The sequence below is a fragment of the Pelophylax lessonae genome, assembly GCF_965119305.1.
Source record: "Pelophylax lessonae genome assembly, chromosome: 9".
NCBI classification, from domain to species: domain Eukaryota; kingdom Metazoa; phylum Chordata; class Amphibia; order Anura; family Ranidae; genus Pelophylax; species Pelophylax lessonae.
Genome location: NC_138776.1, coordinates 26,257,674 through 26,401,852, shown reverse-complemented (window position 1 = coordinate 26,401,852; position 144,179 = coordinate 26,257,674). Strand labels below are relative to the sequence as shown.

The following is a 144,179-nucleotide window of genomic DNA, read 5'->3' as shown; positions in this document are numbered from 1 at the left end:
AAGGGGATTATTATCCGTCTTGACAATGAATTCAGCTCCGTACAGGTAATCTTTCAGTTTGTCGACCACTGCCCACTTTAAGGCCAGGAATTCAAGTTTGTGGGTAGGATAATTCCTTTCAGCAGGTAGTAGACTCCTGCTCACGTAGGCTACGGGTCGCAGGTGGCCCTCATGTTCCTGGTAGAGTACCCCACCCAGCCCATCTCGGCTGGCATCGACATGTAGTTCATATGGTTTCGTGGGGTCTGCGTAGGCCAACACAGGGGCAGTGGTTAGATTCTTTTTCAACTGAATGAAAGCCCCTTCACATTCTGGGGTCCACTGATCCTGGATGGACTCCTTGGCCTTCCGGGGTCCCATGGTGGACTTCATTGGCTTGACCAGTTCAGGAACGTCATCTTCTTCGTTCTTTAGTAACTCATTGAGGGGTCGGGCAATCTTGGCGAACCCCTCTACAAACCTCCTGTAATAGGAACAAAAACCCAGGAACGACCGAAGTTCGGTCACATTTGTAGGTCTCGGCCAGGAGGCGACAGCATCCAGCTTGTCCGGGTCGGTGGCCACCCCTTCTTCAGACACGATGTGGCCCAGGTAATGGACCGAGGACTGATAGAATTGGCACTTCTCAGGAGAAAGTTTCAGGCCTTCTTCATGTAGCCTCTTCAGGACCTTTTCCAACCTCTCCTCGTGTTCTTCCAAAGTTCTGCCAAACACGATAACATCATCCAAGTATACCAGTACCTCTATCAAATTCATATCTCCAACGGTCCTTTCCATCAGCCTTTGGAAGGTAGCAGGGGCCCCTGACAACCCCTGAGGCATGCGATTGAACTCAAAGAACCCCACAGGGGTGATGAAGGCTGTCTTCTCCCGATCTTCAGGGTGCATGGGGATCTGATAATACCCACTCTTTAAGTCCATCACACTGAACCACTTCGCCCCTGACAGGCTCTGTAGGGCGTCTTCGATTCGAGGAGTGGTATACTGGTCTGGGATGGTTCTTCTGTTCAGGGTTCGGTAGTCGATACAAAGCCTCAGAGATCCGTTTTTCTTCCGGACTACCACTATCGGAGAAGCATATGGGCTCCTGGATTCTCGAATAACCCCAGTCTTCTTGAGTTCCGCCAGCTGCTGACGTAGATCTTCTAAGTCACCTAAGGGAACTCGCCGGACTCTTTCTCGGAAAGGTTTGTCCTCACTCAGGCGGATCTTATGAGTGGCACTCCTGGCGCATCCCACGTCGAACTCATCCCTAGAAAATATTCCTCGCCAACGAGCAAGTTGTGCCTTGGCCCTCTTCACCCATTCTGGTGGGAGGGCAGCGTTTCCAGAGCAGAGCTCTTCTATAACATCTTCACCCCTTTCCTCCTCTTTAAGATCAGATGGGACAACTGGGGTAGCCGGGTTAACTTGGCCCAACAGCACTCTGGCCGGTACCTTCACCGGTGTAGTAGAGGTGTTTCTGACACTCACTAAAACCCTTCCATGGTTTTTCTGTAACACCTTCAAAGGGATCACTTCAGGGATTACTTCTATCCCTCTCTCCTCTTCCTGTGGACCTGATTCAAAGATGATAAAAGGGCCCGGCTGTTTCCATGTGAGTTTAACGGAAGCTTTCAGACAAGCCACCTCTCCTGGCTGCAAGACCTTTTCTGTTCTGTCCAACTTCCAGAGTCTTCCAACTCCTTCTGCAGGAGTCTCTTGCTCCAATACTAATCGTTGATAGGCCTGCCGTAGCATGGGGTGAATCCTTGGCGCTGGAGCATCCTGTCCCTGGACCAGTTGTGTCAGGAGGCGCCTTACTAGGTCAGTGTTGGTCCCTACGATGAGAGAGCTTTTGTTGGCCCCTGGCGGACGAGGACAGACCACCGCTAGGGTGTCGAAGGTTTCAGCTTCACCAGCCACTGATGGGTCAAAGGTCAACTTGATTGGCAGATACCCGTCATAGGGAAAACTTTGAGTCCCGATACCCCATATCTCCAGATCTTCCAACTTCTGCAGAGGTAGATGGGTAAGGTGTTTATCATAGAAGTCTCTATACAGAAGAGTCACTTGGGCCCCAGTGTCAAGGAGGGCTCTTGTGTAAATTCCTTCTACCTGGACAGAGACTACAGGGGAAGGCCCGACCAAGTTAGTTGGGAATTCTCTTGAAGTGGCCTTGTTGTCTGATTCAGTTCTCTGCACCCAGGCTCTTTTCTTTTTTTTTCTTCTGGACTTCAGTCCCCTCTGGGCCCAGTGTGCATTGATTTTCCTTCTCTCAGTAGCCTGGAGTATAGAACTAGGGGCGTTGTACCTGGATCTGACTCCCTGACTCAGATTCCCTGAATCATTGAGTCTCTTGGATTCCCTTGAAACTGGCGGGCACCCGGTCGACTCCTTCACGGGTGCCCTCTGAAGTTTTTCCGCTGGCTTGCGAGGTTCTGAGGCGACATTTCCTGGGCTGGGACATACTCCTCTAACATGTCCTACTCCCCCACAGTTGAAACAAGTTAGCGATCTCCTAGGTCTCGGTTCCGGGTCTACTCTAAGGTTAGAAGGTTTATCCGGCTTCTCTGACACGTTCCCATCAGGTAGAGTAGATGCCTGACTAGTCAGGATGGACACCATTTCTATCAACTGGGACACCTGGGTCTTTAGGAGTTCAACTTGCGAGTCACTTTCTTTTGCACTTATCACTCTGACACGAGCAGTTGAGTCAAACTGCCGACTCTTCCTTTTGTTGTCCAACATGACCTCTTCTTCTCTGACCATTCGGATCAGGTCAGGGTATTCCAGAATGCCACCATCTTGGCGAGTTCGCAACAGTATGGCAATGGGATCTAAGGGTTGAGCCCCTCTCAGCACCTGCCGTGCACGAGTCTCATCTACCTTCCGGGGGTCTATCCCTTTCTTTAACAAGATCTGGTGGATGATCTTATCTAGGCGTCTAATAAATTCGGACAACTTCTCTTCCTCTTCTTGGTAACAGTGGTCTAACTGGTAAAGAAGTTCAGCCACGTTCTCCGTCCGACCAAATACATCTTGTAGAATGTCTAGATAATCCTGTGCAGTACAGTTCTTTTTGCTTATCTTGAGATTACGTACGGCCTCTAGTGCAGGTCCCTTTAAACTTTCTGTGATTCTCTGTTTCTTGTGCTGTTCTGGTACCTCCCACTCTTCCAAAGCCTGAGTGGCGGTATCTAACCACTCTTCAAACCCATCTTCTGTCGAAGGCACAGGCTGTTTCCCAGAGAATGTCCTGAGCTTCCTATATTCAGTCATCAGATAGTTTGGGGAGTCCTTACTACATTTTGCTACGATTTCCCCGAGAACAGCACACAATTCTGAGCTAAAGGTAGACAAAGGTGGTGACTCTGGACTCCCTTCTTGGACACCTTTTTCTTTGCTGGAGACCCCAGGAGTGGTGGATGAGGGACCTTCAGTAAGGACTTCTGGATGTATTAAGAAAAGTTCTGTTTGGTCAGTAGTCTTTACACTGGTTCCCTTAAAGTAATCAGGGACCCCCTTCCTCCACTCACACAATGCATACGTGTGTGGAACGGTGGTGTCTGTCTTTATGTCAGTCACCCAGAATTTCCTGTCTGTGGACAGTGCCCTTAAAACTGGGAGGAGTTTTTCCTCAGTCCAGACCTCTCCCTTGAGTTCAACCACCAGGCCATTTTCCACTACGACATTCTCTTCCCTGCACCACTCGGCTGCAGCGGTAGGATCCATTTCTGCGTTGAGGGGGATTCTGTGGCTGAGAGGGTTGTGTTGCAGGACTGTAGATGATCCCGGACGAGCCCCCACGTGTAGCCCCACCCCCGCAGGAGCTGCTGATTAGATTATTGGGTCTACGTCCTGCCTAACAACCCACAGAATTGGCTCGAACCCTCCCTAGGCACAACTGACCCAGAATAGGACTGGAATACAAAATGGCTACACAGATTGGAATATAACACTTCAATAAATAATAATGACCTGTTACCTCTTTCCAGCTGCAGTCCTTCTGGGTAATACAAGGTGACCACACACAAGCTTGCTTTTAAACAGGAAAGTTATTTACTGTAAATCAAATAAACAGTTTCGATACAGTAAAATATGACTTTGTAAAAGGATATACTAATTAATTAATCAAAGATAAGATAAATACTGTGATATCACTCCTCAAGGGCACATTAATTGTTTCAGGAAATGTCTCAGAGCCTATAGGACCACCATCTTAATCACTATTATACTTTTGGAGATAAGGCTCAGCATTCAGTTAGACACAGTATCAGAATGTCAGACCTATCTGAGTCCGCTGTTTCTTCTCTATATCTTCGCTAGCAACGTTGGTGCACTCGCAATTTGTAATCCACATTGAGGATGGGTGATCAATAGAGAGAATGGCAGCAAACAGTTAGTAATCACCGCGGGGTGTCTGTGCAGGATTGCCGGTAAAACTTCTGTGAGAGATGTACTGGGCCACCTGGTATATTGCCTTCTACTACTCTAAGGCTAATCCTGACTAAAGTTACTTCTTTGATAGATAGAGTCAGTTTTTGGGCAGGTGCCCTCTCACCAACAGGACTGTCTCCCAGGAAGCCTCCGCTGCTGTCTCAGTCTCCGGCCTCTGTCACCAGCCGCGCTAGGTATTTGGGGTGGATGAGTCTGGTCTCTGTAGAACATCGATGGGACCTCCAGGAGGGATCCTCTACTGGAGATGAAACACTGCAACTTAGTCACTTAAGGCCCAGGAGTTTCGGCCTAGCATACAGCATCAGCCCACAGCACTGGCATCCTGCTTGTCTCACTGTGTCTTTCCCAAGAGACTGAGCCTGGCTCCTCCCTTCCTTTATAAAGCTTCCCCCAGAAGGCTGTGCGGTGAAGCAGTGCATCCTGGTAGTCCAAGAGCACTATGGATGATGAAGTCTCTCAACTTCCTGAAAGGAAAATCACATCACAAGAAATTCCATAGTAGCTGCAGTGTGTCGTTTTGGCCACTAGATGGAGCCGAGTTCCTCTCAAATGTCAAACAATCATCTTTCAGGCATATTAAACACCGCTACATGTAGTTTTTAAAATCCCGTGATTAGGCATCTGTAATGTATTAAACATTGTTGGTCCTGAAGAAGCGGGCGACCTGTGAAATGCGTCGACCTTCTCAAAAGATTTAATACGCCTACTGTTGTAATGTAATTTGCAGATAGAAACATACTGTATGTTTTTATATTGTAAGAAATAAAATAAAACATTTTTAAGATAATTCTCATTTCTATTTCTCTGTAAAGTTTAGTGACTATAGAAGTATATTTAAAGTCCCAAGCTCTGTCCTCCTTTGCTTTCAAACTAGTTGTATATAAAATGCTGTTTTTATCTATCAAAAAGTGTTTCCCAGTGCTAAACCTTTCATCCAATTTCTTTTTTCCATTTCCATTTGGAAATTTCAAAAGCCAGTATAAAGGTAAAAAGTAGTAGTGAAAAAGTAAAAAAAAAAGTATTAAAAAGTAGTGGTAAAAAAAAGCACTTGTGGGTTTAACTAATAATGATTTTTTTTTGTGTATAATTCACCTGTAAGGGGGCGTGGCATGGGGTGTGTCCTATGCCCACATAATTTTGCTGATAGACTTAAAAAGTTGAGAGGTACGCTATACAGTGTATGTGCTTTTTTTAAATTCTTCTTATAAATACCTTTTATCACCTCGCCGATTAGCAGTCGCCGCTCTCCTTATCTGATCTATGCACTACATAGGGCGGGGCTGAGATCTCCCTATGACGTCTGCTGGGTGGTCACGTGACTGCAGATCAGTGAAGTGAAATAAGGCATTTAGAAGATTAATTTTAAAAAAGCACACACACTGTGTAATACAATTTGTCCTAGCAGAGGGGCTGGCAGTGATTGTGAGCAGTAACGCTACTGCCGCTCGAAAAGGAGGTAGAATGGGAGGAAAGGGGCGGCTTACACACTGGAGCCGACAGGCAGGGAGGGAGGGGGAGATAGGAGAGCAGCTTCGAGACAGAATCACATGAACTGACCACAGTAATCAGTATCAGCATCCATGATTACCGTGGTCAGGACACACAGGCTGACACAGGAACAGGCAGGATCAACCAGGTTTTTTACAGCTTAGAAAAGGAAAAATGCACAAGCACTATACAGATTAACATGCTTTAAAGGAAAAGGATAATTTTCCCCCCTTTTTTTTTTTAGGGGTACAACCGTTTCAAATCAACTGACAATTGCGCGGTCATGCAACGCTGTACCCAATTTAAATGTGTTTCCTTTTTTCTTTGCACAAATAGAGCTTTCTTTTAGTGGTATTTGATCACCTCTGGGGGGTTTTTTTCGGGTTTTTTTTTGCAAAAAAAAATTATTTTTTGCTTCCTACGATAACATATTTTTTGCTTCCTACGATAAAACATATTCAATAATTTTTTTTTTTTAAAAAATCAAATTTCTTCATTACATAGGGCCAATATGTATTCTGCTACATAGTTTTGGTAAAAAAAAAAAAAAATCCCAATAAGCGTATATTGATTGGTTTGTGCAAAACTTGGGTAGTGTCTACAAACTAAGGGATACATACTGGAATTTTTATTTATTCATTTATTTTTTTTCATTCTAGGAATTGACGGTGATCAGCGATTTATAGTGAGACTGTGATATTGCAGCGGAAAGTCTGACACGGTTACTGACACTTTGTGGGAACCAGTGACACTAATGCAGTGATCAGTGCCAAAAACATGCACTGTCACTGTACTAATGACAATGGCTGGGAAGGGGTTAAACATCTAGGGCAATCAAAGGGTAAAATGTGTGCAGTTTTTACTAAGGGATGTGCTAGATTTTATTCCCTGCATAGCAGGGAAAGAAAATCCATCACATCCCTGCTGAAAGAACAGAGCTCTGCTTTGTTTACATAGGCAGAGCTCTGTTCTGTGTCTCTCCTCCCCGATCAATAGGTGCTGGCGGACATCAATTGGCAGACAACAAGTCACAGTACGCCGGTCCCGCCCACCCCAAGAAAACACACCAGACAACCAGTAGCAGCCTCGAGGATAGACAAATAGGGGCAGTACACTGTGCAATTATAGATTGAAGCCAAAGCAATAGATGAATTAACCACTTCAGCTCCGTAAGCCGTGTGTTTTTGGTCATAGCCATGCTGGGATACCCATCCATTTTCAATGAGAGAGGGAGGTTCTTACCCAATATTAAATGGTACATGGCCTTGTCCATCGTCTCTTTGAGGCAGTGAAGTTGTCCTGTCCCCTTAGCAGAAAAACACCCCCAAAGCATAATATTTCCACCTCCATCTTTGATGGTGGAGATGGTGTTCTTGGGGTCATAGGCAGAATTCCTCCTCCTCCAAGCACGGCGAGTTGAGTTGATGCCAATGAGCTCGATGATTTTGGTCTCATCTGACCACAACACTTTCACCCAGTTCTCCTCTGAATCATTCAGATGTTCATTAGCTGACTTCAGATGGACCTGTACATGAGCTTTCTTGAGCAGGGGGACCTTGCGGGTGCTGCAGGATTTCAGTCCTTCACGGCATAGTATGTTACAAATTGTTTTCTTGGTGACTATGGTCCCAGCTGCCTTAAAGTGGAGTTCCACCCTAATTTTATACTTACCTCCATCTTCTCGCTCCGGGTCACCTGAAAAACAAATGGCTAATCGCATTTTTCTTTTTTTTTACTTACCTTGTAGCGAAGAAAATATACTTACCTTACTTCCTTCTTCCTCCTTCCTCGGCCGCAGCCCGTCGTCACTTCCTGGCTCTGCAATGATTCCTGGGAGCTGAACGTCATAGCTCCCAGGAATCATTGCGCCTGCACCGGCCCCGACGTCAGTTCCGGGGCGCGCGCGTCATCCCCTTCTAAACAGCTTCTGGGCATGCCCAGAAGCTGTGGAGGGATGACGCGCGCGCCCGGAAGTGACGGCGGGGCCGGCGCAGGGCATCGTGGGACCGAAGAAGGCGGAAGAGGACTCCGAAGAGGATCGCGCTGGCTTCAAGCTGCCCACATCTGAGATGGCAGCGCTGGACAAGACTTTTTCAAAGTAAGTATTTGTCCTAACAGGTAAGTGCAACCCGGGACAGATCAGAGGCTAGCCATTGTGGAATGTACTAGCCCTGACTGTCCCGGGGGTATTTAAAAAAAAAATAAAAATTCCAGGGTGGAACTCCCCTTTAAGATTATTGACAAGATTCCCCAGTATAGTTCTGGGCTGATCCCTCACTGTAATTGAAACTCCAGGAGGTTAGGGTTAGGGTTGCCTATTGCCGGTAAAGACACAGGGGATGGTTTTGACACAGGAAATGGATCATGGACCCACCCCAGGTCATGGACCCACCCCAAAGGTCAAAGGTCAGGAGTTTCTTTGCTCAGAGGTCAAAGGTCATAGCTCCACCTAGTGTTGGACACAGGGGGTGGCATGGAGCCCCAGACAGAGGAAGATTGACAGTTATTTTGTGTTTCTTCCATTTGCAAATAATCGCACCGACTGTTGTCACCCTCTCACCAAGCTGCTTGGCAATGGTATTGTAGCCCATTCCAGCCTTGTGCAGGTCTACAATCTTGTGCCTAACATCATTTGACAGCTCTTTGGTCTTGGCCATGGTGGAGAGATTGGAAACTGATTGATTGATTGATTGCTTCTGTGGACAGGTGTCTTTTATACAGGTAATAAGCTGAGATTAAAAGCACTCCTTTTAAGAGAGTGCTCCTAATCTCAGTTTATTACCTGTATAGAAGACACCTAGGAGCCAGAAATATTGCTGATTGATAGGGGATCAAATACGTATTTCAACCATTAAAATGTAAATCAATTTATAACTTTTTTGATATCTGTTTTCCTGGATATTTTTGTTGTTTTTCTGTCTCTCGCTGTTAAAATAAACCTACCATTAAAATTATAGACTGATCATTTATTTGTCAGTGGGCAAACGTACAAAATCAGCAGGAGATCAAATACTTTTTTCCCTCAATGTAGGTACTGTAAATATCTCAGTGCACCGTTTAGGATATATTTACTATACATGCAGCCGCTGACGTTACTGGCACATGCGCTCGGAAGCAACGGCCACCCGGCAGCTCCACTGCACATGCCGGAGTCCGCAAACTCAGGAGGAAGACCAGGTAAGGATGGAAGCGCCAGCAGCGGTGGCAGTTCGGCACTGGAAGGTTTTGTTTTCAGGTAAGATTAACATATTGTGCTAGTATGTGATGCATACTAGCACATTATGACATAACCTTTCAGGTTAGAAAGGTAGTTAGACATGTGATGTCTCATATGGGGTACTTGCAATACTTTGCTAAATAACAGACTGACCTGGCATTGTTTAGTAGTACTTTCCCTTGCATAATTTGATTTATATAGCGCTTTTATCCACGGGGATCCCATGGAGAAAAGCACTCTGCTGTCAGGACATCTTGGGTGCACTTGTTAGAATATCATACTAGGGCCAATTTTAGACAGGAGTCAATTAACCTTCCAGCATGTCTTTGGAGTGTGGAAAGAAACCCATGAAAGCATAGGGAGAACATGCTAACTTCATGCAGATATTACACTGACAAGCCAAGGACCTCAGGGTCGTAAGGCAAACATGCTAAAAACTAAGCTACTGTGCTAAACCCCTTTAGCATTTTTTGGTACCTCTGTCCTAAATTGCAACTTCTTTTGATTGTGTGATCCCCTTCAACAGAAGGAATACACACATACTGGCTGGCAAGAGCAAGAAATGGTCCCAAGAACAATTTTTGGGCCTTGCTTTCATCTTAGGGAAATACTAGGCCTGGGGTCAGGAGAGCATTTGCCCCATGGTCAGTACAAATAATACATGTTGATCATGTGGCCCTGCTTGAAGATACTCTCTTTCCCTTCAGACCTCAATAATACAGTCAAACAAAAATATGCTGCCAAGGTGAGTACTGTGAAGGTACTCACCGTCACTGGGAGAGAAAGACAGATAATTAATGGACACCGAGAATATGGTTTGGATTGCCTCAAATGGGTTCTGTGTTTACACTTATGATAATGTGTATTGTACTTCAATGTCAGAGACGTACAGTCTGTCACTGGCGGTCTTTTCCTATTGGCTGTGTATTGAGGTGTGATGTGTATTCTGTTAAGCCTGTCTGTCCCATTGTTAATTGTTAATGAACTCACATATTGTTTCTGTCCAGATGGCTAGAGGTAAATTCTATTTCTGTATACAATTTTATCTGCATATGATAATTTAATCAGGCAACCCCTGACCTGTGTGTGGTAATCTGATCAGGAGGGGGATGTCCATGCTGTATATAAACTGTGTGACTGTTCAATAAAGGTGAATGTTACAGAACAAGCTAAGTTGCGGGCTAGCTTTGTATGGGGGGGCTAGAAAATTTGATATCTATGTTCAAGACTAAAGGAAGCCGTATACTGATGGAAGCCCACAAACACAGAATGGGTCGAGGTTTCTGTTGCAAGTACCACATCCTATATGTAGCTGGATTACAGAAAATTCCCCAATAGGGGAAATATACAGTAAAGGAGATTTTACTGGTACCACAGAAAGACACATAAAGTTAAAATACAATGAGCTTTATTAACAAAATATTACAAAAGCATAATATTAAAATTGGGGGATAATATGTTGCCCCATAATACATTTGCGTGTTCCAAACAACAAAGAATTTTTAAAGCTGTAAACCTATATCTTCTTAACAAGTGCATAGATCGGTTAACACGTTTTGCAAAATTGCTTTTTCAGGATCCTTCATATGCTTCATAGAGGAGCAACCTGGCTAAAAAGACATACACTATTTTACAAAAAGTATTGAGACACCTGCCTTTACATGCACATGAACTTTAAAGGCATCCCAGTCTTAGTCCGTAGGGTTCAATATTGAGTTGGCCCACCCTTTGCAGCTATAACAGCTTCAACTCTTCCGGGAAGGCTGTCCACAAAGTTTAGGAGCGTGTCTATGGGAATGTTTGCCCATTCTTCCAGAAGCACATTTGTGAGGTCAGACACTGATGTTGGATGAGAAGACCTGGCTCGCAATCTCCATTCCAATTTATACCAAAGGTGTTCTATCGGGTTGAGGTCAGGACTCTGTGCAGGCCTGTCAAGTTCCTCCACCCCAAACTCGCTGATCCATGTCTTTATGGACCTTGCTTTGTGCACAGGTCATCAAAATCATTTGGTGGAGGGGGGGTTATGGTGTTGTGCTGTTTTTTAGGGGTTGGGCTTGGCCCCTTAGTTCCAGTGAAGGGAACTCCAAAGACTTCAGCATACCAAGACATTTTGGACATTTTTATGCTCCCAAATTTGTGGGAAAAGTTTGGGGATGGCCCCTTCCTGTTCCAACATGGCTGCGCACCAGTGCACAAAGCAAGGTCCATAAAGACATGGATGAGCGAGTTTGGGGTGGAGGAACGTGACTGGCCTGCACAGAGCCCTGACCTCAACTCATAGAACACCTTTGGGATGAATTAGCGCAGAGACTGCGAGCCAGGTCTTCTGCGAGCCAGGTTGTACCTGACCTCACAAATGCGCTTCTGGAAGAATGGTCAAACATTCCCATAGACGCACTCCTAAACCTTGTGGACAGCCTTCCCAGAAGAGTTGAAGCTGTTATAGCTGGAAACTGTGGGCCAACCCAATATTGAACCCTACAGACTAAGCCTGGGATGTCCATACAGTTCATGTGCCTGTTAAGGCAGGTGCCCCAATACTTTTGACAATATAGTGTGTATCAGATATGGCATACCAACATACACAATTTGCAAATCATAGACATTGGTACACTCACATGCCCTCAAAAGAATAGGGAAGACTGTAATCGGCGGTGGCCCCCATGCCCATGCAGGGTAGATATGTTGTACTGTCCAGCCATTTGGCAATAAATACCAAAAACACCAGGAGTATACTCCATTGCATAACTAAACACTAAAATATAATACAGATAATACTCAATTAGCATAAGTGGCAACAGCATAATGTAGGGGCCATGCTACCAGTTTATATGAAGACTTACTTATCCAGTTATCCACATGTAGAAATATTACAGTCTTCCCTATTCTTTTGCGCTTCGTAAAAAGATATACTGTATTTTCTGGCGTTAAGGACTACTTTTGAACCTCCAAAAAATCCCCCAAAAATGGGGGGTCGTCTTATACGCCGAGTATAATATCTCCAAGGTAACCTAAATATAAGTATTACCAGTAGATGTAATCTCTCAAGACGCTGGCTGTGTGGGAATCCTGTACCGGTATACCGTGTGTACCGTAGCTTCGGCTACATACAGTGTACCACGCTGAGCCAATCAGGGAGAGCGATGTATTCTATTATTGAATGCAAAGCCTGCTCGGATTGGCGGAGTAACATCAGCCCGCCTCTCTGACTCTGCCAATCCGAGCAGGCTTTGCATTCAATAATAGAATACATCGCTCTCCCTGATTGGCTCAGCGCGGTACACTGTATGTAGCCGAAGCTACGGTACATACGGTATACCGGTACAGGATTCCCACACAGCCAGCGTCTTGAGATTACATCTACTGGTAATACTTATACTTAGGGTACCTTGGAGATATTATGAGAGATTACATGTATTACAGTACTTGGGGTACCTTGGAGATCTATGAGAAATCTGATGTTTTTCAATGGTGTTGCCTTGCTTCGGAAGGGGGGTAGTCTTATATGGCGAGTATAGCCCAAAACCCATGTTTTAACTTGAAAATTGGGGGGGTCGTCTTATACGCCCAGTCGTCTTATACACCGGAAAATACGGTATATATATATAGCTTTATATTGTTTGTTGTTTGGAAAAAAGCAATTGTATTATGGGAAAACATATGATCCCCCAATTTTAATATTAAGCTTTTTTAATATTTTGTAAATAAAGTTCATTGTATATTAACTTTATGTGTCTTTCTGTGGTACCAGTAAAGTCCCCTTCATATTTCCCCTATTAGGGAATTTTCTGTACTTTAGACTGCAATCAAGAGTGAGACCTGCGGTCAGCGACAGCTGCTCAGCGTTATATATCTACTGTGAGAATCTACTGTGAGAATACTGTGACTATACTGCAAGACATCATTGTATGCTTTATACCGAGCGTATTGTGGTAAGTAGAAAAACCACAAGGGGATCATCCCCATCCATGTACACAGTAAGCACAGGAGCACCTTATCTGCACTTTGATGGACTTTATATGGACTATATGATTTAATATGAATTTGATATTTCATGTATGAATTTGAAGTATTTGTTGCGTGATCTTGCGAGATATACACGGTATACTTTGCACATGTTTGCACATTGGCACAAGTTTACATATTTATTTCACCATTTTTACTCATTGTTTTAAGCAGCGCTGCAACGTTGGGTTCACATTATTTTAAAGAGCACTAGCACTTTAATTTGCAGCAAGCAGCTTGTGATTGCACAGACACTTTTCTAATTATTTATTTATTTATTTTGCACAATACCATAAGCGCGAGGTTATACCGACATATATTCCACTGTCACAATGACTGCTAAACAATGCCGGTAAATGTGGCCAGAGAGCTGTGAGGGAGGGGTTTTGGGGGTAAAAAATAAATGGTGTGGTTTCTCTCCTCCACCATATTCACACCAGACCTTGTTGTGAGGAAGAGGTTTTTGTCCTCATACAATGGGGGGACTATAGCAGGCTCGCTCCTGAGCCACTGCTGTGTGTGTCCATTAACACACAGAGCCGCGGCTCAGCCCTGCCCCCTCTCTCCTTTTATTGGCTCACTGGCTGTGATCGACAGCAGTGGGAGCCAATGGGTTCAGCCAATGAGGAGGGAGAGCCTCTGGAGGCTCTCATGCGCATTGCTTTTCCAGGAAAGTGCCTTCATGTTGAGTGCATGTGGCTTTGTAGGGTTCAGAAGGGGGGTACATGCTCACCTACCTCCTTTCTTAGCCTACCAGGCTGGATGCTGGGTAAGGGTCTGGTATGATTTTTTTTAGTGGGGACTTTTCTCTTTTTGTGTGGGGTTCCAGCTTAACATTCATACCAGACTTGAAGGATCTGGTATGAAATTTGGGGAAGACCCCAGACCTTTTTTTGTCCTCCATTTACATCTACTGTATATACCATAAAGTGATTGTAAAGTCTTGTTGCTTTTTTTTTTTTAAATAACAAACATGTTATACTTACCTCCTCTGTGCAGTTTGTTTTGCACAGGGCAGCCCTGATCCTCCTCTTCTTGGGTCCCTCTTCTGTGCTTCTGGCCCCTCCCTCCTATTGAGTGCCCCCCACAGCAAGCAGCTTGCTATTGGGGGGGGGGCACCCGAGCCGAGCTGCAGCTCCGTGTGTCCATTCAGACACAGAGCTGCCGTTCGGCCCCATCCCCCCCTCACTTCTGATTGGCTAACTGACTTTGATTGACAGCCACAGAAACCAATGGCGCCGCTGCTGTGTCTCAGCCAATCAAGAGGGAGAGTCCTGGACAGGTAAGTATTAGGGGGCTGAGGGGGGCTGCTGCACACAGAAGGCCTTTTGTTTTAATGCAAAGAGTTACAATTAAAACTCCTTTAAAGTGATATTAAAAACAATCATTTTCTTTTAATAACAAATACCGGTATGTTATATTTACCTTCTCTGTGAAGAGGTTTTGTACAGAGTAGCAATGATTCTCGTCTTCTTGTGTCCCCCGCCAGTGCTCCTGGCCCCTCCCTCCTGCAGAGTGCCCCAAGAGCAAGCAGCTTGCAATGGGGGGACTATAGCAGGCTCGCTCCTGAGCCACTGCTGTGTGTGTCCATTAACACACAGAGCCGCGGCTCAGCCCTGCCCCCTCTCTCCTTTTATTGGCTCACTGGCTGTGATCGACAGCAGTGGGAGCCAATGGGTTCAGCCAATGAGGAGGGAGAGCGTCTGGAGGCTCTCATGCACATTGCTTGATCGCGATGGGGCTCAGGTAAGTATTGGGGGGGGGGGTTGCTGCAAAGAAAAACCTGGAGCCTTTAGAACCACTTTATTCAGATATATTGTAAGGGTTAGATATAGATGAAGCCAACTCCATGCCGTTTGTGTACAAACAGAAGTAAGGGATCGGGAGCTGTCATTTACTGGCAATTTAGGTGGCGATATTTGTTAGTGTTGCTGTAGGTTGTAAACATCATACAGTTGTGCCACTGTACCGGTTCAGGGCATCCCCAGGAGATAGTCAGACATATTGATGTAGGGAGTTCCAAAGAATGGAAGAAGCTCGGGAGAAGTCCTGTAATCCCAAAGCCTCAGGGATTTTTCTAGCGCACAGTTCTGGAATTGCAGAAGGAGGAACAGATTCAGGGACGCCGATAAAACGGAGGTTGCTCCTCCTTGCCCTGTTTTCCAGATCCTCCAACTTCTGCATGACAAGATGATTAATTTTCTCTTGGGTCTGTTCAGATGTCTGAGATTGATATAATTCATCCCCAACGCTGGACAGGCGGCCTTCCAATTCGTTGAGCCTAAGGGCATGTTCACCCAACTCTTTCTTGACACTTTCCATGCCTTCTGCTACCGCCCTCTCCACAGATGCAGTAATAGACGGGGTTAATAAGGCAACCACTGCCTGTGCGATGCGGTCTGTGGAGGGGTCCCCAGAGGGAGGCATTGTGGTGGCCGGATCCTGACATGTGTCCATCTAAGGGGACTCCGCCGCTCCAGCGGTATAGGTCGAAGCCGGGGCCTCGATTTGAGCGGTGCCCGGTTGAGGGCGGGGGGCTGACATCTCCAAAAGCCGCTCCATGCTCGATGCACTGAGAGAGCCGATCCGGGTCCTAGGGTCAGCGGGGGCTGGTCAAGCAGGCGGGAAATGGATGGGCACCGTTGGGCGGATTTTATAAGCCAGAGAGCTGAGTCCCGCTGCGGGAGCTGCTAAAGAGGCAGCTACCACATACGGCGCCGGAACTGGAAGTGGGAGAAGTCCTGGAGGCGAGCATGAGAGGGGGTAACAAGGGAGCTCAAAAGCAGGAGGAATTGGGAAGACCCAAGAGAGCAGTTTGGTTGATATTTTGAGACCAGGTTAGTGATGTAGCTGTAGGCAGAGCTGTGGATGGCTTTGTAAGTTGTTATTAGTACTTTGACATTTGTTGTGTGGGTAGCAGCCCGTTGAGGGATTGGCAGAGAGGGGTAGCAGACACTGAAAGGTTGGTAACGTGCGTCTGGCAGCAGCATTCATGATAGACTGAAGGGGGGATAGCCTATGTAAAGGAAAGACAATGAGAAGGGAGTTGCAGTAGTTGAGGCGGGAGATAACCAGGGAGTGAATTAGAAGCTCACAAACATATGACATATGCATGCATGTAGGAAATTGGGACCAATCGGCTCCAAGATACTCCTATGGTGCTGGTTGACGTGATGATGTCCGCATATGCCTGGCTGATGCGTTTCAAGGGAGAACCCTCTTATTCAGAGCCAAAAGTACTACCTGCTGCTCCCCTGCCAAATATATATTTTTACAATTCGATTTACAATATATTTTTGCTTTGGTACATGTCCTCCAGTCAATGCCCAACTCCCCTTGCCATTTGTTTGACAATCCCTTGCCTATAAACCTAGAAAATAGTCCAAAATAGTTTTTTAACATTTGGCCATTGATGTCAATCGGAATCAGATTCGTCATCTGAAATTTACTCACATTCGCCGAATCAGCCTTGAACCCAAGCATGTTTGGCTCATCACTAGCCCCAAATTGAGGGGGAGTTCCAGAAGATCTTTGTTCTCTGTAAGCTCTATAAAAATAACACGTTGCAACTGAGTCAAATGTTCTGAACCTAATGACATTATGCCGAGGTGCTAATCATACTGCAATGGCACACATAGTGCTAATTCAAATAATATTGCCTTAAACGTCATATAACACAACAGAAAGAGGAAATGTGAAGGGAAATCAGTTCTGTTTTAGCAGGTAGGACATATAAGAAAGGGAGAAGTTATGACCGGACCATCATGAGAATTGTCACACTCTTTGCACATGTTTAGCATTATGTAGTCTGTGAAAACAAAAGGGGAATTGGGACTTTAAATGAAACATGTGGCTGCAATCAGGGGAAATTATAATAAATATATTAATGGGCTGACATAGATATTGCATATATGTAATGAAATTTATGATACATGATACATGATTCATCCTTCCCCCTGCCAAAGACTCACAGTCTATATATTTTCTCAAATTTTATTTTATATGTCACTTACAATCACTCTATTGGGATTATCTTTTTTGGGTATCATCTCTAATTGAATCATATAGAACATTGTGTCTACACTTTATACATAGATTTTTACAATTATTCTATAATAGCACATTTGAGATATTTACTTGCTCCTTTGCTAATTTTCTAGGATATACCCCGCCATTTCTAGATGTTTGCCCAATGGTGGTTTTGCTGACCTTCCACCACGATCCCTTTGCCACAGCTCCTGGAAATGGGTGATATTCCCTATGCACCTTTAATTTACCGTATGCGATTTTTGCAACTTTAGCTACTTTGCAAGTGCCAACAGGTATATCCCCATTCCCCCTCCCCCCTCTCTTTTTTCCCCTCCCTCTTCCTCCCTTTTCCTCTTTTGCCCTCCCCCTCTCCCCCCCCCCCCGTCCTTGGTCTTTTGTCATACTTTATTAGTAATTATGTATTTTATTTTAGACATGCACATATTTATACACTTTGCATCTGCTCCTGATGATTGGTTACAACCATGAAACGCGTAGAGCTGTTAAGGATGCCATGTTATGACTACCATGTGCCTACCATCTTTTCATTATTATAAACATTTTAATCCCAAATGTATATTTTTATATATCATATATGTTGGTGCTAGTCCACAATATCCAATAGGACATCATTGTCATCATTATGTGCAATCGCAATACGTTATGCTGTAATGGGCTGACTTGTATGCATTTATCAATGCTATCAACCAGTAATGATTCATCATTGTCATTATTAGGGATGATCGAACTTTTGAAAAGTTCGGGTCGACCAGAACACCCTAATTTCCCAAAAGTTTGGTTCGGATTCCAGAACCCCATTGAAATCAATGGGATCCGAACTTCGGGAATCAAAAAACAACATTTTGAAGCCCTAAAACCTAATAAATGACCCCTAAAAAGTGCCTAGGGTTCTGGGTCATGCCCCAGGGACTATGAATCTTGCAAAAAAAAGTTCTTAAAAATTGTCATTTTTGATAGAGAGCCAATTATTGAAAAAAAAAAATGAGATTTCTTTGGATTTAGTGTCTGAGGGGTCTAAAACGTGTACCTGTGAAGTTTCAGCTCTGTAGCATGTCCAGAATCAGAAAAAAAACTGATTATTTTTCTTAGAATTTCAGTAGCGCAGGGATGGTGTTACCCTCCTTTCATAAAGTGCAAATAAATAAAGTGCATAAATTGCATAAATAATCCAAAACATCCAACTAAGCAAGAACAGAGTCCTTCAAAAGTCTTTGTTTATGTAGTGCCAGAGCAATACACAGTGCCTTTAATGCAGGGTCATTGGTGTCAGTTATAGGAACCACCGTACAATGTCACCACCACCAGCTCTGGCACTACATAAACAAAGACTTTTGAAGGACTCTGTTCTTGCTTAGTTGGATGTTTTGGATTATTTATGCATGCACTTTATTAATTTGCACTTTATGAAAGGAGGGTAACACTATCCCTGCGCTACTGAAATTCTTATAAATTTTAATATATGTATAGTTGTCACTGAGGCTTTATCAGAGTCAGGTCACCCTAAACTACGGTCACCCTGACATGGCAGAGTGGGGTCACCCTGGCATGGCAGAGTCAGACCCCACTCTGTCTGACATGACAGAGTAAAGTCACCCTGGCATGGCAGAGTCAGGTCACCCTAAACTCCGGTCACCCTGACATGACAGAGTGTGGTCACCCTGGCATGGCAGAGTCAGACCCCACTTTGTCCGACATGACAGAGTGAAGTCGCCCTGGCATGGCAGAGTCAGGTCACCCTAAACTCCGGTCACCCTGACATGACAGAGTGGGGTCACCCTGGCATGGCAGAGTCAGGTCACCCTAAACTACGGTCACCCTGACTTGGCAGAGTGGGGTCACCCTGGCATGGCAGAGTCAGACCCCACTCTGTCTGACATGACAGAGTGGGGTCACCCTGGCATGGCAGAGTCAGGTCACCCTAAACTCCAGTCACCCTGACATGACAGAGTGGGGTCGCCCTGGCATGGCAGAGTCAGGTCACCCTAAACTAAGGTCACCCTGACAGGGCAGAGTGGGGTCACCATCTGCTTCCTGTAAGGGGTGTGGTATTTTGCACAATAGCTGACTAGCAAGCACGTATACCTGCTGTAGATATATCAGCAGTGCAACGTGCTCACTAAACGGAACCCTGACACTTAAAAGTATCCCTACAAAAACTAGATAATTGAATCTAACTATAGTGGTATATAGTACCCTAACTACACTGCATATCCCTTTCCTCACACTAAAAGAACAGCTCCATACAGCAGGAGAAACACAAATGCTTCCATTCTCTTCTAAAGCCTCTGTATTACAGTGCTAGAGGTTAGGCGGGGCTATATTATATACTGGAGGGCGTATTCACTCCTGATTGGCCTCTGGTCCCCGTAGTCACTCCAATCACGTTCCTAGCAGACTCCTGCCCCCTTTATTTGCTTTTACTGACGTTTCTGGGCCAATCACGGGCTTTTAAAGCCCACTTCCTGACCCATTGCATTTTGGGTGGTTCTGGTGACCGAATTTCGAACACCCAATGTTTGGGTCGAACCGATGGTCGACCCGAACCGTTCGATCATCCCTAGTCATATTGTGATGTAACATGTATATTTATTAACTCAATATGATATTATGACTATTTGTAATTATCAAATGTTATTTACCAACAATGATGTATCAGTGTCAGTATGTTGTGATGTAACATGTATATTTATTAATTAAATGTGTTATTATCTGTATATGCTGTGTTATGAATTTCATTACATATATGCAATATCTATGTCAGCCCATTAATATATTTATTATAATTTTCCCTGATTGCAGCCACATGTTTCATTTAAAGTCCCAATTCCCCTTTTGTTTTTATCTATGTATAGGGATGGAGGAATATGACCCTACCCTGTCATTTCCTCATTTAAAGTCCCAAATTTCCTCCTCTTTTTTAATTATGTAGTCTGTCATGAAGCAGCAATTCATACAGAATTTAGAAGAAATTTTAAAAACAGGAAATTAGCTTGCCAGCTAGGGATGATTTTCAGGATTTGCCACTACAGTGGGTTCTTAGTGAATCCTTGACATTCGCGAATTGCAAACTTTTGGCTGAAAGCTTTGCAGGTTTGCCACAAGAAATAGGATAAGACATGAGCTACACTATAAGTATTGGGACGCCTGCCTTTACACTCACATGAACTTTAATGGCATCCCAGTCTTAGTCCGTAGGGTTCAATATTGAGTTGGCCCACCCTTTGCAGTTATAACAGCTTCAACTCTTCTGGGAAGGCTGTCCACAAGGTTTAGGAATGTGTCTATGGGAATGGCCTGGCTCTCAGTCTCCACTTTAATTCATACCAAAGGTCAGGTCTTTATGGACCTTGCTTTGTGCACTGATCCGCAGTCATGTTGGAACAGGAAGGGGCCATCCCCACACTGTTCCCACAATGTTGGGACAATTGTCCAAAATGTTTTGGTATGCTGACGCTTTAAGAGTTCCCTTCACTGGAACTAAGGGGCCAAGCCCAACCCCTGAAAAACAACCCCACACCATAATCCCCCCCTCCACCAAATGATTTGGTCCAGTTAACAAAGCAAAATCCATAAAGACATGGATGACTGAGTTTGGGATGGAGGAACTTGACTGGCCTGCACAGAGTCCTGACCTCAACCCGATAGAACACCTTTGGAATGAATTAAAGCGGAGACTGCGAGCCAGACCTTCTTCTCCATCATCAGTGCCTGACCTCACAAATACGCTTCTGGAAGACACATTGACCCAGTCTGTCCAGACATTATGGTCACCCGGTGATTGGTACCATCCACAGACAACTTAACTCTTCTAAGACACAGAAGTCAAATCCAATGCATTTTTACATCAGCTAATTGCAGTGCAGAGGAATTTTGTAGCATTTTGCATGCCTCCTAACTTTTTGAGATGGGAACGTGGGACACCTGTTAGCAAAGGTATGCAGACATAAGACACACCCACTCCTTAAAGGAGAATTATACAAAAAGAAAATTGATTAGTTAAACTCACAAGTGCCTTTTTTTTACCACTATTATTCCTTTATACTGGCTTTTGAAATTTACATAAGCAGCAGTTTAGAAATTGGATGAAAGGTTTAGCACTGGGAAACACCTTTTGAAAGATAAATAGTGCATTTTATATACAACTATATACACTACTCAAAGAAATTAAGGGAACACTTTTTAAGCATATATTAAGCATCAAGTCAATTAAAATCCTGGAATTTTGATCTGGTCAGTTAAGTAGCAGAGGGGGTCATTAATCAGTCACAGCTGCTTTGGTGTAAATGAAATTAACACCAGGTGCACCAGATGGGCAACAATGAGACAACCTCCAAAACAGGAATGGTTTTACAGGTGGAGGCCACTGAATTTTCTTTTTCCCTACTCGTTTTTTTTCTGACTGTTTTTTCACTAGTTTTGCATTTGGCTAGGGTCAGTGTCTACTGGTAGCATGAGGCTATACCTGGACCCTATAGAAGTTGCACAGGCAGTCCAACTCCTCCAGGATGGCGTATCAATACGTGCCATTGCCAGAAGGTTTGCTGCGTCTCCCAGCACAGTCTCAGGAGCATGGAGGAGATTCCAGGAGACAGGGAGTTACTTTAGGAGAACTGGATGGGACAGTAGAAGATCCTTAACCCATCAGCAGGACTGGTATATTTTTCTTTGTGCACGGAGGAACAGGATGAGTACTGCCAGAGCCCTGCAAAATGACCTCCAGCAGGCCACTGGTGTGAATGTCTCTGACCAAACAATCAGAAACAGACTTCATGAGAGTGACCCAAGGGCACCATGAAGCTCCATTGTCATTTGCCAATGAACACCATAATTGGCAGGTCCACCACTGGTGCCCTGTGCTTTTCACATATGATAGCAGGTTTACCCTGAGCACATCTGACAGACCTGAAAGGGTCTGGAGAAGCCGTGGAGAACGTTATGCTGCCTATTACATTGTCAGCACAACCGGTTTGGTGGTGGGTCAGTGATAGTCTGGGGAGGCATAACCATGGAGGGATGCACAGACCTCCACAGGCAAAACAATGGCACCCTGACTGCCATTAGTAACAATGGCACCCTGACTGCCATTAGTGATCAGGATGAAATCCTTGGACCCATTGTCAGACCCTATGCTGGTACAGTGGATCCTGGGTTCCTCCTGGTGCACGACAATGCTCAGAGTATGCAGCCAGCTCCTGGAGGATGAAGGAATTGATACCATTGAATGGCCCCCCACTCGCCTGCTACATCATTTTTTTCACTTTGATGTTCAGGGTGTTTTTGAGTTCAGCCCTCTGTAGGGTGATAATTTTCATTTCCATCCATTGTTGTGGCATTCTTTTATTCCTGAAACATGACTCAGTCCATATCAGTATAGATATCCAGCATGATATTTTTCCCCATTGAGATCTGATGTGTTTTCAAAGTGTTCCTTTCATTTTATTGAGCAGTGTAAATCAGACCAAAATGAGGGACAAACGAGAAGGAAAAAAGGACATTAAGACTTTGTTCCACATCAGGGACAGTCCATGGAAATCGGGGACAGTTAGAAGCTCCCGTCTCATAATCTACTAACACTGACTGAGGGAACATAGAAGAAACAGTGCAGACCTAGCTAGGACGAATAAGCATTAACCACTCTAGCACCAGACGCCGCAGATGTACTGCGGCAGGCTGGCGCTCCCAGGCAAAGTGCCATACATGTACGGCACTCGCCTGGGTGGAGCTAGGGGGCAAATGCACGCCACCGGAGGCGCACTTCCGCCCCCGCTCATCAGCTGGGGAGCCGATGGCCGCCAGCCACTCGCAATCTCCCGCAGCTGAGAGAGGAGGACAGACGGCTGATGTAAACACCGCCGTCTGTCATTCTCCCTGAAGTAATCACAGAGGCTATGTGATCCTGCTATATAGGATCGCATGTCTCTGTGATTACTTCACAAGCCACGCCCCCTGACAGTTAGAATCACGCCCCTAGGGACACATTTAACCCCTTGATCACCAGTACTGTTAACCCCTTCCCTGCCAGTGTCATTATTACAGTAACAGTGCATATTTTTTAGCACTGATTACTGTAGTAATGTCACTGGTACCCCCAAAAGTATCAAAAATGTCAGTCAGGGGTCCGATCTGTCCACCGCAATGTCACAGTCCCGCTAAAAATCGCAGATCACAGCTATTACTAGTAAAAAAAAAAAAAAACCAATAAGAATGACATAAATCTTTCCCGTAGTTAGTAAACACAATAACTTTAGCGCAAACCAATCAAAATACGCTTATTGCGATTTTTTTTACCAAAAATATGTAGCAGAATCAAATTGGCCTAAAATGTTAAAAAAAATTTGATTTTTACATTTTTGTTTTTGAGAATTTCATATAAAAGAATGTGAAAAATTTTGTTATTTTTTTCAAAATTGTCTCTTTTTTTTTGTTTATAGCGCAAAAAATAAAAATCGCACAGGTGATCAAATACCACCAAAAGAAAGCTCTATTTGTGGGTAAAAAAGGACGTCAATTTCGTTTGGGTATAGCATTGCACGACCGCGCAATTGTCCGTTACAATCACACAGTGCTGAATCGAAAAATAGGGCCTGGTCATTGAGCAGCCAAATCCTCCGGTCTGAAAGTGGTTAAACTGGAGGGGAGGACAGAGGAAGATACAAAATCACAATACATATTACAGTAAATAGTTGCAGTGGGCCAACACTGCCACCAGAGGTCAGCATATAGAATAAAGAATATCAACATTACAGAATAACAATGACCTGATACTGTTGAATGCAACACAAAAAAATACATATAAGTAGTGCAAAACATGGGCTGGGGGCTGTAAAAACCAAGATCAATCACCTGTTGTTACCACCTGTCTGCTGCCCATGTGAATTCAGATTTAGGGAGAGATGACAATTTTGTGTAGCTAGAAATACTTTAATACTTTCCTTTGTCCCTATTTTTTTTACATTTTTCACATTGTTACATGTCCCGACCCTTTAGTAGTGCAAAAAAGCTTGCTTATTTGCCCTAAAAATTGCTCAAATTAACAAGATTCCCTTCCCCCTAGCCACATAGAAAGAAGTTTTTGCAAACCTCTAACGCCGAGCAAGATTAGCAAATAGGTTCATAAGCCAAACACAGGCAGATTTGCTCATCTTTGTTGCCATCTAAAGACCTATGTGCAACATTATGCAATTTTACAGTAAATGAAAACTTACCCAAAAACACACAGGATTGAAAAGGAATCTCCCCAAGGTGAGATAAATTCCAAACTTAGTTGTCACAGGGATAGGAGTCACCATTGGAAGATTTCCCTTCACCTCTTGCTCTCATGACATCTCTAAAATGTAGGACTTTCCCTTACTTTCTGTTTCTACTGTATGATAATTGTCACTATGACAAACAGAGAGGATAAATTCCCCCCAGAAGACACACAAACAACACAAACTTGGCAGAGAGTCTCATTTTCTATTTCTGCTCAATCAAAAACTAACAAAATATGGCCCAACCTACACATAAACCTATATGTAAACTCTATAGATTTTTTGAGGGGGCCCATGTTGATAAGGACAAGGGCCTATTCCTGGTCGGGTGGTTTTGGGGGTGCGGGGGATCTTTTTAAAATCTGGAGGCCCCTTTTAGGATAAGGGGGCAGCCAGATATCTGCTGTTTCCCCTAAGTGAATGAGTGAAGGGGTACATATAACCCTTTCTTAGTCACAAAAAAATGTAAGTTGGAAATAAGCACATGCAAGTTTTTGACAAGCCCATTAGGTTTATATACAAGGGGGCGGGGATGTGATGACATCACTAAGGAAATATGGACGTGACCGTATTTGGTCTATGGCCACAGCCATAGTTGGTCAGCGATGTCTCCACCACCCCTACTCCTGTTTACATGACCGGGAATTTTCAGCTACGTAAATGAATGGGGCCGGTGACTTCACTGGTTGTTACTCGGCCATGCAGTAAGGTGTCATGTGTAATGCTGATTGAAAATTTGTGACAGAAGGTGATATTGTGACTTTTGAATATATTTCTCTGTGTTCCATGCTTGAAAACAAGACTTGGATGCGACAGAGAAAACATCTGTAATATCCAACGTGTTTCGGCTTAAAGTGCCTTTATCAAGGATATCACCATATCTGGAATTACAATAAAGGATAAATTCAATATATCTATTCGACCCAGGGGGATATTTCTATTGGGGCGGTGTTTTCAAAAATACACCTACATAAAATATATTTTGCCTTTTTATATTTTGCTTTGTTCCCCGGCGTTTAATAGAGATCCGTGCATGTGCAGTACTGCGCAGCGGGATACTACGTGCTGCGGCCGTATCCCTATTGTGCATGCGCTGCCTGTGTTGCTGCGCACGCATCCAGGGAGGACTGCTTGGCCGTGCACTTCCTACAAAGTGACACAAAAGAGGGAGCTGGATTCCGGGAGGGAATCAAAGGGGGGATGGATGTAAAAACCCTCATATGCTCCTGTAGCCCCAGACTGTTATGTACTGGGGTTTTGTGTGCCCGGTGCGAACATAGGGGGACGTATAAGAGGAAAAGGCAAGGGGTCTCCATACCTGGATTGGCATAATATTGACAACATATTATAATACAATATATTTTAACACTTGGTACATAAAGTATATAGTACATCAAGGAGAACTGTATATTTTTTCACAATTGTTTTCAGCAGATAATGTTGTATAAATTCAGGGGTTCCTGTTCATTCTCTTTAAACATTTGTTTATCATTTGTTCGGGTCCATTCCAGATGACAAAGATATCGTCAATATATCTTTGCCATAGTAGGATGTTGTTTGTATATTGGTTGTTTTCCTCATCCGATAGGAAATCCTGTTCCCACTTCCCGAGATATATGTTTGCGTATGATGGAGCGCAGCTGGTACCCATTGTTACTCCGCAGGTTTGTAGATAGTATGACCCAGAAAAGGAGAAATATTTATGGTTGAGTATGTGGTCCAGCATCAATATGATAAAGTCGTTGAACTCTCTATCATATTTGCTCTGTTGTCCCAAAGTTTCTTTGACGGCTGCAAGGCCTTTTTCATGTGGGATGTTAGTATATAGAGTTATTATATAGAGTGGGTGAGAATGAACAGGGACCAATATAACATGTTCTTCACCATGCACTACGACAAAAGCAAAGTTTCGTTTTTGAACAACTGGGTACAAAAAGATGAAGATGGAAACATAAAAACAACATTATACAGGAAAGAAACCGCAGGCAACACCATCTTGCACACAACAAGCTTTCACCCTACCCCCCTTAAGAAATCAATTCCATACAGTCAATATCTTTGACTAAAATGGAATTGTACCTGCCCGGAAGATTTCCAAAATGAAGCATGAACACCGTAAAATACGGAACATCCTCAAAAAACATTTATCCTAACTCAAGATTCAAACATACAAGATCTCATTCCCAAACAGCCCCTAGTCACTTGCAGAAAAGCTGGATCAATCAAAGAAACCCTTGTGCACAGTGAGTATAAAGAAGGATCAAGAAGAGACCCCTGCAAGGACAAGGGAACCTTCCCCTGCGGAAATTGTACACAGTGCAAAGTGATTGTTAAATGCACTTCAAAAGTACTACCAAATGGAGAACTATTCAAACCAAAACAATTTGCAAACTGCAAAACAAAAGGTATTGTTTACGTTATGCAGTGCGAATGTGGGGCATTCTACGTGGGAAAAACACAGCAAGAATTTGGGAAGAGAATAAACAAGCACGTACGTACAAAGCATGCAAATTGGGAACTTCTATCTCCCCCTTGGAAGACATGTAGCACACACCCACAACTATAGGATGCCCAAAACTACATTCATGGCCCTTGACAGGATCCATATTCCAACAAGAGTAGGAGACTGGAATAAGACGCTCCTCCAACTCGAAATGTGTTGGATGAGACATCTAAAAGCTAAGGTACTCCCAGGCCTAAACAAAGCAGAGAGTTTCCGCCCTTTCCTGGAGGGCTTTGTCTCAGGAAAAACAGACTAGGATTCATGCCCAACATGAAACACTGTTATACTATCCAACTACAATGTTGATCCATTCACCAAAATATTATCCTGGAAATAAGGAATAATATACCAATTTTTAATTTATAGGGCTTGGAACATCTACCCCCTACACATTTCAGAAACATATGGATGAAATTCGTTTCCAACCCATCCGAATCTCCCCTCTTTCTTTCCTCCATCACAAATATGTGAGAGACCTTAGAGTCTAACCCATATCCATAGTGACTATGATATCATTTAGATACACTACAACATTGGAGGATTTTTCTTTCTATATATGGCGGTACATCCCACGCCCTTGGATTCACGGTATCCCAATTTGGGACAACCCTCTCCACCCCTGTCCACAACCTCCCATGACACAAAGTGTCTCTCTTTTACCCCTGAAATTATACAACATTATCTGCTGCAAACAATTGTGAAAAATATACAGTTCTCCTTGATGTACTATATACTTTATGTACCGAGTGTTACAATATATTGTATTATAATATGTTGTCAATATTATGCCAATCCAGGTATGGAGACTACTTGCCTTTTCCTCTTATATGTCCCCCTGTGTTTGCACCCGGCACACAAAGCCCCAGTACATAACAGTCTGGGGCTACAGGAGCATAGGAGGGTTTTCACATCCACCCCCCCCCCTTTGATTCCATCTGGGAATCCAGCTCCCGCTTTTGTGTCGGCGGCGCTTTGTAGGAAGTGCACGGCCGAGTGGTCCTCCCTGGATGCGTGTGCAGCCACAGGCAGCGCATGCGCTCTAGGGATACGGCCACATGGTAGCCGCAGCACGTAGTATCACGCTGCGCAGTACTGCGCATGCGCGGATCTCTATAAAACACCGGGAAACGAAGCAGAGTGCCAGTTCCCTCACTGAGAGGGTGAGACGAGCACCCTGTGAAAGCGCTGCCTGACTGGACCAAACACCTTGAAGCCGGCTCAAAAGTGAGTTTTACTACAGACACATGCCAGCAAACTCCTCCATACTTAAGGGAGAAGTCATCACAAAAGTTGTTTGGCACCTTTTTTTGTTAAAATAAATATATTTTTTACTCTGCTAAACTTGTTACTCATTTTTTGTAAATGACAGTCTCTGATACAAATTCTGACCAGAGCAATAGCAAGCTGCAGAAATTTCCTAGCACTGCTGCAATACTCTGCAGTATTCCCAGTGAGTAATATAGTCATAACAACTGCATAGCACGTGTCAGCTTTTGACCAAACACTAACTATGAATTATATCACTCCTAGAAGCAGCCCTTCTATATAGTTCTTGTTGCGAATCAAGGACCAGAGGAAAAGGTCTTCCTAAATGGATAAGGCAAAATATACTTTATGTAAGTGTATTTTTGAAAACACAGCCCCAATGGAAATATCCCCCTGGGTCAAATAGGTGTATTGAATTTATCCTTTATTGTAATTCCAGATATGGTGATATCCTTGATAAAGGCACTTTAAGCCGAAACGCGTTGGGTAGTACGGATATTTTCTCTGTCCCATCCAAGTCTTGTGTTCAAGCACAGAACACAGAGAAATATATTCAAAAGTCACCATATCACCTTCTGTCACAAATTTTCAATCTAAAATCACCCCTTCACACCAAAGGGCCTTTAGCCCTGCACACACAATATGTGTATTGTTTAAAGAATTTTATCAAATAAAACTGTTTTAGTTATTTAAAACTCAAGATTATCCCTACTTTTTTGCCCAAAAAATCCCACTTCTTCTTGGCCTGAGGCACCAAAATATTCAGTTTATAAGGGATGTTGGCAAAATATGTATGATCTGGGCCGCTTAGAGAATCACAAACCTTTGCAAGAAATGTGTATGTAGGATTGTTTACGTTTTTGGGTTTTTTTTCCCCTTCTTTTGGTTGAACTGTATGGACTTGAGTCTTTTTTCGACCAGACTAACTATGTAACTATTTAAATGTATAATAGCGGCAGTAATGCCACTATTATACATGATGTTTGGCTCCCACCAAACAAGGTAGTGTTCAGACCCTTAAGCTCTTCTCTATCCTCCACTCCTTCGATCACCCTTCTTGAGAGTCAGCTGCTGGGAAATGCCTCCTTCACTTCTATTGGCTGATGGAAGCACTCGTCTCGGGGGGGTTCTCGTGGTTGCAAGGCAACAGGCTGGCTCCATCTGCCTCTCTTCTTCTCCCCTGATTGGCTGGTGACACTTTTGCACTTTACTTAAACATCACAAGCTTAGGGATCTGTGCTTGTAATGGAGTATGGCTTCTTACCTTCGGTGCCTTGTCTTGTCTTTTATTACTATTGTTGATTGACCCTTGCCTGAATATCAACTATTCCACTGATTGCGACCTTTCCCGACCCCTTTGCTTGAATATGGTTTACTGTGTTTGCTGCCACCTGCCCTGAGCCACACCTAAACATGAATTATTCTATTGATTACAGACTTGTTTGACTCTTGTCTGGGTTATTCTATTAAGTGCCTCCAGTAGTGACCCTTGCTTGGACATGGATTATTCTATTGATTACCTCCTGACCTGACCCTTTGCCTGGATATGGATTATGTGATTGATTGCTGCCTCTGCTGACCCTTTGCCTGGATATGAATTGTGTGATTGATTGTTGCCTGTGCTGACCCTTGCCTAGCAAACAGATAGGCTACTGATTGCCCCCTTCCCTGGCTTTTACTTGGATAACGGACTGCCTCTGCCTGCTGACAGCCACCTCTGACCACTGCATTCTTGGCATCCAACGAATCTCAAGTCCTGGTTGCTCCCCCATTCTGTGCCTGCCTTGTTCCTTTCTGCATCTTGAAGGCATATGACACAATATGTGAACTCTTTACCCTTGCGGCTGGTATGTAGTGTCCTGGCTCTTTGAATATGGCACTGTCAGGGAGCATCCCACAAGAGAGCTGGATCTGCCGCCCACACTAATGCAGTGACGCCCAGTGGCCTATTTAAACCAGCCTGCTCCAGCCATTAGTTGCTGGTTGATCTTCAGCTTCCTGTTTCCTGCTTCCTGTGTTCCTGTTTACTTGGATTACCTGTTACCGACCCGGCTTGCCTCACCTGTCTTGTCCCTCCTCCTGGCTCCGATCACCGGCTTGTTACCCTACTCTGCTCCAGTCTGCTGCTCCCGTGTATGACACCTGACTTGCCTCTTCGGACTCCTCTACTGCTTGATGAACTTTGTTTGACCCCTTGGCTTGACCTTGACCCCACTCTTGTCGCACGCCTGGCTACCTCCTCTGGTCACCTTCAAGGCAACCTGCATCGCAGCACGCACTACGTGTCTACTACCACAGCAGTCACCTTTTCACTGGAGCTTGCCACAGCCAGCGACCCCTGTTACTTTGGGCACAGCACCCCCTGTCTCCACCTCCAGGGGTGCCTTGCACTTAGCCACAAGGGAAGCCCTCTCAGCACCTCGGCCTCTGATCAGGTATGTGATAGGCACTTTGTCTAAAGTCCTGGGGGCAGCCAAGTATTGGTCAACCTTACAGGAGGTTAGGAAGGGAACTCAGAGATCTAGAAGATAAAGTACAATACTTTGGTCAAACACTGATGCGTTTAGCTTTATCATAACATTGGCTTTGATTATTGTTTTTTGTACCTTTTTGCATATTACTATATAAAGTATACCATTCACCAAATCAACATACCATTTATAACATCGATCGATATGTAAGTTCTCTAATGGGTCTTCTAATACATCATATGTCCAGGGGGCCCATCTATAAAAAATATTGGGGGAAGAAAACAGGAACACATTTAAATGGCCACCTAGATTGACCAGAGTCCTTGTCTCATTTTCCGCTAGAATAACAGAAAAACCATGAAATAAAAAGTATACTGGTTGCTGAAATAGGTCACACAGGAAGCAAACCGGACAGAAAACGAGGCCACGCTCTCTTGTTTATTAGTAAAACAGAAGTGGTTTTTGGTAAGTAAAAGTTTCAGACGCCTTTCTGCACCGTCTGGATACTGATTATTTTATTGAGTGCCTCCAGTAGGGACCCTTGCTTGGACATGGATTATTCTATTAATTACCTCCTGATCTGACCCTTTGCCTGGATATGAATTATGTGATTGATTGCTGCCTGTGCTGACCCTTGCCTAGCAAACAGATATGCTACTGATTGCCCCCTTCCCTGACTTTTACTAGGATAACGGACTCCATCTGCCTGCTGATAGCCACCTCTGACCACTGCATTCTTGGCATCCAACCAATCTCAAGTCCTGGTTGCTCCCCCATTCTGTGCCTGCCTTGTATCTTTCTGCATCTTGAAGTCATATGACACGATAGGTGAACTCTTTACCACTGTGGCTGTTATGTAGTGTCTTGGTTCTTTGTCTAAAGTCCTGGGGGCACCCAAGTATTGGTCAACCTTACAGTAGGCGAGGAAGGGAACCCAGAGATCTAGAAGATAAAGTACAATACTTTGGTCAAACACTGATCCGTTTGGCTTTACGGAGATTTATCATAACATTGGCTTTGATTATTGGTTTTTGTACCTTTTTGCATATTACTATATACAGTATACCATTCACCAAATCAACATACCATTTATAACATTGATCTATATGTAAGTTCTCTAATGGGTCTTCTAATACATCATATGTCCAGGGTCTTCTAATGCATCATATGTCCAAAAAATTATTGGAGGAAGAAAACAGGAACAAATTGAAATGGCCACCTAGATTGACCAGAGTCCTTGTCTCATTTTCCTCCTAGAATAACAGAAAAACCATGACATAATAAGTATACTGGTTGCTGAAATAGCTCACACAGGAAGCAAACCGGACAGAAAACGAGGCCACGGCTCTCTTTAATAAAACAGAAGTGTTTTTTGGTAAGTAAAGGTTTCAGACACCTTTCTGCACCGAGAAGGACATGAACGCTCAGGGTACGTAAGTGACATGTTGGTATGTATAAGATAAATAGTGCGTATCGAAAAATCAGTATTGAGGGCATCATTTATTTACTAAATCAATATACGATGGGTTGGGTGACCAGTTTGGGTACTTAGGAGGCTACAAAATTTCAGGAGTGGGATGGGGGTTTGATCAACACTTCGGTTGTACCGATGCATGGCACTGCAGAACTACATAGTCTTCTTGGAAGAGGATGTGCATGGGTGCTACTGAGAAGAAAGGAGCTCATAAAGACTTTGGCCGCCCAGTCCCTTAATGTGTATGTTGCATACACTATATTATCAAAAGTATTGGGACGCCTGCCTTTACACGTACATTAACTTTAATGGCATCCTGGTCTTAGCCTACAGGGTTCAATATTGAGTTGGCCCACCCTTTGCCGCTAAAACAGCTTCAACTCTTCTGGAAAGGCTGTCCACAAGGTTTAGGAATTTGTCTATGGGAATGTTTGACCATTCTTCCAGAAGCGCATTTGTGAGGTCAGACACTAATGTGGACGAGAAAGCCTCTGCTCTAATTCATTCCAAAGGTGTTCTATTGGGTTGAAGTCTGTGCAGGCCAGCTAAGTTCCTCCACCCCAAACTTGCTCATCCATGTCTTTATGGACCTTGCTTTGTGCACTGGTGTGCAGTCATGTTGGAACAGGAAGGGACCATCCCCAAACTGTCCCCACAAATTTGGGAGCAGGAAATGGTCCAAAATGTCTTGGTATGCTGATACCTTAAGCCCCGTACACACGCAACGATTATCGGCCGACCGATCGTCCGACTTTTGTCCAGAGTGGTTTTTTGTTGGTTGGAATGTGCCTAGACTGCACACGAATTTTCTCGCCCAACAAAAATCTACTTCAGAAGTGATGTCATGTGTTGGTTTGATTTCTTTGTGTTCTTTCTTCACTGAGCATGCCCAGACTTGCTCATCAGATTTTTCCCTGTCGAAAGCTGTACTGACTGCACGAAAATCGGACGTGTTTTGACGGCCAACGAACATTTTATAGTCTGCACACCAGATTTTTTTCGGCCGAAAAGTCGGAGTCGGTTGTCGGAAGCATCATACTAACAAGCCGAAAATCGGCAGATCGGACGTTGGCCAAAAATTCCCTGCCAATTTTCGACGCGTGTGTACGGGGCTTTAGAGTTCCCTTCGCTGGAACTAAGGGGCCAAGCCCAAACCCCTGAAAAATAACCCCACACCATAATCCCCCCCTCCACCAAATGATTTGGACCTGTGCACAAAGCAAGGTGCACTTTGTTGGGGTTCAGATACTTTAAGCTTCAATATATTGAATTTTTGGGACTTTAAAATTTTTGGCTACTCCAAGTTATAAGGAGGGACTTGCAAAGTGCCTTCAAGTAGGAAAAACTTTTTTTTTTTTTTTTTTTATTTTGGATAGAGTAAGGAAGGGATGTAACCCATGTCAGCCATCTGTGTCCAATTTGGGATATTTCTCTTTGCTTCTTGTCCCATAGCCAAACAGGAAATGAGAGGAAATCCCTCCAAAAGGAATCACAGGGTGTTACGGGAACTAGAGTGCCTATTGCAAGATTTCCCCTCCATTTCTGTTCTGTTGTCAATCCAAAATTTTCTTTCAGTTTCAATTATAATTGTAAACAGAACAAAGAGAGGGTGAATCTCTCTAACGGGGGGCACAGACATCAATAAAAGCCTAACATGGGTTTTAATCCCTCTCCACTATCCAAAACGAAAAAGAAAAACTCCCTTTTATATATTGCCGTTATACTTTAGTTACTTTGACAGAGTGCATGGTTAAGCACAAACTGATGGGTTTGGGCTACAACAACCACAAGCTGATGGTTTTAGGTTAACACAATAGCAGCCAATGGCTTGTGCTAGTGAAAGTGATACGGTGGCTTTCATAGTGTGGGTGGTGTGGTCATCCCTTCCCCAGTGCGTGGTTCCAAGGCTCTGCCGCTCTTACTGGGATCCTGGGACAACATCAGTGGGCTTCATCATGGCGGGCAGCAGGAGACCTAGGAACATCCCTTCTTTAACCATTTGCCAACTGCCCGCCGCAGTTTTACTGTGGCAAGCTGGCTCAGATGCACGAAAAAACATAGCTCTACGTCGGCCGCGCGCGTGATGCAGGGGGGCACGCTCCCGCACCCACTAGGCAGCGGGGATGCCGCCGGGCACCCGCGATTGCTCTCCGAGTTGATGTCAACACAGCAGACCGTTCTTCCCCCTTAAATGATCACAGAGCACCTGTGATCCTTCTATATAGGAACACAGGTCTCTATGATCATTTCACAAGCCCATCCCCCATACAGTTAGAAAACACCCCCCTAGGCTCACACTTAACCATCTGATCACCCCTAGTTTAACCCCTTCCCTGCCAATGTCATTATTACAGTAACAGTGCATATTTCTAGCACTGATTATTGTAGAAATGCCACTGTCCCCCCCCCCCCCAAAAAAAAAAGTGTCAAAAATGTCAGTTAGGGGTCCGATCTGTCCGCCGCAATGTCGCAGTCCCGCTAAAAATCACAGATCGCCGCCATTACTAGTAAAAAAAATAAAAAAAAAATAAAAATTACATAAATCTTTCTCCTAGTTTGTAGACGCGATAACTTTTGTGTAAGCCAATCAAAATACGCTTACTGCAATTTTTTTTTACCAAAAATATGTAGCAGATAACAAATTGGCCTAAAATGATGAAAAATTTAGATTTTTTTTTTTTATGGGAATTTTATATAGAAGAAAATGAAAAATATTGTTTGTTTGTTTTTTTTCAGAATTGTCGCTCTTTTTTTGTTTATAGCCCAAAAAATAAAAATTGCAGAGGTGATCAAATACCACCAAAAGAAAGCTCTATTTGTGGGGAAAAAAGGACATCCATTTTATTTGGGTACAGTGTCGCACGACCGCACAATTTTCCGTTAAAGTAACGTAGTGCCGAATCGCAAAAAATGGCCTGGTCATTAAGGGGGCAAATCCTTCCGGTCCAGAACTGGTTAATGTCCTCTGCCTACAATGAAACCAGGAGCGATGATGATTTAGTCACTTCCAGTTTCAGAGCCATCATTCTCACATGTAGAAAGATCTCTGCTCGGTTACATGAGACTTTGGGGTCTATTAGACCCCCAATGTCTCCTAAAGAGTACCTGTCACCTGCCCTATGTTATTCCATGGGGGTTTAATAATCCATCAATAGACAGCCATAAAGTTAAATAAATAACTAAAAAAAGTAAAACAAATCAAATTCTAATAACAATTATTAAAAACAAACAAAAATGAAATGTAATGTCTGTTGCCCCGCACACACCTACAAGGGTTCAATGGTTTGCACGTGTATGTAAACCGCAATCACACCACACGTGTGAGGTATCTCTGTGAACACTCCAGTGAGGGCAATAATCACATGACCGCTGATCTTCAGTGAGCAGAGAGCGGTGACTGTCAGTCACCGCTCTCTACTTTGCCCCTCCAGCACTTGCTGAAGCACCAGATTGTGCAGAGGGGGTGGGAGCGGCTGGCTCAGGCTCTCAGCGGCATGCTTAGAGGCTGAGCCAGCTCCCTGTCAGGCAACTGGACAGATCCCAACATTAGAATATGACGCAACACGTAAGGCAACAACAGATGACATGACCTAAGCACGCCACATGCCGCAGCCATTTTTAATCCAAGTTGACATGCTTGTATTGTTTGTATCAAATGTGAGTGTATCATTGACCCAAATAAATTAGCTATCGCAGCCTTTTTAGACCTACTACACCACATGTGTCAAACACAAGGCCCATGGGCCGAATCCGGCCCTCCAGGCCATTTCACGTGGCCCTTGCACTGCTCCTGCACAGAGGCGGCTCTAGGCTTTGTGAGGCCTAAGGCAAAACTTGGACATGAGGCCCCACTCACGCCCATAATGGGAAAAATAATTCAAGCAATAAAAATTAACTGTATAAATTGCAGATATTAAGAGCCTTAACCTTTGTACTATGAATTCACAGTTTCTAGAATTTTCTCTAACCAATTCTTCTTTATTTAAAGATCATTAAACATTGGGTATGTATGTATATATGTATATATGTATATATATATATATATATCTGCTCTTACATCACAGTCCCCAGCATTTCCCTATAGGTCATGATTCCCTGAGTCCCCCCTTACATCAGAGTTCAGTGTCCCCCCTTACATAAAAGTTCTCCTTTAAATCAGATTCCCCCCAGGATCTCCTCCTTATATCAGAGTCCACAGAATTCCTCTTAACATTAGAGTCCCCCTCTTAAATCAAATTTCACAGAGCCCCCTTTACATCAGAGTCTCCAGAGTTTCCCCCTTACACTGTAAGAGGGAACTCTGAAGACTCTGATGTAAGAGGAGTTCTGGGCACCCTGATTTAGGGGGAATGTTTGGGACTCTGAAGTAAGGGGAGTTCTGGGAACCCCGATTTAAGGGGGAATGCTTTAGACTCTGATGTAAGGAGAGTTCTGGGAACCCTGATTTGAGGGGAAAGCTGGGGACTCTGGTGTAAAAGGGAACTCTGTGGTCACCAAAGCTCCCCCTTGCATCAGAGTTTCCAGAGACCCCCTTACACTTCCCTTCTCCAGTCCGCCACAGTCTAGGGCACGACAAGTCCCACTGCAGAAGGCTGTCATACCTGAGTCCCCACAGAGGGCACTGCAAATTCCAGTATAGTGTACTGCCATTCCTCCCCGAGGAATGGAAGCCTGCTATGCTTGGACTTGTACTGCTCTCTGTAGGGGACTAAGGAACTACTGCCTGCTATGCTAAGACTTGTAGTGCCCTCTGTGGGGACTAAGGCAGGGCAGCCTGCTATTCTGGAACTTGTAGTGCCCTCTGTGAGGGACTGAGGATTCCTCAGTCCTCCACATTCTAGGGCACTATAAGTCCCAGCATAGTGGGCTGTCATTCCTCAGTCCCTCACAGCTGGGGGGAAAAAACAACAGAGTTAAATATCTAAAGGACAACTCCAACCAAAACTACCAATAATGTACAGAGTCCATATGCTATATAATGTCACAGCCCCGCTAGACATATGCCGGTTTTCGGTAATTCGATATATCGCGGTATTGCATAGCCACGGTATTGTTATTGTGGCATTTTTAAAATACCGAGTTTCTCTGCTCCTGGGTCTGACTTGTGAATTGATACATTTCAGTGAGCTGGATGACTCATTCACTCACACAGCTAATGCCTTTCAGCATTAAGTCTCCCAGTAACTATAAACAAAAATGATTACATTGTATCTTCTCCTTCCCTCTGCCAGGGAGAAAGGAAGTTTAACCTCTTAAAGACTGGACCTTTTTCTGACACTTGTTGCTTGCAAGTTAAAATCAGTTTTTTTTTGCTAGAAAAGTACTTAGAACCCCCAAACATTTTATATATTTTTTTAGCAGAGACCCTACAGAAAAAAATGGCGATTGTTGTAATATTTTATGTCACACTGTATTTGCGCAGCAGTCTTTCAAACGCAATTAATAGACTTTAATGAATAAAATAAAAAAAAAAAACGTAACAGTAAAGTTATCCCAATTTTTTTTTTGTTACACAGAGAATCGTGATCTTTATTCCAAGCTAAAAAATCGTGATTCTCATTTTGGCCAGAATCGTGCAGCTCTAATATATATATATATATATATATATATATATATATATATATATATATATATATATACACACACACGCATAGCAGCCCACATTACATTATTATATAGCCATCAAGCAGTGTCTGGCCTACCTGGTGATGACTGGTCCTGGCGCTCTGATCCGATGGCCTGGTCTTTAAAGGGACAAATCCTTGCGGCCCAGAAGTGGTTAAACCTGCAGGAGGACCGGTGTTTTTATCTATTAATGACTTTACTATTGCTTTAGGCCTGGTTCACATGTATGCGGGTTGGTGGTTTACATGTATGCGGGTTGGCGGTTCACATGTATGCGGGTTGGCGGCCCACATTTGCACAGGTATAGCAGCCCATTGATTTGAACGGGCTGCTATGCCCTCATTTTCCGCAGAAAAAAGGTGCATGCAGCATTTTTTTAAAATTCAGTGGCCTTGAAATCCATCCTGTTTTTGCACCATGCGACTAACCTGCAGTTCCTTCTCTGGCAAGCTTTCTGCATTTTTTGTATACGTGGGCACGGCATTTAAAAACAGTTTGCGTGTGCAGCAACGGCAGGTAAGTCGCATGGTGCAAAAGAAGGATGGATTTCATGGCCACTGCATTTTTTTAAATTCTGCATGCACCTTTTTTCAGCTGAAAACGCAGGCATAGCAGCTCAAGCCCATTCACATCAATAGGCTGCTATGCCTGTGCAAATGTGGGCCCCCAACCCGCATACATGTGAACCAGACCTAAAGCAATAGTACAGTCATTAATAGATAAAAACACCGGTCCTCCTGCAGGTTTAACCAATTAATGACTTTACTATTGCTTTAGGCCTGGTTCACATGTATGCGGGTTGGGGGCCCACATTTGCACAGGCATAGCAGCCCATTGATGTGAATGGGCTTGAGCTGCTATGCCTGCGTTTTCAGCTGAAAAAAGGTGCATGCAGAATTTAAAAAAATGCAGTGGCCATGAAATCCATCCTTCTTTTGCACCATGCGACTTACCTGCCGTTGCTGCACACGCAAACTGTTTTTAAATGCCGTGCCCACGTACACAAGAAATGCAGAAAGCTTGCCAGAGCAGGAACTGCAGGTTAGTCGCATGGTGCAAAAGCAGGATGGATTTCAAGGCCACTGAATTTAAAAAAAATGCTGCATGCACCTTTTTTCTGCGGAAAATGAGGGCATAGCAGCCCGTTCAAATCAATGGGCTTCTATGCCTGTGCAAATGTGGGCCGCCAACCCGCATACATGTGAACCGCCAACCCGCATACATGTGAACCACCAACCCGCATACATGTGAACCAGGCCTAAAGCAATAGTAAAGTAATTTATAAACAACACCTCCTTCAGGTTTAACCACTTCTTGACCACAAGGATTTGCCCTCTTAATGACCAGGCCATCGGATCGGAGCCGAGCGCCAGGACCAGTTATCACCAGTTAGGCCAGACACTGCTTGATGACCTATTTTAGGCCTGGTTCACAGAGTCTGTACTGACTGACTATATAATAATGTGCATAAGTGAACCAAAGCCCCTAAATTCAGCAATGAAATTGAAGTGAGGTGGAAATTTAATAATTTAAATTTAATAATAGAATACCGTGATAATACCGTATACTGTGGCAAAACCTTAATCAATTAATCGCAGCATGAAAATCTGATACCGTCACAAGCCTAAGCCCCGCTATCCCTCACCCTCCACCTCGGGTGCTGTCATTGTGTAGGGCAAAGGGCTCCAGCTCCACTATATTTGGCTTTGATGTCAGATATGCAGGACTGGCTCAGCTCTACTCTCTTCCCTGGCAACTGACTCTGGCATCACGGGGGGGACTCTCCTCCTCCCCCAGCCACCCAGGGGCCATCTCCTTCTCCCCCAGCCACCCAGGGGACCTCTCCTTCTTCCCCAGCCACCCAGGGGCCCTCTCCTTTTCCTCCAGCCACCCAGGGGCCCTCTCCTTCTTCTCCAGCCACACAGGGGCCCTCTCCTTCTTCTCCTCCAGCCACCCAGGGGCCCTCTCCTTCTCCTCCGGCCACCCAGGGGCCATCTCCTTCTTCTCCTCCAGCCACCCAGGGTCCCTCTCCTTCTCCTCCTCCAGCCACCCAGGGTCCCTCTCCTTCTCTTCCTCCAGCGACCCAGGGTCCCTCTCCTTCTCCTTCAGCCACCCAGGGACCCTTTCCTCTTCCCCTAGCCACCCAGAGGCCCTCTCCTTTTCCACTAGCCACCCAGGGGCCCTCTCCTTTTCCCCTAGCCACCCAGAGGCCCTTTCCTTTTCCCCTAGCCACCCAGGGGCCCTCTCCTTTTCCCCTAGCCACCCAGGGGCCCTCTCCTTTTCCCCTAGCCACCTAGGGGCCCTCTCCTTCTCTTCCAGCCATCCTCTCCTTCCCCAGCCACCCAGGGCCTTCTTCTTCTCCTCCTCCTCCACCAACCATTCAAAGACTCTTCCAACTTCCCTGGGGCTACTCACCCCCTTTGCGTAGTAGACACCACAAATCTATGACCAGCCTGCAGAGTGACAAGTCGGGGCCTGGTTACCTTTATGTTCCCGGCCAGGGCAGAGCTCTCCTCCCAGAGCAACAACCGATGATAGCAGAGTGAGCTGACCGGGCAGTCACTTCCTATTGATGCAGGTACACGCCCACCGATTCCTCCACATCTTAGGATTACATGATCAGACAGCCAATCCCAAGGCAGAGAAGGCGGGGTAAGTGTCAGCGGACAACAGACACCTGGCAGCCGCAGTGAAGGGACTGCAGCACACTGCTGCAACTTTTATAACCGAGGATTTAAAACAATCTTTTACTTTGGAGATTTCCCTGACTGCGTCCTTCTAAATGTTGTTGCTCCACCACTGGCCGCGAGGCCCCTGTAGGTGCGAGGCCTTAGGCGACCGCCTAATTTGCCTAATTAGAGAGCCGCCTATGCTCCTGCAGCTGCAGTACCCCCCTAATGCAGCCATGGAGATGCTCACCTCTGTGCCCCCGTCTCAGCAGCAGTCAGTAGCAGAGAGGAGGACAGAACTCCCCCTACATATCCCGTGCCTCTCTGTGCAGCCAATGCACCCCTTTGTCTCTGCCTCCCCTAGTCTCAGCTTCAGCAGACTCCAGCCCTCCTCTGGTCTTCCTCCAGATTCTGTACTTTCTGCTTCCCAGATCTGCCCCCAGCTTCTTCCCAGCAGCAGCACAATGTAAGGGGGTACACTGTGATGTAAGGGAGGGTCGGGACTCTTGACTTCTAATGGTGGGGGGGGGGCTCTTGATATCCAATGTAAGGGGGGGTTGGGTGTTTTCGACACCTAGTCTTTCAGATACAACAGGCCCTTTGAGGGCAACCATAATGCTCATGTGGCCCATAATGAAATTGAGTTTGACACCCCTGTACTACACTATTGTAGCGTTTTATATCCTTGAAGTAAAAGGCTTATGGTCTCATACGTCGCTTCTGGAGAGGAAGCTCATATTGTTAAAAGTGGGGAGTATACCTGGTCCTAGGAACTGCAGTGGAGAAAGTAGTGTGAATCTGGCACAGTCTATCCATCGAGCCCTGGTATTATATATGCGGTTATTGACCTCTCTTTAACTTGAGGGACAACACCATTTGGTAAGCAGGATTGCCCCTCTTTCCACAGTGGAAATGTGTGCACTTTGTTCACAACAGTTGGTGCGGGGATCTCCTTTAACATCTTTGCCATCTTCAATATGTGGACTTTATGTATACTGCCCTATCAGGACTTTGTTCAGTTAGTTGGTGCAGCACCCTTAGTTTTATATTAGTATTGTGGATGCGCAATCAAGCCTTTCGTTACTGGCTGCCAACTCTATCATTCTCCAACCAAGCGCAGATATATTTTGTTTTTTATTTCTTGTCCCTGCTATGGGTACAAATGAACAAATCACGCACACATATGTGATATTGACACATTGTTATAGAGGTACCTCTATATAAATGAAACAGCACTAGGGCTCTGGTCAGCTCTGATGAAGAGGGCATGGCCCTTCGAAATGCATTACTCAATGGATTGACATTGGGTGGCATTTCTTCATAACAAGCCTGTGCCTTTCTTCTTTTGTCATTTGACGTTTAATATCCAATAAACAAGTTATACATTAATGCACTAGGCTGCTTCGCCTTCTTCCTTTGTTTGCATCCTATTTGTGGTTACCCTGAGCCCAGGGGAGGGCTGGCAGCCTTAAGCCTGGGGGGCAAGTCCGGTCAAGTGGCCCGCTGAACTACCGAATCAACTCACCACCCATGCCCAGCTTTTTAGTGGGATTGCGACGGACAAATCTGACACATAGTGACACTTTTTGGGGACCAGTGACACTAATACAGTGATCAGTGCTAAAAAATGCACTGCTACTGTATAAATGACGATGGCAGGAAAGGGGTTAACACTAGGGGTGATCAAGGGGTTAAGTTTGCTCCTAGGGAATGCTTTCTTACTGTGTGGGGGATGGATGTACTAGAGAAAATAAAAAGATCTGTGTTTCAGCTGAGCTGAAACACAGATCTCCATCTTCCCGTGACAGAACAGCCGTCTGCCTTGTTTACAAAGGCAGACCGCCGTTCTGTCATTCTCCTGCATGATCGCAGGTGACCTGCTGATTGGCTCCCGCCGTGTCGCGTCCCCTAGAACCCGTGCACAAAATCACGCATCGGTATGTGATTTTGCACAGCCAGGCCGCCCTGCCACACTATATATGCGGTGGGCGGTCTGGCAGTGGTTAAGCTGGATGAGTGGGTCCTGTAGTCCTGCACTAGTTGGGGGATCGGGGGTGGGTGACACATGCTGAGCTCTGAGGGGCTTACATCCCCAAAAGCAAAGGACTGCAAGTCCCAGCATGAACCCTGGCTGAGATCTACACATGTGACCTCCTCCTTTGCGGCAAGCTTACGCTCCCATGACACAAGGGGGAGCCCTAGGGGACCTCAGGGACCCAATACCTTTAAAGAGGTTGTAAACCCATGAAACTATTTTTTTTTTTTTTGCTGCAACCTGAAAGAGAAACCCATAATGAGCTAGTATGCATCGTATACCAGCTCATTATGAAATACTTACCTTCGAACGAGCCCCCGCCGTGCCACCCGCTTACCTGTATGACGGGCGATATGTCCAGTCACCCGTCTTCCGGGATTGCGGCATCCGGCCATCTGATTGGCCAGAGCCGCGGGAGCCGACAGTCACAGCACCGGACTCTGAAGGAACGGCACCAGCGGCCGTTCCTTCAGAGCGCATGTGCCAGTGACGTCACTGGCTGCATGTCAGGTAAATATCTCTTTAAAGAGGAAGTAAACCCTCCTCTTACACTTTTACCTATAGGTAAGCCTATGACAAGGCTTACCTATAGGTACTGTAAATATCTCCTAAACATGTACCGTTTAGGAGATATTTACCTAACATGCAGCCAGTGACGTTACTGGCGCATGCGCTCTGAAGGAACGGCCGCTGGTGCCATTTCTTCAGAGTCCGGTGCCGTGACCGTCGGCTCCCGCGCTCGTGCGCGGGAGTGACGTCACCGTGGCTCCGGCCAATCAGATGGCCGGATGAAGCGATCCTGGAAGACAAGCGACTGGACATGTCGCCCGTCATCCAGCTAAACGGGCGGCACGGCGGGGGCTCATTCTAAGGTAAGTATTTAATAATGAGCTAGTATGCGATGCATACTAGCTCATTATGTCTCTCTTGCAGGGTCAAAAAGAAAAAAAAAAGGGTTTACAACCTCTTTAACTGCACTGTATACAGCCTGTATATTGATGTATAGCTGCTCCTGGCTCTAAATACTTGTCTCATACCTGTATAATACAGGTATGAGACAGGTATATAGTGCCAGGAACAGCTATACATCAATATACAGGCTGTATACAGTGCCAGGGGGAAAGTACAGGGAATTAAAAATGTCCACATGTCACTTTTTTTTTTTTTTGTCACTCACTGGCTGCCGCTGCTCTTCTCCAGTCCCGACCACCTCACAGACACTGTCCACCGCACCGCAGCAGGTAACTTCACTAGAATCAATCTGGATTGCCGCTGACCCGCCGCTGTTGCCCGTTTCAGACTTGCAGTTTACTAGGCCAGGCCAGCCACCTCTTCTGCATCGGCCCCACGTTGATGGGATGGAGGGAGGAGCCGGAGGTGGGAGGGGCCAGGCGGCTGGGGCCAGTGATCGGCGCGGAGGACGGCCGACGGCGCTTTGCATGATGGGTCTCCTCTCCTCTCTGCTCTGGAGACCGCTACGTCACTGGTTGCTAGACGCTAAGCGGCCGGTGATCTAGCAACCAGGAGGTCTCCAGGGCAGGGCCAGGGCAGGAAGTGACAGCGTGTCTGTTACTGCTGTGACTCACTGACTAGCGACATACCGTACCGACGGACGGCGGGACTGACCCCAAACTGAGCGGCCTTTTCTGAGGGGGATTTGACCGGCCCAGGGGGAAATTGCCACCTTGCCCCCCGGGCCAGCCCGCCTCTGCCTGAGCCAAAGAAGGCAGCAAAGCCCAGGTGTATCATTTGGTGGTTCCAGTCGGGGAATATCTGCACTTTGGTGGTTCAAGATCTGGTTTGGTTCCATGAGGCTGACCACCTGCAAGACCAGCATACCTGTAGTGTGGACTTTGTTTATTTTTTTATATTTAATTTATTTATTATTTATTTATTATTTTATTATGTTATTATTAAAAGTATTATTTTATTTTATTATTTTATTATTTATTATTATTTATTTATTTATGTTTTATTTTTTATATTTATTCTTACGTTTGTTTAAGTAGTTGCGATGATATGTACAGTTTTACTAACACACGTCAAAGTTGCAAAATTGGGTTTGTTAAGGTATGCTTTGACCCTGGTCATGATGGTGTTAAGATATAGCGGGGAATTTGCCAGATGATCCTATTTTTTTTTTTTTTCTTTCCATTCTTATGACACAAGCGATTGTTCTTTTCAATATGAATAAATGTGTTTTTATAAGGTACCTTCATCCCCTAAAAACATATACATTGTTTGTTTAGGCAAAAGTTTGCCTGATGGGAATATGAGGGACTAGGGAAGCTGGTGAAGGGAAAGAAGAGAAAATCGGGGCATATGGGATTTTAATGATACCATAAATAATCTTTTAAAAAAGACTATTCCTTAAAATAAAAATTTTAGTTTATTACAAAAAATTCATAAATCCATAAACATGTACAAGACAATATACATTCACAAATATATTATAGGATCTTGGCATCCAGGCTAAGTTGCAGTGGTACTATGTTACCCATAGTCTTGGTCTTCAGAGTGTACTTGGGCTCTAGATCTGCAACTGGGCCATACTCAACATGTTTTGCGGCCGTAACCGCTTCCTCAGGAGTTCAGTTATAAAAGGACCAAGGATCCCTAAGTCAGAATCTCACCAAGTATGACTTTCAAAGATGGATACCAAATGTGGGATCAGATGTTATAAATCACCCTCCTTAAGGACGTTTTTGTTGGGAGTTCCCAATTTGTAGGCATAGGATAAGGCCATCAGTTCCATCATCTAAAGGTATCCAAGGAGTTATATCTCAAGAGAGTAAAATCTGGGGTAGGATACCCTTATTTAATTGGACTTGGCGGGAGGATCTTTCTGGTTACTGAAAACTACTGTGGCTACATTCAGTTCAGTTATATGGAATGGTGTCCTACTCTGCGGGAGCCCTCTCCAGTCTCCACGAGTTCGTAAATAATGGAATTAATGCTGTCCGAGTCAAATATAGCCTAATATATTACCAGTATATTAACCACGGTACATATTGTACCGTGGTTAATATGCTGGTAATATATTAGGCTATATTTGACTCAGACAGCATTAATTCCATTATTTACGTACCACTGTACTGGTTTATTTTATGGAGTTGTCTTTTAACCACTTAAGCCCCGGAAGATTTTATCCCCTTCCTGACCAGGGCCTATTTTGCGATTCGGCACTGCGTGACTTTAACGGACAATTGTGCGGTCGTGTGACGCTGTATCTAAATGAATTTGACGTCCTTTTTTTCCCCACAAACAGAGATTTCTTTTGGTGGTATTTGATCACCTGTGTGATTTTTTGATCATGCGCTATAAACAAAAAAAGAGCGACAATTTTGCAAAAATAACAATATTTTTCACATTTTTTTATATGAAATTCCCCCCCCCCCCCCAAAAAAAAAATGTAAAAATCTAAATTTTTTAAAATTTTAGGCCAATTTGTTTTCTGCTACATATGTTTGGTAAAAAAAAAAAATCACAAAAAGCGTATTTTGATTGGTTTGCGCAAAAGTTATTGCGTTTACTAACTAAGGGAAAGATTTTTGTAATTTTTGTTGTTTTTTTTTTAACGAGTAATGGCGGCGATCTGCGATTTATTTTGCAGGACTGCAACATTGCAGCGGACAGATCGGACCCTTGACTGACATTTTTGACACTTTTGGGGGTACCAGTGACATTACTACAGTAATCAGTGCTATACATATGCACTGTTACTGTAAAAATGACACTGGTAGTGAAGGGGTTAACTTTTTTGAGAGGGAGGGGTTAAGTGTGTCCCTAGGGGCGTGCTTCTAACTGTGATTGGATGTGGCTTGAGGTGTAAGAACAGAGATCAACGGTCCTACATAGCAGAACCGTATGATCTCCATTCTTACACAGGGGAGAATGACAGGCGGCTGTGTTTACATTAGCCGCCTGCCTTTCTCCCACTGTAACGGACAATCCACCGGGCACACACACGGGGGGGGGGGGGTCCGTGAGCGAGCGGGAGCGCGCCTCCGGCGGCACGCACTTGCTCCCTAGAGCCTCACAGGCTAGCGACATAGACCTACGTCACTTTGCCTGTGAGGGGCTGACTGCCGACGTAAATCGTCGTTAGGCAGTCGGCAAGTGGTTAAAAAAACTCTTTATGGTACCATTAAAATCCTATATGCCCCGATTTTCTCTTCTTTCCCTTCCCTATCTTCCCTAGTCCCTTATATTCCCCTCTGGCAAACTTTTGCCTAAACAAACTATGTATATCTTTCCATTCTTAGATATCTAAACAAAATATAAGTTCCAATTATTCCAAATTATTCAATTCTAATTTAACAATAACATTGAAAAAATGAACCCTCTGTGTTCATGGCCCTTATTCTAACATACTCATTCCTCTTTTGATGATTTGATAAATACACTGCTCAAAAAAATTAAAGAAACACTTTTTTAATCAGAGAATAGCATCAAGTCAATTAAACTCCTGGGATATTGATTTGGTCAGTTAAGTAGTGGAGGGGGTTTGGTAATCAGTTTCAGCTGTTTTGGTGTTAATAAAATTAACAACAGGTGCACTAGATGGGCGACAATGAGACAACCCTTAAAACAGGAACGGTTTTACAGGTGGAGGCCACTGACATTTATTTTCCCTACTCATTCTTTCTGACTGTTTTTCACTACTTTTGCATTTGGCTAGGGTCAGTGTCACTACTGGTAGCATGAGGCCATACCTGAACCCTATGGAGGTTGCACAGGCAGTCCAACTTCTCCAGGATGGTCAATACGCGCCATTGCTAGAAGGTTTCAAGAGCATGGAGGAGATTCCCGGAGACAGGCAGTGACTCTAGGAGAGCTGGACAGGGCCGTAGAAGGTCCTTAACCCATCAGCAGGACCGCTATCTGTTCCTTTGTGCAAGGAGGAACAGGATGAGCACTGTCAGAGCCCTACCAAATGCCCTGGTGTGAATGTCTCTAAACAAACAATCAGAAACAGACTTCATGAGGGTGGTCTGAGGGCCCAAGGTCCTCTAGTGGGCCCTGTGCTCACTCACCGGCACCATGGAGCTCCATTGGCATTTGCCATTGAATGCCAGAATTGGCAGGTCCACCACTGGCACCCTGTGCTTTTCACAGATGAGAGCAGGTTCACCCTGAGCACATGTAACAGATGTGAAAGTGTCTGGAGAAGCCATGGAGAACGTTATGCTGCCTGTAACATCGTTCAGCATGACCGGTTTGGTGGTGGATCAGTGATGGTCTGGGGAGGCAAATCCATGGAGGGATGCACAGACCTCTACAGGCTAGACAATGGCACCCTGACTGCCATTAGGTATTGAGATGGACCCATTGTCAGACCCTATGCTGGTGCAGTGGGCCTGGGTTGCTCCTGGTGCACGACAATGCCCGGCCTTATGTGACGAGAGTATGCAGCCAGCTCCTGGAGGATGAAGGAATTTATACCATTGAACGGCCCCCACACTCGCCTGACCTAAATCCAATAGAACACCTCTGGGACATTATGTTTTGGTCCATCTGATGCCACCAGGATGCACCTCAGTCTGTTCAGGAGCTCAGTGATGCCCTGGTCCAGATCTGGGAGGAAATACCCCAGGACATCATCCGTTGTCTCATTAGAAGCATGGGCGATACAAACTACTGAGGACCATTTTGAGTTGCTGCAATGAAAGTTCAGCAAAATATTCTAGCCTGCTGCATAATTTTTTCACTTTGATTTTTGGGGTGTCTTTGAATTCAGCCCTCTGTAGGGGGATCATTTTAATTTCCATCAAACAATGTGGCATTCTTTCCTTCCCAACACATTACCCAGTCCATACCAGTATAGATCCTAACACATTACCCAGGCCATACCAGTATAGATCCTAACACATTACCCAGTCCGTACCAGTATAGATCCTAACACATTACCCAGTCCATACCAGTATAGATCCTAACACATTACCCAGGCCATACCAGTATAGATCCTAACACATTACCCAGTCCGTACCAGTATAGATCCTAACACATTACCCAGTCCATACCAGTATAGATCCTAACACATTACCCAGTCCATACCAGTATAGATCCTAACACATTACCCAGTCCGTACCAGTATAGATCCTAACACATTACCCAGTCCATACCAGTATAGATCCTAACACATTACCCAGTCCATACCATTATAGATCCTAACACATTACCCAGTCCATACCAGTATAGATCCTAACACATTACCCAGTCCATACCAGTATAGATCCTAACACATTACCCAGTCCGTACCAGTATAGATCCTAACACATTACCCAGGCCATACCAGTATAGATTCTAACACATTACCCAGTCCATACCAGTATAGATCCTAACACATTACCCAGTCCATACCAGTATAGATCCTAACACATTACCCAGTCCATACCAGTATAGATCCTAACACATTACCCAGTCCATACCAGTATAGATCCTAACACATTACCCAGTCCGTACCAGTATAGATCCTAACACATTACCCAGTCCATACCAGTATAGATCCTAACACATTACCCAGTCCATACCAGTATAGATCCTAACACATTACCCAGTCCATACCAGTATAGATCCTAACACATTACCCAGTCCATACCAGTATAGATATCCAGCATGATATTTTTCCCCATTGAGATCTGATGTGTTTTCAAAGTGTTCCTTTAATTATTTTTGAGCAGTGTATATATAAATGAGGTCTTACTGGAAGAACCCACAAATAGCTTTTATGAAACGTTGGCTGTAAATGTCAACTGAACATAGATAAACCTTCTTATATGTCAAAACAGAAAAAAAATGAACAGATAGCGTGGTGATGCCAAACAGCAAATGTCAGCCTTTGTCTACTGATAAGGAAAATTTCCTGGAAATGTTATGTATTTTTTTTGGAAAGAAATGTCTAGTAACGATTGTAGGCAGACATCCAAAAAACATTGTAGTGCTAAACCCAGGGACACTCTTTGGAAAATGCCCATCAATGGTCCATCCCTCCTCTGACCGGGAAATCCTCAGAACAAAACTGCAAAAAACACACAGGAAGGGGCAACCACCTCGTGCGTTACCATAAGTAACTTTTATTTATTCACATCGACAAATGGATACTCACATGTAAGGAAAAACATCAAACACATAACTGCTCCAGCTGGAATGCCATGCAGTACGTCCTGGGAACAACTAGTTGGACAGCTGACGGGTTTCGGGGGTCACGCCCCCTTCCTCTGAGCTGACCCAACTTGACAGATAATAGCCTTAAAAGAGAAGTATGGGTTTGGCATTTTCATGGAATTTAAACTTACCTAGGTGGATGCATCATCTGTTCCTAGGTGCCTCTACACTGAGAACCAAGCAATTGAACACCACTGGCCGCTCGGATTTGACAGCTCCCCCAAGCCGAGAGCTGCTGACTGTCAGTCACAGGCTCTCTGCTCTGCCCCCTCCTCGCTCATTGGAGCACTGGGCTGTGGAGGGGCAGGGAGCGGCTGGCTCAGTCTCTCAACGGCTTGCTGAGAGTCTAAGCCGGGTGTGGGTCCAGGCACCTGGCGGATTCTGGACTGACTTCTGTGACGTCAGTAGAGAACGGACTTCGGCCCGCTTTCTGCTGAAAACAGATCACAAGAGTGCAAAACGAACTACATTCCTGTGATCCATAGGAGATGTAGAGCCAAACGAGCTTTGGCTCTACATCTCCTTTAAAGAGTTACTAACCCCACAACAGTAAAATACGTCTGTATATGCAGTAAATCATGCTTGTTGTGGAACCTAAGGGGTTAATCCTGCACATTGTGTAAAAAGGCTGTTTGATCCTGTCTTCTTCCACTGTCCCCAATATATTTCCTGATATTTACAGAGCCGGGGGACGGTCTACACATGCTCAGTTTGGTGTGTATTGCTAGAGAGTTGTTTTTTTTTTTTCTTGGGAGGGTGCATGTGATCAGCACAGGGCCAATCAGCACAGTCCAGACAGAGGATCAGGGGTCCTGAATCCTGATAGGACAGCTCAGTGCAGTGTGAAAACTCCTCCTACAACCTTTACCAGTGCTCGGCCGAACACTGATAGAAGTCACAAGACTGCTATATACTGCTGATGAGAAAAGGTATTTATCTGTTAATATTTACTAAATTATAATATTTACTAAAATAATTAAATTTCCATGTTCTGTGTACTGTGGGAGAGCAGATTGTGACTGCAGGCTCCTGGGTTTGGTAACTCTTTAATTAACGATGTAGACTCACATGACAATACCCCATGGCATTGACTCTATTTTAAATGAAGGGGACACTAATTAATATTCTCCACAAATAATCCATACACAATAACTATATAAAGACCCTGTAATCTGTTTTCATGAAATTGTTTCTAATAACTGCTTTTTTCTGCCTCATTGTAACATCCTTCTATGAGCTATCCAACCTCTCCTTTCCCCCCTGGATTCCCTTTGTTTGGAACAAGACATGCACATTTATTGCGGTCATGTGCACTGCTCTTTACACTCTGTATATCCCATAGTTCCTAGTTCGACCAGAGCATGAGTTCGGGCCAAACATTGGCTGTTCGCCCTTTTGAGGAACACCCAAATTATCGGGGCGTTTGACAATTTGTTTGGGCTGCGAATGACCACAATGCACTGCGCCTCCGCACAGTGCATTGGAAGCCCTGATTGGCTGAAGCAATGAAAGCTTTGCCCAATCAGGGCACAGAGCACTGTCATAGCCATGATTGGAGAAAGTAATAGTGACTCTATCCAATCATGGCTCATTGCTCTTAGTACCCCACACTATAAAAGTATTCTATCAATAGTTTGTAGTGGGATATCAGTGTGGAGAGAGATAGAACAGGGCTCTGTTCAGTACTACTAGAGAGTTAGTGTGGTATAATGTGCTATTCTTATTCTATTGTCAGTGTAGAATATCAGTTTAGTGTGAATCTAGTGATAGTTCAGTCAGTGTGAGTGTAGTGACCATAAATTTTTACTTTAGTGTCAGGTTGTCAGGGCAGGTTTACTGCATTATAATTCAGTGTGTGTTAGTGCACTTTTAACAAAGTATATTTCTGTGCATTAGTGTGCGCTTAACACAGTATAGCACAGTATAGCTCTACTGCACATTTAACGCAGTATATTTTAGTGGGTTACGTGCCGTTTAACACAGTATATTTCAGTGCGATACATGCCATTTAACGCAGTATATTTCAGTGCGTTACTGTGCAATTAACGCAATATATTTTAGTGCAATACCTGCCGTTTAACGCAGTATATTTCAGTGCGTTACTGTGCAATTAATACAGTATATTTCTGTGCATTACTGTGCAATTAACGCAATATATTTTAGTGCAATACCTGCCGTTTAACACAGTATATTTCAGTGCGATACATGCCATTTAACACTGTATATTTCAGTGCATTACTGTGCAATTAACGCAATATATTTTAGTGCAATACCTGCCGTTTAACACAGTATATTTCAGTGCGATACATGCCATTTAACGCAGTATATTTCAGTGCGTTACTGTGCAATTAACGCAATATATTTTAGTGCAATACCTGCCGTTTAACGCAGTATATTTCAGTGCGTTACTGTGCAATTAATACAGTATATTTCTGTGCATTAGTGCACGTTTACCGCACAATGTTTCAGTGCGTTACGTGCCATTTATCACAGTATGTTTTAGGGCATTAGTGCAAATTTAACACAATATATTTCAGTGCGCTACTGCGTTAAGTGTGCAGTATATTTCAGGGCATTACTGCACGTTTAATGCAGTATATTTTAGTGCATTACTGCACGCTTAACGCAGTATATTTCTGTGCGTTAGTGCAAGTATAATGCAGTATATTTCTGTGCGTTAGTGCAAGTATAATGCAGTATATTTCTGTGCGTTAGTGCAAGTATAATGCAGTATATTTCTGTGCGTTAGTGCAAGTATAATGCAGTATATTTCTGTGCGTTACTGCACGTTTAACGCAGTGTATTTCTGTGCATTAGTGCCCGTTCCACCACATACCAAAGGTGCTCTATTGGATGAGATCTGGTGAGTGTGGAGGCCATTGGAGGACAGTGACCTCATTGTCATGGTGAAGAAACCAGGGGTGAGATGATTGGAGCTTTGTGACATGGTGCATTATCCTGCTGGAAGGAGCCATCAGAAGATGGGGACACTGTAGTCATAAAGGGATTGGCATGGTCAGCAACAATACTCAGGTAGGCCGTGGAGTTTAAACCATGCTCAATTAGTACTAAGGGGTCCAATGTGAGCCAAGAAAATATCTCCCACACCATTACACCACTAGCCTGAACTGTTCCCCCTCCCCCACACCATTACACCACCACCACCGGCCTGAACCATTACCCCCTCCCCCACACCATTACACCACCAGCCTGAACCATTACCCCCCCCCCCACACCATTACACCACCACCACCATCAGCCTAAACCGGTGATATAAGGCAGGATGGATCCATGCTTTCATGTTATTTACACCAAATTCTGACCCTTCCATCTGAATGTTGCAGCTGAAATGGAGACTCCTCAGACCAGGCAACGTTTTTCCAGTCTTCTATTGTCCAGTTTTGGTGATCCTGTGCAAATTGTAGCCTCAGTTTCCTGTTCTTAGCTGACAGCAGTGGCACCCAGTGTGGTCTTATGCTGCTGTAGCCCATCTGCTTCAAGGTACCATGTGTTGTGCGTTCAGAGATGGTATTCTGCATACCTTGGTTGTAACGAGTGGTTATTTGAGTTACTATTGCCTTTCAAACATCTGGAACCAGTCTGTCCATTCTCCTCTGACATCAACAAGGCATTTTCCTCCACACAACTCCGCCCACTCACTGGATATTTTCTCCTTTTCCCGCCATTCTCTGTAAACCCGAGAGATGGCTGTGTGTGAAAATCCCAGAAATACTCAGACCAGTCCGCCTGCCACCAACAACCATGCCACGTTCAAAGTCACCTAAATCCCCTTTCTTCCCCATTCTGATGCTCGATTTGAACTTCAGCAAGTCGTCTTCACCACGTCTAGATGCCTGAATGCAGTGAGTTGCTGCCATGTGATTGGCTGATTAGGAATTGCTATCACCAAGCAGTTGAACAGATGTACCTAATAAAGTGGTCAGAGAGTGTATGTTAAACACTTGCTGACTGTCCACCGCAGATATACTGCGGCAGGCTGGCTCAGCTGCATGAATCGCTGTACCTGTACGGAAGTTTGCAGTAGCGCTCCCTGGGGGTGAGCACCGCCCCTACTCGTCAGCGGGGACTCGGATGCAGCGGGCAGGTGGCTCCGATTGCCGCCTGACACCCGCGATCGCTGCCCGCTGAGAGAGAAGAACGGGCAGCTGTTGTAAACACAGCCGACCGTTCTTCTCCCTGGAATGATCACAGAGCACCTGTGATCCTTCTATATAGGAACACAGGTCTCTATGGTCATTTTACAAGCCCCGCCCCCAACAGTTAGAATCACTCCCCTAGGTACACATTTAACCCCTTGATCACCCAAAGTGTTAACCCCTTCCCTGCCAGTGTCATTATTACAGTAACAGTGCATATTTTTAGCACTGATTACTGTAGTGATGTCACCGGTCCCCCCAAAGTGTCAGTTAGGGGTCCGATCTGTCCACCGAAATCCCGCTAAAAATTGCTGACTGCCGCAATTATTAGTAAAAAAAATAAATAAATAAAAATGACATAAATCTTTCCCCTAGTTTGTAGATATACAACCTATTGGGATTATTTTTTTTACCAAAAATATGTAGCAGAACACAAATTGGCCTAAAATTATGAAAAAATTCGATTTTACATTTTTTTTTATTGGCAATGTTATATAGCAGAATGTAAAAATGTATTTATTTTTTTTTTTTTCAGAATTGTCGCTTTTTTTTGTTTATCGCGCAAAAAAATAAAAACTGCACAGGTGATCAAATACCACCAAAAGAAAGCTCTATTTGTGGGAAAAAAGGACATCGATTTTATTTGGGTACAGCGTCGTACGACCGCGCAGTTGTCAGTTAAAGTAACACAGGGCCGAATTGCAAAAAATGGCCTGGTCATTAAGGGGTTAAATCTTCTGCTCCAGAAGTGGGTAATCTTTATGCCCATAGGAATATACTTTGCGCTGAGGTCACTTCCAGACTAATCGAAGAATTCCCATTTCTGTTCTGTGTTCATCAACGCCAATATTTCCTCTCAGTTTAAGTTTTTTTACAGCTCCAATTGTCAGGGCTATCATAGGGGAACCCCGCTGACAGCTAAATGAGTCATCAGACAGACCTTAAAGTGGAGTTCCACCCTAATTTTATACTTACCTCCATCTTCTCGCTCCGGGTCACCTGAAAAAGAAATGGATAATCGCATTTTTTTTTTTTTTTTACTTACCTCGTAGCGAAGAAAATATACTTACCTTACTTCCTTCTTCCTCCTTCCTCGGCCGCGGCCCGTCGTCACTTCCTGGCTCTGCAATGATTCCTGGGAGCTGGACGTCATAGCTCCCAGGAATCATTGCGCCTGCACCGGCCCCGACGTCAGTTCCGGGTCGCGCGCGTCATCCCCTTCTAAACAGCTTCTGGGCATGCCCAGAAGCTGTGGAGGGATGACGCGCGCGACCCGGAAGTGACGTCGGGGCCGGCGCAGAGCATCGTGGGACCAAAGAAGGCGGAAGAAGACGCCGAAGAGGACGCGCTGGCTTCAAGCTGCCCACATCTGAGATGGCAGCGCTGGACAAGACGTTTGCAAGGTAAGTATTTGTCCTAACAGGTAAGTGCAACCCGGGACAGATCAGAGGCTAGCCATTGTGGAATGCACTAGCCCTGACTGTCCCGGGGGTATTAAAAAAAAAAAAAAAAAATCCAGGGTGGAACTCCGCTTTAACAACCAGCAATGTCTGAGGTTTTATTTTTACATTTCAGCTATCAGTGGGGGATTCCCTGTGACACCTGAAATAAGTGGGCTGAAAATATATCGGTTTCATGTATCGGGGCATTTGCATGAAAACCGATACTCATACAAATGTTTAGTATATTGCATTAGAGCGTTCCCCCCCGAACCTCAAACACATATGCGTGTGGGTGCATCTATATATATATATATTGTATATATATTCTATGGATGGTGTCAGTAGGGCAGTGGATGGTGTCAGTAGGACAATGGATGGTGTCAGTAGGACAGTGGATGGTATCAGTAGGGCAGTGGATGGTGTCAGTAGGACAGTGGATTGAGTCAGTAGGGCAGTGGATGGTGTCAGTAGGACAGTGGATGGTATCAGTAGGGCAGAGGATGGTGTCAATAGGGCAGTGGACGGTGTCAGTAGGACAGTGGATGGTGTCATTAGGGCAGTGGATGGTGTCAGTAGGGCAGTGGATGGTGTCAGTAGGACAGTGGATGGTGTCAGTAGGACAGTGGATGGTATCAGTAGGGCAGAGGTTGGTGTCAGTAGGGCAGTGGATGGTGTCAATAGGGCAGTGGATGGTGTCAGTAGAGCAGTGGATGGTGTCAGTAGGACAGTGGATGGTGTCAGTAGGGCAGTGGATGGTGTCAATAGGGCAGTGGATGATGTAAGTAGGACAGTGGAAGGTGTCAGTAGGGCAGAGGATGGTGTCAGTAGAGCAGAGGATGGTGTCAGTAGGACAGTGGATGGTGTCAATAGGGCAGTGGACGGTGTCAATAGGGCAGTGGATGGTGTCAGTAGGGCAGTGGATGGTGTCAGTAGGGCAGAGGATGGTGTCAGTAGGGCAGAGGATGGTGTCAGTAGGGCAGAGGATGGTGTCAGTAGGACAGTGGATGGTGTCAGTAGGGCAGAGTGGATAGGAAAATACCCCCTAAAAGGGAATGGGACTTCAGAGGCCAAAATAACACCGAGGTATAAAATTAAAACATGTTTTTATTAAGTAGGTAAAAAATCAATAGAATGAAAAGAACATATGAAATACATGAAATGCAAAACACATAATGCAATAAAATACTTGTCGGGCCAGACAAGGATAGAATGGAGCACAGACTTCCGAGGGATACCCATCACCCAATCAGTAGGGCAGAGGATGGTGTCAGTAGGACAGTGGATGGTGTCAGTAGGACAGTAGACGGTGTCAGTAGGACAGTGGATGGTGTCAGTAGGACAGTGGATGGTGTCAGTAGGGCAGGGGATGGTGTTAGTAGGGCAGAGAATGGTGTCAGTAGGACAGTAGACAGTGTCAGTAGGGCAGTAGATGGTGTCAGTAGGACAGTGGATGGTGTCAGTAGGGCAGGGGATGGTGTCAGTAGGGCAGGGGATGGTGTTAGTAGGGCAGAGAATGGTGTCAGTAGAGCAGTGGACGGTGTCAGTAGGACAGTGGATGGTGTCAGTAGGGCAGAGGACAGTGTCAGTAGGGCAGTCGATGGTGTCAGTAGGGCAGGGGACGGTGTCAGTAGGGCAGTGGATGGTGTCAGTAGGACAGTGGACGGTGTCAGTAGGGCAGAGGATGGTGTCAGTAGGACAACGTGGACGGTGTCAGCATAGCAGGGGCGGTGTCAGTAGGGCAGAGAATTGTGTCAGTAGAGCAGTGAATGGTGTCAGTAGGGCAGAGGATGATGTCAGTAGGACAGTGGATGGTGTCAGTAGGGCAGTTGATGATGTCAGTAGGGCAGTGGATGATGTCAGTAGGGCAGTGGACAGTGTCAGTAGGGCAGAGAATGGTGTCAGTAGGACAGTGGATGGTGTCAGTAGGGCAGGGGATGGTGTCAGTAGGACAGTAGACAGTGTCAGTAGGACAGTAGACGGTGTCAGTAGGACAGTGGATGGTGTCAGTAGGGCAGGGGATGGTGTCAGTAGGACAGTAGACAGTGTCAGTAGGGCAGTAGATGGTGTCAGTAGGACAGTAGACGGTGTCAGTAGGACAGTGGATGGTGTCAGTAGGGCAGTGGACAGTGTCAGTAGGGCAGAGAATGGTGTCAGTAGAGCAGTGGATGGTGTCAGAAGGGCAGTGGATGGTGTCAGAAGGGCAGTGGATGGTGTCAGTAGGGCAGTGGAGAGTGTCAGTAGGGCAGAGGATGGTGTCAGTAGGACAGTGGACGGTGTCAGTAGGACAGAGGACGGTGTCAGTAGGACAGAGAATGGTGTCAGTAGGACAGTGGACAGTGTCAGTAGGACAGAGGACGGTGTCAGCAGAGCAGGGGACGGTGTCAGTAGAGCAGGGGACGGTGTCAGTAGGGCAGAGGATGGTGTCAGTAGGGCAGAGGACGGTGTCAGTAGGACAGTGGATGGTGTCAGTAGAGCAGGGGAAGGTGTCAGTAGAACAGTGGATGGTGTCAGTAGGGCAGAGGATGGTGTCAGTAGAGCAGAGGGCGGTGTTAGTAGCGCAGTGGACGGTGACAGTAGAGTAGTGGATGGTGTCAGTAGAGCAGAGGACGGTGTCAGTAGGGCAGAGGATGGTGTCAGTAGAGCAGTGGACGGTGTAAGTAGAGCAGTGGACGGTGTCAGTAGAGTAGTGGACGGTGTCAGTAGAGTAGTGAACGGTGTCAGTAGAGCAGTGGACGGTGTCAGTAGAGCAGTGGACGGTGTCAGTAGAGCAGTGGACGGTGTCAGTAGAGTAGTGGACGGTGTCAGTAGAGTAGTGAACGGTGTCAGTAGAACAGCGGACGGTGTCAGTAGAGCAGTGGACGGTGTCAGTAGAGTAGTGGACGGTGTCAGTAGGGCAGGGGAAGGTGTCAGTAGAACAGTGGATGGTGTCAGTAGAGCAGGCATGTGCGTGGTGCTGGAGGGCAAGCACGCGCCGCCCGCCCCACGCTCCCACCCCCACAGTTGGAATCACTCCCCTAAGCTCACATTTAACCCCTTGATCACCAACAGTCTTAACCCCTTCCCTGCCAGTGTCATTATTACAGTAACAGTGCATATTATTTAGCACTGATTACTGTAGTAATGTCACTGGTCCCCCCAAAAGTGTCAAAAATGTCAGTTAGGGGTCCGATCTGTCCGCCGCAATGTCGCAGTCCTGCTAAAAATCGCAGATTACTCACCATAATCACCATTACTAGTAAAAAAAAAAAAAAAAAAAAAAAAAAAAACAATAAAAATGACATAAATCTTTCCCGTAGTTAGTAGACGCGATAACGTTTGCACAAACCAATCAGAATATGCTTATTGCAATTTTTTTTTAACAAAAATATGTAGCAGAAAACAAATTGGCCTAAAATGTTAAAAAATTTTGATTTTTAATTTTTTTTTTTTTTAGAATGTTAAATAACAGAAAGAATTGTCGCAAATCTTTTGTTTATAGCACAAAAAAAAAATAAAAAAATCGCTCAGGTGATCAAATATCACCAAATAAAAGCTCTATTTGTGGGAAAAAAAGGACATTAATATTTTTTGGGTACAGCGTCGCACGACTGCGCAATTTTCCATTAAAGTAACGCAAGTGCCGAATCGCAAAATATGGCCTGGTCATTAAGGGGGAAAATCTTTACAGTCCAGAAGTGGTTAAACATTTCTACAGGTTACCAGTGTAGCACTGCCCCCTTGAGGGTTGCTGGTAAATGTAGGTTCTTCTGCACTGCTCTGACCCTGTGAACTGTCCAGCCCTCCGGACACTCTAGATTCAGACATATTGTATGCACCTTTAAGTAATACATTGACCAATATGAATGAGCTTTACCTTTCAGTCAGATGATAACCTGTAGAATTCTTGTCAGTCAGCTAAATCCTGAATAAACCACTAGAGTTCAGCAAAACTGACATCAAAAGCAAGAAACAGATTTGTTATAACATCAAATGATATCAATAAACACAATCTCGTTATTCAGGTATTAATATTATGCACTCAGACTAGAGGGGAACCCCAGGCCGGCCTATACCACCTTTATCCTAATGAGAGATAGGGTAGTCCAGATACCATTAACATGTCCCAGTATAATAAGGTCCCACTTGCAATGCCTTGCTAAAGTCTTCACCGGCAGTTGGAGCTCATGTAATAACAGTTTCCAGTATGATTTAGTGTATAGCAAGAGATGAAGGATAGCTGATTATAATCCTAAGAGATTTGGTAACCGATTCAGTTGCAAGGTGTTAGTATTCAGTGTAAAAGAGAACTGTGACAAGTGTGGTCTGAACTGTGGCCTCAGGATGGCTGCGCTCTGCTATTCAGGGTGTTCCGCCAACTCCTATAATTGAAAACCAAACACAGGGGCGCACCGGCCTAGTTGCATTATCCTCCACAAAGGTTTTATTGAATAAAAGGTATAAAAATACCCACAAACAAGTCTTTGGTACATGCATATCAAATTAGTATATTGCCCTCAGCAATGAAGATGTACCCTCCTCTAAAGCTTGAAAAGGATTACGCTTTTGAAGGCTTAGCCTCTTCCTCAGAGCCTACAGACTATGTCTGAGCCCTTGTTTAATATACTTGACAATGACCTCTTAGTTCGGGTGCAATAAGACTTTGAACCTCCCCCACAAGGGTGTGTACAAAGGGTGCCTAAACAAATCAACTTGCCCAAACAAATGAATTACTAGTGCCACCGCCCAAAAATGGGCTACTCCTGTTCTGCCAACTCCACCGTATCAGCGATGCTGCAAGGATGTCTGTAATGCTACGATGGACATCTGTTTGGCCAGGGCTGAGTGTGCAGATGGATCAGGCGGTGTGTAGTAGGCCACAACCTGCGGTTTCGCTCTCTCTGCACAGCAGACCGGTGTGAACACGATGGGTTCCAGGAAGCAAGAGGCCCCAATCCTTTTTAGCCGATACCTTTATAGCCTCTCCCAAGATGCTCCACTGCTCCAGAGCTTGATGGGAAAGATAGTTCCTAAATAATCCAACCACATAGTAATCACTTCACAGAAGACTACAGTTCCCACAATCTCTGAAGACGTCAACGTTATGACAAAACGCGTGTAAGGTAGAGCCGAGTGGGAGCCGAGTGGAACGCATGCCGGTATTCTCCACTCGTGAGCTCCGATGTCCGCCGGTCACTCGGCGATCATCGTGGGGAGAGGGAGAAAGTCAGGCGGCTTATGTAAACAAGCCACCTGTCATTCTCCCCGGTGTAGAAACACTGATCACACGGTTCTACAATGTAGGACCGTTGATCAGTGTTCCTACAGCTGAAGCCACAGTCAATCACAGTAAGAATCACACCCCTAGGGACACACACAGCCCCTCCCTCTCAAATAAAGTTAACCCCTTCACTACCAGTGTATTTTTACAGTAACAGTGCATATGTATAGCACTGATTACTGTAGAAATGTCACTGGTAACCCCAAAAGTGTCAAAAATGTCAGTCAAGGGTCCGATCTGTCTGCCGCAAAGTCGCAGTACCGCAAAAAAAAATCGCAGATCGCCGCCATTACGCGTTAAAAAAAAAAAAACAACAAAAATGACAAAAATCTTTCCCTTTGTTAGTAAACACGATAACTTTTGGCAAACCAATAAAAATACGCTTTTTGCGATTTTTTTTACCAAACATATGTAGCATAAAACAAATTGGCCGAAAATGTTAAAAAATTTTGATTTTTACATTTTTTTGGGGGGGAATTTCATTTTAAAAAATTTGAAAAATATTGTTATTTTTGCAAAATTTACGCTCTTTTTTTGTTTATAGCGCATGATTAAAAAATCGCACAGGTGATCAAATACCACCAAAAGAAAGCTCTGTTTGTGGGAAAAAAAGGACGTCAAATTCGTTTAGGTACAGCGTCGCAGGACCACGCAATTGCCCGTTAAAGTCACGCAGTGCCGAATCACAAAATACCCCCTGGTCTTTTAGCAGCCAAATCCTCCGGGGCTTAAGTGGTTAATACTATAAGGTATATAAGACCCATTTCATCTGGTGAGTGTGTTGTTTTATTACCTCCCACGGGACAACAAGTACCAGCACGTGATGGTTTGGAGACTGAGCACAGAGCACCTGCACTTTATTTTTGCACCTAAGGAAATCTGCATAATTGCACCACAAGTTACCCATGAACAGTTTTTTATGAGGATCTCTATGAACTTCTTTTTGAGCACTGATTGAACAATTTATCACAGCCAGAATTGCACTTATGAATTTCTGTTTTTTCGTTGCTTCTGATTTACATTGTCTATATATGACTTTTATTGATATTTTAGTTTAGTTCTACTTATTTTAGGATCTTTATGTTTATATAGTATTTTTAGACCACATTCACATTGATCCGACTTGTCAGCCTGACAAGTCGCGGTCCGTCACGCTCCCATTGTGTAGTACAGGAGCTGTTCTAATAGAAAAAGGGTCCTGTACTACTTCGGGGCGACCTGGAGTCGACTTGCATATACATTCATTTTATGAAGTCTGTGCAAGTCACGCCGAAGTCGCGCCGCACGCGACTTCACAGGTTGCCCCCTAAGTCGGAGCGACCTAGTGTGAACCGGCACTTAAAGTACAACACACCTTATTTAGAGGTACCCAAGATTTGCTATTTATTATTTGCACTACATCTCAAGCTATTGTTACACCCATCTCATATGATCTTTTAGCACTTTAGAGGGTTTTTATAAAATTTATTTATGCACCATTAGCACTTCATGAGACCACTTGTAGTATAATAATTAAAGTCTATCTACTATAACTGTTACCCAACTTTTCATGCAATATCTGCACTGGATAAGCACCGTTTTAGCCTCCTACCTACAGCAAGCGCTATAGCTAGCCCCTACATTTGTGGCTATACTTTATCACAGTTCCCACAATGCTGTTCTCCCAGTCTCTGCGATAAGACGATTTAATCCTGGAACCAACACTAGAGGGATGCAAAGACAATCCAAAGGAACAGAAGGGGAATCTGCACTTTCAGAATTTGGTAGTCCGGTCCTGGCTACACCGGTTTAGAGTTACAGAGGACTTTTTTTTTTTATTTTTTTATTTTATTGTTTTTACTAGTAATCAGTGATATTTAGCAGGGCTGTGACATTGCGGCGGACAAATCTGACACTGGGTGACACTTTTTGGGGACCAGTGACACCAATACAGTGATCAGTGCTAAAAAAAAACTAATACTAATGACACTGGCAGGGAAGGGGTCAACATCAGGGGCGATCAAGGGGTTAAGTTGTTCCTAGGGAGTGCTTTCTAACTGTGAGGGGGTGGATAGACTAGAAGAAAAGAGAGATGTGTGTTTCACTACATCGTGTGCACAAAATCCCATACATGTACGTTGATTGTGCACAGCCTCAGTATATATGCGGTGGGCGGTCTGGAAGTGGTTAAAGCCAAAATATTATTTTTAAAATATCAGCTTACGATGAATTTAACCCCTTCCCACCGACATAACGCAAATATGGGGCCTAGGCTTCAAGGGGTTGTAGCGGGATGATATGCAGCTACCGGTGTTTAGAGCCAACGGTCGGCTTTTTTGTAATAACAACCGATGCAGCTAATCAACCGCTCAGCTGTTGTTGCAAGCAGTGGGAGGGGACAGCCCCCTTCCCCCACCCACCACCTTCCGCTGTTCCGCCCGGATCTCCTGTCCCACCGGAAGGCCAGAGCGACCAGCCGACACGTCCACTGGCAGGCCGATGACCCGAAAAATGCTGCAATCGGCTTTGATTGGGTCTCGGATCTAGCAACCTGGAAGCAATGTCATGACTTCCCATCCGGGTACTGGGGCCAGATTGTACAAAAAATAACAGTATTCAAAACAGCCAAACTTGGCGTTTTTAATGCATTTAAGTGCAAAGGAGGGATCTGGGGTCCTGTTTGGATCCCAGATCCCTCCATAAAGAGTACCTGTCCCTGCCTATTACTGTCACAAGGGATGTTTACATTCCTTCTCACAGCAATAAAAGTGATCTAAAAAAAAAATTTAAGGGACAGTATAAAAAAAAAAAAAATAAATGAAAAAAAAAAAGAAAAAATTTAAAGTGCCCGTCTCTCCGTGCTACGTAATACACATATGTAAGTCGCACCCACATATGTAAACGGTGATCAAACCACACATGTGAGGTATAACTGTGATCGTTAGAGTGAGAGCAATAATTTTAGCACTAGACCTCCTCTGTAACTTTAAACTGGTAACCCTTAGAATTTTTTAAAGCAAAAGTGTCGCCTATGGAGACTTTTGAATACCGTAGTTTGTCACCATTCCACGAATGTGCGCAATTATAAAGCATGACGTGTTAGGTGGTAATTTATTCGGCGTAACATCATCTTTCACATTTTACAAAATATTTTTTTTTTTATTTGTGAAACTGTATTTCTTCCCAAAAAACTGCATGTGAAAGACCGCTGCGCAAATACCGCGTGACATAAAATATTGCAAGGATCGCCATTTTATTCTACGCAGTGATGGCGAACCTTGGCACCCCAGATGTTTTGGAACTACATTTCCCATGATTCTCACCTACACTGCAGAGTGCATGAGCATCATGGGAATCGTAGTTCCAAAACATCTGGGGTGCAAAGGTTCGCCAAACTACTATACTGTGCTCATCTCCATTCAACAGTCCTCCGTAGTACTTATTTCTCGCCACAAGATGTCCTCAGTCCTTTGAATTGAACAAGGCTCAGTGTCATTCAACCCAGAACATTGAAAACATACACTGCCTGGCCAAAAAAAAAAAAGTTGCCACGGAAAAAAAAAAAGGTCATACACGTTGGACCAGCCTTAGCTTTGATTGCGGCACGCATTCACTGTGGCATTGTTTCGATAAGCTTCTGCAATGTCACAAGATTTATTTCTGTCCAGTGTTTCATTCATTTTTCACCAAGATCTTGTATTGATGATGGGAGAGTCGGAGCACTGCGCAAAGCCTTCTCCAGCACATCCCAAAGATTCTCAATGGGGGTAAGTTCTGGGCTCTGTGCTGGCCAATCCATGTGTGACAATGATGTCTCATCCTCCCTGAACCACTCTTTCACAATTTGAGCCCGATGAATCCTGGCATTGCCATCTTGGAATATGCCCGTGCCATCAGAGAAGAAAAAAGCCATTGTTGGAATAACCTGGTCATTCTATATTCAAGTAGTGGACAACTACTTAATGGACACTGAGAATATGGTTTGGATTAGATTAGGTCAAAAGGGACAGTAACATTTATCCACAATATCTCTCAAGAACTATGAAGATTAATCCCACTTTACACTGTGAGACCTATAGCCTGTTGTAGACCATTGCCATGAAGTCTGTGACTCCTAAATAATCAAAGCATGATGTGGATTCCATGTACTTCAATGTAAGAGACAGACAGTCTGCTACTGGAGTCTCCTGCTGTTGTCTGTTTAATAAGGTGTTCTGTGTTTATACTTAGGATAATGTGTAATTTTTGTATTTTGTTTTAGCCTTGTTGCCGGCAGTCTGGTCATCCAGGCTGGTTTAAGTGCGCTGAGTTATTTAGCATGTTGATGATAACATTGTCTAGATGTGGATTCCCATTCACCTATTGTTTCTGTCCAGATGGCTAGGTAATTAGTTCAGGTTAATTATGTTTCTGTATACAATTTCATCTGCATATGATAATGTAATCAGGCACCTGACCTGTGTGTGGTATATATTGTGCGTGAGTCTGTTCAATAAAGGTTCCAGATCTTATATAAGCTATTCTTGGCTAGTTTTGTATGGGGGTGGCTAGAATATCTGATATCTATGTTCAAGGCTGAAGGAAGCGGTATTCTGATGGAAGCCCACAAGCACATCGTGGGGTCGTGGTTCCGTTACATGGGGGTCTGGGTACCACCCTGAGGGACATATATCAATTAAAAAATAAATAAATAAAACAACGATTGTTTTTTCAGATGCAGTGATTTTAATTATGTTTAAATTGCAACAATAAAAATTAAAAATTCTTTTGAAAATAGTGCCGGGGGGTCCCCTTATTGTGCCTGTAAAGTGGCGTATCTGTAGCATGCATAAAACATGCTGCAGCAGTACTTACATTTCTAAGGAAAAAAAAAAAGAGTCAAATCACATTTAAAATGACTCATGGTTACAACTGCCGTCACCCGGCTATTGAAGAAATAAAAAAAAAAAAGGAAACGGGGGACCCCACTCCAAATTTAAAAAAATGGTGTGGGGTCCCCCCCAAAGTTCATACCAGACCTTTATCTGAGAATGCAGCCTGGCAGGTCAGGAAAGGGGAGGGGACAAGTGAGCCCCCCAAACCATACCAAGCCACATGCCCTCAACATGGGGGGGTGGGTGCTCTGCCACCCCACCCCAAAGCACTTTGTCAAAGTCCTCTTCCCAACAACCCTGGGCTACGGTTGTCGGGGTCTGTGGGTGGGGGATTATCAGGATCTAAAAGCCCTAAAATCCTGCCCCCCCCCCCCCCATGTGAATGGGTATCATATCCCTACCCATTCACCAAAAAAGTGTCAAAAAGTAATAACTACAAGAAACTAGTTTTGACAAGTTCTTTATTAAAAAATAAAAAAAAAAGTGTCCCTCGATGTAAATTCATCGCCAATCATGCCACCCGCTGGACCCGGAAAAAAAAACACTTGTGACATCAGAAGGGGGCAGTGCTACTGGGTGACGTAGCCGGTTGGACCCACCCCCTGCCTATATAAGAAATGTCAATGTGCAGAGCGGGCATACGGTGGGAGGCCTCCCAGGAGGCAAGAGCATTTTTCTTTTTTCTCTATTTTTCGGGCTTTTTCCCCTTTGCCCAATCAGGGCGCAGAATGCACTGAGAACTGATCAATCAATGGTCTTTGATCGCTCAGTTCTCAGTTGCAGAGTTGGCAGGGGAAAGGTGCAGCATCCACCCAGGTAAGTATGATTTAAAAAAAAAAAAAATGTCTCTTTTAAACATTTATTTTAGAAAATCAGAGTACAATTTGTAATTATTACATTTTGTTTCAGAACACAGTTCTGTTTGCTATTTCTTTTTCATTAATTTGTGCATTTCACCTTTTTTTCTTTTATATTGTTTATTGAACATGAAAGAAAAGGAAGACGGTTCACCCTCTTCTGACCCGGGGACCAATTTAAAGCCAGGCAAGGATATTAAACTGAATCTCTGTTTGGAAAACGAATAGAAGAGAATAAAATATTTGTTCTTTTTACTTATAAATATGTTTTTTGGGTTTTTAATTTTCAAAATGTAACAGCTACAATCTCCTTTTTACTTTTTCTCTATTCTGTATGAAATCCAACACTAAGGACTCATTCACACGAGGGTCGAGTTTACCTGGAGGGGGGGGGGGGGGGGTTACAGGTGTTCAGTGCATCCCTATGCAGGCAGTCCTGTTACTGTCATTAGGACACAGTGACCGCACAGGCACAGCCGCTGCTCCCAATGTGACATCCATGTAAGTGTACTGCCCCCAATGCAGACTGTGTGAGTTTGGGGCTGTGCACCTGCACCCACTATACACCAGAGCCCTGATCATGGGTGTGCGCAGCCTAGAGCATTCAGGGTTCAAGTCTTGTGGGGCATGGAAACGCCGTTCCTGTTAGCAGCCGCGTGCTTCAGGACTGGCAGGGGCGGACTGGGCCGGGGGGCAGGGTGGCAAAGGTTTCATCCTGGTCCCCCACATAGTAAGCTGGCTGGGCTGGGAGTCAGCTACCTATTGGTTGAGGAGGTAGCAGGAGGCTGCACCGCCTTCCATCGTCTCGCAGCCAATGGGTGCACAGTGCACAGTCCATTACTTCCCACGAGCTTCCTGTGGGTTTGTGGCATGGAGCTGCTCTGCAAACTGATTGAGGTGAGGAAGGAGAAAGTGTGCTATCACCCAACAGTCATTAAATGCTGCTAAAAATTCCTTCCTTCCTCCCGCCTCTCTCTCTTTCCTTCTCTCTTTCTTTCTTTCTTTCTCTCCCCATCCCTCTTTTTTTTCTCTTTCCCTCCCTCCATCCATCCCACTTTCTTTCTTTCTTTCTTTCTTTCTTTCTTTCTTTCTTTCTTTCTTTCTTTCTTTCTTTCTTTCTTTCTTTCTTTCTTTCTTTCTTTCTTTCTTTCTTTCTTTCTTTCTCTCCCCCATCCATCTTTTTCTCTCCCTCCCTCTTTCTTTCTTTATTTTCTCTCCCCCCATCCCTCTTTCTTTCTTTCTTTCTCTCTTTCTCTCTTTCTCTCCCCATCCCTCTTTTTTTCTTTCTCTTTCCCTCCATCCATCCCACTTTCTTTCTTTCTTTCTCTCTTTCTCTCTTTCTTTCTCTCACTCTCCCCACCCCTCATCTTTCTTTTCTTTCTTTCTTTCTTTCTTTCTTTCTTTCTTTCTTTCTTTCTTTCTTTCTTTCTTTCTTTCTTTCTTTCTTTCTTTCTTTCTTTCTTTCTTTCTTTCCTTTCTTTCTTTCTTTCTCCATCCCTCTTTTTCTCTCCCTCCGTTTTCTTTCTTTCTTTCTCTCCCCCATCCATCTTTTTCTCTCCCTCCCTCTTTCTTTCTTTCTTTCTCCATCCCTCTTTTTCTCTCCCTCCATTTCTTTCTTTATTTTCTCTCCCCCCATCCCTCTTTATTTCTTTCTTTCTTTCTCTCTTTCTCTCTTTCTCTCCCCATCCCTCTTTTTTCTTTCTCTTTCCCTCCATCCATCCCACTTTCTTTCTTTCTTTCTTTCTTTCTTTCTTTCTTTCTTTCTTTCTTTCTTTCTTTCTTTCTTTCTTTCTTTCTTTCTTTCTTTCTCTTTCTTTCTTTCTTTCTTTCTTTCTTTCTTTCTTTCTTTCTTTCTTTCTTTCTTTCTTTCTTTCTTTCTCTTCCTCTCTCCCTCCATCTTTCTCTCTCTCTCTCTTTTTTTATACACTATTTGTTTGAGGATATCCTGTGAGGGAACCATTATGACACATTGTGGTGTTTTCTGTTAGCTGTTACATCTGTGCTATATTTATTTGTTTAATGCATGTGAAAATTGGAGGTGTCCTCATAAACTGTCAGTTTACCACAAATGTTGCACTTTATTTGTTAAAAAAAATAAGTACATACTATATATTACACACACACACACACACACACACACACACACACACACACACACACACACACACACACACACACACACACACACACACACACACACACATATATATATAAATATACACCCCCACACACTTTTTTATTTTTGAGGTGGGGAGGATATTACATATTTACTAGCCCCTTTCCGGAGCACCACCAGGGGGCAGTTGTCACTTCAGAACAGGAAGTGCCTAAACAAGGACCTTCATGGCAGGATCACCAAATATTAAAACTGCACATTTTGATACGACAGAAAACAACTTTTGGAATTTCATAAAAAAGCATTTATAAGAGTTTAGTGATTTTGTTTAGATCTGCTATAAAGTGCACCTGTCCCCACACATATGGGGTTGATGTAGACTGTGCACTCTGTAGCCACAATTGCTCAAGAGCTTGGTAAATGAGCAGAAGCTCTGCTGATTTCCATCATCCAATCACGTGCAAGCAAAAATGCTTTTTTTTTTTTTTTTTTTTTTCCTTGCATGTGATTGGGTGCTCTTTGTAAAGTGAAGCTTTACCTCATTTACTAATCTCTGGAGCAACTGCACCTTACAAAATGCACAGTCTATTTGTCTTTAGTAAATCAACCCCATAACCTAATATGTTTAAACTGCCGATCAATGTTAAAATTATAATCAAGACTCCTGCTTCTTTCTTTCTTTCTTTCTTTCTTTCTTTCTTTCTTTCTTTCTTTCTTTCTTTCTTTCTCTCTCTCTCCCCATCCATCTTTTTCTCTCTCCCCCTCCCTCCCTCTTTCTCTCTTTCTCTCTTTCTTTCTTTCTTTCTTTCTTTCTTTCTTTCTTTCTTTCTTTCTTTCTTTCTTTCTTTCTTTCTTTCTTTCTTTCTTTCTTTCTTTCTTTCTTTCTTTCTTTCTCTCTCTCTCCCCATCCATCTTTTTCTCTCTCCCCCTCCCTCTCTCTTTCTCTCTTTCTCTCTTTCTTTCTTTCTTTCTTTCTTTCTTTCTTTCTTTCTTTCTTTCTTTCTTTCTTTCTTTCTTTCTTTCTTTCTTTCTTTCTTTCTTTCTTTCTTTCTTTCTTTCTCTCTTTCTCTTTCTTTCTTTCTTTCTTTCTTTCTCTCTCTCTCTCTCTCTCTCTCTCTCTCTCCATCCCTCTTTTTCTCTCCCCTCATCTCTCTCTCTCTCCCCATCCCTGTTTCTTTCTTTCTCTCTCCCCGTCCCAATCACGTGCAAGCAAAAATGCTGTTTTCGTTGTTTTTTGTTTTATTTTTTCCTTGCATCTGATTGGATGCTCTTTGCAAAGTGAAGCTTTACCTCATTTACTAAGCTCTGGAACAACTGCACTTTGCAAAGTGTACAGTCTATTTGCCTTTAGTAAAGTTAATGTTTAAACTGCCAACTGCCTTTCAATGTTAAAATTATAATCAAGACTCCTGCTTCAATCAATATATTTTCTCTAGATTACTCAGGAGAGGAAGGAGTTACCAGACGGATGTTCTGCATCCCGGTTTGGAAGATTGTCATCATTGTCCTCTTTCCCGGGACGGTCATCATCCTGATCCGCCTCACAGAAGCTCTGTGTAAGTGGGACGCCACTGGGAATGATGGAAATGTTATCTTCTGTTAGTTGTCCACTTTGAAGGAAATTACCAGATTTTCTGCATGCATTACAGAAATGCCTAGCCAACGCGTTTCAAGGGGATCCATAGCCACCCATTATATCAAAGCTACAGTGCCTTGCAAAAGTATTCGGCCCACTTGAACTTTGCAACCTTTTGCCACATTTCAGGCTTCAAACATAAAGATATAAAACTGTAATTTTTTGTGAAGAATCAACAAGTGGGACACAATCATGAAGTGGAACGAAATTTATTGGATATTTCAAACTTTTTTAACAAATAAAAAACTGAAAAATTGGGCGTGCAAAATTATTCAGCCCCTTAAGTTAATACTTTGTAGCGCCACCTTTTGCTGCGATTACAGCTGTAAGTCGCTTGGGGTAGGTCTCTATCAGTTTTGCACATCGAGAGACTGAAATTTTTGCCCATTCCTCTTTGCAAAACAGCTCGAGCTCAGTGAGGTTGGATGGAGAGCGTTTGTGAACAGCAGTTTTCAGTTCTTTCCACAGATTCTCGATTGGATTCAGGTCTGAACTTTGACTTGGCCATCCTAACACCTGGATATGTTTATTTGTGAACCATTCCATTGTAGATTTTGCTTTATGTTTTGGATCATTGTCTTGTTGGAAGACAAATCTCCGTCCCAGTCTCAGGTCTTTTGCAGACTCCATCAGGTTTTCTTCCAGAATGGTCCTGTATTTGGCTCCATCCATCTTCCCATCAATTTTAACCATCTTCCCTGTCCCTGCTGAAGAAAAGCAGGCCCAAACCATGATGCTGCCACCACCATGTTTGACAGTGGGGATGGTGTGTTCAGGGTGATGAGCTGTGTTGCTTTTACGCCAAACATAACGTTTTGCATTGTTGCCAAAAAGTTTGCTTTTGGTTTCATCTAACCAGAGCACCTTCTTCCACATGTTTGGTGTCTCCCAGGTGGCTTGTGGCAAACTTTAAACAACACTTTTATGGATATCTTTAAGAAATGGCTTTCTTCTTGTCACTCTTCCATAAAGGCCAGATTTGTGCAGTATACGACTGATTGTTGTCCTATGGACAGAGTCTCCCACCTCAGCTGTAGATCTCTGCAGTTCATCCAGAGTGATCATGGGCCTCTTGGCTGCATCTCTGATCAGTCTTCTCCTTGTATGAGCTGAAAGTTTAGAGGGACGGCCAGGTCTTCGTAGATTTGCAGTGGTCTGATACTCCTTCTATTTCAATATTATCGCTTGCACAGTGCTCCTTGGGATGTTTAAAGCTTGGGAAATCTTTTTGTATCCAAATCCGGCTTTAAACTTCTCCACAACAGTATCTCGGACCTGCCTGGTGTGTTCCTTGTTCTTCATGATGCTCTCTGCGCTTTAAACGGACCTCTGAGACTATCACAGTGCAGGTGCATTTATACGGAGACTTGATTACATACAGGTGGATTCTATTTATCATCATTAGTCATTTAGGCCAACATTGGATCATTCAGAGATCCTCACTGAACTTCTGGAGAGAGTTTGCTGCACTGAAAGTAAAGGGGCTGAATAATTTTGCACGCCCAATTTTTCAGTTTTTTATTTGTTAACAAAGTTTGAAATATCCAATAAATTTCGTTCCACTTCATGATTGTGTCCCACTTGTTGTTGATTCTTCACAAAAAATTACAGTTTTATATCTTTATGTTTAAAGCCTGAAATGTGCCAAAAGTTCGCAGAGTTCAAGGGGGCTGAATACTTTCGCAAGGCACTGTATTTATATCACATTATTACATTTACAATTTTGCTAACAAACCATGTACAGTTCATAAATATGTAAACAAAATCATGTACATTTCACGTAAAATCAAGTAAATGTGTGATTTAATGCTGATTTAATGCTTGAAGTGTTACGGATCTTCTTCATGCACCACACAGTGACTTATTGCAGCCAATCAGAATTCACCATTCACTGTTGAGACCCTATTAGCCACCTAACCACTTCTGGACCGGAAGGAATATATATACATACACCCCTCACATTTTTGTAAATATTTTATTCTATATTTTCATGTGACAACACTGAAGAAATGAGACTTTACTACAATGTAAAGTAGTGAGTGTACAGCTTGTATAACAGTGTAAATTTGCTGTCCCCTCAAAATAATTCAACACACAGCCATTATTGTCTAAACCGCTGGCATTAAAAGTGAGTACACCCCTAAGTGACAATGTCTAAATTGGGCCCAAAGTTTCAATATTTTGTGTGGCCACCATTATTTTTTAACCCTCTTGGGCATGGAGTTCACCAGAGCTTCACAGGTTGCCACTGGAGTTCTCTTCTACTCCTCCATGACGACATCACAGAGCTGGTGGATGTTAGAGACCTTGCGCTCCTCCGGGTCTTATATTCATTTTGGCTACAAAGAACACATTAGGGCATTTTTTTTTAGGGGTTGTCTTATATATGTCCCCTGTCTTCTCTCACACTGTGGGTGATCAAGGGGTTAAATGTGTTCCTAGGGGAGTGATTCTAACTGTGGGGGGCGTGGCTTGTGAAATGACCATAGAGACCTGTGTTCCTATATAGAAGGATCACAGGTGCTCTGTGATCATTTCAGGGAGAAGAACGGTCGGATGTGTTTACAACAGCTGACCGTCCTCTCTCAGCGGGGAGCGATCGCGGGTGTCAGGTGGCAATCGGAGCCCCCTGACAAACGCATCGGCTTCCCCGCTGCCAAGTGGGGGCCAGAGCGCGGTGCCACTGGCAGCACACATTAGCCACCTAGCTTCCTGAGCGCGACCTACGTAGGTCTACGCCAGTTTGCGCTGGAAAGCCACCCTGGAACAGTAAAAAGGCGGCGGGTGGTCGGAAGTGGTTTATTAGCCATGGTGAGTTTTGTGGCTATTAAGATATTAGCTACAATAGTTCTTTGTAATTTAGTGGGTATAGGTCTAGATTTAATCTTAATAAGGCCATTGCTGGTGTAAGTGCAGTTCAAATTTCCCATAAGGGATGCAATAAAGGAGGAGATTGACTTCCAGAAGCTATATAAAGCTTTACATTCCCATGATGTATGTAATAGATTGCCAGTGTGAGTGTTACATCTCCAGCATGTGGAAGGAGAGGATGGGAATATCTTGGATAGTCTGTATGGGGTTAAATACCAGCGATCTATGAGTTTTCCCAGCGCTCAATGCAGGACGATGCTAAGCTATTATTCATTATTGCCTTCTGCCATGTTTCCCATGTGAAGGTTTGAGATAAATCTTTTTTCCATTTAATCATATTGTGGTAGTTTTTGTTTTATGGGGAGAGGAGAAAATGAGTTCAAAGAAAAGGGAAATACCTCTCCAATTCTTGGCTCTGTTGGAGGCGAGGAAATCCCCAATAAATGCCGGGAATTTCCAAATTCACTTCAGGCTTAAAAAAGTTTTGAGGTGAGATTTAGTATTAAGCTTCTTAGAAACTTGGATCTTATGGGTATCAAGCAGGTTGATATAAAAGTTGAATCCCTGCTTGGTCCAAGACAATACATGAATCTCCCTGGTGGTCAGATTATGTCAGGATTTCTGTGCTAAAAGCGGTACATTGTTTTGCATTGAAATCTGTTGTTTTATATTTTAAAATTCACCTTCTACTGCGATCCCCCGCCGTCCTCCCCGCCGTCCTCCCCCGCTGTCCTCCTGCCGTCCTCCCCAACCGTCCTCCCCGCCGTCGTCCTTTGCCGTCTTCCTCCATCGTCCTCCACCACCATCCTCCCCTGCCGTCCTCCCCCGCCATCCTCCCGCTGTCCTCCCACTGTGTGCTCGGCAGATGCGATGCAGGGGGGAGGAACCGGTGGCAAATTCAAAAATGTAAACACACCAAATGACATGATACATTTAAATGATTACACTGTATCATCCCATCTCACCACAGGATTTCACCTGGTGACTTTTCCAGTGCCCTGTCTGTGCTTTTCCAGTTCTTTGTGCCTGGAAAATAGAGAACGACCATGGCGTCCAAAAAGCGTTCTTTTTGCGCAAAAGCGCTTTTCGATGAACTGGAAAACAGCGACAGCGAAACTGAGTTACTTGAAGAACTGAGCGATAGCGATTGGTGGGAAAATTCGTCATCAGGTACGGAAAGTGACCACAGCGACAATTCTGATGTCTCTTTCTGGCACATCGCTCCGTTGAAAATTCTGAAGAATCATTTGATATACTTCCAAAATTCCACAAGTGTCCAATCACGGCTGGTCACCTAGTAAACAGGAAGAGCCATTGATCGACTTTTCTCAGTACGTGCCTGACAGGCACGAGTAAAGGAGCGCCGATCAGCGGCTCCCCTGACAGGGGGGGGGGGTCGGCACTGGTAATCAGATCATTGATTACCAGTGCAGACCCTCAGGGGGGGGCTGCCACTAGAACCACCAGGGATGCCCACCTGTGACCCCCAGGGATGCCCACCCATGACCCCAGGGATGCCCACTATGGCCACCAGTGATGGCAATCAGGGCTCAGGGAGCCCCCCATTGCCCTCCCCATCAGTGCTGCCCGCCAGTGCCCTCCCTATCAGTGCTGCCCACCAGTGCCCATCATTGCCATCTATTAGTGCCCCCCACCAGTGCCCATTATTGCCCACCAGTGCCGCCTATCAGTGCCCATTAGTGCCGTCCGTCAGTGCCAATCAGTGCCGCCTATCAGTGCCCATCAGTGCCCACCAGTGCCCATTAGTGCCCATCAGTGACACCTATCAGTGCCACCTAACAGTGCCCATCAATGCTGCCTATCAGTGCCCAGCAGTGCCGTCTATCAGTGCCCAGCAGTGCCGCCTATCAGTGCCCACCAATGCTGCATATCAGTGCTACCTATCATTGGCGCCTATCAGTGCCACCCCATCAATGCCACCCCATCAGTGCCTCCTCATCAGTGCTCATCAATGCAGGAAAAAACATATTTATTTACAAAATTGTATAACATAAACAAAAAAACTTTTTTTTTTTTCCAACTTTCGGTCTTTTTTTTTTATTTGTTTAGCAAAAAAGAAAAAACCTTGCGGTGATCAAATACCACCAAAAGAAAGCTCTATTTGTGGGGGGAAAATGACATAAATTTGGTTTAGGTACAGTGTTGCATGACCATGCAATTGTCATTCAAAATGCAACAGTGCTAAAAGGTGAAAATTGGCCTGGACAGGAAGGGGGTGAAAGTGCCCGGTATTGAAGTGGTTAAAGAGTTTATTTCATGCGCATCTACACATGTCGTTTATGGACTTGAATGCCCATGCGGCTTAATTTATATAGGCCACACTAAAAGGACACTGGGTAAATGCATATCAGAACACATCTAAAAAATCAGGATTGGATTTAAAGAACATAGTATGCCCCTACATTTTAGGGAAAAACACAGGAGGGACCCCTCAGGATTAAAGTTTTGGGGCATTGAGAAAATGCCCTCTCCTTGGAGAGGATCCAATAGAGTCAGGGACCTATTGAAAAAAGAGACCCAGTAGATTTATATGACTGATGCACTTGTGCCTAAAGGACTCAATATACAGTAGATTTGGATCTCAATTGTTTTTTTAAGCAATTATTAGACTGAATCCATCTGTGTATGGGATCTTTGACATTTAAATATCAATGCGATAGGGGTCTTTTGAGGGTGAAACTGTCATTGAAAAATTCCCATTTAGGTCCATATAAATGCATCTCTGCATATTTATATCATCCGTAACAGTGTCATAGGTGTTTAGGGTGACATGGATGGACACTATATAACCATTGATTGGTCTGTGTATAAAAATAATTTTCTCCAGCATTGTCAGTGTACTAAGTGTGTTCAGATTGGCACATTTAAGTACTTGTTGTAATGTATGTACATTTTTTAAGGTATGCGATTATTGTATTAAGAGTTTTATGGTATGTAATGGTCATATTGCACTATTAACTGTGGTTAGGAATATTCATAGTGTAATATTTTGGCTCTCACAGATCAGATATATGTAGTTTGGCCTGTAGATGTCACCCATGAGTCAAATTGAATGATTCCGGAGCCTTTATCCTAGGGCGAACCTTGGCACCCCAGATGTTTTGGAACTACATTTCCCATGATGCTCAACTACACTACAGAGTGCATGAGCATCATGGGAAATGTAGTTCCAAAACATCTGGGGTGCCAAGGTTCGCCATCACTGTCCTAGGGAATCAGCTTAACATATGTGCACGTATAACATACTGAAAATAAATATATAAAATACATTGGGAAGCCCCTAGCACAACACATACAGATGTATTAATGCCTTATAGACCCGGTCTAAGCGCTATATAGGCCAGAGGAGAGGTGAGGGGCTTGGAGGAGATTGGCTCTGCATACACAGACTGGAGCTGACAGGCAAGGAGGGAGGGGGAGAGGAGAGAGGAAGAGACACTCAGAACACTGCAGATGAAAGAGGCACGCAGGCTGACCATGGTGGTCATGGCTCAGCAGCCATGATTACCATGGTCAGCACACAGAGGGGGACACAGGAACTGGCAGGATCAACCAGGTATTTTAGATAACACAAAGGGACAAATGACCATGCAACAGCACTATGCTATTGATCATGCTTTAAAGCTACTGCCCTCCAGCTGTTGCGGAACTACACATCCCATGAGGCATTGTACAAACTCTGACATTCACAGACAGGACTAGGCATGATGGGAATTGTAGTTTCTGAACAACTGGAGGGCCATAGTTTTGAAGACCCTTGCTTTAAAGGAACAGGAGCATTTTTTTTATTTTTTATTTTTTTTTTAGTGTAACACCCAAAACCCAATTTGTGTTCTAATTGTCCAATTTTAATACCAGTAATATTGGGGTTTGATCTAATAGATGCCTCAAGGGGTTTGATTACTAATGAAAATATAATAGGTGATAAGGGGCAGCCTTGTCTGGTTCCATAAGACAGTGTAAAGCTTTTGGAAATATTGCCTAACGTGACTACCTTGGCTGATGGTATCGTGTAGAGGGACTTTATGGCTTCATGAATGAAGCCAGAAAATCCAAAGTTTTTGAGGATCTCCACAATGTATCCCCAGAGAACTTTATCGAATGCCTTCTCTGCGTCCAAACCAAGGAGTAAAGGAGTTCCATTGTGCTCTATATGATTAATCAAGTTAATCATTCTTCTAGTACTATCAGGGCCTTGTCATCCTTTAACAAACCCCACTTGATCTGGTTCACTGAGATAAGGTGTTTAGATCAGAATTTAGTAGTGAAATGGGCCTGTAATTGATAGGCGATGTTGAGTCTTTTCCCTGTTTTGCAGTTGTAATAATGACAGCTTCTAACATCTCTTTAGGAAAAGACTGGTTATTCGAAAAGAAGTTGAAAAGATTAGATAAGTGAGGTGCTAAAATTTTGCTAAATGTCCTATAGTACTTGCTAGATAATCCATCTGCACCTGGGGCTTTATTTTTTGGTAGGAATTAGATGACCTTTTTAATTTCTTCCAAAGATATTGGTTCGTTTAGACTTTCAAGGGTAGAAGCTTCTACAGTTGGGAGATTAATCCTGTTTAAGAAACAAGTTATATCTAACTTGGGCATCCTTATAATCCTTTAAGTTATATAAGACTTCGTAGTATTCTGCAAATGCGTCAGCTATTTCTTGTGGGTTATGTAAGACTTTTCTGAAATTTGGTGAATTTGTTTCTGTATTTTTTATAATTCTGTCTATGGCGTAGTTGGGAAGCTAGGTATTTACCCGCTTTGTTGCCTTGAGAGCAGTAATTTAATTTCGTTTTTTTGAGGTACCTCTCATAGTTGGCTATTAATATTGCTCAGAGTTCATTCCTTGCATTTTTAAGTTGTTGAAGTAGGGGAGATTGTTTAGGGGAAGCTTTGTGTTCTTTTTCAAGTTTGGAGATGTTAGCTAGGAGGTTGTTAACTGCGTGTGTTCGTCTTTTCTTTTCCTTAGAGGCCAATTGGACCAGTAACCCTCTGGCATATGCCTTATGAGCACACCATAAGCTAGAAACTGAAACAGAGTCATCATCATTGATTTAAAAAAAATATTTTAGTCTTTCTTTCATCATCAATGGATGTTTCTCCTGAGATAGGATGTAAGTATTATTTCTCCAAAGTGAGGCATTAGAGGTTTGTTGCCCTAAGTCAATGATCATTGATATTGGGGCATGGTCCGACCACGATATGCTATGGCATCTGTAATTTTCTGCAGGGGATTTCTGTCAGTGATGAAAAAAATAAATCCTAGTATATGACTTATGATTGTTCGAATAAAAGGTATAATCTTTTTTGATGAGTAAAGACATCTCCATGGATCATGGTCTTCCTAAAAAGAAGATGTCTTTCAGTCCTATTCTAGTGGAGTGGCTTCCTTTGGTGGTGTCCATGGTTGGGTTCATCAGGGCATTAAAGTCTCCACATATTACAACATTTCCTTTCTAAATATTCTTATTTATTTTTGGGACCTTTTGGAGGAATTGTTGAGGATTCTTGTTTAGAGCATAGGTATGAGCAATTGTCAAAATCAAGTTCTCTATTTTGGCAACTAGTATGGCACATCGCCCTTGAGAATCTATTTTGGAGTCCAGAAGTTGAAAGGAAACAGAGTCTTTAATGATCGTGATAACTCCTTTTTTCTTCTTATGATTGTTAGAAAAGAATATGTAAGGGAATTTGCAGTGAGAAAACTTGGGGGGATTGTCTCTTGCAAAATGTGATTCCTGGATGCAGAGAATATCGCTGCCAAATTTTAAGGCGTCGTTCCAAAGAGCTTTCCTTTTAAAGAGGCTATTGAGACCTTTTTACATTTAGTGACAGGAGGTTGAGATTAGCCATGATGGAGATATTCATCATGTAGGTGCTGCTTGGATCTTATAAGTAGTAGAACCATTGAATTTGTAAGAGTTCCAAGGGTGTTGTAACTTTTGTAGGAAGGAAAGGACAGTAGAGGATCTTAAAAAGGTAGATATTGAGAAAACTTAACTTGAACTTCATTAATGGTCGTCGAAGGGATAATTTAGCCATGGCTAACATTCCATTGGAGTGGGTTTTTTTCTGGAGGGTTTCTATTGAAAATGAATTCTTCGTCATTAGGTAGTAAACCCCCAAGATTTCAAGAGTTAGAGGCCAGCTTCAATGAAATAGATTGAATATGAGGTGTTATTCTTGTCTATCATCAGTTTGGTGGGGAAGCCCCACTTGTGGTATATTATTTTGTGGTTGCGTAATATTTTAGTGATAGAGTTCAGGTTTGTCCAAGCCAAAATGGTTGCTTGAGAGAGGTCAGAGTATAAGACTATCCCTGTGTAGGGATATGGCAGTGGTGAGTTATGTCTTGCAAACTGCATCAGCATATTTTTCACATGAAAAAAATGGATTTTGGCGATCACGTCTCTTTCAGGGATGTGCGGTGGTTTCAGAAGCCTGTGGGCCCTATCCATCACTAATTCTTGATTTGCTAGTGTAGGGATGAGATCTAGAAAATATTTCTCTGTAAGAATTGTTTCAGGTCAGTGTTGTTGACATTTTTAGGAATGCCGTGGAATTTGATGTTATTATTTCTAGATCTGATCTCTAGGTCTGCCACTTTATTTTTAGTTGTTTAAGTTCATCTTCAAGTTCAAAATGACTGTCTACTAGCTCGTTGTGTGCTTCAGTAAAGTCAGTCATTTTATTCTTAATATAATCTACTCTCTCCCAGTTCGTATAAATCCATTTTGGATTTTTGCATGATCTGGGGGTCTAAAAGCATTCAAAACACCAAGTTTGGCTGTTTTGAATGCTCGCATTTTTTTTAATCTGCCGCCGAGTACCCGGAAGTGATGTCATGAAATTTTTTTACATGGAGACCCGATCAGAGCCGAATGCTCTGATAATGCCGATAATCGGTCGATCCCTAGTATGCAGTGTTATGCTGCTGTTTCTGAAGCTGCCTCTGTCCTTTCTGTCTTCCTACAGAATGAGCAGCCTGTGTTAATGTAGGAGGAGAGGCCAGCGCCATCTTCTTTCCTGTGACTCCCGACCGGGCTGTGGAAAGCCCCTAATCTGTGGGGACCCTCCCGCGTCTTGGGTTTCCACATGGGGTAAGTTTTGTTCCCCACACCTTCCAGGCTTGTTGTATGTCACCGCTCGCCACTTCAGGGAGCCTTGGTGTTCCAGAACTCAGCTAGTGTGAGTCTATCCAATTCCCCTGCCGGCTGCGCCCCAAAACGTGTAGGACTTCCATGACGACCAACCATTTACTGTGAAGGGACAATATACAGCTGCATAGAAATCCTACACGTTTTTGTCAAATTAGGCCTTAAAAGTGTAGTCAGAAGGTTTTTATCTTAATGCATTCTATGCATTAAGATAAAAAGCCTTCTGTGTGCAGCAGCTCCCCTCATACTTACCTGACCCCTTCCTCTATCCAGCGATGTCCAGTTATTCGGGGACTCTCTCTCCTGATTGGCTGAGACACAGCAGTGGTGCCATTGGCTGTCAATTAAACTAAGCCAATCAGGAAAGAGAGGGGGCAGGGTTGAATGGCAGCTATGTGTCTGAATGAATACAGGGAGCTGAAGCTCAGCCTGGGTGCCCCCATAGCAAGCTGCTTGCTGTGGGGGCACTCAACAGGAGGGAGGGGCCAGGAGCTCCAGGCAGGGACCCTGAGAAGAGGAGGATACGGGCTGCCCTGTGCAAAACCAATTGCACAGAGGAGGTAAGTAATAATTCATTTTAATAAAAAAAAAAAAAAACAAGACTTTACAATCACTTTAATCGTGTCTTTGTAAGATTCTGGTACCTCTGGTACCCTTAATTTCCATTTCCTTTCAATATGCGTCCCACCTTTCTAATTAGGTGGTACGCATACACCTTTAAGACGGATGACGTCATCGCCGAGCGCCGCTCTGAGCGGCTATTTCAACCGCCGGCGTTCTCTCTATGCATACTAATTCTATCATCTGCACTGTTACATAGATTGCTAGCTCTTGAGTCTACTACCATCTATCCTTGCACTGGGTTAGCCTATCCTGTATTTGTCACCTGCTGTCCTTACCACCTGTTACCATACTCGATTACTAACCTATCTGCATTCTACCTAAATACCATCTAATACTCTCCTGAACATTTCTATCAAGTGCTTACCATCTCTGTCACTGTTCACACCTGTCCCTTCAGCACATCACCTTCATACTATCATATACATCCTATCACTCCAGGAACATCTTATTGAGTGTGTGTATATCTGTATGCTGAAGCTGACGGTCCCACAGTGATGAGTCTGGAGAGTTGGATCTGGTTATTCAACACATCTCTACATGACTACTGAGTGGAGATTCTGCAGCTGCAAATCCAGCCTACTACAAAAACGCAGGAGCGTTACAGATTGAACGAACCTAAAAAAATGGATTCAGCAGAATTACCCACTCAAGTGACACAATTAACACAACAAGTAAATGCATTAATACTTGCTCTTACTGAAGTAAAAGAAGAAAATCAGACTCTGACACAGCAGGTAACCCGTCTTTCACGGCTTACTGCTGCTCAGCCCCCTGAACCTTAAATAAACCCTCCTCCAGTGTTTACAGGTGATCGGAAAAAATTTTGTGAATTCAAAAACGCATGCCAATTGCTTTTTTTGTTAAAACCTCGTACATACCCTACTGATCAAATTAAAGTCTGTACCGTTATTTCATACTTAACGGGTGATCCACGGGCCTGGGCAGACTCTCTCTTTGAGAAAAATGATCAGCTTCTCAACTCCTATTCTTTATTCCTAGCGGAACTCGCTAGTTTATATGAAGACCCCAATAGGCAGAGTACTGCTGATATTCAATTGAGGGCTTTAAAACAAGGTAGGAGACCTGTAGAAGACTTTGTAGCAGAGTTCAAAAGATGGACCCTTGATTCAGGGTGGAATGATACATCTCTGCGAACTCAATTCAGACTCGGGTTGTCAGAAGCCGTTAAAGACGAGCTCGCCCGAGCGGATTTACCTGGCACCTTGGATGCCTTAATACAACTCAGTATCAACATCGACAGGCGACTGCGAGAAAGAAAGGCTGAGAAAATGGGAATGCCATTGTCTAGTCCTTCTCGGATTTCGGCCGTTGACCCTACTCCCATGGAGGTAGGAACCATACGCCCACCTTTATCAACTACTGAACGAGCCAGAAGAAGATCCAGAAACCTCTGCATGTACTGCGCATCCCCGGATCATTTGATAAGCGTCTGTCCCCTTGTCCGCAAAAAAGAGGGTGAGTGTTCACATGTCTTGCTAGGAGGATTAACGACTTCCTTTTCTAACCCCTATCTCTTTGTTCATCTAACATTACAATGGGACCAGACTAGGATTACCACCAAGGCTATGATCGACACTGGATCTTGTGGGAACTATATTGATACATGTTTTGTTACCTTAAATAAAATACCTATTATTTCAAAACCTAAACCTGTTTCTGTTAGTTTCATTAACGGTATTCCGCTATCTTCTGGTCCAATCACCAACCAGACACAAGCACTCCTTGTCACTGCTAACGAGTCTCATATGGAGACCACCACTTTTGATATACTACCTTCACCCCATTATCCCATTATTTTGGGACTTCCTTGGTTACACACACATCAACCAATCATAGATTGGAACCGACGGACTTTAACTTTCCCTTCTCACTATTGCGAGATTACGTGTAACCTCCCATCTTTTGGAAAGATCCTGTCTGTGGTGTCAGATGAGATTGCACCATTATGCTATCAGGATCTGTCCGAAGTATTCCTTGAGAAAAATGCTCAAGTGTTGCCTCCCCATAGGGATTATGATTGCACTATCGATCTACTCCCTAACAGCAAATTGCCTTTCGGTCATGTTTATCCTCTTTCACAGGATGAACTCTCATCTCAAGGAATACTTAGATGAAAATTTGAAAAAAGGGTTCATTAGACCCTCTACTTCTTCCACAGCTGCAGGACTTTTCTTTGTCCGCAATAAGGATTCAAGTCTTAGGCCTATTATCGATTATAGGCAATTAAATACGATTACAATAAAGGATCGCTATCCTTTACCGCTCATCCCTGAACTCATCGAACAAGTGCGTGGGGCTACTTACTTCTCTAAATTGGACCTAAAAGGGGCATACAACCTAATCCGAATCCGTGACGGAGATGAGTGGAAAACAGCATTCAGAACCAGATACGGATTATTCGAATATCTTGTGATGCCATTCGGGTTGTGTAATGCTCCCGCAGCTTTCCAGAGGTTCATAAACGACATCTTTAGAGACTTACTTGATGTCTGTGTTGTAGTATATCTGGACGATATACTTATCTATTCTCGATCCCTGTCTGAACATATAAAACATGTAAGACTTGTGTTATCCAGATTACTCGCACACAATCTATACGTGAAATTAAAAAAATGCCTATTTCATAAAGAAGAAATATTATTCCTAGGATACATCATATCCAAAACCGGAATTAAGATGGATATGAGCAAGATATCCTGTATTCTGGACTGGCCTATACCAACAACTCGTAAGGCATTACAGCGATTCCTTGGATTTTCAAACTTCTATAGGAAGTTCATCAAGAACTTTTCTGCTATTGTGAGACCTCTCACACAACTGACAAGTATAAAGAAACCATTCAAATGGTCAGAAGAAGCAAATCAAGCTTTCTGCTTGTTAAAATCAAGCTTTACTTCTGCTCCCATACTACGCCATCCAGACCCATCCCTCCAATATATTCTGGAGGTAGATGCGTCAAATATGGCAGTAGGAGCAATACTCTCCCAACGACCAACAAATACTTCACCACTCCACCCAGTTGCTTTCTTCTCAAAATCACTAAGCAGCCCAGAGGTGAATTACCCAGTGGGTGAAAAGGAGTTGCTTGCCATAAAACTGGCACTGGAGAATTGGCGACATCTACTTGAGGGTACCCGGTTAACAATACTCATATATACAGATCACAAAAACCTTCAATACCTCCAGACTAACAAAACTCTCTCCCACCGGCAGGTACGATGGTCATTATTCTTCCTAAGATTCAACTTCCTAGTGACCTACACGCCTGCAGACAAAAATAAAAAAGCGGATGCGCTATCACGATTAACCGAAGATAACTGCGCCGAAATCCCTTCTATTCCTATAATACCCTATGAACGTATTATTGGTGTTGTTCGTTCCTTGAAGGAAGAGATTTTGCACAGTATAGGATTGGATTCACCTCCACCACAACTAAGTACTGATGCAGAAGGCTTCCTCTATTACAACGACAAACTCTACATACCCCCTACTATGCGCACCAAGATCTTGGAGTTATCACATGATGTGCCCATGGCAGGACATATGGGTATGACGAAAACCCTTAATTTGCTTACCAGGCAGTTTTGGTGGCCTGATATGAAGACGTCTGTACAAAGATTTGTTTCTTCATGTGACATCTGTGCAAGGTCCAAAATTGACACTACAAAACCATCTGGTCTACTCTGCAGTCTACCAATACCCCAGGTTCCATGGGAAGTTGTGTCCTTAGACTTTATAGTAGAACTACCACCATCTAAAGGATTTAATACCATTCTAGTGTCAGTGGACCACCTGACAAAGATGGCACATTTCATCGCTATCCGTAGACTTCCTTCATCTAAACAAACAGCGGAACTACTGATGAAACATGTGTTCAAGTTACATGGAATTCCAAAGACTCTCTTATCCGACCGTGGTTCACAGTTCATCTCCAAATTTTGGCAAGCTCTTTGTCAAATATTATGGATTGAGCGAAAGCTCACTTCACCCTACCACCCTCAGACCAACGGACAGACTGAAAGAGTCAACCAGTGTATAGAACAATATCTGCGTTGCTACACCTCATACCTACAGGATGATTGGGTGGACCTCCTCCCTCTGGCGGAATTTGCTTATAACAACGCAACCCACAGTACTACTAAGCAAAGTCCGTCCTACTTGAACTATGGGTTTCATCCCACACTTCTTCCACCACGCATCCTACCATCAAGTAACCCAGTAGCCTCGGACTATCTTACCCAAATAAAAGACTCTCTGGGTTTACTTAATACCACTATCTCACATGCTCATAGTCAACAAAAAAGGTACTACGACCTTCGTAGAAGACCTTCTCCTCAGTATGCTATTGGGGACCTCGTTTGGCTATCGACAAAAAATTTAAGGTTAAAGATCCCTAGCAAAAAGCTTGGACCTTTATTTCTGGGACCCTTCTCAATTAAGAAACTTATTGGAAAAGCTGCAGTACAGCTCACCTTACCGGCAGATCTCAAGATCCATCCCATCTTCCATGTGTCGCTACTGAAACCCCATGTTCCTAACCAAGGAATAAGGCCTACCATCTTGCCTCCACCTCCAATACAAGTTGAAGGCGGAGAAGAATATGAGATTAGGGAGATTTTGGATTCTCGTATCTACAGAGGAAGACTCCAGTATCTCATAAGATGGAAGAACTATGGACCCCAAGACGACACCTGGTTGGATACCTCTGATGTTCACGCACCTAGGCTTATACGAAGGTTTCACTCAAAATACCCGGAGAAACCAGTGCTACAGGCCTTCCGGAGCCGGCCTTAAGGGGGGGGGGTACTGTAAGATTCTGGTACCTCTGGTACCCTTAATTTCCATTTCCTTTCAATATGCGTCCCACCTTTCTAATTAGGTGGTACGCATACACCTTTAAGACGGATGACGTCATCGCCGAGCGCCGCTCTGAGCGGCTATTTCAACTGCCGGCGTTCTCTCTCACGTTGTTCGTTCAATGTGCCTGTGCCTGTGCCTGTGCTTATGTGCCTGTGTGTCTACATGCTTACAAGCTTGTCTCGCTGCCGGAACCTCCAGCTATTTGCTTTTACCTGGAACAGACCGGAACCTCGCTACTGATCCCTGTATCTCGCTACCGGATCACTCCCTCACTACTGGAACCCTCTACTACTAACCTTACTAGTGATAAGTACCCCACAGGGGAATCCTCCATAACCTAACTTACACTACCTACCTCTGCACATTAAGGACTGTTACTATCTATGCATACTAATTCTATCATCTGCACTGTTACATAGATTGCTAGCTCTTGAGTCTACCATCTACTACCATCTATCCTTGCACTGGGTTAGCCTATCCTGTATTTGTCATCTGCTGTCCTTACCACCTGTTACCATACTCGATTACTAACCTATCTGCATTCTACCTAAATACCATCTAATACTCTCCTGAACATTTCTATCAAGTGCTTACCATCTCTGTCACTGTTCACACCTGTCCCTTCAGCACATCACCTTCATACTATCATATACATCCTATCACTCCAGGAACATCTTATTGAGTGTGTGTATATCTGTATGCTGAAGCTGACGGGCCCACAGTGATGAGTCTGGAGAGTTGGATCTGGTTATTCAACACATCTCTACATGACTACTGAGTGGAGATTCTGCAGCTGCAAATCCAGCCTACTACAAAAACGCAGGAGCGTTACAGTCTTAAACCATGAGCCACAATTAAGGCCTAATTAGCCGAAACGCGTAGGAATTCAGTGTGGCTGTAAATTTTCCTTCACAATAAATGGATATTCTACAATAGATCTTCACCTGAGTGATGGCTTTCTTTTTGGGTTACAATGGCAGAGGCCATTCAGCCTGAGCACTGGTGGCTTTTATTGGGCTGATTAGGGTGAGGAGGTAGCAGCGCTGCTTATTTGGTTTTGCAAACTTTAATTTGACCAATTACATGGCTCTACCACACAGCATGGGCCTGATTTGTTCCTGCTGCAGTTCGGCAATACTCAGTTCCTGCCTTTCCCCCCATCCTGTGATAAACAGTGAATAGAGAAGCAACATGATAACTGATGAGCTCAACTTTCTGTCACTTTGCTCTCTCCTCCTATCAGTATTCTTTTTTCATAGCAGTGCAACAGGTTGGCTCCTTGTGCTGCTTCTACCTCCCCATGTCTGAGCTCTGCTGTTCAGGGACTGTGATAGGCTCATACTACAGTAGGTCAGATTCAGGTACTTACACTGCTTTTTTTTTTGTTTTTTTTCTAATGTAATGAATACAGAGCTGAGCTACTACATTCATTACTTTGTATATATATATGCCTGAAGTTCAGCCTTAAAAAGAAATCAGATTGGTTAATATGGATCACTACAATTTGCACCACCCTGAGGGATGACCCTGTACCACTCTGAAGTGCATATAGGGGCCAACTGATGTTCTGGATCCAGTGACATTACCTTCTCTTCTGTCTTTCTCTTGGTCAGTATCTCAGGACAAGCAGCAATGCAGTGCAATAAATATGGAGGACTCTGTCAAGCTGAACCAAGTGAAGAAAGAGCTCTGCGTCCCTTCTGAAAATGGACCTAGAGGTAGATTATGGCATTGTTTTGCATCGCTGGTCACAGATTTATATTATTTGGTACAAGGAGCTTCCTTTTCATTGTATAACATAGTATACTTCATAGGCAATGGAAAACAATAGAGGGCGCTTCTAAGTGCAGTATAACAAGATTTTTTATTTTTTTTTCTTTGCCCAAGGATAAAAACACACTTACTAGAAGTTAAAATGGGGTAAGGCTCATCAGGGTCTTCATAGTAAGGAGATGTGAAGCCCAGTAATATGTAGTCCTGAGGGTAGTCCAGTTGAACCGGATCCCAGCCGATCAGCAGAGAGGGGCCTCAAAGAGAAACCACCAGGAAGAACGGCGTGCTGCCGGGACCAGCGTAGAACGCAGGGCCCAGAAGTGACGTCAATCAGAAGCAACCTGGGCCAGCATGGACTGCAGGTGCCCAGAAGTGACGAAAAAGGGGGAAGGGCGCATTTCAGAGCGAGCAATTGGCTTCTTTCTTCACGGTCGGCTGTGATCCATTTCAACTGGCCGCACACTGGACTACCCTCAGGACTGCCTATTGCTGGACTTCAAATCTCCTTAGAATAATGACACTGATGAGCCTTCCCCCATTTTAACTGTTAGTAATGGTGTTTTTATCCTTGGGCAACAAATTACTGCACTTAGAAGCGCCTTCTGTTTCTTTTTCCATTGCCAGAGAATTGCTTCACTCAAGTCTTAGTCATCTTATTCACCTTAGTCAGTAGCCATCTTAGTCATCTGTTTGCCTGATTCACACTAACATCCCTGCGGACTATTATCTCTGGCCAGTCCTGTCATCCAGAGTGCCCTTCATTTCACTACCTTATAGTATATTTCATAGGCATGCGCATGGGGTGTGACGGGTGTGCCTGGGTACACCCTGATCACCCTGTGAGCCACAGACTGCCCCTACTGCCCCCACCCTTTACACCCGTGTCCCCCTCCTAATTATAAAAAATAATATTGTAAAAATATGTTTTGAAAAATTAAATAGTAAAAAATAATAAAAATAAAACAATAGGAAAAATAAAAAGTGAGTGATCAGTACCAATCAGGCACTGTGTTCATTCATAACTGGAGCATAGGAAACTGTGCTTACTATGCTTCAATTTGTGAATGAACAGGAAGCCGCTCAGCATGGAGCACTTTGCATTCATTCACTGTCCAGTGCAGCTGAGGCTGCAGAGAAAGGGACCGGACAATCTCTGTACTCAGTCTCATTCTCTGTTTCAAAAGTGAGATATCAGGGAAGACATCAGACCCCTGATATTTCACCAAAGCTCTCCAACAGGGCTCCTAAAAAAAAAAAAAAAAAAAAAAAAATGTAAAAAAAAAAAAATGGTAAAAATATACATTTTAAAAGATTGTAAATAATTAATACAAAAATAAAATGAAAATGAAAAATTGAGTGATCGGTATCAATCATGCACTGTTCATTCATAACTGAACCATAGGAAACTGTTTCCTATGCTTCTATTTGTGAATGAACAGGAAGCCGCTCAGCACAGAGCCCTTCCCATTCATTCACTGTCCAGTGCAGCTGAGGCTGCAGAGAAAGGGAGTGGGGAATCTCTGTCCTCAGTCTCTTTCTCTGTCTCAAAAGTGAGACATCAAGGAAGACACCACACCCCTGATATTTCACCAAAGCTCCCCAACGGGGTTCCTAAAAAAATAAAATTGAAAAAAAATCAGTGAAAAAACTATATATTGTAGACTCATGGTGCCACACTCCAATTAGCTAATTAACTCCAAACGCCTGTAAAGGTTTCCTGATCCTTTAAACGGTCTTTCAGTCTGGTTCAGTAGGTTACACAATCAGGGGGAAAACTGCTGACAGTTGTCCAGAAGACAGTCATTGACACCCTCCACAAGGAAGGTAAGTCACAAAAGGTCATTGCTAAAGAAGCTGGCTGTTCACAGAGTGCTGTATCCAAGCATATTCATGCAAAGTTGAGTGGGAGGAAACAGTGTGGTAGAAAGAGGTGCACAAGCCACAGGGATAACGACAGCCTTGAGAGGATTGTGAAGCAAAGGCCATTCAAGAATTTGGGGAAGGTTCACAAGGAGTAGAACAAGACAAAAGAAGTTCCCTCAGGGTTTTTTTTTTTAGCAGCAATGTATTAAGTCAAGAACATATGTTGTAAAAAATACATTTTATTAAACAATTCATAAAAGGCTTGATGCCACATAGGATTAAAATCTGGTTACAGGAACAAAGGAATCATCCAACAGTTGATAACATCCATGCATGGCAGCTATGGTAGAGCTGCCTAACAATGATATACCCCTGGTATAAGGGCTGGACTATGGCTGGTGTCAGTGCTTCAAGAGCCACCACACACAGACGTATCCAGGACATGGGCTACAACTGTTGCATTTCTTGTGTCAAGCCACTCCTGAACCAGAGACAATGTCAGAAGCAGTGGCGGCTGGTGCTCAAAATTTTTGGGGTGGCGCAAACAGAAAAAATCGAATATGCATGGCTGTGCGGCAAAAGAACGCGGCAAAAAATTGCATGACTTTGAGGTCACAAAAGTGTGAAAGGGGCCTTCAGTAATCAAAGTTTAGTGTGCCCCATCAATGCAGATTTACTACAGCGTGCCCCCATTCAATGCAGAGTTAGCACAGCATGCCCCCATTCAATGCAGAGTTACTACAGCGTGCCCCCATTCAATGCAGAGTTACCACAGCATGCCCCCATTCAATGCAGTGACCAGCATGCCCCCCATCAATGCAGTGACCAGCTTGCCGTGCCCCCATCAATACAGTGACCAGCTTGCCGTGCCCCCTTCAATGCAGTGACCAGCTTGCCATGCCCCCTTCAATGCAGTGACCAGCTTGCTGTGCCCCCTTCAATGCAGTGACCAGCTTGCCGTGCCCCCATCAATGCAGTGACCAGCTTGCCGTGCCCCCATCAATACAGTGACCAGCTTGCCGTGCCCCCTTCAATGCAGTGACCAGCTTGCCGTGCCTCCTTCAATGCAGTGACCAGCTTGCCCTGCCCCCTTCAATGCAGTGACCAGCTTGCCGTGCCCCCTTCAATGCAGTGACCAGATTGCCGTGCCCCCATCAATGCAGTGACCAGCTTGCCGTGCTCCCATCAATGCAGTGACCAGCTTGCCGTGCCCCCTTCAATGCAGTGAACAGCTTGCCGTGCCCCCTTCAATGCAGTGACCAGCTTGCCATGCCCCCTTCAATGCAGTGAACAGCTTGCCGTGCCCCCTTCAATGCAGTGACCAGCTTGCCGTGCCCCCATCAATGCAGTGACCAGCTTGCCGTGCCCCCATCAATGCAGTGACCAGCTTGCCGTGCCCCCATCAATGCAGTGACCAGCGTGCCGTGCCCTCATCAATGCAGATACCAGCGTGCATGCGTGCCCCCTTCAATGCAGTGTGCCCCCCCAGACCAGTGCACTTAACTGGAGCCCTGGAGCAGTCGTGGCGGCGGCTTCTCTTCAGTCCTGGCGGCGGCTTCTCCTCACTGTGTCCCCGGGCGGCGCGTCTCCTCCAGTCCTCCCGCTCCCGCCTCCTCGGCCAATGGCATGGGGTTTGCCTTGTGGCCAATCAGGAAGTGCGTATCGGACGCGCTTCCTGATTGGCCAGGAGGAGGATCGGTGTGACAATAGCGAGTTTTCATTTACTATTGTCACACAATGGGTGGGCTCAGTGCGCCCCGGCTCCACCCTTTGCATCACCCTATTAGAGCCTCTGGCTCTAATCAGGTGATTTAAAAAAAAAAAAAACATTAAGCTCCATGCGTCCGTGCAGGCAGATTAGGGGGCCGGATGCATGGATGGGGGGGGCGGCGCCCCTGCGCCCTCAATACACCGGCCGCCACTGGTCAGAAGTGTCTTACCTGGGCTAAGAATAAAAAGAACTGGACTGTTGCTCAGTGGTCCAAAGTCCTCTTTTTGGATGAAAGTAAATTTTGCATTTCATTTGGAAATCCAGGTTCCAGAATCTGGAGGAAGAGTGGAGAGGCACATAATCCAAGTTGTATGAGGTCCAGTGTGAAGTTTCCACAGTCAGTGATGATTTGGGGAGCCATGTCATCTGCTGGTGTTGGTCCACTGTGTTTTATCAAGTCAATAATCAGCACAGCCTCTACCAGGAAATTCTAGAGCTCTTCATGCTTCCCTCTGCTGACCAGCTTTATGGAGATGCTGATTTCATTTTCCAGCAGGACTTGGCACCGCCCACACTGCCAAATCTACCAATACCTGGTCACATGATCATGGTATCACTGTGCTTGATTGGCCAGCAAACTTGTGTGACTTAAACCCCATAGAGAATCTGTGGGGTATTGTCAAGAGGAAGATGAGAGACACCAAACCCAACAATGCAGATGAGCTGAAGGCCGCTATCAAAGCAACCTGGGCTTCCATAACACCTCAGCAGTTCCACAGGCTGATCGCCTCCATATTGTACATGGACATACTTTTCAGTAAGCCAACATTTCTGTAGTAAAAATCCTTTTTTTTTTATTGCTCTTATGTAATATTCTAGTTTTCTAAGATACTGAGTTTTGGGTTGTCACTAGATGTAAGCCATAATCATCAAAATGAAAAGAAATAAATGCTTAAAATATATCACTGTGTGTGTAACACATCTATATCACTTTTTGAATTGAATCACTGAAATAAATTAACTCTTTGATATTCTAATTTTATGAGATGCACCTGTATGTACAGTATATATATATACAGTGGGTACGGAAAGTATTCAGACCCCCTTAAATTTTTCACTCTTTGTTATATTGCAGCCATTTGCTAAAATCATTTAGGTTCATTCTTCTTCCTCATGAATGTACACACAGCTCCCCATATTGACGGAAAAACACAGAATTGTTGACATTGTTGCAGATTTATTAAAAAAGAAAACTGAAATATCACATGGTCCTAAGTATTCAGACCCTTTGCTGTGACACTCATATATTTAACTCAGGTGCTTTCCATTTCTTCTGATCATCCTTGAGATGATTCTACACCTTCATTTGAGTCCAGCTGTGTTTGATTATACTGATTGGACTTGATTAGGAAAGCCACACACCTGTCTATATAAGACCTTCCAGATCACAATGCATGTCAGAGCAAATGAGAATCATGAGGTCAAAGGAACTGCCTGAAGAGCTCAGAGACAGAATTGTGGCAAGGCACAGATCTGGCCAAGGTTACAAAAAGATTTCTGCTGCACTTAAGGTTCCTAAAAGCACAGTGGCCTCCATAATCCTCAAATGGAAGACGTTTGGGACAACCAGAACCCTTCCTAGAGCTGGCCGTCCGGCCAAACTGAGCTATCGGGGGAGAAGAGCCTTGGTGAGAGAGGTAAAGAAGAACCCAAAGATCTCTGTGGCTGAGCTCCAGAGATGCAGTCAGGAGATGGGAGAAAGTTGTAGAAAGTCAACCATCACTGCAGCCCTTCACCAGTCGGGGCTTTATGGCAGAGTGGCCCGACGGAAGCCTCTCCTCAGTGTAAGACACATGAAAGCCCGCATGGAGTTTGCTAAAAAACACCTGAAGGACTCCAAGATGGTGAGAAATAAGATTCTCTGGTCTGATGAGACCAAAATAGAACTTTTTGGCCTTAATTCTAAGCGGTATGTGTGGAGAAAACCAGGCACTGCTCATCACCTGTCCAATACAGTCCCAACAGTGAAGCATGGTGGTGGCAGCATCATGCTGTGGGGGTGATTTCCAGTTGCAGGGACAGGACGACTGGTTGCAATCGAGGGAAAGATGAATGCGGCCAAGTACAGGGATATCCTGGACAAAAACCTTCTCCAGAGTGCTCTGGACCTCAGACTGGGCCGAAGGTTTACCTTCCAACAAGACAATGACCCTAAGCACACAGCTAAAATAACGAAGGAGTGGCTTCACAACAACTCCGTGACTGTTCTTGAATGGCCCAGCCAGAGCCCTGAATTAAACCCAATTGAGCATCTCTGGAGAGACCTAAAAATGGCTGTCCACCAACGTTTACCATCCAACCTGACAGAACTGGAGAGGATCTGCAAGGAGGAATGGTAGAGGATCCCCAAATCCAGGTGTGAAAGACTTGTTGCATCTTTCCCAAAAAGACTCCTGGCTGTATTAGATCAAAAGGGGGCTTCTACTAAATACTGAGCAAAAGGTATGAATACTTAGGACCATGTGATATTTCGGTTTTTCTTTTTTAATAAATCCGCAACAATGTCAACAATTCTGTGTTTCTCTGTCAGTATGGGGTGCTATGTGTACATTCATGAGGAAGAAGAATGAACCTAAATGATTTTAGCAAATGGCTGCAATATAACAAAGAGTGGAAAATTTAAGGGGGTCTGAATACTTTCCGTACCCACTGTATATGTTATCCTGGCTTCCGCCCAAAGTATTTGTCACCTCTTCTGCCAACCTATCAGCCAATCCCTGCACATATCATGCAGGTAATGGGGGCCAAAGCGGTTTCAAGTTATCAGAGGAATACTTAAATCTGCGAAAAGCCCATAACTCCGGAACTGCTACAAATTAAATAGAATAAAATAAAATAAAATTGAGCTATGCATTGGCAAATACCAAAAACTCGTAATTATAAGATTTTAACAATCAATTACACCGATGTTAAAACAAATAGCTCACAACTATACACATCTCTGTTTAACCAGATATACAATGCATAGGCACATGATGTACATATACTAAATACTTAAAAATATATAGCCATACCCAAAAAATCTATAAAATTGAAATTAATAAAATGAATGCATACATTTCAATCAAAGGATTCCCATGAATTGGAATTAAAATAGAGCAGGCATCAGTGATAACAACAACTGTGACATCAATAAGTGCACAGCTGAACCTCAAAGTCTTTGGATAACCAAAGTATCAAAGTAAATAGCGTAAAACGTGAATGGCAACACCATCCGAATGAGGGATGTAATATATATATATATATATATATATATATATATATATATATATATATATATATATATATATATATATATATATATATATATATATATATATATATATATATATATATATACATATATACATATATTTATATACATATATATACATATATATATATATATATATATATATATATATATATATAGCCAAAAAAGAAAGATAAAAAGAAAAAAAAATGTGTATATAAATACCTAGTATAAAATGTAATCAGAAAAAAACCAGACATACCGAATAAATGAAGGGATCAATAATTACTGATAAAACAATTTATATCCAAATCAATATTTAACCCTTTAGGATGTAGTGAGTCAGTCAAATGTATCCAATAAGTCTCTCGTTAAGAGAGTTCTCCGACTCTATTAGAACCTCTCCATATAGGGTCTACCCTCTCTATGCCCCAAAACTTCAGGTGAGAGGGGTCCCTATTATGGTATTGACAAAAGTGCAAGGATACATTATGATCTTTAAAACCCTTGCGAATATTCGCAATATGCTTAGATATCCGAATAGCTAGTGTAAAAGTTTAACCTTTTGAATTGAATCACTGAAATAAATTAACTCTTTGATATTCTAATTTTATGATATGCACCTGTATGTATAGTGTGTGTATATATACTGTATACATGCAGGTGTGTTTGAGCTTTGGGGAGCACACTCTAATGCACAAATGCGACCCCCAGGCCATTTCATGTCACCCTCACACCTCTCCTGCAGCTGCAGTACCCCTCTTGTCTCCGCTCCCACCTTGTCTCAGCAGTCAGCAGCAGAGAGGAGGACGATCTCCTTCTTCAAGTCTTACAGATACAACTGGCCCTTTGAGGGCAACCATAATGCTATTGTGGCCCGCAATGAAATTGAGTTTGACACCCCTGCTCTAATGCAATAGGCTGCGCACACCTATGGTAAATTTTAATGATAAATATATCTCTCTGTGTTTCAGAGTGTGCGCTGTGTCCCAGTGGCTGGCTGTGGGATAGAGACAGCTGTTACACACATTTAAAAGCCATCACAATGTGGCAGGAGAGCCAGAACCAATGTGAGATGATGGGAGCCCACCTACTGGTCATAGAGGACTGGGAGCAGCAGGTAAGAGATATGACCAAGATCTGTGATTCATTGATCAAAGAGAACCTGCTAACTTGCCCATTGGAGGTTCTCTTGTTAGGGCACTCTGCCCTCACCCACCGATACTCGGATCTCCCATGCTTCTCCATTGTCTTCTTCTTCTGTTGGAGTTCTTGGAAATACCTGTCCCATGGGTATAGGGGTGCATGTGACCTTCTCTTATGGCTCCTTTTGGGGAGTCACCAGGCTCAAACATCTTAGGAGGAATGTGTCACTAAAGCTGAAGTTTAGGCAGGGCTTTTTTTCTCAGAGAATAGGTACAGGAACTCCTCCCTTCTGAGTCACACCTTAACTCTGTCCTCTACCCACCCCAAGCACCATTCCTTGGTTTCACCTCCTACCCACCTCCCAGTACCATTTTAGAGAATTAACGATAACAAGAATGGCAATATAATAGAGATCTAGAAACAATGGACACCCCAGCGACAATAGATCCAACCCTGCAGCAATGGACTTCCAACATCCAGCATCAATAGACTCTCCAGCAGCATTAGTCTCCTCCCTCAACAGTAGATCCCTCCCAGCAATGATTGATTCCCTGCAACATGATACCCCACCAGCAACAACAGACTTCCCCAGCAACAATAGACCTTCTGCGCAAATAGATCCCCTCCAGCAGCAAATAGATCCCCTCCAGCAACAAATAGATCCCCTCCACCAACACTAGATTCCCCAGTAGCCAGCATCAATAGACCCTCCAGCAGCCAGCAACAAAGACCCCTCCCTCAACAATAAATAACTCCCAGCAACAACTGACCCACCAGCAGCAAAAGACCCACCCCAGCAACAATAAATCCCTATGAGCAACAGAAGACCTCCCCAGCAACAGTAAACCCCCATTCTCTGCAGCAATAGATTCCCTATTAGCCAGCATCAATAGACCCTCCAGCACACCCCAGCACCCCTTGCCATTACATACATTCAGTTCTGGAGGTGCCGGAACTACGTTCCCCCGCGTTCCCGCTGAAAAAAAAAAGCCCTGAGTTTAGGTATGGCGATTGTTAAATTGTGGGAACTTCTTTATGTAGCACTGCCCCCGCAAGGACTGCTTGATATTCACTCTGTGCAGGGGCCTAGATAAGGGGGGGGGGGGGTCAGGGGGGTCCAAACCTTCCCCCCTAGAGCATCGGTCAATTTCACAGCAGCTAGGCTAGTGTAGCCTATCAGCTGCGGGAGCCGCACTGCCACTGGGAAGACCAACTGGCCACAAGGCTGACAGGCAGGACCCGGCTTACATTGAAGCCATGTTTACCATTTGCTTCACTAACAGATGTGCCTGCTGGTGGCGCTGTAAAAAAATGTATATTTACACACCACAATTTGTCACAGCGTGGCAGGCGTGATAATTATTGTTCTCTGGGTACTCAAGGCTGAACCCCCCCAGGAAAAAAAAAGATCTACGGCCCTGATTCTGTGGGTTCCCCCTGGTTACCAGCACATGGTCATAAGTAAAGACGATTCCTTAATTCTCCTTGGCTCACACTCCAATAATCAGTCCAGGGGTATTTGGGTGTTTTTGTTATTTATTGTAGAATGGGGATAGGAGAAGGAAATAGTGAGATACTCCAATTGTAACTATTCACATTGTTTGAGGACTCCTATCTTCTCTACTTTGCAATAGGTATGGACCAGCCAGGCTGTTGGCTCATCCTGCCACTTTGGATGATTTGTGGATTAAGTCCCGGTTCACACTACCGCGACTTGTCAGGCGACTTGACCACCTGACAAGTCGCGGTCCGTTCAGTGCTATGGGAACCGTTCTAATAGTAGCGACTCAAGTCACTCCGACTTAGAAAAAGGTTCCTGCACTACTTTTGACTGAAGTCGGAGCGACCATTATGTGAAGTCCGTGCAAGTTGCGCCGAAGCTGTGGTGCACGGCGACTTCACTAGTCGCCCCCGAAGTCGTGTCCCCATAGTGTGAACCGACTGTAAGTCTCTTATCTTTAGGATGACTTGATGAACAATTAGTTATCCTCAGGACACTCTCCCTAATATCCTCTCTCAAACAAAAGGAAAACCCCCCTGAGGGTAATTGTTAAATCGGTTCAGCCTGCACCAATGTAACCATGTATATCGACTTGCCACCAATTGACATACCGGTAGCTCACTTGACTTTAAGTGGTGTAGCGGAATGGACACTGCGAGTGTGGTTTGTGTTGAAAGAGTGACCATCATATTACCGAACAGTGTCTCTGAGGAAATATATAAAGATATATTGCAGATTGCTAGAATATGGCAGAAGTGTTTCATAGACCCCTGCTAGTGGGGTGGGGTTTGTTATTGTGAATACCTGCATTCCAATGTCCTATTGTTCCTGTCTGCCTTGTAAGCATATTATGGGATGTGTGTTTGTATGGAATGGCTCGAAGAGGGAGGGGTTTTGGGAGAGTGTAGATCTCTTGTGTTTTCAATAAACAACCTATTCTAGTTTTGACTCCCAGCCTATGTGTTGTCTAGTTCTTGGGAGGGAAGGATGGTATAACGCTACCTGGATTGTTGCATGCTGTACCTGCCTATTTGGATTATTACCTGTTTTCCTGTCTATCAGCGGAGACCCTGTAGATTAAACTACCTTTCCGCTACAAGTGGTTATACTGGAATGATGCCAGGCATCATCCCGGTACAGTTTTTTTTAGAGCCGGAGGTCAGCTCGCTTGTAAGAGCAATCAGAGTATCTAACTAGCTGCTCGATTGCTGTTACAAGAAGCGGGAAGGAAACCCCGGGGGCAGCTCGCTCAGGCTTTCCCCCGCCCCACAGGGAGACTTAAACAACCAGCTGACGGATATGGAATTGGCTTTGATCGGGTCTCCATAGCGGTAACCCAGAAGCGATAAACTGACATCAATTCCAGTTTAACTGGATGTCATCGGCGCCATTTTGAAAAATAAAAACAGCATTCAAAAACACAGATTTTGGTATTTTGAATGCTTTTAAGTGCAGAGGAGGGATTTGGGGTCTTTTTTGACCCCCAGGTCTCTATATAAAGAGTACCTGTCACATGCCTATTGCTGTCACAAAGGATCTTTACATTGCTTGTGACACCAATAAAAGTGATAAATAATTAAAGCAGCAGCTTGAAAAGAAAAAAAAAATAAATAATAATTTTAAAAAATTAAGTGGCCCCCTTCTGTGCCCATGTACAAGACGAACGCATGCGTCGGTCCCGCACACGTGCAAACAACAATCCGCCTACACATGTGAGGTATCACTGTGAACGTCAGATCATGGGCAGTAATTCTAGCACCGGACCTCCTCTATAAATCCAAAGTGGTAACCTGTAAAGACTTTTAAAGTGTTGCCTTTAAATATTAAAATTTACGTTGTTTGTGGCTATTGTATAGGTGGGCATGTGTGTGTATATATATATATATATATATATATATATATATATATATATATATTTATTTTGAGGGTTCTAAAACATTTTCTAGCAAAAAATAGTAATTATTACATGTAAACAAATAAGTGCCATAAATGGCCTGGTGCTGAAGTGTACACTATATTACCAAACGTATTGCCTTTACACACACATGACCTTTAATGGCATCCCAGTCTTAGACTAATTATGAATCATCATGAATGATCGGTTATAGAACATTACATCAGATACAAGACAGAATGTGCTGGCTCCCTCTAGTGGTAGAACATGTGTTCAGCTTCTAGGAGGATCCCAATGGTATGGTATATACTGTATATAGACTATATTACCAAAAGTATTGGGACGCCTGCCTTTACACACACATGAACTTTAATGGCCTCCCAGTCTTAGTCCGTAGGGTTCAATATTGAGTTGGCCCACTCTGTCTTGTATCTGATGTAATGTTCTATAACAGATGATTCATGATGATTCATAATTAGTACGATGTAATGTGTTATAATAAGATTATTTATAGGGAGTATGATTTAATGTGTTATAATAGATCATTCATGATGAGTTTTCTTTTTTTAAACAGTTGTTCATAAACAGAACTATGAAGCCAACAATGGAGAAGTTTTGGATTGGGCTTCTTCCTATGACAAACGGATGGAAATGGGTGAATGGGCAAAAATTCAATGCCAGCATGTAAGTCACACTGTAATATTCATATCTGACCCCCAGACAAACCGCTAAATACACCAATATTATACATCTATGAGATCTGTTTTACCTGCCAAAGGTTTTGCATTTCTGTTCATGCACTCCTGGGATTTACACAGCTCTGCCACACAGCACAGCCCTTTCTGTCTGGGCTGGAGACCTGAATATTTTTATGTTGCAGTTAAGTAACGCTTACAGATCTTCTCACTCCCCCAGCACATTAAATAACTCCTCTCTCTGCCACTCTGCTCTCTCCTTCTATAAGCAGATGGGCACTGCTCATACCTGACTGTCTCCTTGTGCTGCTTCCATACTCTCCCAGTCTGAGCTCTACTGTTCAGTGACTTTGAAAGGTTAATACCAGGTCAAATTTAGGTCTTTGCACTATTTGCATTAAATTCTTTACGACCGCCCACCGCAGATGTACTGCGGCAGGCAGCTGCTCCTGCGCAAATCGCCGTAACTGTACGGCGGCCGCGAGCAGGAGGCTAAGGGGGCGAGCGCGTGCCGCCGGCAGTGCGCTGCTGCCCCCACTTGTCAGTGAGAAATCCAATGCAGCGGGCAGGAGGCTCCGATTGGCGCCTGACACCCGCGATCGTTCCCCGCTGAGAGAGAACGGCAGTCTGCTGTTGTAAACACATCTGACCGTTCTTCTCTCTGGAATGATCACAGAGCGCCTGTGATCCTTCTATATAGGATTACAGGCCTCTATGGTCATTTCAGAAGCCACGCCCCCCACAGTTAGAATCACTCCCCTAGGCTCACATTTAACCCCTTGATCACCCACACTGTTAACCCCTTCCCTGCCAGCGTCATTATTACAGTAACAGTGCATATTTATAGCACTGATTACTGTAGTAATGTCACTGGTCCCCCCAAAAGTGTCAAAAATGTAAGTCAGGGGTCCCATCTGTTCGCTGCAATGTCGCAGTCCCGCTAAAAATCGAAGATCCCTAGTAAAAAAAAAAATAATAATAATAAAAATGACATAAATCTTTCCCGTAGTTTGTAGACGCAATAACTTTTGCACAAACCAATCAAAATATGCTTATTGCGATTTCTTTTTTTACCAAAAATATGAAGCAGAATACAAATTGGCCTAAAATGTTAAAAAATTTGGATTTTTACATTTTTTTTTTTTGAAAATGTCATATAGCAGAATGTGAAAAATATTATTTTTTTTTTTCAGAATTGTTGCTCTTTTTTTGTTTATAGCGCAAAAAAATAAAAATCGCACAGATGATCAAATGCCACCAAAAGAAAGCTCTATATGTGGGGAAAAAAGGACGTAAACTCAGTTTGGGTACAGCATCGCTCGACCGCGCAATTGTCCGTTAAAGACACGCAGTGCCAAGTTGAAAAAAGTGGCCTGGTCATTAAGGGGTCAAATCCTTCCGGTCTTAAAGTGGTTAAAAAAAAAAATAAAAAACATAAAACTGAACTCTGGTCAGACATAAAAGACATGAATCTTTGTAATCATCAGATGAATATTGAAGAAAATGCTGGTTTTGGTATTTTATATTTTATTGGGCTGTTCCTTGTAATTTTTTGGGGGGGCTACAGTGTTCCTGTAATAAGATATTAGGGGATAAAGAGTTGATTTTAGTCTCTATCTCTAAGGGGCCTATTTATAGTAAATTTGCTGTGCAAATGTCTCAAGCATTCGTCAAACCACCACAAATGGCAACTGTAATTTGCCTCATAAGTTTATTTTTTATTTTTTGTTAAATATTCAGCTCCATCTATTGCCTATAATGCAGTGTTTTCCTGAATTAGGTATTTCAGAAAAAACTACTGCATTTTGGCCACTAGATGGAGCTAACGATCATAAGAAATAAATTATTAGGCAAACTGCAGTGATTGTTCGTTACAGCTGGGTGAATGACTGAGACAAACACACAGCGAATTACTGCTTACATCATTATCGCACCCTCACATCTCACCTGGCCCATTCCTCCTGTCTCTATTAACCACTTATGGACCGGAAGGTTTTAACCCCTTAATGACCAGCCTATTTTTTGCGATTCTGCACTGCGTTACTTTAAAAAGTTGGTTTGCACAAAAGTTATCGCATCTACAAACTACGGGAAAGATTTGTCATTTTTATTGTTTTTTTTTTTTTTTTTTACTGGTAATGGCGGCAATCTGCGAATTTTTTGCGGGACTGCGACATTGCGGCGGACAGATCGGACCCCTAAATGAAATTTTTGACACTTTTGGGGGGGATCAGTGACATTACTACAGTAATCAGTGCTAAAAATATGCACTGTTACTGTAATAATGACACTGGCAGGGAAGGGGTTAACCCAGGGGATCAAAGGGTTAAGTGTGAGCCTAGGGGAGTGTTTTCTAACTGTTGGGGGGAGGGACTTGTGGAATCAACACAGAGTTCCTCTATAGAAGGATCACAGGAGCTCTGTGTTCATTCCAGAGAGAACAATGGTCTGCTGTGTTTACAACAGCAGACCATCGTTCTCTCTCAGTGGGGAGCGATCGCGGGTGCCCGGCGGCAATCGCGGCGGCCGGTCCCATGAATTGGCTTCCCGGCTTCCTAATGGGGGCGGGCGTGTACCCCAGGAGCTCTCCCACGAACCGACGTACCCATACGTCGGTTCGCACAACCAAGCCAGCCAGCCATATACTGCGGCGAGCGGGCAGCAAGTGGTTAAGGATCGAGTGTATACAATTATTATTATCATTGTAGAGGATTTACAGTATAAAGTGCCAATACTTTGCACAGCGCTTTAAAAAATAAAGGGAGACCGTACAGCTACAATATAATTCAGGAGAAGCGGGTTAGGGGGGCCCTAGTCATGAGATCTTACACACATAAAAATAGGGGGAAGTAATACAAAATTGTGGGCGGATGAGTTGATGGAGAAATTTAAACCTCAGCTGTTAGGTGGTGGAGGGATAGGCTTCCTTGGTGAGAGGAGTTTTCAGGGCTCGCCCAAAGGCAGACATAGTAGGAGATAGGCGGACATATTGGAGTAGAGAGTTCCAAAGGATAGGAGAGGCTCTGAAGAAGTCCTGAAGTGAAGCATGGCAGGGAGATGACAAGGAAGCTAGAGAGCAAGAGATCTTGGGACAGAAATTGGGGTGTGGTGAACCAAAGGATGGGAGAGGCTCTGAAGAAGTTCTGAAGGTGAGCATGGGGAGGAGGTGATGAGGAATCTAGAGAGTATGAGTTCTTAGAATAGAAATCAGTGTAGGGTGGCCCTGAGGATGGGAGAGGCTCTGGAGAAGTTCTAGAGGTGAGCGTAGGGGGCAGGTGATGAGGAAGCTAGAGAGCAGGAGGTTTTGGAACAGAAATTTGGGTAGGATGGTCCAGAGGATAAGAGAGGCTCTAGGGAAGTCCTGGAGGTTATCATAGGCGGGAGGTTATGGGAAAACTAGAGAGCAGGAGATCTAGGAACAGAAATCGGGGTGTGGTGGTCCAGAGGATGGGAGAGGCTCTGGAGAAGTTCTGGAGGTGAGAGTAGGGGGGAAGTGATAAGGAAACTAGAGAGCAGGAGATCATGGAAAATAAATTGAGGTAGGATGGTGCAGAGGATGGAAGAGGTTCTGGATGTGAGCATGTGGGGGAAGATGATGAGGAAGCTAGAGAGCAGGAGATCTTGGAACAGAAATCGGGATGTGGTAAACCAGAGGATGGGAGAGGCTCTGGAGAAGTTCTGAAGGTGAGCATGGGGGGGGGGTGATGAGGAATCTAGAGAGTATGAGTTCTTAGAATAGAAATCAGTGTGGGTGGTCCAGAGGATGGGAGAGTCTCTGGAGAAGTTCTAGAGGTGAGCGTGGGGGGCAGGTGATGTGGTAGCTAGAGAGCAGGAGGGTTTGGAACAGAAATTTGGGCAGAATGGTCCAGAGGATAAGAGAGGCTCTAGGGAAGTCCTGGAGGTTATCATAGGGGGGAGGTTATGAGAAAACTAGAGAGCAGGAGATCTTTGAACAGAAATCGGGGTGTGGTGGTCCAGAGGATGGGAGAGGCTCTGGAGAAGTTCTGGGGGTGAGCATGGGGGGGTGGGGAGTGATAAGGAAACTTGAGAGCAGGAGATCATGGAAAATAAATCATGGAAAATAAATTGGGATAGGATAGTGAAGAGGATGGGAGAGGTTCTGGAGGTGAGCATGTGGGGGAGATGATGAGGAAGCTAGAGAGCAGGAGATCTTGGAACAGAAATCAGGGTGTGGTGAACCAGAGGATAGGAAAGGCTCTGCAGAAGTCTTGGAGATGAGCATGGGGGGACAATGAGGTGGTAGAGCGCAGGAGACCTTGGTATAAATTGGGGTAGGGTGTTTTACAGTATGGGAGAAGCTCTAGAAAAGTTTTGGGGGTGAGCATGGGGGGGGGGTGATGAGAAAGCTAGAGAGTAGGAGATCTTGGGACACATTTGGATAGGACGGTCCAGAGGATGGGAGAGGCTCTGCAGAAGTCTTGGAGATGAGCATGGGGGGAAAATGAGGTGGTAGAGAGCAGGAGACCTTGGTAAATATTGGGGTAGGGTGGTTTAGAGTATGGGAGAAGCTCTAGAGAAGTTTTGGGGGTGAGCATAGGGGGGAGGTGATGAGGAAGCTAGAGAGACAGTGATGGCGAACCTTGGCTCTCCAGATGTTTTGGAACTACATTTCCCATGATGCTCAACTACACTGCAGAGTGCATGAGCATCATGGGAAATGTAGTTCCAAAACATCTGGGGTGCCAAGGTTCCCCATCACTGGATTTGGAGATCTTGGGACACATTTGGATAGGATGGTCCAGAGGATGGGAGAGGCTCTGCAGAAGTCTTGGAGATGAGCATGGGGGGACAATGAGGTGGTAGAGAGCAGGAGACCTTGGTATAAATTGGAGTAGGGTGTTTTACAGTATGAGAGAAGCTCAAGAGAAGTTTTGGGGGTGAGCATGGGGGGGGGGGGTGATGAGGAAGCCAGAGAGTAGGAGATCTTGGGACACATTTGTATAGGGTGGTCCAGAGGATGGGAGAGGCTCTGCAGAAGTCTTGGAGATGAGCATGGGGGGGACAATGAGGTGGTAGAGAGCAGGAGACCTTGGTAAAAATTGGGGTAGGGTGGTTTAGAGTATGGGAGAAGCTCTAGAGAAGTTTTGGGGGTGAGCATAGGGGGGAGGTGATGAGGAAGCTAGAGAGTAGGAGATCTTGGGACACATTTGGATAGGATGGTCCAGAGGATGGGAGAGGCTCTGCAGAAGTCTTGGAGATGAGCATGGGGGGACAATGAGATGGTAGAGAGCAGGAGACCTTGGTATACATTGGGGTAGGGTGGTTTAGAGTATGGGAGAAGCTCTAGAGAAGTTTTGGGAGTGAGCATAGGGGGGAGGTGATGAGGAAGCTAGAGAGACAGTGATGGCGAACCTTGGCTCTCAAGATGTTTTGGAACTACATTTCCCATGATGCTCAACTACACTGCAGAGTACATGAGCATCATAGGAAATGTAGTTCCAAAACATCTGGGGTGCCAAGGTTCCCCATCACTGGAGTAGGAGATCTTGGGACACATTTGGATAGGATGGTCCAGAGGATGGGAGAGGCTCTGCAGAAGTCTTGGAGATGAGCATGGGGGGGGGGGGCAATGAGGTGGTAGAGAGAAGGAGACCTTGGTATAAATTGGGGTAGGGTGGCTTAGAGTATGGGAGAAGCTCTAGAGAAGTTTTGGGGGGTGAGCATAGGGGGGTAGGGGGGAGGTGATAAGGAAGCTAGAGAGTAGGAGATCTTGGCACACATTTGTATAGGATGGTCCAGAGGATGGGAAAGGCTCTGCAGAAGTCTTGGAGATGAGCATGGGGGGGACAATGAGGTGGTAGAGAGCAGGAGACCTTGGTATACATTGGGGTAGGGTGGTTTAGAGTATGGGAGAAGCTCTAGAGAAGTTTTGGGAGTGAGCATAGGGGGGAGGTGATGAGGAAGCTAGAGAGACAGTGATGGCGAACCTTGGCTCTCAAGATGTTTTGGAACTACATTTCCCATGATGCTCAACTACACTGCAGAGTGCACGAGCATCATGGGAAATGTAGTTCCGAAACATCAGGTGTTCCAAGGTTCCCCATCACTGGAGTAGGAGATCTTGGGACACATTTGGATAGGATGGTCCAGAGGATGGGAGAGGCTCTGCAGAAGTCTTGGAGATGAGCATGGGGGGGGGGGGGGACAATGAGGTGGTAGAGAGCAGGAGACCTTGGTAAAAATTGGTGTAGGGTGGTTTAGAGTATGGGAGAAGCTCTAGAGAAGTTTTGGGGGTGAGCATAGGGGGGAGGTGATGAGGAAGCTGGAAAGTAGGACAGTGATGGCGAACCTTGGCACTCCAGCTGTTTTGGAACTACATTTCCCATGATGGTCAACCACACTGCAGAGTGCACGAGCATCATGGGAAATGTAGTTCCGAAACATCAGGTGTGCCAAGGTTCCCCGTCACTGGAGTAGGAGATCTTGGGACACATTTGGATAGGACGGTCCAGAGGATGGGAGAGGCTCTGCAGAAGTCTTGGAGATGAGCATGGGGGGGGGGGGGCAATGAGGTGGTAGAGAGAAGGAGACCTTGGTATAAATTGGGGTAGGGTGGTTTAGAGTATGGGGGAAGCTCTAGAGAAGTTTTGGGGGTAAGCATAGGGGGGAGGTGATGAGGAAGCTAGAGAGTAGGAGATCTTGGGACACATTTGGATAGGATGGTCCAGAGGATGGGAGAGACTCTGAAGAAGTCTTGGAGATGAGCATGGGAGGACAATGAGGTGGTAGAGAGCAGGAGACCTTGGTATAAATTGGGGTAGGGTGATTTAGAGTATGGGAGAAGCTCTAGAGAAGTTTTGGGGGGTGAGCATAGGGGGAGGTGATGAGGAAGCTAGAGAGTAGGAGATCTTGGGACACATTTGGATAGGATGGTCCAGAGGATGAGAGAGACTCTGAAGAAGTCTTGGAGATGAGCATGGGGGGACAATGAGGTGGTAGAGAGCAGGAGACCTTGGTAAAAATTGGGGTAGGGTGGTTTTGAGTATGGGAGAAGCTCTAGAGAAGTTTGGGGGGTGAGAATAGGGGGGAGGTGATGAGGAAGCTAGAGAGTAGGAGATCTTGCGACACATTTGGATAGGATGGTCCAGAGGATGGGAGAGACTCTGAAGAAGTCTTGGAGATGAGCATGGGGGGGGGGCAATGAGGTGGTAGAGAGAAGGAGACCTTGGTAAAAATTGGGGTAGGGTGGTTTCGAGTATGGGAGAAGCTCTATAGAAGTTTGGAGGGTGAGAATAGGGGGGAGGTGATGAGGAAGCTAGAGAGCAGGAGATCTTGGGACACATTTGGATAGGATGGTCCAGAGGATGGGAAAGGCTCTGAAGAAGTCCTGAAGGAGGTGCACATGGAAGGAGCTATATATATATATCAAAGCTCTTGGGAGGAGCAGAGACGATGAGTAGGCTGATAAGATGGGACGAGGTTGGTGATGTAGCTCAGGGCAGAGTTGTGGATGGCATTGTATGTTAGTATTGTAAAGTTTATTTGTTGGGCAAGCCGAAGCCCGTGGAGAGATCGGCAGAAAGATGGAGGACACAACGGTTGGATAGGTGGGTGAATCTGGCACCATTCATGATAGATGGAAGAAGGGACAACCTGTGCAGAGTTAAGGCAATGAGGAGCGAGTTGCCATAGTCTCACGAGAGATAACCAGGGAATGAATGACCCGGGGAGGACACGTAGATGGAGAATACTAGAATATCTTTGAGTTGTAGAACCTCGGTGAACGTGTCTCATGATGTCGGTGTTCTCATTCAGGTTACAGATAAAGTTGCCCTCTCCAGGAACCTGCGTAGTGATGGATAAGATGGAATTCTACTCGGCTACCTGTGACAGTCTCCGGGAGGGCATCTGTCAGAAGAAGGCTGTGAAGTTCTGAATGGGTCAGATCTGTGGGACTCGGCCTTGGCTTCACCGAGGGGTGATGCCAAGTGACTACCATAGACACAGAGCCAGCAGTACCTGCAGCTAAAATCTACCATGGAAGGAGCAACCCTTCGGAAGACACTTAGGGACTTTTTACCAAAAATCTCCAATAAATATAGATGTTACCCACAACAGCCAATCAAATTCATTGCTCATTTGGAAGATTTAAGGACAAATCCAAGGAAATCCTTTAAAATGGACCGATCGTTAGATCTATATTTTTTAAATGCATGAAAAGTAAGGTGTAAGTGTAACACATCTAGAGATGACCGCACTCCCCCTGTCAATGCCCTCGTCTGCATTTCTCTTTAGAAGAACAGCACCACCTTTGTTCAGGCATCATCCACTATCTACTTCCTCTTTAGAGATGACACAATCATGCAAATCCCATTGTCTGTACAGTCCTTGGTTGTGTTCACAAATGCATGACACAGATCAGCCCCTGCTGCAGCCTTCCACCTTGTGACTTGCTACAAAGTTACAGTGTGATCACTGGAGGGGGTGAGGAAATGCTTCTTCCTGCCTGCAGTAGACTGATGATAAAGACTGAGTAAATGCTTCTTCCTGCCTGCAGCAGATTGACGACAGAGACTGAGGAAATGCTTCTTCCTGCCTGCAGCAGACTGATGACAGAGACTGAGGAAATGCTTCTTCCTGCCTGCAGCAGACTGATGACAGAGACTGAGGAAATTATTTATAATGCCTGCAGCAGACTGATGACAGAGACTGAGGAAATGCTTCTTCCTGCCTGCAGCAGATTGACGACAGAGACTGATTAAATGCTTCTTCCTGCCTGCAGCAGATTGACGACAGAGACTGAGGAAATGCTTCTTCCTGCCTGCAGCAGACTGATGACAGAGACTGAGGAAATGCTTCTTCCTGCCTGCAGCAGACTGATGACAGAGACTGAGGAAATTATTTATAATGCCTGCAGCAGACTGATGACAGAGACTGAGGAAATGCTTCTTCCTGCCTGCAGCAGACTGATGACAGAGACTGAGGAAATTATTTATAATGCCTGCAGCAGACTGATGACAGAGACTGAGGAAATGCTTCTTCCTGCCTGCAGCAGACTGATGACAGAGACTGAGGAAATGCTTCTTCCTGCCTGCAGCAGATTGACGACAGATACTGAGGAAATGCTTCTTCCTGCCTGCAGCAGACTGATGACAGAGACTGAGGAAATGCTTCTTCCTGCCTGCAGCAGACTGGTGACAGAGACTGAGGAAATTATTTATACTGCCTGCAGCAGACTGATGACAGAGACTGAGGAAATTATTTCTACCACCTGCAGCAGACTGATGACAGAGGCAAAAGAAAGTTTCCAACTGCTTGCAGCAGACTGATGACAGAGACTGAGGAAATTCTTTCTACCACCTGCAGCAGACTGATGACAGAGGCAAAAGAAAGTTTCCAACTGCTTGCAGCAGACTGATGACAGAGACTGAGGAAATGCTTCCTACTGCCTGCAGCAGACTGATGACAGGAGTATGAAGAAATGCTTTTTACTGCCTGCAGCAGACTGATGACAGACTGAGGAAATGCTTCTTCCTGCCTGCAGCAGACTGATGACATCATCTCAGCCTAGGAATAGTTGGTGGACAGGAGCTTCAGAACTGATTGAAGTGAAGCTTTATATTGTGAGCGGTCAGGAATGTAGCCATGCAGACTTGTTAAGTTACTGAAATGATCACATTAACACAAATAAAACATTCTGTATATGAGAGAACTGTTTTACATGTTAATAGCCTGTATAGACGTCATGTGATCACTGAACCCTGCCAGGTGATGTCCGTGCGATGCACTTCTGCAGGATCTGTGCCACTGCCCCGCCCCCTGCTTACCTTTTAAACTTTGAGACAATGTCACTGTCCCATGGATGGAAACTGCTATTCTGAAGTCCCACCTATACATCCCCCTCTTCCATTCATCTTACAGATCTGGCAAACTGATCGCAAGTCTGATTTCAACTGTCAGCCGGTGTGTGACAGCGTAATATAAAGGTGATTAAACCCCATGTGACCTCTGTGACCCTTAGTATACTCGGCCGGTCCTGCAGCACTTCTGCCCCACTTCACATCACTCATTCTTCCATTGTCTTCAATGTTATGTGGCTTCAAGCCAAATTCTTCACACCTATAAATAATCACCATCCAGTCCAGTTATTTGACCTCCGGAAGATTTACCCCCCCTTAACCACTTTAGCCCCGGAAGAATTTCCTGCTTAACGTCCAGGCCACTTTTTTCAACTTGGCACTGCGCAAATTTAACTGACAATTGCGCGGTCGTGCAACCCTGTACCCAAACCATATTTACGTCCTTTTTTCCCCACAAACAGAGATTTCTTTTGGTGGTATTCGATCACCTCTGAGCTTTCCATTTTTTGCGACATTAACCACTTTACCACCGGAGGATTTTCCTGCTTAAAGCGGAGTTCCAGCCATTTACTCACCTGTACAACGGTCCAGCGATGCGGCCGCCGGAAGCCTCGATCCTCTCCCTCGGCGCCGGCATCACTGCTGTGGGCACCCGGCTGTTACAGTTTGCGGCTTCACAGCCGGGTACCCACTGCGCATGCGCGAGTCGCGCTGCGCGCCGTGATTGGCCGGCAATCTTCTGGGACCTCTGACGTGTCCCAGAAGATTGCAGGGAGGGAGGGGGAGAGGAGAACTTCCGCTCAGGGCGCCGCGACGCTCCAAGCGGAAGTGGGAGCGGGTACCTGTCAAAACTAGGTACCCGCTCCCCCCCCCCCCAAAAAATGACATGCCAAATGTGGCATGTCGGGGGGTCAGGACTCCCTAAAGCGGAAGTTCCACTTTTGGGTGGAACTCCGCTTTAACATCCAGGCCACTTTTTGCAACTTAGCACTGCGTGACTTTAACTGACAATTGCACGGTCATGCGACGCTGTACCCAAACAATATTCACGTCCTTTTTTTCCCACAAATAGAACTTTCTTTTGGTGGTATTTGATCACCTCTGCGCTTTTTTATTTTTTGCAATATTAATAAAAAAAGAGCAAAAATTTTGCGAAAAAATGACATTTTCTACTTTGACAGTTAAAAAATATCCAATATATTCAATTTTTGTCATATATTTAAGCCAAAATGTATTTAGCTACATGTCTTTGACAAAAAAATGATATTTTTATCCGCTTTAAGACCGGAAGATTTTACCCCCTTCCTGACCAGGCCATATTTTGCGATTCGGCACTGCGTTACTTTAACTGACAATTGCGCGGTTATGCGACGCTGTACCCAAATAGAATTGATATCCTTTTTTCCCCCACAAATAGAGCTTTCTTGTGGTGGTATTTGATCCCCTGTGCGATTTTTATTTTTTGCGCTATAAACAAAAAAAAGAGCGACAATTTAACCACTTGCCGACCGGCTGCCGTGTATTTACTACGGCAATGTGGCGCTATTGTGCGAAACAACATACCTGTACGCCGTTTTATTCAATAGCACCACTAGATGGCGCCATCGCACCGCCTGAGGCATGATCACACAGGGATTGGCTGGCGGGGATGTCAATCAGTGGGCACAATGTCCTCCAGCCACCTGCGATCCTACCCCAGGAGAGCCATAAGGGCGGTCTGTCTATGTAAAAAAAAGGCAGATTGCCATTCTGCAAGGGGTGAAGATGGAGATCTCGTGCAGCAACCGGGATCTCTGTCTTCCCCCAATCAGTACAACCCCCCCCCCCCCACACACACACAGTTAGTAAACACCCCCTAGGGCAGTAATAGTGAACCTTGGCACCCCAGATGTTTTTGAACTCCATTCCTCATGATTCTCAACTACACTGCAGAGTGCATGAGCATCATGGGAAATGTAGTTCTAAAACATCTGGGGTGCCAAGGTTCACCATCACTGCCCTAGGGGTTGCTTTCTCACTGTCTGGGGGATGGACTCACTAGGGACACGTTTAACCCTTTCATTGCCCCTGATGGTAACCCCCTTCCCTGCCAGTGTCAGTACAGTGACAGTGCATATTTTTTTTTAGCACTGATCACTGTATTAGCCACTTCTGGACCGGAAGATTTTACCCCCTTCCTGACCAGGCCATTTTTTGCGATTCGGCACTGCGTTACTTTAACAGACAATTGCGCGGTCGTGCGATGCTGTACCCAAATAAAATTTATGTCTTTTTTTGTTCCCACAAACAGAGCTTTCTTTTGGTGGTATTTGATCACCTCTGCGATTTTTATTTTTTGCGCTATAAACAAAAAAAAGCGACAATTCTGAAAAAAAAATTCAATATTTTTCACTTTCTGCTATATAACATTCCCAATAAAAAAAAAAAAATTAAATCACATTTTTCCATCATTTGAGGCCAATTTGTATTCCGCTACATATTTTTGGTAAAAGAAAAAAAAAAAAAATTGCAATAAGTGAAAGTTATTGCGTCTACAAATTAGGGGAAAGATTTATGTCATTTTTATTTATTTATTTATTTTTTTACTAGTAATGGCGGTGCTATGCAATTTTTAGCGGAACTGCAACATTGTGGCAGACAGATCGGACCCCTAACTGACATTTTTGACACTTTTGGGGGGACCAGTGACATTACTACAATAATCAGTGCTAGAAATATACACACTGTGCTCATAAAACGGGCAGGGAAGGGGTTAACCCAGGGGCAAGCAAAGGGTTAAGTGTGAGCCTAGGGGGTGCTTTCTAACTGTGAGGGGGGGGGGCTTGTGAAATCAGTAGAGAGACTTGTGATCCTAAATAGGAGGATCACAGTATTGATTCCAAAGAGAACAACGGTTTGTTACAACAGCAGACCGCCGTTCTCTCTTCACGGCGAGCGATCGCGGGTGCCGACCCTGTGGATCAGCTTCCTCACTGGCGGGTGGGTGCAGGCGTCCCCAGGATCACTCCCACGCACCGCCATATAGGTAGGGCGATTTGCGGGAACCTGTTGCCGTATAACTGCGGCGGTTGGTCGGAAAGTGGTTAGCGTCCCCAAAAAAGTGTCAATTAGTGTCCCGACCGTCTGCCGGAATATCGCAGTCCCACTATAAGTCGCTGATCACCACCATTACTAGTATAAAAAAAAATCCATACTTATATCCCATAGTTTGTAGACGCTATAATGTTCCCGTAAACCAATCAATATACACTTATCGGGGTTTTTGTTTCACCAAAAAACATGTAGCAGAATACATATTGCATTTTTTTTTCTTTTTTAGCACTGATTACTGCAGTAATGTCACTGGTCCCCCAAAAAGTGTCAAAAATGTCAGTTAGGGGTCTGATCTGTCCGCCGCAATGTCGCAGTTCCGCTAAAAAATCGCAGATCGTCGCCAATTCTAGTAAAAAAAAAAAAAAAAAACAATAAAAATGACATAAATCTTTCCCGTAGTTAGTAAACGCTATAACTTTGGCGCAAACCAATCAATATACGCTTATTGCGATTTTTTTTTACCAAAAAATATGTAGCAGAAAACAAATTGGCCTACAATGTTAAAAAATGTAACAAAATTTAAAAAAAAAAAATCGCAGATCGCCGCCAATTCTACAAAAAAAATAAATAAATAAAAATTCCATAAACATAACCCCTAGTTTGTAGACGCGATAACTTTGGCGCAAACCAATCAATATACGCTTATTGGGATATTTTGTTTTACGAAAAACATGTAGCAGAATACAATTTGAATTTCTTTGTTTTAGCATAATCACTGTAGTAATGTCACCGGTTCCCCCAAAAGTGTCAGATGTCCGATCTGTCCACCGCAAAAGTCGCAGTCCAGCTAAAAATCGCAGATCACCGCCAATTCTAGTAAATAAATAAATAAATAAAAACTCCATCAACATATACCATAGTTTGTAGACGCGATAACTTTTGCGCAAACCAATCAATATACGCTTATTGGGATTTTTTTTTTACCAAAAATATGTAGCAGAAAACAAATTAGCCTAAAATGATGAAGAAATTTGATATTTTACTTTTTTTTTTTTTATTATTGGATGTGGTTTATAGCAGAAAGTAAAAAATGTTGTGTTTTTTTTTTTTTTTTTCAAAATTGTTGCTATTATTTTTTTTTTTGCGCAAACCAATCAAAATACGCTTATTGTGATTTTTTTTTTACCAAAAATATGTAGCAGAATAAAATTGGCCTAAAATTATGAAAAAATTAGATTTTTACATGTTTTTTTTTGGGTGGGGGGGGGATATTATATAGCAGAATGTGAAAAATATTGTTTTTTTTTTATAACAGCCTGTGTGTGCATGGAAACATAGGAGAACATGCCGGGGAGACACAGGAGAACATGCCGGGGAGACATAGGAGACCATGCTGGGGAGACATAGGAGAACATGCTGGGGAGACATAGGAGAACATGCTGGGGAGACATAGGAGAACACGCTGGGGAGACATAGGAGAACACGCTGGGGAGACATAGGGGAACATGCTGGGGGAGACATAGGAGAACATGCTGGGGAGACATAGGAGAACATGCTGGGGGGACATAGGAGAACATGCTGGGGAGACATAGGAGAACATGCTGGGGGGACATAGGAGAACATGCCGGGGAGACATAGGAGAACATGCTGGGGGAGACATAGGAGAACATGCTGGGGAGACATAGGAGAACATGCTGGGGGGACATAGGAGAACATGCCGGGGAGACATAGGAGAACATGCCGGGGAGACATAGGAGAACATGCTGGGGGAGACATAGGAGAACATGCCGGGGAGACACAGGAGAACATGCCGGGGAGACATAGGAGAACATGTCGGGGAGACATAGGAGAACATGCTGGGGAGATATAGGAGACCATGCTGGGGAGACATAGGAGAACATGCTGGGGAGACATAGGAGAACATGCTGGGGAGACATAGGAGAACATGCCGGGGAGACATAGGAGGACATGCTGGGGAGATATAGGAGACCATGCTGGGGAGACATAGGAGAACATGCTGGGGAGACATAGGAGAACATGCTGGGGAGACATAGGAGAACATGCTGGAGAGACATAGGAGAACATGCTGGGGAGACATAGGAGAACATGCTGGGGAGACATAGGAGAACATGCTGGGAGACATAGGAGAACATGCTGGGGAGACATAGGAGAACATGCTGGGGAGACATAGGAGAACATGAGACAAACAAAGATAAAAATTCCCAGTTCAATTTGCTAACCAGTTTGCTTACCAACCAAATTAACCTGTCTAACAATTTGCGTCAAAACAGGGGTTTAGTTAGCACACATTTGCAAATGCATGTGTAAGCTGCAGGGCCACTCCACGGCACCCTGTATTACCTGCAGTCCTAACTCTTGTAAATGTATGAGAGTCTCCACAGTGGAAGCACATGCAAGCTAATGGATAGACTTGGGGGCATAATGGACGCCCAGCCAATGGTACAACACAGTGGCGGCTGGTGCTCAAAATTTTTAGGGGGGCGCATAGGCATTGCTTTGCGGCAAAAAACGCTGTAAAAAATTGCGTAACTTTGAGGTCACAAAAGTGTGAAAGGGGCCTTCAGTAACCAAGGTATAGCGTGCCCCCTTTCAATGCACAGTGACCAGCGTGCCCCCTTTCAATGCACAGTGACCAGCGTGCCCCCTTAAGTGCAGAGATCATTGTGCCCCCTTCAATGCAGATCATCGTGCCTCCTTCAATGCAGATCATCGTGTCCCCTTCAATGCAGAGATCAGCGTGCCAAGCCCCCCCCCACCCCGAGACCAGTGCACTTACCTGCAGCGGCGGCTTCTCTTCAGTCCCCGTGTCTCCTTGAGTCCTCAGTCCTCCCGCCTCCTCCTCGGCCAAGGGCATGTGGTTTGCCTTTTGGCCAATCAGGAAGCGGGTTTCGGACCCGCTTCCTGGTTGGCCAGGAGGAGGATCCGTGTGACAATAGCAAATTTTCATTCGCTATTGTCACACAATGGGTAAGCTCGGGACGCACTGCTCTGCGCCCCGGGTCCACCCTTTGCTGAAGCCTATTAGAGCCTCTGGCTCCAATCAGGTGATCCAAAAAAAAAAATGCCCCATTGAACTCCATGCGTCCGGCGCCCTGCATGTAGATTAGGGGGCCGGACGCATGGATGGGGGGGGGGGCGGCGCCCCTGCGCCCTCAACGCACTGGCCGCCACTGGTACAACAGCAAAGGCATCCAATATGTCCACTCACCAGTATAAATTGATGTGAATTCAGCCATACAGATTGCGTGGCTGAATTTGCATCGCATTCAGACCAAAGTCACACAGGACCCTTTTTTTGGTCTGCACCAGAATCTGATCGCATGGGTGTTCACACCTATGCAATCCGATTCATGTCCGAACTGACAGTTCACACTGCGATATGCGAACTGATCTGGGGGTGTTGTTAGCTTTGTATTGACACTCCCAGCAGTTTGCTTTTTGGCAGTGTGAACTGTCTGTGATTCGGTTGCGAAGCGGGAACCCGCAGTGGATTCGCAGGGTTCCCGCATCGCACCAAGGTGAGCTGACACTGAGACCCCGTTCACACTGGGGCGACCTGTCAGGTGACCTGGTCGCCTGACAGGTCGCCATAGGTCGCTTGCCATAGAGAAACTGTTGACCCGTTCTAATAGGAGTGACACAAGTCGCTCCGACTTAGAAAAAGGGTCCGGAGCTTCTTTGGGGCGACCTGCATTGACTTTAATGATATGAAGTCCGTGCTGGCCGCTCCGAGGTCGCCCCGGCAAGTAGCGTCGCCCCAGTGTGAACGGGGTCTAATAGTTGTTATCGCGACTCTTTTTTATTATTTATACTTGCTTACTGTGTTTGTATCACGCAGTGCAGTTGCAGCTTTTCTAAATTGTTTGTTCTTATTTATTCATCATTTTACAGCGCGTTTTTTTTTTTTTTTTTGTTTTCCTTTAATAACTTCAAAAACAAATAACACACAATATAATAACCGCAAACCACAAAAATATTAAAGATGAGATAAACCCCTCCCCATCTCCTCCCTGTTTGTTGTAATAATAATAAAAAAAACATTTCTAACGTCACTGAAAAATTTTATTGTTTTGCGGTCTGATTTGTGTGTTTTGGTTACATAGTTTCACTTCCTGTTTTTGATTGACAACATAACGTCTGCCCTTTATACCGAGTTACACCCATGTTTATGGTGTAATGGGGTGCGAAGCCCATCCTCTGATCACAGCTGCGTTGCTTTGCAGGTTTATATGCAATAAATAAATACATTACTGTATAAAAGTTATAGGAGGGTGTGAAGAAATGCCGTAAAGTAAGAATGCTTTCAAAAATAAATATTTTTTTTATTAGAAGTGTGAGATCCCAGCGCTGTCTGTGCTCTACTCAATATGTGTTATAACAAGGGGTTTTCTTTTAGTGGGACCGCAGTTTCGGCACCTCCAGCACAGAATTTATGCAATGACAAGGGGTGCTAGGGGTGTGCTGGAGGGTCTTTTGATGCTAGCTGCTGGGGGATCTATTGTGGCGGGGGGCTCTAGTATTGCTGGGGAGGTTTATTGTTCTAGGTCGAGGATCTAGTGTTGCTGGATGGGTGAGTACATTTCTGCTGGGAGGGATCTATTGTTGAAGGAGAAGATGATTGATGCTGGCTGCTGAGAGATCAATTGTTGCTAGTGGGGGGGGGGGGGCTATTGTTGTTGGTGTGGGGGTAGTTTGTGGTGGCTCTATAGGACGCGGCTCCCTGGACGTGCCAGACTTGGACGGAGGACTGCTTACTACTTCTTTGCTTGACATTTCCTGTAACCTGTAGTACTGAGTGGCGTTTGTGCCTTTCCCTCCTTTCCAGTTGTCTGGGTGGCACCCCCACAGGATGTGGGACTGGTCCAGTGCCCGTCATTTGGGCGTCTCTATGTGGGCAATTGGCCACCTAGGTGTCCATTTCCCTCTGAGACTACATCCCTGGTCATATTCCCACGCCATAGGATCCTGCTATACCCAGTGTGCTCTGCGGTCTATATGAAAGGCATTTAGAAACAGTGCTATGAATGTTGAACTTGGTCCCTGAAGAAGCTAACACAAGAGCCTAATCACTCAGCGAAACGCGTAGGATTTAACAAGTTATACTGTTTCCATCTATGAACATGATATATATATGCTATGGATGTAGAATCTACCATTTTTATACTTGCACATTGTGCTTTTATTCTGTATTTTGGATGGATTTATTAAAGTTATTTCTTTTTATATAAGTATGCTGTATGTTCATCAATGACAACCCCTCAGCCTTTAAAATCCCATTTTGTTAAGGTGGTACAGTAGGTGAAAAAAAATAAACGGAAGGTGTTCCAATGATGGCCTCTAATAGCTACAAAACATGATAGTTATAAAGAAGGGACTCATATGAATGCAATACAATGGATACCTATTGATCCCAAAATTGCATAAAAGAAGAGAGGATGGGGGAAATGGATACAGGAGGATAGCCTCCCAGTCCACATCCACCCAAGGGTGATCAAAACTAGGCACTAATGAGTCAAAAAGGTTGGTATATATTAATAAATTGTGTAAATTTATTAGGCACTTGTGCCTGATGAAAAGACTGTGCACAAAACAGAAAACACATACAATATAAAATCAATTAAAAAACAACACAATTACTGCACATGACTGAAGCCTTAAACTGATTGTAAATTGCATAGGCTATGAAAAGGATAGAAATACTACCCTGCAACACTGAAATTTGATAATCAAAGAGTAGTCCAAGGATGCACCAATGATGAACGTGTGCGGGAAATAGGAATGGCCGCCCCGTGATCAAATAGGGAAATTCACTGGGGATGTTCCTCCACACTTATGGCAACAGCAAAGATGATAAATAAATGATTCCACATGAAGAGAAGGAGATCCTGAGAGTAATGTATGTGCCTCCGATGGAGGCTTCCAGCATTAGCAAACCGTGTGGAATCCTGTCCTGAAGATTCAGTACTGGTTAAGTAAAGTTCAGGTATACTGGCCGAAGTATGCCTTGGTCAATGAGAAGGTTGACAAATACAGTCTTCAGTGATCCTTTGCATGAAGGTAGTAATGAACCAATTGGTAGCCAAATAATGAAAAGTTCATACCTCTGTGTGATGTATCCTGACTCAGCCGGCACTTACAGTCCTCTATAGCGGCCTTCCGACTCCATGCTTGCTCGAGCCTCGTTCCGAGTTGGCGTGTAGGTCCGTCAGTGGCGGCCTGATGTCATGTCCGGTCTGGCGAGCTGAAGGCAGGGGGAGCTGCGGGGAGGCCGGCCGTGCTTGAGTCGGATATACACAGGGAAGGCTGGTAGAGAGAGTGCAGTACAGAGGGCGCTGCCGCTGACGCGTTTCACCGACTTTGCGTCGGTTTCTTCAGAGCAGCTGCAGGTTTCTTCAGCAGCTCTGAAGAAACCGACGCAAGGTCGGTGAAACGCGTCAGAGGCAGCGCCCTCTGTACTGCACTCTCTGTACCAGCCTTCCCTATGCAATTTGCAATCAGTTCAAGGCTTCAGTCATGTGCAGTAACTATGTTGTTTTTTAATTGATTTTATATTGTATGTGTTTTCTGTTTTGTGCACAGTCTTTTCATCAGGCACAAGTGCCTAATAAATTTACACAATTTATTAATATATACCAACCTTTTTGACTCATTGGTGCCTCATTTTGATCACCCTTGGGTGGACGTGGACTGGGAGGCTATCCTCCTATCCATTTCCCCCATCCTCTCTTCTTTGGTACAGTAGGTGAGCCAACTCTCCTGTCCAATCTTGGACTGGAGAACTGTTGACAACCTCTCCTCCTGTTTTTTTTTTTTACTATGTGGTGGCTCTATTGTTGCTGGGGGGTATGATGTTGCTGGGTGGATCTTTTGTTGCTGGGGGGGGGGGTTTATAGTTGATGTGGGGGTCTAGTGTTGGCTGCAGGGGATCTAATTTATTGATTTTCTTGTATCAGTGTCACATTCTATAAAAATTACTTGGTTCTGTATTCCTAAAAAGGGGTGGTACTGGGAGGTTGGTAGGGGGCTGGAACCAAGGAACGGTGCTCGGAGGTGGGTAGGGGGTGGAACAAAGGGGCAGTGCTCAGAGGTGGGTAGGGGGTGGAACCAAAGGACGGTGCTTGGAGGTGGGTAGGGGGTGGAACCAAGGGACAGTGCTCGGAGGTGGGTAGGGGGGTGAAACCAAGGGATGGTGCTCGGAGGTGGGTAGGGGGTGGAACCAAGGGACGGTGCTCGGAGGTGGGTAGGGGGTGGAACCAAGGGACAGTGCTCAGAGGTGGGTAGGGGGTGGAACCAAGGGACAGTGCTTGGAGGTGGGTAGGGGGTGGAACGAAGGGACGGTGCTCAGAGGTGGGTAGGGGTGGAACGAAGGGACAGTGCTCGGAGGTGGGTAGGGGGTGGAACCAAGGGACGGTGCTCAGAGGTGGGTAGGGGGTGGAACCAAGGGACGGTGCTCAGAGGTGGGTAGGGGGTGGAACCAAGGGACGGTGCTCAGAGGTGGGTAGGGGGTGGAACCAAGGGACGGTGCTCGGAGGTGGGTAGGGGGTGGAACCAAGGGATGGTGCTCGGAGGTGGGTAGGGGTGATTCGGAAAGGGTGGAGTACCTGCACCTATTCCTCGAGAAAATAAGCCCTGGTTATAGCCATACAATCCAAGAAAAACACAAAATATATATAAGTGTAAAGATCCAATTCCATGAAATTTTGGGTGATGGTGTATCTCCCCCAACTTTACCTGCTATGGGAAGGGTTCAATTTCATATATGAAAAACAGGTTAGCAGTGCTGATAATACATCCATTAACCACTTCTGGACCGGAAGATTTTCCTCCTTAATGACCAGGCCATATTTTGCAATTCGGCACTGCGTTACTTTAACGGACAATTGCGCGGTCTTACGATGCTGTACCCAAATAAAATTGATGTCCTTTTTTTTCCCACAAATATAGCTTTCTTTTGGTGGTATTTGATCAGCTGTGCAATTTTTTTTTTTTTGTGCTATAAACAAAAAAAAAGCGACAATTCCTCAATGATGAGCGGGGGCAGGAGCATGCCGCCGGCGGCGCGCGCTCACCCCCTAGACTCCCGGGAGCGAGCGCCGTCCATGTACAGCGTTTTGCCCAGGAGCGGCTGCCTGCCGCAGTACATCTGCGGCGGGCGGTCGTAAAGGAGTTAAATAGTGAAAGATCAGTTTTACTGACTTATTCAAAGAAATTAACAAATGTGAGTTCAACACCACAAGAAATATAAATGAAGAGAACCAAATCGAAATTCTGAGTCTTAAAACCCAGTCCGTCACCTTCCTCCGTGACACCCGCCACCTCTCTCCGGTGTCTCTGCTCTCAGTCCATCACCTTTCTCCGTGACATCCGTCACCTCTCCCAGGTGTCTTCCGCTAGGCCCGCGGCCTCTCCTTTCTCTGCACACTGCAACAGCTCTTCCTTCCTCCGCACAGCCCGCTGTCCCCGAGGCAAGAGAGCGAACCTTTGGTCCCGCCCCTAATTCATAGACTCTACCATAGGTCCCTGCGGAACCCACAGCTCCCTGGGAGTATAGTTCAATCCAGTTTGCCGGCCACAGTCTTCATCCTCTTTGGGACTACATTTCCCACAATCCAACACATGCCTCTCTTAACAGAAGCCCACGTATTAAATGTATAGTACATCAGCCTAAATCGTGCTGGAATTGATTTCTTCACTTGGCTACATATTGTTTTTTTTTTTTACTAGTATTGGCAGCGATCTGCAATTTTTTGCAGAACTGTGACATTGCGGCGGACAGATCGGACCCCTAACTGCCATTTTTGATACTTTTGGAGGGACCAGTGACATTACTACAGTAATCAGTGCTAAAAATATGCACTGTTACTGTAATAATGACACTGGCAGGGAAGGGATTAACACTGTGGGTGATCAAGGGGTTAAATGTGAGCCTAGGGGAGTGATTCTAACTGTATGGGGGTGGGGCTTGTGAAATGATCACAGAGACCTGTGATCCTAATATAGAAGGATCACAGGAGCTCTGTGATCATTCCAGGGAGAAGAACAGCCAGCTGTATTTACAACAGCCGACCGTTCTTCTCTTTCAGCGGGGAGCGATCTGGGTGGCAATCGGAGCCACCTGCCCTGTGCATTGGAGACCCTGCTGCCGAGTGGGGGCGGGAGCGTGCCGCCAGCGGCGCGTGCTCGACGTAGCTCTACATCGGTTCGCGCAGTAGGGTGGGTGCAATCGGTGCAATAACATGTAATGAGAATGGTGAAGGTGCCGTGCTCCCCTCCCTCCCCACTCACCCACTTCCATAAAGAATATCGCCTGTAGGCTGCTTTCACACTGAAGTGCTTGAAAACTGCCCTTAAAATCCCGGGCGCTTTTCAATCGCTTTTGAGGCATTAGCGTCACGCTTTTTTGAAGGTCACGTGACTCAAAAGAACCATTTTGAGGTGCTTTTGAACCGCTTTTCAGGCGCTTTTGGCCCCTTTCACACTTGTAAGACTCCATGCCCACTTTAGTGCAACTTTAACCACTTGCCCACCAGCCGCCGCTGTTATATGGCGGCAGGTTCCTGCGAATCACTGTACCTGTACGGCAGTTCGCGGGAGCACTCCTGTGGGTGCGCACACGCCGCCGGAGGCGCGCGCCTGCGCCCACTCAAAAGCGGGGAAGCCGAGGCGCGGCGGCTGCAATTTACGCCGGGCACCCGCGATCGCTCCCCGCGAAGTGAGAACGGCGGTCTGCTGTTGTACACACAGCAGACCGTTGCTCTTTCTATTAAGGAACACAGATCTCTGTGTTGATGTTACAAGTCCATCCCCCCACAGTTAGAAAACACCCCCTAGGCTCACCCTTAACCCTTTGATTGCCCCTGGGTTAACCCCTTCCCTGCCAGTGTCATTAGTACAGTTACAGTGCATATTTTTAGCACTGATTACTGTAGGAATGTCACTGGTACCCCCAAAAGAATCAAAAATGTCAGTTAGGGGTCCGATCTGTCCACCGCAATGACGCAGTCCCGCAAAAAAAATCGCATATCGCCGACATTACTAGTTAAAAAAAAAAACAATAAAAATGACATAAATCTTTCCAGTAGTTTGTAGACGCAATAACTTTTACGCAAAACCAATCAAAATATACTTATCGGGATTTATTTTTACCAAAAATATGTAGTAGAATACAAAATGGCCTAAAAAGATGAAAAAAATGATTTTTAATATTTTTTATGTTTGGGGGGGGGGGGGGTATTATATAGCAGAATGTGAAAAGATATTGTTTTGTTTTTTTTCAGAATTGTCGCTCTTTTTTTTGTTTATAGCGCAAAAAATGAAAATCACACAGGTGATCACCAAAAGAAAGCTCTACTTGTGGAGAAAAAAAGGACATCAATTTTATTTGGGTACAGCGTCGTACGACCGCACAATTGTCTCTTAAAATAACGCAGTAACGCAGAGTCGCAAAAAACTGCCTGGTCACTAAGGGGGGAAATCTTTCGGTTCAGGAGTGGTTAAGCTGCAACAATGTAATTAATTACAAATATCCATACCTGGAATTCTAATTTATCATTTATTGTATCATTTCAAAAGTATACCAGAAATCCCAAAACTAAAAAGACGAGGTAACACCTGCACTTCCTCCACAACCCCTCTCTTATTGTTCAATAAAAGACAGTAGCTGTTGATCGCAATCCCAAATAACATTGTAAACAAAGTATGTCGTTGCCCTTTGTGGTTTGTTTTTTGTTTCATTGTTTCTTTTCATGTATGACATCTGTTATTTAGCAACTCATCTTGGCCTCTCTCTATGTTCCTCCTTTGTATAATACACCGCAGGCGTGGTTGCATCTTCTGATTTTTGTTGTTTGCAAACTGTTGTCATAACTTATAACCCAACCGACTCGAGGTGTATATTGGGTCATCTAATGTAAATGGACAACTAAAATATCTGAGGATTGTATGCACTGAGGGTGAGTTACTAAAACTGGAGAGTGCAAAATCTGGTACAGCTGTGCCTGGCAGCCAATCAGCTTCCAGGTTTTATTGTCAAAGCTTAATAGAACAAGCTGAAGTTAGAAGCTGATTGGCTCCCACGCACAGCTGCACCAGATCAATTTTAAGCGGAACTAAACACATCAATTTTAAAGTGGAACTAAACCCATTATTTTGAGGTGGAACTAAACCCAAAAGTTTAGAGCGAAATTAAACCCATCAATTTTAAGTGGAACTAACACCATTAATTTAAAGTGAAACTAAACCTATTGATTTTAAGTGGAACTGAACCCATACAATTTAGCGCGGAACTAAACCCAAAAGTTTTTAAGCAAAACGAAATCCATCAATTTAAAGCAGAACTAAACCCATCAATTTAACCACTTAACCACTTGCCGACCGCCGCACGCCGATCTACGTCGGCGGTCAGCCCCTCACAGGCAAAGTGACGTAGGGCTACGTCACTAGCTTGTGAGGGTCTAGGGAGCGAGCGCGCGCCGCCGGAGGCGCGCTCCCGCTCCCGCGTGGTCACGGACCCCCCCCCCCGCGCGTGTGACCGGCGGACCCGATGTCCGCCGGCCACTCTGCGATCGGCGGGGGAGAGGGAGAAAGTCAGGCAGCTTGTGTAAACAAGCTGCCTGTCATTCTCCCCTCTGTATGAGAGCTGATCATATGGATCTACTATGTAGATCCGTTGATCACTCTGCATACAGCTGAAGCCACAGCCAATCACAGTTAGAATCACGCCCCTAGGGACACACACAGCCCCTCCCTCTCAAATAAAGTTAACCCCTTCACTACCAGTGTATTTTTACAGTAACAGTGCATATATATAGCACTGATTACTGTAGAAATGTCACTGGTAACCCCAAAAGTGTCAAAAATGTCAGTCAAGGGTCCGATCTGTCCGCCGCAATGTCGCAGTACCGCAAAAAAAATCGCAGATCGCCGCCATTACGCGTTAAAAAAAAAAAAACAACAAAAATGACAAAAATCTTTCCCTTAGTCAGTAAACGCAATAACTTTTGCGCAAACCAATCAAAATACGCTTTTTGCGATTTTTTTTTTTTTTTACCAAACATAGGTAGCATAAAACAAATTGGCCGAAAATGTTAAAAAATTTTGATTTTTACATTTTTTTTGGGGGGAATTTCATATAAAAAAAAGGGAAAAATATTGCTATTTTTGCAAAATTGACGCTCTTTTTTTGTTTATAGCGCGTGATCAAAAAATCGCACAGGTGATCAAATACCGCCAAAAGAAAGCTCTGTTTGTGGGAAAAAAAGGACGCCAAATTCGTTTAGGTACAGCGTCGCACGACCGCGCAATTGTCCGTTAAAATCACGCAGTGCCGAATCGCAAAAATAACCCCTGGTCGTTTAGCAACCAAATCCTCCGGGGCTTAAGTGGTTAAGGTCCAGGCCTATTTCTGACACTTGTTGTTTACAAGCTAAAAATTTTTTGCTAGAAAATTACATATAACCCCCAACCAAACATATCTTTTTATTTTGTTTTAGCAGAGACCCTAGAGAATATAATGGAGATCGTTGCAATACTTTATGTCACACAGTATTTGCGCAGCGTTCTTACAAACGCATATTTTTGGGGAAAAATACATTTTTTGAATTAAAAAATAAGAAAACATTAAAGTTAACCCTATTTTCTAGACCGTGAAAGATAATGTTATGCCGAATAAATAGATACCCAACATGTCATGCTTCAAAATTGCGCACTCTCGTGGAATGGCAACAAACATTGGTACATAAAAATCTCCATAGGTGATGCTTTATACATTTTTACAGGTTACCAGTTTAGAGTTACAGAGGAGGTCTAGGGCTAGATTTATTGCTCTCACTCTAACAATTGTGGCGATACCTCATATGTGTGGTTTGCTTACTTTTATTCCTATTACAAGGAATGTAAACATCCCTTGTAATAGAAATAAGCATGACAGGTCCTCTTTAATGTGAGATCTGGGGTCAAAAAGACCTCACATCTACAATAAAAAGCAAAAAAAAAGTCATTTTTTTTCATCATGAAGTCGAGTGGGGGCCATCTTGCCCTCACTCTACTTCCTGCCTAGGAGGGGAGAGGACCGGATCATTTTACCCGCTACCGACGGTAAGCGGGGAAAACGACCGGGAAGCAGCGGGAGGGGGGGGGGGGCACCTCTCCCACCGCCCATTAAAGTGACCACTTTTGTGTGAAAGAGGATGACCCGCCCAGTAAAAAAATACCGGGGGTTATAGCAGCTATCTGCTATCATAACCCTTGTATTTAACGTTAAAGTACCAATGTAAATACACAGTGGGTGGTCCGTTAGTGGTTAAAGAAGAACTAAACCCATCAATTTAAGGTGGAACTAAACCTAAAAGTTTAAAGTGAAACTAAACCCATCAATGTAAGGAGGAACTAAACCCAAAAGCCTAAAGGGAAACTAAAGCCATCAATTTGAGGAGGAATTAAACCCATCAATTTAAAGTGGAACTAAACCCAAAAGTTTAAAAAAGGGATCGACCAATTATCGGCAATGCCGATATATCGGGGACCGATATGCACTTTCCCCGGTATATCGGAATAGGTTACCGATATTGCCGATATTTTGGGAAAGTGCTTGTAGCGGAGTGATGCCTGCAGCTAGAGGCATCACCCCGGTATCGGCGCCCATAGCCGACGGTCGGCTGTCTTGTAATAACAATCGATGCAGCTGAAAAGCCGCTCGGCTGTCATTACAAGGAGCGTGATGTCCCCCCTCTCATGCCACCTTCCGCGGCTCACCCGGGTCTCCCGCCCCACCGGGAGACCCAGGCATCCTACCTGCACGGCCGCCGAAGACCCGATCAAAGCCGCATTTGGCTCTAATCGGGTCTCCATGTAAAAAGACCGGAAGTGATGTCATGACACACAGCAAAACACTTGGCGTTTTGAATGCTTTTAAGTGCAGAGGATGGGTTTGGGGTCTTTTGCAACAGCAGACCATCCTTCTCTCTCAGCAGGGAGCGATCGCGGGTGATCGCAATCGGAGCCGCCTGACCAGTGCATTGGCTTCCCCGCTGCCGAGTGGGGGCGGGAGCGCGCCCCCTAGCTTCCCGCACATGACCGATGTAGACCTACGTCGGTTTGCGCAGGAGAGCCGCCCTGCCGCAGTAAATAGGCGGCGGGTGGTCGGGAAGTGGTTAACAAAGTCACTCTAGTGACAGCGGCAAGTCCTAGCGATCTTTGTTAAAGATGGGCCAAACACCCCCCTCTTTGGCTAACAGTAAAACACCCGACCCAAACAGGGGAAAAGTTCTAACCCGAACAGTGAACCCCATTGAAGTCTATGGGAGCCAAACAGGAAAAAAAGTGCCCATTTTGAAGGCTTCTATGCAAGTAATTGGCCATAAAAGGCGTATGGGATCTGCACTGCCTGGGGGACACGTATCAATGCAAAGGAGCAGTTGTTTTAATGATGCTTAAAGTGCAACAATACAAACAAAAAAATATTTTAAATATAGTGCCTTGGGGGGGGTCCCCTTACTCTGCCTGTAAAGTGGCGCATCTGTAGAATACATAGAACATGCTGCAGCACAAATAACATTTCTAAAGAAAAAAAAGGAGCCAAATCACATTTCAATTGACTTGAGATTGTAATTGCCGACACCTGGCTATTAAAAAAAAAAAAAAAAGAAAGAAAAAAATGGCGTGGGATCCCCCCCAATATCCATACCAGACCCTTATCTGAGCATGCAGCCAGGCAGGTCAGGAAAGGGAGGGGACAAGCGAGCCTACCCTCCTGAGTCATACCAGGCCATATGCCCTCAGCATGCCCCCCCCACCCCAAAGCACCTTCTCTCCATGTTGATGGGACAAGGGTCTCTTCCTCACAACCCTGGCCAGTGGTTGTGGGGGTATGCGGGTAGAAGGCTTATCAGAACCCCTACCCATTCACCCATAAAGTGTGTAAAAGTGAAAAAAAAAAAAAACAGAGACAGTTTTTGACAACTCCTTATTAAAACATAAAAAGAACAGTGCCCCCCCCCCCCTATGTAAATCCATCCTGAATAATGCCTCCTCCAAAAAAAAAAAGACCATGAAGGCTGGCCACTTACTGCAGGCTCTGCCATTTGACAGTTCCTATAAAGGTAAGGGTGGGGCCCCCTGGCGACATCACCTGGTGGCACCGTCCCCCTTGTGACATCACAGACTGGTGCATGCTGGGTCGGTGATGTCACGAGGGGGCGGTGCCACCAGGTGACATCCTGAGGTGGCCTCGCCCCTTACCAATATTAGAACTGTCAAACAGCAGAGCCTGCAGTAGACAGCCAGTCTTTATCGACGGCGAGAGCATTTTTTTTTTTTTTCGGGTTCCGGAAGCGGCGGTGTGATTGATGATGGATGTACATCGGGGGAACACAGTTTTTTTTATTTTTTAATAAAGGAATTGTCAAAAACTGTCCCTTTGTTTTTACTACTTTTTTGTACCCCATACATGGGGGGGGGGGGCAGGATCTGTGAGCCCCCTTAATAATTTTCTTTTTTTGTTATTCAGATGTCAGTGGTGAAGCACATTGACTGCTGATGACTCATCGGTTGTTAACCACTTCTGAACCGGAAGGATTTGCCCCCTTAATGACCAGGCCGTTTTTTGCGATTCGGCACTGTGTTATTTTAACGGACAATTGCGAAGGTTGTGCGAAGCTATATCTAAATAAAATTGATGTCCTTTTTTCTCCACAAATAGAGCTTTATTTTTGTGGTATTTAATCACTTGAGCGATTTTTAAAAATTCTGAAAAAAAAAACAATATTTTTCACATTCCCAAAAGAAAAACATTTAAAAATCAAAATTTTTTTACATTTTAGGCCAATTCGTTTTCTGTTACAAATTTTTGGTAATAAAAAAAATCGCAATAATTGATTTTGATTAGTTTGCGCAAAAGTTATCGTGTCTACTAACTATGAGAAAGATTTATGTAATTTTTATTGTTTTTTTTTTTTACTAGTAATGGCGGCGATCTGCGATTTTTGCGGGACTGCGACATTGCGGCGGACAGATCGGACCCCTGACATTTATAACACTTTTGGGGGGCAACAGTGACATTACTACAGTAATCAGTGCTAAAAATATGCACTGTTACTGTAATAATGACACTGGCAGAGAAGGGGTTAACACCAGGGGGATCAAAGGGTTAAATTTGTACCTAGGGGCGTGTTTCTAACTGTATGGGAGCGTGGCTTGTGAAATGACCATAGAGACATGTGATCCTATATAGAAGGATCACAGGTGCTCTGCGATCATTCCAGAGAGAAGAACGGTCAGTTGTGTTTACAACAGCTGACCGTTCTTCTCTCTCATCGGGGAGCGATCGCGGGTGTCAGGCGGCAATCCCCGCGCATTGGAGTCCCCGCTGCCGAGTGGGGGCGGGAGCGCACCGCCGGCGGCGCGCTCTCATCTCCTAGCTGCAGACGCGTGACCGACATATGGTTTGTGCAGGAGGGCCAGCTTGCCGCAGTATAACTGCAGTGTGTGGTCCTTAAGTGGTTAAGGATGACGCGGCTGGCTTGAAGGTGCCCGGGACACGGGACAGAGCTGCAAAATGCAGGAATGTCCCAGGCAATCCAGGACACATGGCCACCCTAAAATGGAAGGGGTCAGAAGTGTAATGAACAGAGTGCACAGGTGCCAGAAGATTGCCGGCCATTCATGATGTGCAGCGCGACTCGCGCATGTGCAGTACGCAACCTGGCTGCCCACACTAGTGATGATGGGGCCGCCGAGAGAATCAAGGCTTCGGGCGGACACATCGCTGGATCGCGGGACAGGTGAGTGTGTCAGATACACTTTTTGTAACCACTGACTTTCAATAAACACAGGAAAGGCTAGAACTCCGCTTTAAATTTTATTTGGGTGGCATGACTGCACAATTGTCAGTTGTAATGCAGGGGGGTAAACCTTCCGGAGCTGAAGTGGTTGTATATTGAAACAATACACAGAGAGAGCTCAAATAGTTTTATAAAGATTTTATTGTTGTACTTCAAATAAATATTTACCACAGTATAATAAATAAATAACTACAAATAATTGAATAATAACATTAAAAAAAATAAATACATAATACAAAAAAGCAACAGGATTTCACTAGCAATCTTTGAGGAAGTCATTTGGAAAGGAGAATATACATTTTACCTATGTGTATATGGGTGTCTGAATAAAGTATCCGCACCAAGCTGACCAATCAGATTTTATCCACTGGTGATTTTTAGAATGCAGTGAGGAGGGTACAATCCAGGACACCATGAATGTAAATGACAACTCCAACCTAAACGCAGGCTGATACCACAATCTGCCTCCATTTTTAGCATTTTCTTGTAAATGTTTTGCTGAACCCCTATACATTTAGGCCCCTATCTTTGCATGTACATCTGTAACTCTAAAGTAAATACATAATACTGAGAAAAATTAGAAACACACAAATATTTCAACCTTTTTGGGTCTCTTCAGTGCAGTGTAGCTCACTGGGATAGACCAACTGTGATAAGCGTTGGAGATTTCCCCTCCATCTGATGAGCAGCTGCATATATCTGGTGTTGTTGGCTGATTGACTTTGGTAAATGATCCACATTCACTGGCTTATGATGAATCTACTCCATGTTTACCTTAAAGTAGAACACCAATATTTTTTTTTTTATTTTGATTTTTTTATTATATATATATATATATATATATACACACACATACATATAAATATTATATATATATATATATATATATATATATATATACTGTATATATAGAGAGAGAGAGATTTATACAGTATAAATATATATATATAATATAATGTTAAAAAAATATTATTAATCCCCAGTTACCATCTCCATGCTCTATCAACATCCCCAACCTCCTCCTTCTCCTCCTCCTCCTACTTGGTTTTCTTCAGGCAGAATGACACATGGCTTGTCTTGTTACTTTTTACACTCTCCCCTAGGGGGCGCATCATCATGCAGGCCATACCAAATTACCCCAGTAGGTAATGTGTGAGTGCCACTCAGTTCTAGAGGAAGAAGAATAAGTACTGATGACAATCAGACCAGTTAGAGGACTGCAGGAGAAGATATACAGCTTTTTTTTTTGTTTTAATAAAAAAAATCTGGGGAGGTGGGGGGATGGGGGTTGAGGAGGATTGGGAGGGAAATAAAAGCTGGAGTTCCATTTTAAATATTTTATTGTCTATAAGAGTCATATCTGTTGTTGTCATTGTATAAAAGTGCAGATACAAAACAATAAACTGGTAAGGTAGGGGGAAAAAAAATTGTAATCGTTATAAAAAATTGATGTAAATAAATATCTATCAAAAGATCCTGCTTTGAGAATACATAAAAAATGATACAAGATCATGAATATAAAATAAAAAATAGAACATTTACAGTTGAACAAATAAAAAGCTGACCTATCCCAGAACTGTCTGCAGTCGGGGGGCACAGTCCGGGCGTTCTCTGCACTGCATAACGCAAGCAAATTCTTTGCAAGAGTTGGAAGATTGTACAATAGTGCAGAGTATGGATGTCAACAATCAAAGACTAGTAGGCAATACCAAAATCGGCAAAAAGAAACCCTTCAGCCTGCTACAGATCCAAATCTAGTTGGCAGTTGAATTGATAATCCGTCAACACCAGAATTTGTTGTAGTTGTGTCCATCATTATGAGAGCCGGCCATTCCAATGTCTTCTAATGGTCAATGAATGTGCTCAATTTTTGTACGTGTGGTCCCGTAGGAAGTCTTCTCGCTCGATGATCAGACATTAGGAAGTCAGTAACTCAGTCATTCTTTGAGTCGCACAAAGCCTAAAGCCAATCGTCACCTTTCATTTTGCCTGTCCGGCTTGTTACAAATCCAATATCGATCGGAGTAACAGGCTGCGCTGGAGACCCGCACCCGATTGAGGAACACGCATGGGGACACCCCATCAATGTGGAACCTGGAGGAGATCCAAGACAGCTGGTGAGGACAATACCATCCCACAGTGATTGTTTAACTAACAGCTTGATTAGTCAAGGATTAAAATTCATTAACACGTCAAATTGCTATACGTAAAAAAAAAAAAAAATAATTAAGAGTTTTAAACAGAAATATTAAGAGTTAGCAAACAAAAAAACATAAAAGGGGAACTTCACTCTGCCCCCACATTAAGAGATCTATGGGCCCCAAAAGATAGGAAAGTGGTGTCAGCAGAGGCGCCCAAATGTGAAGGAGAAGCTGAGTAATAGTTTCTTCATTGATCAATATTTATTGCTTACAGAATAGTATAAAACACCTTCATCGCGTTTCATGGCACTACATTGGCCACTTTCATGGCACTACATTGGCCACTACATTGGCCACATGTTAGTTCCGGTGACTGTACACCAGGAATAATTGGAGATTTCAACCACTTGGTGTTTTCACAGAACAGCGGCAGCCTTTACTCTCCGGTACACACTATAATGAGTGGACATTGTTATGCCTCGTACACACGCAACCATTATCGGCCAACCGATCGGCCGACTTTTGTCCAGAGTTGTGTTTTGTTGGTTGGAATGTGCCTAGACTGCACACGAATTTTCTCGGCCAACAAAAATGAACTTTGGAAGTGATGTCATGTGCTGGTTTACTTTCCGTGTGTTTTTTCTTCTCTGAGCATGCCCAGTTTTGCTCATCAGATATTTGTCTGCCGAAATCTGTACTGACTGACAGAAAATTGGCTGTTGTGTTGACGGCCAACAAAAATTTTATAGCCTGCACACCAGATTTTATTCGGCCGAAAAGTCGGAGTCGGTTGTCGAAAGCATCATACTAACAAGCCGAAAATCGGCCGATCGGACATTGGCCGAAAATTCACGGCCAACTATCGACGCGTGTGTACGGGGCTTTAGTCTGCCTGCTAGTTGTCGCTGCATTGGAGGCGAGCATGTTGTTGGTTACTAGCAGACGGACTAAAAACGTCCACTCATTAGAGCGTGTACCGGAGAGTATACACTGCCGTCTGTTCTGAGAAAACACCAAGTGGTCGAAATCTCCAATTATTCCTGGTTTACAGTCATTGGAAATGATATGATTGGAGTTCTCGGTAAGTTGGAGTTTTCGACCAGAACACCGACAACCCACGCCAAAAACACTTCATGCTGTGCATAGCCAAATTTATCCAGGTCACGAGGTTTTAGGTACTTCTGCAGCTAAGCCAACGTGACCCAGTTATTTGATCTTTTGGAAAACAATTTAGTATAAATATATATTAGTTTAAAAATTTCAAAATGAATGCAATCATTTTAAATAAAATTGACCCAACACCAATAAAGTTTTACTTTAATAGAAACCAGACTTACGTGTCATTAAATACTGATCCATTTGTCCACATCCACCGCCCCCCATTATCTTCTCTCTTCAAACCAATCCAGTGATCTGATGAACCTTTGAATCGTTGAAGAAACTCCTGGTGGGAAAAAATGAAAGTAAATGTTAGGACTAATAAGCACAAGCTGGCTGGGTGTGATGCGTTTGTGTCCTTGAGCAACCAATGAGGAACAATTTGATAGGATTCTCTACTGAGCCCTGTTAAATGCCATACTACAGGGTGATTGGCCATAGTCCAATTTCCCCAACCTGCTCCAAATTAACTTGTACTGTCCATGTGTTACCAAGAAATGCCTCAACTGGACATGGTCAGTTTTCAATCAAGGAGACGACCTTTTTTTCAGGAATACAAAGTTCATTCACATATATTAGAAATAATTTTGTTGACAAAAGATTACATGGATGAACTTTGTGGGAAACCATCTACCATATGTATTTCAGCTGGGTCATTTTAGGCCTACTAGAATGTCCGATTCTCAATAAATTGTTGTTGGTTTAATGTCACCATGTGGTCTTGAGGTGTAGACTTGATAAGTGGATACACAGATTTGAGGGATTCTGTAAAGATAGTAGCTGAATGTTGAGCTACCCAAATTCATCATTAGTTGCATTCTCTAGAATAGGGGGCTCCAAACTTTCTAAAGAGCGAGGAGAAGAAAATGCCCCAGTGTCAGTGAGAGTAAACAATGCCTTAGATGTGGTGGGCAGTAGAAGGAAGAATAGTGCCCAATGATTGGCATTAGTGGGAGGAATAATGCCCCATTGTTGGTGTCAGTGGGAGAAATAGTGCCCCATCATGGGTATTAATGGGAACAATAGTGCCTCATCATTGGTCTTAGTGGGAGGAATAATGCCCCATTGTTGGTGTCAGTGGGAAAAATAGTACCTCATCATTGTTGTCAGTGGGAGGACTAGTGCCCCATCATTGGTGTCAGTGGGAGGAATGGTGACTCATTGTTGATGTCAGAGGGAGGAATAGTGCCCCATCATTGGTGTCAGTGGAAAGAATAGTGCCCGATCATTGGTGTCATTGGGAGGAATGGTTACTCATTGTTGATGTCAGTTAGAGAGATAGTGCCCCCAGGGTAATATAATGGCAAGCAAAGGGCCACATTTGCCCTTCGGATCGCAGTTTGGAAACCACTTCTATAGAAGGCATTCATTATGCCTCATGTAATAAATAAGTGACTGAACACCCCATCATTAGAGGAGGTCAAATCTTCCCCCAAACCCAGCAACCCATCATGGTACAAGGTCACTCAAACCTTAGTTATCACACGGACAGACATACACACAGATTAACTTACCAGCTCTTCCTGGGAATCTATAAGGGCGAGTGATGCATTGTGGGAGTCACAGAAGTCCTGGCTGTTTTGCCACTCATTATATTGCTTGGAGAAATAATAACATTTATTTCTGTACCAGATCCAATCATCTTCACATGGAGCTTCAAAGATAACTTCTGGGCAGGCTTCGCTCTTCCCTAAAATCGGAAAATAGACAATATTTACATGGGCCCTGGTGGTTTCATCAATGAGCCGCATCTCAGGGGGCAAGTATAGACTGCGTTCAATTTACAAGGGGGAATGTTTTGCTGTGTTGTCTGTTGAAATGTAATTTCTTTTCGTATCCCAATTTTGGAAAGGCAACTATAATCTGATTGGTGCTCAAAAACACTTTTTTCTTTTTGGTTTCCAAATACATCAATAAATATTTTAGTTTTTTGAATCCAAGCAGTGTAAGTACCTGTTGATTGTGGTTGTTCTCCAGCTGTGTGTGTATGACCATGCCCAGCTGCTACTGCAGTTTATGGGGGGCAGTCAAAGGGTGCTACAACTGTGACTCAACTGCCTATTTTTACCATCCCCTGGTCACCCATGTGAGTAAACCCAGAGGCGTAACTAGAGTCTTCAGGGCCCCAGTGCAAGAAACCATGAAGGGCCCCCCGGACCCCTGGCCGGGACCCTTCAGTTCAAGCCTGGTGCTCTTCCCACTGATCCTGGCGCCCTTTATTCTCGTTGCGGAGCCCTTTATTACTGTCCTGCAGCGGGACCCTTTCACAAGTTCTGCACTTCCTGCCATCTTGGGGCCTCCCCGCGGTGGTGGAATGCCAGGGCCCGGTTGCAAGTGTGACCTTTGTGATCCTGCAAGTTCACCCACTGATGTCAGTAGTTTATATTTTTTGGTATTTTAATTTTATTCTTTTTCATCATTTTATTTTATTTTTATTACAATGTCACTGACTATGACTCTGTCCATTCAGAAAAGGAAGGAGCTGGTAAAGCATACAGAGGAACCAATCTCCTCCATTTCCCTCCTGCAGTTACAGGAGGAAAAAGGAGGACAGTGATTTCTCCAGGGCCAGATTAACGTAGGGGCTATTGGAGCTGCAGCTCCAGGCCCCGACCTTTTATATAGGCCCCGGGTTGGCCATATTCACTGTTACCGCTCTTCTGTCACTTGTAAACACAGAAGTCTGGCTTCTATGCTCGCTTCCCCAGGCAGCTCCCTCAGAACCTCCCCACACAGCACGAAGGCCGGACAAGGAGGGACAGTTGCCGATGCATGGATGTGTTTATGGGCTTCAGAGACAGCATCCCATGTTGAATTAGGCATGCATGGCTGCACCCTTCCTCCTCTGGGTGCATGCCAAGGCACGGCCCTTGAGGCCCTTCAAAATCCTCAGCACCAAGCCCATGATGCTCTTAATCCGGCCCTGGATTTCTCTACATGCTGCCCTCGATGCCCCTCCTATCCAGGTGTACAGGGGAGCCACACAGGCCCCCTGGAGCATGGGGCCCGGTTGCAATTGCAACCCCTGCAACCCCTGTAGTTACACCTCTGAGTAAACCCTAAAGGAAGATTTTGATTTGGTTCCATGGGCAATGTGAACACTTTGATTTTAGAATGCTTTCATACATTAGTGCCAGCAACCCATGCCATTGTGTGATGCCCCTTACATAACAGTGCCCTTCATATGGACTCACCTCTGGCAGAATGAACTGTCCATAGTGCAGCGAAAAGTACAATGTTGATCAAAGCAAATGCCAATATTATATATAGAAGTCTCTTACAAAAAAATGTCTTGGTACCTGCAAAGCAGAAAATAAAAAACTTCAGATATACGGTACATTATAGAGATGCAACAAGCTACTGTATATAAGATATGTTCATACTAAAACATAGGACTTCTTTATCAACTTTTTCACAGCTGTCCCCATTTAGGAAGTTTATACAGTGCACCCGGAAAGTATTCACAGCGCTTCACTTTTTCCACATTTTGTTATGTTACAGCCTTATTCCAAAATGGATTACATTTATTATTTTCCTCAAAATTCTACAAACAAGAACCCGTTATGACAACTTGAAAGAAGTTTGTTTGAAAACTTTGCAAATTTATTAAAAATAAAAAAATAAAAAGATTCCATGTACATATCTAACACAGCCTTTGCTCAATACTTTGGTGAAGCCCCTTTGGCACCAATTACAGCCTCAAGTCTTTCTGAGTATGATGCTACAAGCTTGGCACACCTATTTTTGGGCAGTTTCTCCAATTCTTCTTTGCAGGACCTCTCAAGCTCCATCAAGTTGGATGGGGAGCGTCGGTGCACAGCCATTTTAAGATCTCTCCAGAGATGTCAACCGGGTTCAAGTCTGGGCAGCTCAAGGACATTCACAGAGTTGTCCCGTAGCCACTCCTTTGTTATCTTGGCTGTGTGCTTAGGGTCCTTGTCCTGTTGGAGGAAGAACCTTTGCCCCAATCTGAGGTCCAGAGCACAGTGGAGCAGGTTTTCATCTAGGATGTCTCTGTATATTGTTGCATTCATTTTTCCCTCGATCCTGACTAGTCTCCCAGTTCCTCCTGCTCAATAACATCCTCACAGCATGATGCTGCCACCACCATGCTTCACTGTAGGGATATTATTGGGCAGGTGATGAGCGGTGCCTGGTTTCCTACAGACATGACGCTTGCCATTCAGGGCAAAGAGTTTGAACTGTGTTTCATCAGACCAGAGAATTTTTTTTTTCTCATGGTCTGAGAATCCTTCAGGTGCCTTTTGGCAAACTCCAAGCGGACTGGCATGTGCCTTTTACTGAGTAGTAGCTTCAGTCTGGTCACTCTACCATACAGGCCTGATTGGTGGAGTGCTACAAGGATGGTTGTTCTTCTAGAACAGGGATCTTCAAACTATGGCCCTCCAGTTGTTCAGGAACTACAATTCCCACCATGCCTAGTCATGTCTGTGAATGTCAGAGTTTTACAATGCCTCATGGGATGTGTAGTTCTGCAACAGCTGGAGGGCCATAATTTGAGGATCCCTGTTCTAGAAGGTTCTACTCTCTCCACAGAGAAATGCTGGAGCTCTGTCAGAGTGACCATCGAGTTCTTGGTCACCTCCCTGACTAAGGCCCTTTTCCCTCAATCACTTAGTTTTGCTGGGCGGCCCACTGTAGGAAGAGTCCTGGTGGTCCCAAACTTCTTTCATTTACGGATGATGGAGGCCACTGTGCTCATTGGGATCTTCAATGCTGCAGAAATGTTTCTGTACCCTTCCCCAGATCTGTGCCTCCACACAATCCTGCCTTGGAGGTCTACAGACAATTCCTTGGACTTCATGTCTTGGTTTGTGCTCTGACATGCACTGTTAACTGTGGGACATTATATAGACAGGTGTGTGCCTTTCCAAATCATGCCCAATCAACCGAATTACCACAGGTGGACTCCAATCAAGTTGTAGAGACATCCGAAGGATGTTCAGTGACAACAGGATGCACCTGAGCTCAATTTTGAGTGTCATGGCAAAGGCTGTGAATACTTATGTACATGGGATTATTTCGCTTTTTATTTCTAATAAATTTGCAAAGATTTGCATCAAACTTCTTTCACATTGTCATTATGGGGTGTTTACAGAGTTTTGAGGAAAATAATGAATTGAATCCATTTTGAAATAAGGCTGTATGTAACATAGCCAAAATGTGGAAAAAGTGAAGCGATGTGAATACTTTCCGGATGCACTGTACTTGCTTCCATTTTCTTTTTTTGGACTGGTGTGAATATAATGGAATATATAATGACAGGTGTCAGAAAGAACAGAAATGAGGGGAAATCATTCAAACAGACCACAGGCAGCAATAACAAGATATTTTTAGTTAACTACCTCAAAACTTTCACCCCATTCCTGCCCAGGCTCATTTTCAGCTTTCAGCGCTGTCACACTTTAAATGACAATTGCACGGTCATGCAACACTGTACCCATATGAAAATGTTATCATTTTTTTTTTTAGACAAATAGAGCTTTCTTTTGTTGGTATTTAATCACCACAGGTTTTTTTATTTTTTTGCTAAACAAACGGAAAAAAAAAACGAAAATGTTGAAAAAAAAACCTTTTCTTTGTTTCTGTTATAAAATTTAGCAAATAAGTAATTTTTCTTCTTCACTGATGTGCACTGATGAGAACTGACAAGGCTGAACTGATGGGAACTGATGAGGCTGAACTGATGAGGCTACACTGACGAGGCTGAACTGATGAGGCTGCACTGATGGGCACTGATGAGGCTACACTGTGAAGGCTGCACTGATGAGGCTACACTGACGAGGCTTCACTGATGTGCACTGATGAGGCTACACTGACGAGGCTGCACTGATGGGCACTGACGAGGTTGAACTGATGAGGCTGCACTGATGGGCACTGATGAGGCTACACTGTGAAGGCTGCACTGATGAGGCTACACTGTGAAGGCTGCACTGATGAGGCTACATTGAGAAGGCTGCACTGATGAGGCTACACTGTGAAGGCTGCACTGATGAGGCTACACTGTGAAGGCTGCACTGATGAGGCTACACTGAGAAGGCTGCACTGATGAGGCTACACTGTGAAGGCTGCACTGATGAGGCTACACTGACGGGCACTGACGAGGCTGCACTGATGAGCACTTACGGGGCTGCACTGACGAGGCTGCACTGATGGGCACTGATGAGGCTACACTGAGAAGGCTGCAGTGATGAGGTTGCACTGTGAAGGCTGCACTGATGAGGCTACACTGTGAAGGCTGCACTGATGAGGCTACACTGAGAAGGCTGCACTGATGAGGCTACACTGACGGGCACTGACGAGGCTGCACTGACGAGGCTGAACTGATGAGGCTGCACTGATGGGCACTGATGAGGCTACACTGTGAAGGCTGCAGTGATGAGGCTACACTGTGAAGGCTGCACTGATGAGGCTACACTGACGAGGCTACACTGATGGGCACTGATGAGGCTGCACTGATGGACACTGATGGGGCTGCACTGATGGGAGCTGACAAGGCTGCACTGATGAGGCTGCACTGATGGTAACTGATAACGAGTGCCCTGATTATCAGTGCAAATTTCCCCTGTAATTGGAAAGCCAGTATTGCCTTTCCTTTCCTCAGACACTGACAGTGCTGAGGAAAGGAAATACTGATAACCGGCATTTGTTTACATGTGCCTAGCTGTGATTGGACACAACTGATCACATGGTAAAGAGCCTACGTCATGGGCTCTTTACCCTGGTCAGTGATGCGTTGTGTTCGAGGGACAAAGCTCGGCAATGATCGCTGCGCTACGGACCCCCAGGGGCACACACGAACAGTACATATGAAGGAGGTCATATGATGTCCAGTCAGGATAGTAAAGCCACCACTTGGCCATCATTCTGCTATAGGCCGGGCATGAAGGTGTTAAGTTGAGGAAGACAAAAAAAATAATAATCTGTCAATACTTTTTATTGCTTTTATAAAATACAGAAAACAAGGATGCCAGACAGATGTTACCCGCTTCTCGCCAGGCATACGCATATAGGCTGAGAGGCTGCATACATGCATCCCAAATGTATACATTTCTGTGCTGAGGACGGGCATCCAGCATAGTTACCGGTTGGTACCAGAGAACTCCCAATGCATACTTTCAGGAGCTTTCTGGTACCCACCAGTCAGGAGCTTTCTGGTACCCACCAGTCAGGAGCTTTCTGGTACCCACCAGTCAGGAGCTTTCTGGTACCCACCAGTCAGGAGCTTTCTGGTACCCACCAGTCAGGAGCTTTCTGGTACCCACCAGTCAGGAGCTTTCTGGTACCCACCAGTCAGGAGATTTCTGGTACCCACCAGTCAGGTGATTTCTGGTACCCACCAGTCAGGAGATTTCTGGTACCCACCAGTCAGGAGCTTTCTGGTACCCACCAGTCAGGAGCTTTCTGGTACCCACCAGTCAGGAGCTTTCTGGTACCCACCAGTCAGGAGATTTCTGGTACCCACCAGTCAGGAGATTTCTGGTACCCACCAGTCAGGAGATTTCTGGTACCCAATAGTCAGGAGATTTCTTGTACCCAATAGTCAGGAGATTTCTTGTACCCACCAGTCAGGAGATTTCTGGTACCCACCAGTCAGGAGCTTTCTGGTCATGTGACCACTGTGACAGCCAATCGCATCAGTCACATGATCGGAATGCACACCTCCCGGCATTTAGAACCCCTTAAAGGGCCAGGAGGCACCAGCGGGAGGGTAAAGTCCATATGCAGTTTACCATTCACAGCATTTAATAAAATCCATCACGTGTACTGGGTTCTAAGGGCCCTCTTCATTGATTAACATGATTTGGACAAAAGGGAATCAGGATGGTAGGTGGTGAGCATCATCACATAAATTGCACCATCAAGATGATCACCTTCTACTGTTGGAACTCTCATTTGTCCAATTACAGTCTAGGTATGACCTTTATTGTATACACATTTGTCTAGCTTGGCACAAAATATGTATATCTCATACCTGAGGGATTAGGGGAGGACACTTGTTGTAGTACTCTTCTTAACTACTACACTGATTGTTGCAATCATCTGGGTCCAATGCTTTTTGCAGAGTGCCCACAGGGAGATGCTTTCAGAGCACCACTGCCATTCACAAAATTGCTTGTATTTTATTATTTTTTTTAAATGTAATAATTATTTATTTAGCACCAACAATGTATGCAGCACTTTACATATATATGGTACATTCACATCAGTCCCTGTCCTTTAAGTAGAAGTCCACCCTAACCCTAAATCTCAAAATGTACATACATCCACATTCTAAGACTAACCTATCTAACCCTGTAAAGAAGAAATTGCTATACATACCTTTTCTAAAGCCGCTCTGGTCCGGTCCCACGCTGAGCTGTCAATGGCGGCTTCGCTGTGGAGGCTGGTGAAGAAGAGGCAGCCGACAACAAAAGCCCCATAGGAGCTCTATGCAGGGGAGGACTGGACCAGGGGGGAGGGGGGCAATTGCCCCCTGGGCCACTCTGATGCCCCGTAAAATGGCTGCACCGCTTCTGCCACAGACATGCCTAAAGTTTTCTGGTGAAGAGGAGTAAAAAATCCCTGCCGCTGACCTACTGAGTGCGGGTTGGGACCAGGACAGAGCACAGGCCTCCCCCCCCCCCCAAACATGGATGGTGTAAACTGTGTTTGAGCAGAGGCCGGTTCCATGCTCAACTGGAGACTCTCCTCCAGCCCCAACCGAGCTGTCCCAGCTCCCCCCAACCGCCCCCCTGCTGGCCAGGTCGGGAACCCGGATTCAGCCGGTGAATAGAGAGTACCTGTAGAAGAGCTTCAGCCTGGAATGGGGGTCAGGAGGAGGCCGGGAAGAGGGGGAGAGGGCCAAATCACTGCACCATGGGCCTCTGATTTGTACTTGCCCCCTGGGCCAAAAGTTGCCAGTCAGCCCCAGACTCTATGGGTGACGCCACTTCCCATCCATTGTCAGCTGTCTCCTCTGCAGAGCTTCTGCCACTGGAGACCGGAGCGGAGCAGCTTCAATAAGGTATGTACAGCAATTGCTTCTTTGCAGGGCTAGATAGGTCAGCCTTAGATTGTGGATGCCAGTAGATTTAGAGAGTTTAGTGTTAGGGTGGACTTCCACTTTAAGGAGCTTACAGTCTAAAGTCCTTAACTCACGTTCATACATACACATACAAAGGCCAACTGACCTACCAGCATGTCTTTGGAGTGTGGGAGGTGACCCACGCAGACACAGGGAGAACATGCAAACTCCAGGCAGATAATGCCCTGGCTGAGATTTGAACCGACAGCCCTGGTGCTGGCAGGTGGAAGTGCTAACCACTTAGCCATGTGCTGTCCATTTTGTATTTTTTCAAGACATTCTCTGATTGGATGAGAGGAGAGGCAGGGTGGTTACATCATGATCTCCACCTCATCCAATCAAAGAACTCCTTGTATTCATTGAAGAAATACAAGGTGGTAGGTGAATGGTGGCAGTGCAGAATGAAGAGCCTTCTGTGGCCACTATGCAGAAGGGCAGCCATGCAGCAGTGGATCTAGAAGATTGCAGCAATCAATGTAGTATCAGCAACTACAGTTAATTTCAACTGAGAAGATGAAATGTAATTACCTGAATACTGAATTCATAAGGCGTGATGGTTAGGTGAGGTCTCAGCTAACCTTAGTAATGTTTCTTTGACTTAAAAGAACTCCTGCTGCTCTACCCCACACTCCCCCCCCCTTTTTGAGAATGGTGGTCTACCTCCGGCAGGTCATCACACCCCTTGTACAGTGACCCATATTGTGCTCCAATCAGCAATGTTGACGCTTCAGGCTGATTGGAGCACAATAGCTGTGACTATGCAGGAGGTGTGTCAGATTGCTTGGAACAGTCCACTGCTCATACAGAAGGGGCAGAGGTCCACATCTTCAGCAGGCTGCCAGAGTGGGGGAGTTTGGGGTAGTGCAGGGGTATTATTAAGTCACAAATAAAAGAAAGACTATTAGATTTAATTAATCATTCTTTTTGACTTTGTCTAGGCTGTAAAAGTCCGGGGCTACAACTGAGCTTTACAATTCCCTCAACCAACATTTCCCCGATTCTTACCATATCCTGATGGATCCGGCAGAATTTCTGGTTTGGGTTTGGCAGTGTCCTTTGAAATGACAACTTTGAGGTCTTCTTCCTCCATAATTTCTCTCATTGGACAGATGAAAATGTCTTGTATCTTTGTGTTTATCTTTGTCTTTATGTCTTTTAAACTCCGTTGGGTTTTTGTTACGATCTATAAAGAGAAAAATCACATATGAATGGGATTTCTACATAAAAGTGGACATCTTCTTCAAGGGAAGAATGTGGACATCTGTACAGACACTTATGAGTAAAACACTTAACTCCAACCAGTGGCGGCCGACCGATAGGGGGCGTAGGGGCGCCGCCCCCCCCAAAAAAAAAAGAAAGAAAGAAAGATTTACAAAAAAAACCCCCACCCTCGGCCAGCAGAGGCGCCAATTGGCGCTCTTCAGGGGGTCATCGGGGCGCAGAGCAATGCACCCCGACACACCCCACTTTTCTGATGTCCGGGCTGTGATTGGTCCAGACTCCAGCCTGGACCAATCACAGTGGGGCATCATCTGGTGACCTGACGCGTGGGGTGGTGCACCGCCCCGGTGTCACGATCACCACTTCCACCTTCCGGCTTCCGTTCCCGCGGCCCTAGCAGTGTGTCGCAGCAGCCGGAGAGAGAAGACGTCGCGTCCGCTCAGAGTTCTTCTCGCCGAGTCAGGACTAGTCCAGGAGGACCAGGAGGAGACGGACACCAGGACTCGGCTTGGAGTCGGATCGGGCGGCGGCGGGCCTTCTTGTTCGTGGACGGACAGCGGCAGAGAGAGAGACCGCATTCGGAATCGAATCCAGGCCGTAGGCGCAGCAATTCCGCAGACCGCGCAAGGGGGTGACAGACGGTCACGGTCGGGTCGGAAGAGAGTGAGACGAGTCCAGCCCTGTGCAGCAGCAGCCCGGTAAGTGAGTCCTCTCAGTCCTCCTCCTCCTCCTCAGGCCTCCGTCGACACAAAAAAAAATGCATGCCAGCAGCCCAGCAGCCATTGCCAATGCCATTGCCGCCATCCATGATGAAGCACGGCACATTAGTCTGGTCTGGGCCCGGTCTTGGTAACTTGATAAATCTTGCACCGTGACCTGCCTGTACCTACCTGTTCTGGCCTGGCCTGGGTCCATCCATCCATCCATCATAGATGGATGGACCCAGGCCAGAACAGGTAGGTACAGGCAGGTCACGGTGCAAGATTTATCAAGTTACCAAGACCGGGCCCAGACCAGAGTGTGCAGATATCATTATATATATCATCATGGATGGATGGATGGATCATCAAATCACGCAAGTCAAATCATCAAGTCACGCAATTTTTTACCGCGTTTTTTGCCGCAAATTTTTCTTTTTGCGCCCCCCCAAAAATTTGGAGCACCAGCCGCCACTGACTCCAACCATAACCTTAAGCTTGGCTCTTCCATTCATGATGTAGTCCAGTGCCCTTAGCCAGGGCCACTGAAAGGCAGTACAGCCAGTCCTCCTGTACTGGGTTCACAAGAGGGGCCTGGCTGTACCGCATTATGGTGACTCTTGTGGCTCATCCTGCTAGCTTTTTGTCCTCTGCCTGGAGGATTAGTATCTGTGCGCCCCCCCCCCCCTGCTGTTACCCCCCCCCCCCATGTGCCCCCCTCCAAAGAGCTTTTGACAGGCAGTGAGAGGGC

At 44.6% G+C, this 144,179-nt stretch overlaps 2 protein-coding genes across 2 annotated transcripts; one reads left to right on the top strand and one right to left on the bottom strand.

Annotated features, from left to right (window-relative positions):
- Positions 1-32,090: 32,090 nt before the first annotated feature.
- On the top strand, positions 32,091-107,318 carry LOC309562589 (killer cell lectin-like receptor subfamily B member 1B allele A). The gene is made up of 6 exons (XM_082266840.1): positions 32,091-32,122; positions 69,782-69,901; positions 87,148-87,252; positions 95,148-95,293; positions 99,289-99,398; positions 107,186-107,318. Exons 1-6 carry the CDS (start codon positions 32,110-32,112, stop codon positions 107,304-107,306), a joined length of 615 nt encoding a protein of 204 aa, XP_082122966.1. The 5' UTR covers positions 32,091-32,109; the 3' UTR covers positions 107,307-107,318.
- A 23,501-nt stretch (positions 107,319-130,819) lies between these two features.
- Positions 130,820-142,625, bottom strand: LOC309562558 (C-type lectin domain family 2 member B-like). Its single transcript, XM_082266807.1, has 5 exons — positions 142,515-142,625; positions 135,616-135,720; positions 133,936-134,111; positions 132,601-132,707; positions 130,820-131,216 (listed from the first exon to the last, which is right to left on the bottom strand). The coding sequence occupies exons 1-5, from the start codon at positions 142,609-142,611 to the stop codon at positions 131,096-131,098; spliced, it is 606 nt and encodes a 201-aa protein (XP_082122933.1). The 5' UTR covers positions 142,612-142,625; the 3' UTR covers positions 130,820-131,095.
- Between the last annotated feature and the right edge of the window lie 1,554 nt (positions 142,626-144,179).

What these genes read in the sequence shown, in the direction of transcription:
- LOC309562589 (XM_082266840.1), top strand. An exon ending in CCGCCTCACAGAAGCTCTGT is followed by an intron (nt 69,902 to 87,147) that starts GTAAGTGGGACG and finishes TCTCTTGGTCAG; the next exon opens with TATCTCAGGACAAGCAGCAA. An exon ending in TAGAGGACTGGGAGCAGCAG is followed by an intron (nt 95,294 to 99,288) that starts GTAAGAGATATG and finishes TTTTTTAAACAG; the next exon opens with TTGTTCATAAACAGAACTAT.
- LOC309562558 (XM_082266807.1), bottom strand. Translation starts at nt 142,611, where the DNA reads ATGAGAGAAATTATGGAGGAAGAAGACCTCAAAGTTGTCATTTCAAAG. An exon ending in GACAGTTCATTCTGCCAGAG is followed by an intron (nt 134,112 to 135,615) that starts GTGAGTCCATAT and finishes TTCCGATTTTAG; the next exon opens with GGAAGAGCGAAGCCTGCCCA. An exon ending in GGATCAGTATTTAATGACAC is followed by an intron (nt 131,217 to 132,600) that starts GTAAGTCTGGTT and finishes GATCTCCTCCAG; the next exon opens with GTTCCACATTGATGGGGTGT.